Source organism: Tenrec ecaudatus, chromosome 4 (assembly GCF_050624435.1).
Source record: "Tenrec ecaudatus isolate mTenEca1 chromosome 4, mTenEca1.hap1, whole genome shotgun sequence".
Classification (NCBI taxonomy): domain Eukaryota; kingdom Metazoa; phylum Chordata; class Mammalia; order Afrosoricida; family Tenrecidae; genus Tenrec; species Tenrec ecaudatus.
Window position 1 is genome coordinate 7,786,354 of NC_134533.1, and position 114,023 is coordinate 7,900,376.

Sequence of the window (114,023 nt, forward strand, 5' to 3'; positions counted from 1 at the left end):
CTGGGTTGGGATGTTTTCTTGATGTGCACTTACCCTTTATATAAAACTCTTATACATGAGTTTCTGTGGATTTGTTTCTCTAAAGTACCCAGACTAACCCATCCTTGTCCGGTGGATTTGGCCCGTTTACATTGTGTCACTCTTGGGTGACACAGAGGGAGCTGCCCTGGGGCAGGAAGGGCTCCGCAGCCTCTGGTGTGTGGTGGCAGGGTGGGGGCCTGGCCCAGCCAGAGCCAGGAGAGAGATGGTATTCCTGAGCAGAGGGGACGGCAGTCAGGGTGCTCCTGCCCCCCACGCTGTGGCTCCAGGGGTCCCCCTCGGGGTCCCGGGCCACTGTTTATTGGTGGCTACCAGGGGTGAGAGGGGGAGGATTCCAGCAGGAGGTAGAATTGGGTCTGCAGGAAGATGTCCCCAAACCTGTCGCAGCTTTGAGCTGCGCCCTCACCAGCCCACATGTAACCCTGGCTCAGTCGGCCACGTCAGGCGCCAGAGCTTGCCGAGGGCTGAGGGACCAGGGTGATGGGAGGCGGGTCCTTGAAGGGGTAGGGGCCCAGCTCTCCCATTGCAGCTGAGGAGCCTGGTGATTGACTGAGCCTCCGGGACTGGAAGATCTTCCAGGGGGTGGCGTCCTAACGGGGCCCTCTGAGGGAGGGTGTCCACAGCCCACTAGGAGGTAAAGGCCGCCACAAGGCCAGGTGTGTTCCTTAGTGGCAAGGATGGCAAGGCTCAGTCTCACGTCCTTTGGAGAGAGGTTGTCAGAGACCAGACTCTCGACCCGATGGTTGGACACGGTGGCTGCAGCGAGGATGGTGAGGGTGGTGGAGGAGCAGCCGGCGTTTGGCTCCGTGGTGCATGGATGGCTGTGGGTAGGAGCCCACTCGATGGCAGCAGCCACGGGGCTGGCTGTGGACCCCCCCTCCTGCTTCTAGCTAGTCCCGTGGGATATTGTCAGGGGAAGCCAGCCCCTAACACATCATTACGGGTCCGGTAGGTGCACTTGTACAGCGATAATAGGTAAAGATCATAGTAAAGTTACGGAGAGCGTGAGAGATAGAAGTCTTGAAATAAATGGAGTCAGACATGATTCATGGTGCATGCTCACCTCAGCCCTGCTTGATGGTCCACGTGGAGGGAGAGAGAGCGCCCTTAAATGCTAATCCAGGCTTTTTATATTCTCCGGGGACACGCAAGCCCCCTAATCACAGGTGAGGACATACGTCACAGAAAGGGGTTGTGCAATAGGTAACACAGTAATGAGAGGGGGTGGTCTAGGGACATACATGCAATCGTAAGAGGGATTGAGGATATACATGTGATAAGATGGGCGGATGTCACAGAGTCAGTTTGGCCTGTTCCCTGACTCAACTGATAGAGATCATTATTGATAGGGTGAGAATGCTGCTTGGTTTGGTCGCAGGCCTCAGGGAGGAATAGCTTATTGTCCCCAGTAGCAGGGAGTGAGGCCTACCCTGTAGTCTGGTGACTAACTGCCCTCAGGGAGAATGTCTGTAAACGGCTGACCTCTCCCCACAGGATATGGGTTCTCCAGGGAAGAGACTGTCCCAGCGTGGGCACAGTGTGGTCAGCCTGGACTGATGGGGGTGGGGGGAGGTGCTGTTCCCAGGTGCAGATGATCCAGCATTGTGGTCAGTAAACAGGTTTGGACTCTGGGGAGCTGGCTGATGTGGGGGACGAGGAAATCCCTGTGAGTTGCTGAAGCCACAGGATTCTGTCCTCCAGGTCCAGCCCCTGCCTCCCCCGCGCCCCAGGGAGAGAAGGCTAGCCTGACTTCTCAGTGCCATCTGCCCCCCTCGGGGCCTGCTTATGCTTGTTCCCCCAGAGAGCCATTGGGGCCCCGTGCTGACCTCGCTTCCCACAGGGTTCATGGGGGCAGCTAGGCCTTTGTGGGGGTTGTGGGCGGAGCTAGAGCCCTGAAGGCCTAGCCCCCATCCGGTGCTGATAAGGACCTGCGACCTGAGGATGGGGCAAGAGGGGGGCAGGAGGGTGCCCAGGAGAGGAGCGGGAAGGAAGCAGAGGCGCCACGGGGACTCGAACCCCGGCCCAGCACCGCCGGGCATGCCACCACCAGCGCCTTTTGCTTTTTCCTGCCTGTTTTCTCACATCTGAAAGGTGGAAAGCAAAACCTGGACGCAGCCGGGAGCTGCGTCCAGTAAAAGAAACACCTCGGCGGCGGCTCCATCCTCTCACCTGGCCCTCTGCAGGGACACTGTCCCCAGCTTCATCACGGGGGCACCTGCAGTCAGCACCCAGGAACCCGCCTGCGGATTTCCAGGAAGATTCTCAGACTCTGAGAGGCCCCATGGGGCTGGGGTGGGGGAGGGGAGCAGCTTTCACAGATACCTTCTCCGTGACTTGAATTGTATATCTGATGCAGATTTATAAGGAAAAATCTCCCATGATGCTAGTGGGTCAGGGATTCCAACTAAGGAAGTTTAGGGTGCTCTGGCCTAGCTCCAGGCTCACTGGGGCCTCGGCCAGGGGGCCACCCAATCACACCTGCCCACCTCGCCTTCCGTCCTGGCTCTCACGGTCCCCATCAGCTGTGCACTCCTTCCTGGTAGTAGTGAGGTCCCACACCAGCTTCTGTCCTGGCCGGAGGCTGAAGGAAGATGGAACCAAGCCCCCAGGGCCTCAGAGGCAGGAACTGTCCCAAGCCCACCCTGGACCCATGGCCTGCACATGCCCCCAAGCCACTCCTGTCCTCACCTGCTGCCCACGGCAGGCACCCCCTGCTCACAGTCCATGCCTGGCTTCCCCTTGGCCTCACAGTCAGGTAGTCCTGTCTCCACGGAGCGACACAGAGTCCTGTCCAGGCCTGGCCTGCGGGGAGGGCGAGGCTGCACTGTCCTCAATCACAGCCCTGGCCAAGGTGGAGGTCAAGGCTCAGAGAGGGGCACGAGCACCCCGGTGACACAGCAGGTAGTCGCAGAGCGGGTCCTCTCTACACATCCTGCGGAGTCCAAGCAGAGCCAGCCTCCCTTCACACACACACACACACACACACACACACACACACACACTCACACTCGCACACTGATGCATGACATGCGGCACATACACCACACACACATGCACGCACACAATGACGAACAAAGACACACGACACACACACTTAATGATGCATGACACACACATACACACCATGACACAAAAAATATACACACACAGACATTACAGGTATGCACAGAACACACAGATAATAAGACTGCCACATACACACACAGGCATAGACATGCATAGATACATAGACACACAATGCATAAACAGGCATGTACACACACAGGTATGCGCATGCACCCAGACACAACGCACACATAAAGACACACGAGTACACACACAAGGTTGTCTGACTGGGTGGCTCAGAGCCAGGATGAGGCTCAGTCTCAGTCCCCCTTCCAGAAGCAGCGGGCTGCTAGGCCACTGCCCTGGCCAACATAGCCCAATCACCTCTCCCATGCCTGTCCCCACAAGTCATGGAAGGCGGCCACTTACTCATCCAGCAGCAGAGGGGAAACAGGGTCGTCCAAGTCCCAACCTGGCGATGAAGCTATCAAACGTGGCCCAGGAGGGCTGGGCAACGGGGTGCCAGGCTCTCTCCAAGGAGCAGAGGGGCATCAGTCAGCCCCCACCCACCAGACTTGCGGTGCATGCTTGGGGGGGGGGCAGGAACATGCCATCAGCTACACACGTGACCATTGAGACCACCAAGACAGCTTCAAGGGGCCATGACACGCGCCCAGTCAAGGGTGCTGACCGGGACATGGGAGAGGGCCCGAGTCTTTCCGGGTGCTGGGAACACTGCACCTCGCAGGGCCTGCCTTGGTGCGGGAGAATGCAGGAGGCCAGGGCCTCGAGGAAGATGTGTGTTTTCGCAAGAACCCGGAGAAGCATCTGGAAGGCGGGGACACCGGCAAGGACTCCATGCAGCTCAGCTCCTTTGGTGAGGAAATGCACCCCCAGCAGCCGCGAGGGACACACGGGAACGTGCCCCCTGGCACGTCCTCCAGGGCGGGTTTCTCATTACCAGCCCTTGGCGGGACCGCAGGGACAGCCCCCCGGAGAGGCAGGCGGTTTCATCGTGGGGACTGTGGCCGCAGCATTACCTGAAGCAGAGGAAAGAAAAAGACCGGCCTGGTACAACCGTGCCAGAAGACCAAAGCCTATGAGAGATGGGCGCGGCTTTACCGTCAAACGGGGGGGGGGCGGGGGGCTAAGGTGCGGGGTCCGGGCTGACAGTCAGGGCGGACGGTGGCCGCCCGGTGCCTCTCATCATGATCCTGCCCGGGGTCCCTGTGGGCTTCTCAGTGGTCCTCACGACTGCTGCTCTTCCTGCCCAACTCAGCCCGTCTGCCCCACCGGCTCTGAGAACCCCACTGTCGCTGGTCCTGAGGAAGCCCTGCCTGCCACCACCGGGAGAAAGCTTCTCAGAGCAGAAATCCCCTGCAGCCCCGACCACCTTGCGGGCAGGCTCCCTCCGTGGGCACCCCCTGCCCGGCCACAGTCACATCACACTTGAGCCTGGCCGTCTCCAAGGCAGTGTTCTGCCCGCCACCTTTCCCTCAGCTGGACGAAGGGTGTGGTCTAGGGGACCCAGCCAGAGCTGGCCCCATCAGGCGTCTGAACACTAGCCGGAGCTCAGAGGTGCTGCTCTTCAGAGGCGGGCGGGGCTGGCTCCCTGCCCTTGGGGGCTGTGGGTAGAAGCTGGAGGACTGAGTCAGGGAAGCATGTGAGACCTGGCCTGAGGGGACTTCCACACAGGACGACTGCAGGGGTGACGGGAGAGGATAGCGGCGGACAGACCCCAAAAAACGATTTCTAGAATTAATTTCCTATTCCTGGTATGCTTTAGATTAGTGGGGGTCGAAGGACCTTTTCACAGGGGTTGCCTAAGACCAGTGGTTCTCAACCTTCCTCATGCTGTGACCCTTTCATACAGTTCCTCATGTGGTGGTAACCCCAACCATAAAATTATTTTTGTTGCTACTTCATCACTATAAATTTGCTACTGTTATGAATCGGGTGATCCCTGTGAAAGGGTCATTTGACCCCCAAAGAGGTTGTGATCCACAGGTTGAGAACCGCTGCCTAAGACCATTGGAAAGCACATGTTTCTGATGGTCTTAGGAACTGAGACACAGCTCCTCTGTCGTCTCCGGGCAGGTCCGCCCACATGCAGATCTGCTGATCTGGTCAGAGAGAAGCTGTCTCAGCCTTCCAACTGATGTTGGCTTTTTACGAAGACTGTCGCAAAATGTAGCAATGCCGTTTACTGTTGCTAGATTAAGACTGTTACCCAGGTTACACCATGCTTCAAGACAAAATTTCATATATTTGTCATTAGAAATAAATATTTCACAATATATAATGATATATTATTTTTGTTATTTACTAATCACTATGCTTTAATTATGTTAAATTTGTAACAATGGAAATACATCCTGCATATCAGATATTTACATGATGATTCATAATAGTAGCAAAATTACAGGTACAAAGTAGCAACGAAATCATTTTATGGTTGGGGGGGGGGGGTCACCAAAGCATGAGGAACTGCATGACAAAGGTTGAGAACCACTGCTTAGAACAAAGGATTTTCTGTCTTCTCTGTGGGAACAAGTCAACATTCATGTAGCCCCCTGGGAGGGATTTCCATTCAAAGACAAAGGAAGAAAGAGCGAGGGGAGGAGGCTGTGGGTGCAGGTGGGGTCTGCACTGTGGCCCCAGAGGGGGTCCCTGGGGAGTGCTTTCTGCTTATTGAGACTCTTCCTAATGAACCAGTGGTCCTGGTGGAGCCTACAGGCGACCAGCAAGCCCTCTGTGGACGCACCCTCCCTCCTCCTCATACCAGGTGAATCAGACTTGACCCCCCAAAAAATGTCATCAGGTGGGACAGACCCGGAAGGTGAAGGTGACAGAACAGACCTCCCCTACTCCTATGCAACAGTTATGACCGTGGAGAGCCCTTAACCGAGAAGAAAGGGAATCTGATGTTAAAAACAAAAAAGCTGGCCAGGCCACCTCTCCCCGGGAGTTTGGGTCATGTCAGTAATTTCCTTAGAGACATGCCCATCTCTGTAGCCCAGGGACCTCCCGTGGCCACAGGGGAGCTGGGACAGGACCACCCGTGTTCTGCCTCCCCTTCCCCACCGCTGTTAACGGCAGGAAGTTTGAATGTGAATTAATGACTTACAAGCAACACAAGTCAAAGAAAGCAGGTGGGAAGAATGAATGAATGAATGGAAAGCAGCTGTCACTAAGTCACAAAATGAAGACACTGCCACTTGATGGAAGCAACTTCTTTGAAAAGGCCAATAAGATTGAGTTCTTGAAAGGTCTAATCAAGAAAGAATATTACAATGAATAAAGTGAGGGGAGAAAAACATACACTACACACACACACACACCCCAGATATATCTGACCTTAAAAAGATATCCTACACTAGCCACCTAGATAAACCTTAATTGGAAAAGATCATTTCTTGGAACACATAGTTTTGAAATGGTAACTTAAGATGAAATAGAAATATTAACAGATAACCATGAAAGAAATTGAAGACATTTTGAAAGAGCTACTGAAAATCCAAAAGAAGGGCCAGCCCCTGCTGGGGTTCCGGAACCCTCCATGGGGAGTGGTCTGTTGAGTGCAGAGGGTGGTCAGAAGTTGCCCAGTACACTTCCTGTTACCACAAGGACGGCAGGAAATAGCAGTATCTCCCCCTTCACCCCACTCCCTCATACCTGCAAAGACTACCTGATTTCAGGGTCACACACACATCCCCACCCCCACAGGGGGCTAGGCTCTGCCGTTCTGATTGTTTCCATTGTATCCCTGAAGAATTGGACTTCAAGAATTTAAGAGCCGCGGTCAGTGGTCAAGGGGATGTGGCTAGCACTCTTCTCTGAGGGGTAGGCCCGGGCAGGGTTAGTTTAGGAAGCAAAGTGGGGCTTCACTTGTGGGGCTCCATTAGCTCGATGATTCATGACTAATGAACACACGGAAGGAGACAGGTCTGAAAGCCATCTGGAAAGATGGAGGAAGGGCATGTGAGTAAGCCCACATCTAGTATGACTTTTATAAATACTGAACAGCCTGTCCCAGCGCCATCAGCTGACATCACGTGCTTGGGAAACCCAGGACAGCGCCGGTCCCATTCACGGCGCTTCTGGGACTCTAAACGGTCCTCGATCCCAATGCCTCCAGCCCCACGATGCCCAGAGCTGCTTGTCAGCAGCACCAGCCCGGCTGGTTCTTGCCCTAAAGCAACTCGATTTTAAAAAATACATTATATGCCAATAGACACTCTCAAGAAGGTGAAAACCCCCACAGAATGAGGGAAATTATTAATATACATAAGAATATATAAGCAGCTCTTACAACCAATAATCAAAGGACAAATAAGCCACTTTAAGAATGGGCAAACTGGCTATTACAAGATGTAGCATCTGGGGTCTTAAAGGCTTGAAGGTAAACAAGCAGCCATCTAGCAGGGAAGCAACAAAGCCCACATGGAAGAAGCACACCAACCCGTGTGATCATGAGGTATGGATGGGATCAGGTATCAGCACCAGAAGACCCCAAACAAACAACCATTTCGATGCAAACTAGGGGCGTTGGAATGGAGACTCAAAGCCCATCTGTAGACAAGCGGACGTCCCCTCACAGAAGGGTCACAAGGAAGGGACAAGCCAGCCAGGGTGCAGTGTAGCGCCGGCGAGAAACACAGTGTTCCTCTAGTTCTGTAATGCTTCCTTCCCCCACTATTATGATCCCCGGTTCTACCTTACAAATCTGGCTAGATCAGAGCATGTACACTGGTACAGATACGAGCTTTGGACACACAGAATCCAGGACAGACAAACTCCTCAGGAACAGCAATGGGAGTAGCGATACCAGGAGGGTAGGGGGAGCTAAGAGGGAGAAAAGGGGAACCAATCACAATGATCAATGTACAACCCCTCCCCCCCAGGGTGACGGGTGGGTGAAGGGAGACAGCGAATGGTGTAAAATATGAAAATTAAAATAATTTATAAATTATCAAGGGCTCACGAGGGTAGGAGGGTTGGGAAAGGTGGGGGGAAAAGAGGAGCCGATACCAAGGGCTCAAGTAGAAAGAAAATGTTTTGGAAGTGATGATGGCAACAAATGTACAAATGTGTTTGATCCCATTGATGTGTGGATTGTTATATGAGCTGTAAGAGCCCCCAATAAAATGATTTGTTTAAAAAAAGAAATATTATAACTAAAAAAAAACAGGCAAAGGCTCTAACTAGCCCTTCTTTAAAAAAGAAGTATGAACAGACACTCAGCACATTCAGAGGTGCGCAACATCACTAGTCATGAGGGAAACTGCAAAAAATGTCCACAGTAAGATACCATTTCTGACCCCCTGGGAGGGCAGCTGCCAGCAGACTTAGGCAGGAGCTCCACTCCGGGGCATACGCCCAAGGGAATGGAAAGCGTGTTCACGTCAAGTCCTGGATATAAATGCTCAGAGCAGCCCAACGGCGGAAGCCTCCCGAATGCCCATCAGTGAGTGAATGAATGAATGAATGGACACCATGCGGATGCCCATCAGTGAGTGAATGAATGGACACCATGCGGATGCCCATCAGTGAGTGAATGAATGAATGAATGGACACCATGCGGATGCCCATCAGTGAGTGAATGAATGAATGAATGAATGGACACCATGCGGTACAGCCACAGCACAGAGCATTCTTCAGCCATGAACATGGACGGGCACCGTCTCGTCACTATTCACGCGACAGACGGATGAAGTGCTGGCGCCGGATACTCCAACGATTATTTCATTCTGAAGCGTGATGACGGAGGCAGACACAAAAGTCCACCTATTCTACAACAACCCCCCAGTTTAATCGAGCTCACGGAGACAGAAAGATTCCTAGTTGTCGGGGACCCAGGACGGGGGCAGGGGGAGCAGGGGGAAATTGGGACTAACTGCTAAAAGTATGTGATCCGTCTGCTGGGTGATGGAAACATTTCAGAATGAGGTCCAGTGAAGGTTGTACGAGACAGTGACAACGTGAACAACCGCGGAAAGGGGCACCTGAGTGGCAGAGTTGTCACTGTGGGGTCAGGTGCCACCGAGCCGGGGCACACCGAGGTCAACCTTGCACACCGGAAGGAAGCAGTCGGGACAGGAGCCTTATCTTCCTATGACCATGGAGACCCAGGGTGATTTTCAAGTTCAGATGACAATAACACATACATGACTGTCGGCCACCTACCCCCCCCCCCCCCGTCACGGGGACCACCGGCATTCCAGATCAGTGGCAAAAGGGGAATGATCCAGTATTGGAAAAACGGGCTAGCCATTTGGAAACCACCATATTTCACTTCACGGACACAGTGAGACCGCTCCTAGATGGATCTGAGCGGTAACCCGCCGCTGGAAAGGCACCGTCCAGGCACCAGAATGAACACAGGCCCACGCCACGCAAGCCTGAAACCGGAACAGCAAAGACGGGGCCAAGGTTTGCACACCCCTCATGATGTGATTGGACGATCGAAGCGAGTGCTGTATGAAGCACATGTCGGTGAAACTGTTAAAAATGACAGCCAAGCTGATCGCAGCATTGAAAGGCTCCAGCGAGATCCACTCAGAAAACTCAAAAGGACGCCCTGCCCCACGGAAAGCTGAACTTCAGCACCGAGGGTTCGCAGTGCAAAGATAAGCAAAGTACATCTCTTGTTAATATGACCGAACTGTTGCGCTCTACGGTATATAACCTATATGGCAAAAAAGTCGTTTAAACAGCAGCAAAAAGGTAAGAGAACAAGTCCCCCGATGGCCCGTGTAGTACCACTTTCCTCAAAAGCCAAAGCGTGGAGCCCACCTGAATAGCCACCGACAGAGGACTGGAGGAAACCAACCACCGTAGGGTAGGTGCCACGGAATATTACTCAGCCAGGAAGGAATGCAATGGGACATCAGTCACAAGAGGACAAACGCCATCCGAGTTCACTTCTGTGAACTGTAAGCAATAGCGAGAGACCCGAAATTACTAGTGATCACCCATGGAGGGAGGGGGGCACGAATGGGTCAGTTTTCACTCAGGGCTGAAGGCTTTGGAAAAGAACAGCAAGACTGGCTGGGCCACTTGGATAATATAATCAATTGAGTTGTACAAACTGTTGCTTTGACATATGTCTTGTCTATTTCATCACGGTTTAATTTTAAAAGCAGTAAAACACAAAGCCGGCACACAAAAAGGCTAATCATTACGACAAGCATCCAATCCACGTTTACAGAATGGAACAGTTCAGATTAAAACACTGAGTTATGATTTTTGGTGTCAACTCAGCAAAGACTAGAAACAAGAGACGGCGACAGTGTCAGTGTCAGGCGAGGCGGGGCCGGGGGTGGGGGGACGGTTCCCTGGGCTGGGAGAGGAGGGGCAGCGGCCTGGCTGTAGGAGGGCAGCCCCTCAACACTCCAGAGGCTGGCATGTCACCAAGACGTTACCTTCAGGCAAGAGATCTGGCACAAGCGTGTCTTCAGACACCGAGAATAACACCCACTTTCAACAGGACGTCGTAATCCCACACTAGAGCGTCTGACTGAACATAAATAAATAAAGCCACAGACCACAACACCGTGAAGTCAAGAGGAGGACACGGGGGACTGGGAAACTAGAGGCCGGAAAACAGAACAACCAGAACACAATGAGAGAGGCGCTTGGCCCATGGTGAAAGGTGTAACTAAGACTATGCATAAGGACTTGTCAGACAGGAACTCAACTGACTGTGTAAACTTGCCCTGAAACCCCATCAGACACTTTTTTTTAGTATGCACATCTTTTAAGTGACACAAGGATGTCTGTGAAGCAGACATAGACAACCTCTGACCTTTACGTGAAGTATTAAAATAATTGAAGTGAAAGGCCCGTACTTCCAGCACCTTCCATCTCTCCTCAATTACAGTGCTCAGTGACCATGGCGGAGAGGGCGGGCTGAGGCAGGAGTGACAGACTCCTCACCAGAACGGGGACTGATGAGGGGACATGAGGGCCCCTGAGGGTTCACTGTGCACCAGACAGGGCAGCATATTCCCAGGGAGGCCTCCAGGCATGAGGAGGCGGAACATGGAAGGGAAGCTTCCTACGGTGGAGACAACGGCGACCAGGGGTTACAAACAGGGGAGGTGGAGGCCCCAGAGCAGGATTCCATGGACGGACTTTGGGGGGACCCAGGACACCCCATGAGAGGGGCCAGCCACCTGGCAGCACAGTATCAGAGAACAGGCTTCCCAGGTCACTGCCTCCGATTGTTAAAATTTTTGCTGATTTCCCTTAGAATAGCAGTTCTCAACTTGTGGGTCGCGACCCCTTTGGGAGGTGGAACGACCCTTTCACAGGGGTCGTCCAATTCGTAACAGTAGCAAAATGACAGTGATGAAGTAGCAATGAAAATAATTGTATGGTTGTGGGGGGGTCACCACCACACGTGGGACTGTATGAAAGGGTCGCAGCCTGAGGAAGGTGGAGAGCCACTGCCTTAGATGGACCTTGGGCTCCGTTCGTTCTCCGAGCTGCATTTGCATAAACATGCTGGCATCGTGAGGGCAGTTGATCTATCAAGTCCCATTGCCTGGCCGTTGTCGAGACACTGGTGACAAGTGATCGTGAAACCAGAGAGACCGAGCTCCTGCCGTCAAGTCAATTCTGACTCTCAGAGACCTCATGTAGGGTTTCTGAGGCTGGGTCACTTTACGGGATCCGAGAGCCTCATCTTTCTCCATTGGAGTAGCTGGTGGGTTTGAACCTCGGACCTTAGCAGTCCAACGCTTACCTGACAGAGCCACTGGGGCTCCAAGTAACCATTAGTCACAGCAGAAAAACAACACCAACCCCCTGCACTTGGTGGTGGGGTCACCATTTGAATGGCAGCCATCAGCTGAAGAGAGTGAGCTGGGACTCTCAGACACCAGGACCGACAGACTGAGTCCAGCACCACTGACCTCAGCTTCCCATCCGGTGATACAAAGCCACCTTAACAGACCAGAGTAAACAGAAAGACAGACTTGCCCTCGGCCAGGAAGACAGCAGCCGGGGACAAACCCTCAGAAGGCTGAGCTGCAGGAACCCGAGGAGCATTCTGGGAAAGCAGAGCGATGGGGTGGGGCTCTCCTTACCCTTCAGTGAAGCGCAGAGCTGCAGCATGGACAGCGATTTGGAATTCAGACTCGAAGAGCCCGGTCAGTGGGCCACTGTTGAACTAACCAGTAGACGGCAGCGTGGCAACCGGCCGACCGGTGGCTGCTGACTGTAAAGTGAGGGTCAGAGGTTATAAACACCTGGGAGAGCGGGATGAGGCATGGAGTTTCACAAAAGGCAGAGTGATGGATTCGCCTTTCTGATGGAAACGCTCAGAGCCATAAAAGAAACCATTGACAGAAGAGTCTATGCACGTTTGCAATTCGGAACTAAGGGTTCCCATAAAGCTGAGAGGGGGTGGGGGGACAATCGTTATCTGCAGCCTACAGGACAAACGGCTCGTGTCCTTATGCACAAGGAAAGCTCAAAAACCAACCAGTAGAGTCACCTGGAGCGCAGGTTTGTCACAGATATGTACGCTCAATTCCGCTGAAAACACAAGGCGTGGAAGTCCTTGACAATGAAGTGTCAGCTTTCCAGTCACAGACCGACCAACTGATGAAGGAGCAAGCTCGGGAACAGAGTGACGGGAAAGAGGTGGGAGCGGCACCAGCACCACAAACTGGCCGTGGTGTCCACCGAGAGAGAGGAGAGACAGATACATCCGGTGTGACCCAGGACTCCTATCTGGAAATCCCCCCACAGATCTACTTGCCCATAAAGGTACAGGAGGACGCTGTTGGTAGTTTACCTGCAACAACAATGGTTGGGTACAAGCTCACAGCTCTCCACAAGCAGGAAGCACATGATCACACCTTCAAGACAGACTACGGCATGGGGCGACAAAGAGCGAGGCAGAGGTGGCTGGCTCAAAAGGCACCATCATCTCCTACGGGACCTGTTAACGGAAAACCCAAAGTGCAGGGCGCGCTCAGACCTCCACAGCTTGATACCAAAAGAGAAATTTCCAGAAGGAAATGCCAGCAGGGACACGCCGTGACAGTTGCCTCATGGGGGGGGGGGGGGAGTGGGTAGGAGAAAGACTGCTCTGTGTGGGCGGGACTTGCGTGCTCAGCACTGGTACCCAGCACATTTGAAACACGCTCCACACGTGATGTTACGTGAACACGGGGAAGGGAGGCAGCAGGGTGGTCAGAGGGCCTTGTTGTGACACCCAGTGGATGGGTCACATTGTCACGCACACAGAAGAGTAAGGGAAGGACCCTGAGGGTGGGGAGGGGCCAAGAGACAGACATTCCTCGGAGCAGTGACACCCTGAAGGCCACCGCTGCGGTGCCAGGGAGCAGAAGGGCAGCAGACGGAGCAGGGTTCCGTTCAGGCCCAGAAGTGCTTGCAGTACCGAGCAGGATATGTCAACAATAAACAATGGGCCATGTAAACAAAACAGACAATTGGTACCATGAAGCACGCCCACTCCCCATTTCTCAGCGGGGTTGGGTCCCACGGGCAGGAAATCGAGGGGGACCGCACTAGATCTCGAACCGGGGCCAGGCACAGCATTGTAAAACCGCCCCGTGATGTCACTCCCTCACGGCCCAGCCGCGTTGACACAGGACCGTAACCATCACTGTCAGTGTCACCAGTCTCGCCTTAAACCTCGGCGTGCTACAACCAGATGGACGGCCGTACATACAAGACAGTCGGATCCGTATCTTGCCGTGGCCTCATCCCGAGAAGCACCAGGAGGGAGGGGCACAGGCTGAGGGCGCTCACGCAGCGCTGTCTGCAGTCTTCCGGGGCTGTGACTGGCATGCCACATCTGTCGCAGCACCACGGCCTAAACCGTTCACGGCACCGCCCAAAGTGAGGAAAACCACGTAGTTGTGGAGCAGAACCCAGGAAGCTGCATTTGTGCTCACGAGAATCGTCCTCGGCGTGACATAAGCAAAGCGAAAACGCTGGCATGGAAGCATTGCAGGACAGACGGTCGCAGGTACCCGTTATAGGCATACGGACGGCAGTTCAACACGCTTTCAGTCCACGGACAAATGTCTCAGGAGGCACAGCCAGCACGCAACTCGGGTCACCTCTGCAAGGAAGGTGGGCTTCGGGACAATTTCGTCTGCCACGTATTCGTTTCGCGTAAGAACAGAGCAGCCACGCATAATTTATGCCGCACTTAAACTCGGTGGACTAAGAGAAGCCACTAGTTGCCATCAATGGGAGAATGGAGGCATCAACTCACTGCAGGACAGCACCCCGTCCCGCAAGCACACCAAACGAGCGAGCCTCACGGTGAGGGCCGAGTCTTTAAACAGCCTCTCATCGGAGACATGGTCCGGAATAGGACGTACCCCACAATCCAATGTCTGCAAAGCAGCGGGAGGCAGCCGGAAGGAAAGGGTGACATTTCACAAATGAGAGCTTTCTGAAACAAATTTAAAAAATGCATAGACCAAGCCAGCAAATGGAGAACACACCGGCTTCAGGCTGAGGGTGGCAGAGAAACCACAGGTACGGCGGGTACATAGGTAAAGCGTAGTCACTGCGTCAACGTAACTTTTGTTCCGGGTGAAAGATTCCGAAATCTTATCACATCATCAGAGGCCACGCCACCGAGGACTCCCCCACTGGAGGGGCAGGTTGTGTCATCAGCCCCAGGTTCCGAATAATCCTGTCTGGGACCCGGTTCCAGTGAGAACCTGGCACTTTGCCAGGCCCCAGGTGCCCCCCATTTACGAGATCTTCAAACAGAGTGAAGAGTGAGCCTCTTCGAAGGTCAGGAGTTGGTGAAACATTCCAGAAAGGGAGCCCGGCTGATCATCCTAAAAAACAACGTGGAGCAGGTGGGGGCAAAAGAGCCCCAGGCACAGGGTCACAAGGCCTCCGATGGAGACCACCTGTGTGGCTGGGCCTCGGGGCCCACACGTGTTTGGCCACGCCAGCAAAAGTAACCGGAAGCAAAACCAGTCGACTCACAGGTTTTTTAAGTCGTTGTGAAATAGGTACTTTTGGTGCCATAACGACGGAGGGAGAAGCCAAGCGGAGGACAAGTTGGGCCGTCATACCTGGCCAAGGCCAAGACTTCAAGGAGGCTCACGTGCGTGGTGAGCCCACGGATGAGACGGACCACTAGTCATTACGCACACACAGAGTAAGGTGACGAGAAGGCTTTTGTAAAAGGTCGATAAGACTGCCAAAGGCTGCTCTCCTTGATTACGTGGGGGCGGATCTACTCACCACTGGTGTCATTGGAGAGTGAGTGACCAGACCATTCCTGCTCTCCGACCGGACAGACGGCGGCCACTGCGCCGCAGACAAGACGCCGGGCTCAGAGATGCTCACAGCAGCGCCATCTTTAAATGTCAAGACACCACTGACCACCCGACCAGAGGCTGGCTAACCGCGGAGGCACGTAAGCACCTGCTGGTGAAATCAGGCCCAGCCAGCCCTCCACTCTGATGAAAGATGCACCATTTACAGCGAGGGCACACCCCCCCACACACACACACACCAGCCGGCGCGTCTGCGGACCTCTGGGAGCCCGTCCACCCGAGAAAGCAAACGTCATTGCAGATGTGTGTGTGGGCTCTGCTGACACCGGGCTACATTCGTGGAAACCGAAGATCCAAGCAGCCACGACGATGACGGGATGAATGCTAACCACAGATGAGAGCTGAGTGCTACAGACAAGGCCCAGGGCAGGGCCGGCAGGCCCAAACAGGAGTGGGACCCAGCAGGCAGCGGGCGAGCTGGCGCTGGCCAGAGACCGAGGGGAGGAAGGCGCGAGGAGCGGCAGGAGAAATCTCGGGAAGCAGCCAGTAAAGAGTGACCAAATGCCAAATACGGGAATCATTTCGTTCTCGCCTCTTCTCGGATGAGGAAAACAGAGCGGGGACTCAAGTGCCTGGCCCACAGGCACAGCGAGTCGCAGAGTGCCAGCAGGAGGACCCCGGCTTTCCCTCCAAACCAACCACCCAAGCCAACTGAGAGGGGAGTCAGCCAGCAGCCATCACCCAGGGCCCCTCTAGAAACCACACCCTGATGAACTTCCCACGGGACCACCACCACCCTTACAAGGTTGGCTCCGAGCGGGTAGCACGGGCGCCCCTCCGCAAAGACCAAATTCACAGTGAACCCCAGTTGGCATATGTGTTTAAACACCCAACACAGTCTCTGGCCAACACCACAAGGCAGAATCCGCGACGATGTAAATATTCTGGGGGTGGGGCAGACGGAAGCATCACACCAAAGGCAGGAACCAGGAGAGAGAAATTAACCTGGAACCTGACACCTTCCTGAAGTTTGCAAACACAACCCACTGAACCGGCGATCTGCCAATCTGAAGGCATAGTCATGGTATGAGGAGCCCTGCTGGGGTAGTGGTTGTGCGTTGGGCTGCGATCCGCACGGTCGGCAGTTCGAAACCACCAGCAGCTCCTCTGGAGAAAGGCTGGGCTTTCCACTCCTGTAAAGGGTTAGAGTCTCGGAAATCCTCAGGGGTCGCATGGAGTCAGCACTGACTCGGTGGCGGTGTGTTTGAGCTTGTAGAGTGGACCAGTTTGGACGGTCAAGATCCTTAATATTTCGGCAGTTTTACAAAATAACCCATAGAAAAACGAAGAGAGAGGAAGTGGAAAAGTCCCTCTCACACACACAGTTGCACATGGTCACGGTCACACGGGAGGGGCTGAGGGTCGCCAGCAGCCCTGGCAGTGATGCCCACCTTCACAGGTCAGTCATGTAGTCGTGGCCGGGGCCCATCAGAGGAGGCCAGGTCCCACCACATTACCATGGTTCTGAGGCTCAGAGGAAACAACAGCCTGGCGTACTTCACCAGTGAGGAGGAGGATTTGGAAAGCCCTTCAGGTCTTAAGGTCGGTGAACTGCTAGGACTATGGCCTTCGGACGCCCTTCAAGCCTGGAACTGCACCGACTGCCCAGGACTCACTTTTCAGCCAAACCACAGACAGGCCTCCAGGGAGGTCCCACAGCCTCACAGCAATGGCCACTTGTTGAAAGGGTAGCATCTGCCCAAGGGCCAAGTCTAGAAGCTGCAGGGGTAAGTAGAGGTGGGGTGTTCCAGAAACGGGGACAGGTCACGGATGTTGACACTGCAGGGCTTACAATGCATGAGATGAACCAGGACAAATGCATCGCTAGATGGAAAACGGTTTTACATTCTGTAACCCTTCACCCAATTCACCAAAAAATATCCATGACTAAAGCCTGGCCGAGCCAGTTTATGCCTACACGTGTATTCACATGTCCCAAAAGAAATGACTAAGGATGTGATCTATTTGAAATCACAAGCATCATTCCCCAAGAAACCTAAAGCAACCACACCCGGGTGTCCACCTGCACGGGGGCTTATTGACACTGCGACCCTCCTACGATGGAACATACGCCACCACTCGGAATGCTTCTTCCAATGACAGAAAACACGGCCACGCTGAGGTTAGTAAGTGGTTTTACAAAACAGAATTCACTGCATAAGCACAGAGAAAAAAAATTTAACCCTCTAGAAGCAAACATGTCAGTGCCAGACCGTTTGAAGTTTTCGCTTTTTCTCATTTTGCTTATCTGCAGTTTTTATCCGGACCCTTTTTGCACGGGAGACTGTCAGAGTGGCGCCTTGCGTGTATCTGTGCATTTTTCCATGTGACATGTAAAAACGTAAAACACACCAGTTACACGACGGCAGCACAACACAACACGTGGCCGCAGCATGGCGGGAGGACTCACGCTTCCTCCAGAGACTGGAGGACCCACAGAAAGGTCAGATCAGCACTGACAGCCTTCAGGGTCCTGGGATGTCCATAGTCAACGACAAAGCCAAGGGGCCGGGGGCTTCTGTCCACCCCTGCCTCTACCTCAGCCCCTACTCTGTGACATGGTGCCAGTTGGGCAGTCCTCAGCGTCTCGGACCGGGCACAGCCAGTCGAGCCCGGTTAAGCAGTATTTACTTTCACACGATTTTCTCTTTTAAAAGGAAAAATCAACTTCTGCTGTTTTCGTGTCCCGTGTCCTTCAACGTGTGCAAGGTCACCCCTTTCCACCCACTGACCACAAGCCCACTTTCAGAGTTTCATTGTATCATCCACTACCTCTAGGGGTTTGTGGGGGAAGACCCAATTTCAGATCCGTGTGCAGATGCAAGCAGTCCAGCATCATCGTCACCACCCACTCCACACTGACGGACGGACGGGAGGCTAAAGAGCAGTTAAGAGGACTGGCCGAGTCCTCAGGCTCCTTCGGAGCTCCTGGGTTGGGGTGGGAGGCAGACCAATAGGCAGATTTCTGCACCCACCCACCTAAAGCCTAGAGCAGTGGTCCTCCACCTTCCTCAGGCCGAGATCCTTCAATAGTTCCTCATGTTGTGGTGACGCGCCCCCCCCCAATAAAATTATTTTTGTTGCTACTTCAAAACTGTAATATTGCTACAAATTGGGCAATCCCAGGTTGAGAACCGCTGGCCTCAGGGCTCCCCCACTGTGGTAAAGAGGCCCAGTGCTAAGCATCTCCCTGCTTGTTCACAGCATGGTTAGCACCCGCATAGGCATTGATGGGTCACGGTCACCCTCAGGACTGAAAGCAAGACTTTGTAATTGGCAATAAAGACCCTCAACACCGGGCGGTGCTGGGCCTCTGCAGAGGGCAAGAGCCAGGTGGAGGCACTAGGGACAGAAGCCAAGGGGGAAGGAGCCAACAGTGGGTCCTCTAGCACACGGGCCAAGGCCGCCAGGAACCTACAGACTGGGGGGCAATGCCCTCTTCCCAGGCACTGAGCACGCCCTAACTTGTGTCAACTCAACATGCAGTTCGGCTCGCCAGGAAGGGGCGAGGAGAGACGCTCAGGAGCTAGGAATGCAGCTGACCTCAGGCGGATGTCCTGAAGGGGAGAAATCCTTCTGCAGGGGCCTCCCCTGTGCTTTGTTGGGTCATATTCGGCCCTGGTCCATTTCAGTGTTACGGCCCCTCCCAGGTAAACCTCCCTTGTAGGACCCTAACCAGATGCCCTCTTGGTGCGAACTGGGTTAGCTACTACAGCGCCCCCAGAATGAACACCGAGCACGACCACAAGGGACCAGCTTAGGATGAACTGCTGCCCCGGTGCCGGCCCCACCCCCACCCCAGGGTGCAGAAATGAGCTCAGAAGCACACTGACCGTCTGTGTTCTTCCTTGCCCAGAATAACTCTTAGTCATTTACATCCCCCAAAAAGGTGGGGCTGAGCTCTCCCACAAGATGACTACGATGTGCTTACACATCCAAGTCTCGGATGTACCCTTCCCACAGACTGCAAATATGAACCAGTTCATGTCCTGGGAACACTGAAACCTAGATAGTCCCACTCCCGACCCCCAATTATCGTTTGGAAACCCAACCAAGCAACATTCCAGAATGTTCAGGTCAAGCCCGCCCCGTGAATGCCATCACTGACTGGACAGAAGGTTGCACAAGACACTTTGTCCCAGTGTTGAGTCACACCCCACAGTGCTCCCCTCCCTCCTCCACAGGTCTGCCCAGAACATGCCAGAGAGATGGGGGCACCACCCTCCACAGAGGGGCCTCAGTGACTTGTAGCCGACGTAGGAAGACAGACCAGCTCCTTTGTTAGGAATCAGCTTAATTTACAGACAAGACGGGTGGAGAAATGTAGCACAGGCATACAACAATTCTACTAAGTTCAGGTCTCAAAGACTTTTATTTATGCTGCCAGGGGGAAGAAAACGATTAGCATATCAGATACAAGGTGCCGCGGTTCTGACCATACAGAGCCAAGTACAGCCTTTAACCAGACACTTTTACAGCCTCCCCCTCCCCCACCCACACCGACTCAGCCGTCTGTCCAAGCTACTGGGTAGAAAACAATGATCACGCCAATGCATTTTAAAACATTTAACACAATAACCAGACAACAAAGAACTCCCCACCAGGCATGAAGTATCAGAGATTTAAGATTTTTCCAAGGGTCATTTAAAGGCAAGAGGAACATAATAAAAATATTACTTGACCAATTTTAACAGATTAGATTACCAAGTATTATCAAAACAAAGGTTTCCAGAACTTTCCCTTGATCTTTAAATAAAAAAAAAACATTTAGAAAAAGGCCTCAAGTCCCCACCCAGCGGCTTTTTAGCTCCCTAGCATTTAAAAAGCACAAGATTATTTAAACTGCAATGGATGTCACTGCCAGAATATGGATATATGAATTCTATCGCTAACAAACATTACAGGGAACGCTAGTGGCCAGAAAAGGTTGATTCTCCTTGCGAAGAATTGATTTGACTACAGACTAAAAAGATGTGCTTTATTCCAAGACACCACTGCCGCATACAGAGAGCGCTTTCCGCCATCGGGGCATTTTTACTTTATCACTGGCGACACACCCAGCAAAGCCCATCAAATCTCATGGTTGTGCACATCAAAATTTGCGAGTACATTTTAAAGAGCCCACAATTTGGGCATTTAGAAGTGCCCAGGCCCACCACCTTCCCTTCCGGCTTCAGACAGACCAGAAGCAGGCAAAGCCACGGAGCGGTTCGCCTCCCGCTGGTCCAAGCTGAGAGCATTCAGGGGTTTAATGCCATCTTTTCAATCTTCCCACAGCACAGCAAACCAATTTTGCTTTGTACTTGCCACTGAGTGAGGTTTTAAGTCAGCGATTCTCAACCTGTGGGTCGAGACCCCTTTGGGGATTGAATGATTCTTTCACAAGAGTCGCCCGATTCATAACGGTAGCAGCATTACAGTTGTGAAGTAGCACCGAAAATAACTTCATGGTCGGGGGGTCACCACAACATGAGGAATTGTATGAAAGGGTCGCGGCATGAGGAAGGCTGACAAGCACTGCTCTAAGCGTTTCGGAACATTTCTAAAGCAACTTCTGTCACTTCCAAGTAACATGACTTGTTCTCAATAAATTCTATTAGTTATTTCACACACCCCCACCCTACTCAGTCTCCAGCCCCCCCAAGTATTCCCTTCAACCCACATTCCCTCCCACTCCCCATTCCCTTTAAAGCCCAACTCCTCCCTCCCCAAGTCATACCCTGCCACTCCCACAACCCCCACCACCCTCCCCCCTCAGGATCTGCACGCCAATGCCAAAGGGTACTTTGAATGGAATCCAATAAAGGCCAAGACGAATCACCACACACCCTACCCACCATGCTCCGACCCTGTGTACCATTCCCCTTGGTGACATCGAAGACCAGCACAAAATTCCACACTATTGACGTCCCCGTGCTGGCACCCTCCCCAGACCTTAGGACAACATACCCAGCCCCACCCTGTAATTGCAATTGGCCTAAGAGTTTTAAATAACTCTTAACAGCTTCTGTCGAAAGGCAACCCCTCCCCCAGGTTAAATCATCCTCCAATACACAGGCAGGCAGCGCACAGGCGGGCAGACAGGTATGCGCGGGGCAGGTACACCATGAGCTCCAGCAACAAGGCATCCCTCTGCGTGGTGACATCATTAAAGTTCTATAGCTCAGAATCTTCTCGAAGCAAAGTTCATAGCCCAGAACTAGCACCCAGGAAGAGAGGGCTCCATCGAAACATCACCTGAAAAAAACCTCTGCACCCCCAAACCCTCCCCCCAAAGGAGGGCCGCCTGCTGGCATTCTCTGGTGCCGGAGGGGATGGTCAGCCCGGATCCTGCGATCCAACCTTCAGACACCACATCTGGGGGTGGCATGAGCAGCTGGATGCATTTGCTCTGGATTTTCCTTTTTAAATCTCGCCCTCTCACGAGGCTTAAGTGGGTGGCCTCCTGAACACAGGACTTCCCGGGGTGAACTCCTCCTGCGGCTAAGCCTGGACCTCCACTCGGCAGCCAGTAGTAATTTAGATGGGCTCTCTCCTGCGGGGTCTCCCCTGCTGCATGGCTACGCCTCCCACTGGCCAGGGGGCTCCATGTCTCCTGGTGCCATCGAGTCGGCCGGACGATCACTATAGTGACAAACCATGGTCTATGAGGCGTTTTCAAAACCCACCCACCCCCAGGAGCAGGCCTACCCCACCCTCTCCAGCGGATTCAGTCACCATCGTGGCCCTGGGGCCTCACCAACCAGACGGTTACCGGCAATACCAACTCCATGGGGGGGGCTGTGGCTCCTTCTCCCCGCTGACCAGAAGGCCCGTTTAAGGTTAACAGATAAACTGGAGAGAATTGGGAGGAAGAGGGGCCAAAGGAGCGCACAGAAGGACTAGAGAAGCAAGCCCCAAGGCGGGCACTGTCGCCTGGAAAACAAAGCCGTGGTCAGTTTTGTCCCCAGACACACACATCCCTGCCTCAGTGGCCTTGCCTGGCAGACCCCGCTGGCACCATACCATTCACCGCCAGGAAGGCCCCCTACCTCCTGATTCAGTCCTTCAGCCCCCCTCTCACCTCCTACCAGGTGCCTCGGGCCGCCCCACGTTACATACCACCCTGGGCTGGAGCTGTGAGCCCTCTCGAGGGCAGGTTCAGTTTCCACGAGGCCAGGCCTCATCTCCAAGCTGGCTCACAACCCTTGCTCTGGAAAAAAAGGGAGCTGCAGGGATCACCAAGCCCCAGGCCTGCCCTCCCGGCAGCCCAGCACCCCATTAACTCCATGCTTCCTCCCTGGTCAAGTCCATCCACCAAGGGCCCTCTTCCGCCTTCCCCACTCAGCCCTGAGCAAGGAAACCCAGGAGGGTGGGTTCCCTCCAGTCTCTCCCTGCGCCCCCATCGCCCACCCACACCGGGGCACCCTGGGCGCCCTCTCCAGTGGCCGCAGGGGCAGCCAGGCCTGGGGTGCCGCGCTCCCCAGGGACCCTGCAGGCACTGTCAACGCAGCGTCGCCCTGATCTGGCCTCCCAGCAGGCTCCGCTTGCCCGCTCCTGGCACCCCAAGCCCCCCCAGTCTCCTCTAAGCCTCTCCTCGCGGCAGGCAGCTAAGGCCCTCGACTGGCAGCTCCTCCCACGCCACTGCAGGACCAGGCCCTCCCTGGTGCTAACTCCTGCCCCCTGGCCCCAACTTTTGCTTTTATAGCCCTGGCCGCATCACCGGGGCAGGGCTCAACGGGACGATTCCTCCACTGACCCAGGGGAAAAAGTCCCCCACGCCCTGCCTGATGCAATGCCCCCGCCCCCCCACGGGCTCAGGTCGCCCTCGGGGACCCCGCCTCAGATCGCTGTTTGCCGCCGCTGCGCCCGCCTCGGCGGAGCCTCAGAGGGGCGAGGACAAGTCTCAAGGTCACATTCGATCAGGGGGAAATGTCCTGATCGCAAACGAGCCAAGTCCCTTCTTTGCTTATATTTCCCCGGCGAAGGCCGGGGTGCGATGAACACTGCCCCTGAAAGAAGGGGTGCTGGGGTCGCCTTCCCGAGCGAGCCAAGTGGGCCAGGGGTCGCCTCAGGTCACCCCGCCCGCAGAGGCCCGAAAGAAGGGCCGGCACCTAGCTGGAAAATTCCAGGCGGCGGCGGAGGGATCTCTGCGGAGGGCGCGTCGCCGCCCGCGGGCGGGGCTGGGGCGAGGGCGCGTGACTCGCCGGGCGCGGGCGGCGGGCGCGTGACCGCCGTGACGTCAGCCGTGACGTCAGCGCGGGCGGGGCGGCCCTCGCGGCTCCGGGAGGGAGGTCACCTGTGCGCCGCGGAGACGTCCCGCCCCCTGCACCCAGCTAGGCGCTCGGGGCCCCGGAGCCTACAGTTGGAGCAGTTTAGGCGGCTCGGCCCTGTGGGCATTGTTTCGCATGCAGACGCGAGAGAAGCCGGGTCAGAACGTTAAGCGAGAGCGGGTTTGTGCTGCGGTGGAATGCTTCCAGGAACGTGTGCGTCCCCACGTCGCCCAGGGAGGTGGCAGTTGCAGAATCTAGCTGGCTTGTTCCGCCCTTCATCCTCGGTCACAAGATCCAGAGGGTGTGGCCCCGGGGGGCAGGGGGGGTGGTGTTGCCGCGGTGGTTTCTGGGATCCATTCTGGGCTTTAGATGATAAACAGATTTGACATTTAAGTGGGGGTGGGGTGGGCGAGAACAGATGACTTCATTTTCTTTTTTAGTCAAGTGACTGGTCGGGTTTCACCTTACAGTGGTGCCAAGGTGGCTGCCTACAGGGGCGCCACCACCCCCCCCCAACAAAAATAAATCAAAATGTTAAAAAGCAGTCTTCCAAAAGCAACTAGAAAGGCAAGCCAAGAGACCTCTTCTCTCCACCAGGATCAGGCAGGCCCAGAGAGCTTGGTGGAGCAAGGGCTGGGGATTTTGAAAGTGTCCTTGGTCTCTCCCCTGCCCGAGAGGTACCCAATGGGAAGCCCACCAGAGATGCCCACTGTGGTCTGCTGAGCGCTAACCTCCTAACGCAGAGGGCCAAGGGGCAGCCCTCTGAGAATCCAGATGGGACTGGCAGCTTGGACCAACTCCCTGCCAGGAAGCCTCTCCCACCCACACCCCAAACAAAGACACCCGACAACAGCAGGCTCCCTTGACAACGTGGAGGGCACTGTGGAAGGTAATTTTCCTCTGCCTCTGTGGTGAAACCGGTGACTCCTTGGGCAGGAAGGTTGAGTGCGTGTTAAGCCCGGGCTTGTTCAGGGAGACAGCTTAGCAGAGCTGTCTGCCAGGGGACGTAGCCAACAGCTGCCCCCTGGCAACATTGTCAGGGGTGGGCCAGAGTGCAGAGGCTCGGCCTGAAAGAACAGTGGAAAGAATTGCCTGGCTGAATGGTCTAGAAAATGGAGAGGTGTACCTGGAATCAGCAGGGCTGACACCCAATCAGGCTGTGGTGTCAGCCCGTCCTTTATGGAAGGGGGTGTCGGGGAGGTGCTTTTCTGCACCTGTTAAAAAAATGTATTCATCTATTTATTTTTACCACCTTTTGTTTACCAGCCACCCTCACTCTCACTCGCACATACTGTTCCCAGACCCCAGGGGAAAAAGAGAACCTCTTATACCCCATTTCTCAGAAGAGGAGGAGTAGGGATGAACTTGGGACACGTGAACGCCGGCTTCTATACCACACAAGGCCTGCCTGTGTGACCTGATGCCCCTGGCTTCCCAAGGACAAATGGAGCAATGCGGGCCCTCTCGGGTGTCCTGGCTCCACACAGCAAGTTTTCCTCCAGAAAGGAATGTGTGTGGAGAGAGAGAGATGAAAGGAGGGCAGAAAACCACAAAGGGGTCTCTGTCCCTCCTGAGGGCTGTGCGGGAGGTGCCTGGGCTCTGACTAAACAACCAAGATAAACATGCCTCCGCCCTGGTGAGAGATGAGGGCCGGGCCGGCTGGCGCTGCCGGGACAGATGACTCTGCATGGAAACAAGCCGTCCCAGCAGTCAGCAGGACTGGGGCACTGGGTGGGGCTGCATGGTGTGATGGGCCGGCCCTGCTGGGCAGGCGGCCACAGCTGACTCCTTTCTAGCCAGGCCTCTGAGGGGGGTTGGGGGTAAATAGAGCAGGAAAGGGGCCTTTCTGGGCAAATATTCAGACCCCAGGGCCAGGGGACCCTTTCTCAGGCCCATGCCAGTGGATACCACTGTCTCCCTGGCGACCCGTCTTTTGCAGAAGCCCACTCAGGTTCAGTTGTTGATTCTGCGTCTACCCACACCAAGGGGGCTTCAAAAAGGTCACAGACATTTGAATGGAAAGATGGGGGAATTTTTCTCCTCCCCAGGTACCCACCAGGAGCCAGGGATCTCCCACAGCAGACCCGAGGGAGGAGGGTACGGAGAGTATTTGCATGTGACACTGGAGAATGGAGGCCGGGGTCTGCAGCTGGGGCCTCCTAAGTCATTGTGGTTCTCCTGCTGACCAGACCTTCCGCCTGGGCCATTTCCCTCTGGGCCTCAGGCCCCCCTGGCTCAGGGCCTGGGGAGGAACTGCCGAGTCACGGAGCGCTGGCCCCAAGCCCAGTAGCAGGAGGAGAAAAACAACTTCACCTTCCTCCCTCCCCAGCCCCAACTGGCCTCCATGGCCTGATCTGCCACCACGCCTCCCTGTGAGCCTGGGCAAGTGCTTAACCTCATCTACCCTGCTGTCCTCCTGCAGAGGCCCCTCTGGGCCCCAGGCATCACCATTATGGTGACTGTTGTCCTGCCTGACAATTCCTCAGCCCGCCTGACCCTCAGTTCCTCCAGGCGGTCACCTTCCCACCAAGGGTGGCTTTAAAGTGTGTGTGTGTGTGTGTGTGTGCATGTTTCTCCACCCTGCATCCGCTGGGCTCCACAAAGACCAGGATTCTGGCTGCTGCTTTGTGGATCTCCTACCCCAGCAGAGGCCCAGCACGGAGCACCGGACATGTCCGAAGCGTGCTTTTTGTTCTGTAAAGGACGGGCCAATCTCTGAGAGCCAGGGAAGGGCCTCGCCCCAGCTCAGCTGCAGCTCTGTCCTGGTGAGGAGTCCACAAGAAGGAAGAGGGGCGGCGGTGTGGGGGCTGGCTGAGGACTCAGACTCGTGATCCTGGCAGTGAGGGGCTGGGCCAAGGGAACCCAGAAAAGCTTTGTCAGTTCCGTGTGGAAAGAAAACATTCAAGGACAAGAGCATGGGGTGGAGGCGACCTGGTCCCAAGCCGACCTGCAGAGGAGGGGCTGAGCAGTGACATGGAGAACAGGATTTTCCCGTGAACTTTCTGAAGTACCCTCTCCAGCTCCCCTCTTGGGCTTCAGCAGCTGGCCAGGGAGAAGGTGGGGGACGGGCATCTGTGTTCCTCACCACTCGTGGGGGTGGGGGCAGTCCTGGAGCCCTGGTGGCATCGTGGTGACTAGTTCGGCCAAGAACCTCAGGGTCAGCAGTTCAAAACCACCAGCTGCTCAGCAGAGGAAAGACGGGGCTTTCTACTCCCATGGAGTTACAGTCTGGGAAACTAGAATGGGCAGTTGCCCTGTCCTGTGGGGTCACTGTGAGTCGGCTCCGACTCACTGGCACTGAGTTTGACGGTAGTGAGTCTGGTGTGGAGCTGGGGGGGTGGGCGCAGCTCGGGGGGCTCCGGGGGATGTGGTGGTCACATGTTGGGCTGCCCCCTGCAAGGTCACCATCTTGCAAGCAGGAACCTCGCCCCCACCCCCCCCCCCAGGAGAAAGAAACGGTTTTCTGTGCTCGTAAATGCAGAGAAACCCACCCCAAGGGACATTCTTCACTGTCCAGTAGGGTCGCTGTGAGTTGGCATCGACCTGACAGCAGTGAGTTTGGGGGCAGATCCCAATGGGGTCCCCTACTCTGAGGGCCAGAAGTAATGCTCTTGGTGTCCTGAGTCTAGATTTCCTGGGCCCCCTGCTTCCTGGCACCCCATCCAGATCATCTGGCCTTATGGCCCTCCCCCTGGGCCTGTGGTGCCCAGGGCACTAGTCAGCACCCCCTCTACCCTTAACCTTGCTGGGTGGGCTTCCTGCCAAATCTTACAGGCACAAGGTCACCTCCCTGCACCTGTCACAGTGCCCACAGAGCCCTCCCATCACCCAGCTGCCATGGCTGGCTGAGGGAGAGCTGAGGAGGGGCACACAGGCCTTGAGCCTCCTTGGGCTCTGCTGTCCTTCCCCAGGTGTTCCAGGGTCGTCCAGACCTCCAGTCCCCCATTTCTGATCTTTGTCTTGGGAATGAACCCCCCCTTTCTAGCCTCCTCCCCATGCCCCACCCACCAGCAATCCTGGCACCTCTTCCTCCTACCTGCCAGGAAGCCAACTCATAGCCCCAAGTTTACACAACTCCTTCTTCCAGGCCCATTGACCCTTAGGTCCCCACAGATGAGAATGTCCTCAGACCTGGGATGTGCCTCCACCCCCCACCCCCACAGACACGTTTGTTGGCCTGACTTCCTCAGGGTGTTCATCATGCCCACTGCCTTTGAACCCGTGAAGGAGCCTTCTCTGCTCCTGGCCCTGTGGCCCAACTGAGGGCCCCTGGGGGCTGCTGGTGGGGCCAGAGCAGAGTCAGCTTCCTAGTGGATGCCCGGAGGCTGTGGACCTCAATGCTGTTGGATGCGCACCCTCGCAGGTCCAGTCTGTGCCAGTTCCACCTCCACCACCAAATGGCAGAGTGCACAGAAGTCTTTGGGAGAGCTGGGACCATTCGCCTCCTCTCTGGGGTCAATGACCATTTAGAAGAGCTGAGCGCTGTGGAGGGCTGGCATGGGTGGGGGGAGAGGGGCCCAGGGCAGCTGGAAAGTAAAAGTGGTCCCTCCAGTGGTTTTAAAGAATTTGAAGGAAGATAAAGCGGGTGAACAAGCAAATGTGGCAAAGAAAGCTGATGGTGCCCGGCTATCAAAAGATACAGCCTCTGGGGTCTTAAAGGCTTGAAGGTAAACAAGCAACCATCTAACTCGGAAGCAACAAAGCCCACATGGAAGAACACACCAGCCTGTGTGATCACGAGGTGTCGAAGGGATCAGGTATCAAAGAACAAAAAAATCATATCATTGTGAATGAGGGAGGGGAGTGTGGGGTGGGGACCCAAAGCCCATCTGTAGGCAACTGGACATCCCCTTACAGAAGGGTCTCGGGGAAGAGGCCAGCCAGACAGGGTGCGATGTAACAACAATGAAAAATACTTTCCTCTAGTTCCTAAATGCTTCCTCCCCACCCCATCATGATCCCAATTCTACCTTACAAATCAGGCTAGACCAGAACATGTACACTGGTACAGATAGGAACTGGAAATACAGGGAACCCAGGACAGATGATCCTGGGAGTGGAGATACCAGGAGGGTGGGGTGGAAAGGGGGAACCGATTACAGGGCTCTACATATAACCCCCTCCCTCCCTGGGGGACGGACAACAGAAAAGTGGGTGAAGGGAGACGTTGGACAGTGTAAGATATGACAAAATATAAATTATCAAGGGTTCATGAAGAAGAGGAGTAAGGAGGGAGGGGAAAAATGAGCTGATACCAGGGGCTTAGGTGGAGAGCAAATGTTTTGAGAATGAGGGCAATGAATGTACAGATGTGCTTTACACATTGATGTATGTATGGTGATAAGTTGTATGAGCCCCAATAAAATGATTTAAAGAAAAATTGAAGTATCTCCGTGTCTTTGGAAAAGTCACCCAGACCCGCTTCTCCCCACAGACTTCTGGGCCCTGCCCACCCACTGGACCTCGCCCTGGGAGGGTGGGCTTCTGTGGGTGGTCGGATGTGGGGCAGAGCAGGAGGCGGTGTGGTTTCACATCAGCTGTGATTCGCAGCCAGCAGTTCAAAACCACTCCTGGGGAGACGGTCCGGGCTTCCCATACATGGTTAGAGTCTCAGGCGCTCAGAGGCCGTTCTACCCTGTCCTAGAGGGTGGCTCTGAGTTGGCCTTGCAGAGAGGAGGGGGTGGTGAAGCTCCCACCCCATGTGCCCACCCTCCCTCTCGAGTTGACCCAGACAGCCTTTCAAAAACCCACTGCCAGGGAGTCAAATGGACTCCACAGGGCGGAGAGCTGGGCTTCTTCCTTCCGCCAAGCAGACAGTTTAAGGCAGTTACCATTTTACAGTTACAAAAGAAATCTGTATTTGGGAAACTGGGATCCATTGAGACTCCCCACTCAGGATGACGTAATCAGGAGCTTGCCCTAGTTGGAGGAGAGTTTTGGGCGGGACCACAGCCCCAGGCCATGGTCAAGTGAGGGACCGGAAGGAAGGGTGGGTTCTGCTTCCCCCTGCTGGCCACAGCCGGACCAGCACCCTGCGGAGCCTTGCCCCTGGCTGCTCTGCCCCGCCCCCCACAGCATGGTCAGTCTGACCGGAAGAGCAGGGCTGTCCCGAGGCCCGTCCCCATTTCCAGTGGTTTCTCCAAAACAGGGACCAGTTCATAGTAAGTGTCCAGGCAGTGCCAAGCAGTTTTAGAGACCTGGGAGGAGAGGCTGGCCGGTGAGGGCGTCCTGAGGCCCAAGGTGACACAGCCAGCCTTGGCCTGAGCTCTCAGACGGACCCCAAGCCCTCCCATGTGGCTCCACGTGGTATCCTCCGAGCCTGTCAGGTCACCTCCCTGGATCGCTGACCTCTCTGCTACTTGTTCAGGGTGGCCAGCTTGGGCAGGGGTGTGTCAGGTAATCTGTGCCCCCTGGGGAGACCCGCCTGCCCACCTGCCTAGGTGGTCTTTTCAGAAGGCAGCCTCCTCCCTAGGGATCCTGTTTCTTTTCCGAATCCAGCGGATTTGGGTGACCCGGATGCCAGCCCTGTGCTGGGCCCTGAAGCAGGAAGTCTCTCCTGCTGGCCGGTGCGCCTCCTAGAGCAGAGCTTCTCAACCTGGGGGTCGAACCACCCTTTCCCAGGGGTCGCCCGATCATAGCGGTAGCAAAATGACAGGGATGAAGTAGCAACGAAAGTAATGTTGTGGCTGGGGGGCCACCACCACATGAGGAAGGAGCAAGGTTGAGAACCACTGCTCTAGTGGGCGGCGGAGGGGCGAGGCTGGGGTGGGAAGCAACGTGACTGCTGCTCCCTGCACGTGATAGAGGACAGTGGCTGGCCTGTGTCACCTACCTGAGTAATGAGGAACAAAGGGGGTCCGAGACGGCGAGGGACAGGCCTGGAGGAACCCCTGGAGCCAGGCACCGGGCTGTGAAAGCCGGGCGGCAGGGCCAAGGGGCTCGGCCCTCTCCGGAAGCCCATGGTGCCTGAACAGCCTGTGAGGCAATGAAAAGCGCCAACAAGGATCAAGTCAGGACACCGTCAATGTGGGCACGGGGACACGGACCCTTTCAGTTGTCACCTAATGTCACCCACAAGCTCAGGAAGCAACAGCACTGACCGCCCTGCTTCACATGGAGAAAGGGGGACTCCCAAGAGCTGAGTGGCAGACGAGGGATCTTGGGGGCCGAGCAGAGGCCTGCACTGGGGAATCCCTGCTCAGGGCAGTGGGGTGCAGGGGAGGGAGGGTCCCAGGGAGCCCCGGCCGATGGAGTGGCTACACACTGGGGTGTGAAACCCCCAACAGCGCCCAGGGAGACACTGAGCTGTCTACTGTAGAGTTGGCCTTGGAAACCCACAGGGGCTCGCTGTGAGTCAGCCAGAGGGAGCTGGCGGGCGAGGATGGGTGGGATGTACGTCACTCTCCTCAGGTTGCCACAGGCTCTGCCAGCTGGAGCCGGGCTGGAGGAGTGCACCTGGCTTGGAACCACCCTGCGGCAGAGGGCAGAGCTGCCCCTGCGGGTGTCTGGGACTGGAACTCTTGAAAGGCTTTCTCTCTCTTCCCAGCTTGGAGGGATGTGGACTAAGGCACAGACCTTGGGTGTCTAACTGTCCCTGTGAGGAAGACAGTGGGGAGCCAGCGCTTCCTGGACCAGGCATGGTTCCCAGACCAGCTCCTCCTGAGGACCCTCCTTGGCCATCTCAAGGGGTCCTGGAATGGAGTCTCACACTCCAGGGTCCCCCAAACCCTGAGAGCCCAGCAATGTGAGGGTTGGTCCCAGGTTCCCTCCGCTCCTCACCTGGGATGCCTCGGTGGGGGGTGGGGGGGAAGCGGTACCCAGCCCAGGACAGACAGCGGGACAGTTAAGTGGTCTGCGGGTGGGGACTCAGCTTTGACCCAGATGGAGCTCCCCATGACCCTGGCATGGGACCACGCCAGCACCTTGTCCCTGGTGCTCAGCTGGAGAAAAGAAAGGACAGGGGGGAATCCCCTGGGAAGTCCGGCCAGGAAGGCAGCCCTGCTGACTCCTCTGACTAGGAGCGGGGCCATACCCGTTCCAATCCACTGTTACTGTGGCAGGACTGAGTGGCATGGCCAAGGTCACAGAAAGGGGCTCTGTGCCGTATGACCCAATTGTTGGGGCTCCTTCCCCGCATCAGGATGGGGTGGCTGGGCCATCACAGCAGCCTCTTGTGGCCCACTGTCCCTCCCACCTTCCCAGGGAGCTTAGAGATGAAGATTACGTGTTTCTTTCGGGCCAGACTGGAAACTGCCCAGCCACCCTCTCACAGAGGCAGGAAACAGAGGCGCTGCCCAGGCCCTCGGGACCAGAGGCTGAGCACTGCTTCTTACCTTGGTGGTCCAGCAGGACTGCTCTCTGGGCCACCCACAGCAGGAAGGATGAGGATTTTACTCATCCATCTCTGGAAACTTCCACCATGTGACCTGAGCCCCAAATGGTGTCCAGGCAGTCAGCCAGGGGCTGCAGCTCCCTGCTCCCAAGCCCTCTGTGGGCTCTCCGTGTTGGGACCAGGAACCATGGCAGCAAGCCCTAGACCTGGACCACAAGGGACTGGGTGCTGGCACCCAGCAGGGTCTGGGCAGCATGTCCAGGCAGACCCCAGGTATAAAGAGGGGCTGGTGTCGCCCCCAGAAGTGGCGGCGTTGAGAGCAGCACAGGGTCCCGAGTGGGAGTGGTCACAGACCAGCTGGGTCTGCCATCGGCTCTCGCCTTCGCTGCAAGGACCCCAAACCCTTATGCCCCATCATCGACGGGAGCTCCTGGAGGAGGAGGTATGACCCGGGGCCCACTGGCACCAGCTCAGAGCAGGAGTTAACAGAAACCAATCGCCAGGCTGTAACAAGCCTCATCACCTCCCCTCGGAAACCTCCCCCGTGCACAGACAGGAGAGTCTCTGAAGGATGAGTCAAGGGCATTTAGTAAAAACCTGCTTTGTCCCGAAGGGTGAGGGCCAGCACAGCAGACGTCAGGTGACAGAGAAGCCGCAGGCAACACCGTGTGTGTAAACAGTCCCGAGTGTGAACACGCGCACCTGAACCAGGCCTGCCTGGCAGGTGAGAGGCGCCCAGAGCCCACACAGTCGGGGACAAGGATGGCAGGGCCAGGAGACCCGGGAGAACTGGCTGGGCCAGGCAGGGCAGCTGTCACAAGATGTGGCAACTGGGTAGAGTGTACACACACACACACACACACACACACACACACACACACACCACACCCCCGCCCTCCCATTGGTTTGGTTTGGCAAAGTTGCTGTGGAGGAGACAAGCTCCCCTGGAATGTTCATGTCACAAAGGTGTCGGCTGGGTCCCCTGTCCACTGGGACATCAGCCCTGGGAAGCCGGGCCCTGTCTGCTTCCAACGGGAAGGCCCAGGAAGCATGCAGGAACCCCACTCCCCCACCTACCTAGGAGAGCCGCCCCCTGGGGCAGGCTCCTCGGGAAAGGGGTGGTGGGGTGGGTGGGTGTGTGTCCAGGAGGGCAGAGTCCAATGGAAGAGCTGGTCACCTGCATCTCACCGTCTCTCCTAAGCAGCAGAGGCCTGGCAGGGTCCTGTGCCTCCAATTCCGGGCGCTGCGGTGTAGGCGACGTGGCATCTCCTCCCTCTCGCTGCTCCGGGGACAGGCTCCGCTGAGTGGAAGTCGATGCACACAAGAAGGCCGTGGTGGAGAGGGGCTTTCCTTGGAGCAGCGAGTGTGTGTGCGGGGGGTGACGTTTCTTCACAGGACAGCTCCGCTCCAGCACAGCGACGTCATAAAAGGCACTTTCCTCTCCGGCCAGCGCAGTTCATGCCGGGGAGACCTGGGGGTCTCCCGCTAGTCCCAGCAGAACGCCCAGCAGGAGACACAGTGACCCCATTGTGCCAGAGGACACGGTGGCGAGACCAGTCTCCTGAGGAGGCTGTGGGGTCCTCATCACCTCACGTTCTGCTATGGTTCAGGTGTGGGGGGAGAGGCCCAGCCTGGCAGGGTGATGGTGGTGGTGCGGAAGGCCAGAAGGAACGTGGGAAAGGGTCACCAGAGTCCAGGGCAAAGACAGAGGCACCGACAGACCTGCAGGGCCTCGGCTCCCCGTCACCAGAGGCCACTGGGTGAGACAGCAGCAGGCACTTCAGAGCAGGGGCACTGTCCGTCTTGAGGGGCGCAGAGAAGTCTGGGGGGGGGCATGGGGGAAGGGAGGAGGCTGGCCAAGGGTCCTGATGAGCCCACCACTCACGGGTCCATGGTCGGGACAGCTTGGGGCCCAGAGCCATAGGGTGTCCCCAGCTCACTCACACCTTCCACCCTCAGGGACTTCCTGGGTCTGCCGGTGCCCCAGGGAAGGAGGGCAGGGTCTGGGCCCCCAGAGGCCTCTGCAGGCGGCTGCCCTCAGCCCTGCTCCAGGCTGTCGGCGGTCTGCACCACGCTGTAGCTCCCCGGGCCCGAGGAGAGCTGCCGGCTGAAGAAGGACGTGGTGCGCTTGGGCTTCACGCGCTTGATCTCCTTGCCTGCGGGGTGGAGAAGCGCGCTGAGGAGGAGCCCCCGGGAGTCCCCCCACGTCACCCCTGCCATCTTTCTGAGCCTTAGCTCGCTGCACCGCCTGCCCCAGTGACAGGGTGGCGACCTCTCACGTGAGGGGAAGCAGGTTCGCACGCAAGGCTGGGCTGGCTGTGGGGTCGGGGAAGCTTTGGCTGGCTTATTGAGGAGCAGAGCAGGCAAACAAAAGGCCCCCAACATCTCGGGGGGCTAACGGGGGCCTCCTAGGTTACTATAGTGGGGCTGGACAAGGAAGGGCGGAGGAAGCGATAGATGGGGGAACTGACAGGTGTTGACGTGAGTGAAGTGGAAGACAAGAACCGAAGGGCTCATGAGGCCAGCCACTGGAGGACTTTGAGAAGCAGTTGACACTGCCGACTGGAACGCTGACGCCCCATAGCCAGAAAGCGACTTAACAGAGAAGGAACCCCGACTCGGCCCTGGGCTCCCGGGGGCGGAGGGGGAGGAGCTGTGGATGTTCATGGCGGCGGAGCCACCTGGAGGACGGGCTCGGGAACGGGTGCCGCGCGAGCAGGCTCATCCACGTCGAAGCTGTGGGCGTGGAGACGGGTTTGTGGCGCACTTGGCCACGGCAAGAAACAAGAATGGCGTGAGCCGCCCTGAGCAGGCGGAGAGGAACACGCTCTGGAACTGCATGCGGTGACCACGGACAGGCGGGGGGACGGGCTGCGTGACCGGGGATGAAGCGCTTGGAAAGCCGTTAAAGTGAACGCACAACAAAGAGAACCTCGTTCACAATAAAGAAGCAGCTGAAATGCACAAGGCGCACAATGACAACGGTCATGCGCTGAGGGGCATGCCCCTGGGCACAAGAGGGCCGGACTGGCCCCACAGCACAGCGCGCAAGGACAGGGTGGGGAAGAAGGACAAACAGAAATACAGAAACCAGGGAGGACCTGGGAAGCCGTCTCACTGAGGGCAATGCGGGTCACAGAAACGGACATGGGCACACGGAGGAGCAACGGGAACCGAATCTGCCCTGGGAACGGTCCCTCGGGCACAGTCAGAGGCTGAAAAAACAAAGATCCTCCCAGGCAGAGGCGTGAGGGCAGGCTGAGCCCCGTGGCTGCGAGCTAGGAGCTCCGCTGTTTGAGCCCGCCAGCCGCCTCCAGGGGGAAGCTGTGGCCCTGGCTGCGGTCGCCATGTGCCGCGGCCTCGGCCCCACGGAGCAGGGGTGCAGCTGGGTGGAGGGACGTCAACATCAGCAGGGACCGGGCGGCAGCCGTGCGGTTGGCCTGCGTCCAGACGGCAGTGTTCTGGATTTGGCTGAGGGCCAGGAAAGGCTCAAAGCCTGTTCCCCAAACAAGTGACATGTGTTGAGAGGGACAGGGACGGTGACGGTGACGAAGTTGTTGCAGATACGTGTCGGTTCCCAGTGAGGGCAGATTCCCTGAACAGTAAAGGCAAGTAATTGTTGTCAGTGAGAAGGCTGTCCACAGCCCGGGGCTGCCGACTGGCACACGCTGACCCATGCTCCTCTCGCCAGTGGGCAAGGAGGGCAGCAACTCCGATGGCGAAGAGGCAGTAGAATGGCTGGTGGGGTTTGATCAAGTGCAAAGTAGCGGAGAAAAAGTACTGAGAGTCAAATGAAGGGCAAACATGACAGTGGGACAGGAAAAAGAGGAAAGTAAAAAGAAATAGAGGAAAGAACTAGGAGGCAAAAGACATTTGTAGAGGTGTAAATATAGGCATGCACAAATGTAAATATATTAATATACAATGATAGGGATCTAGGGCCATGTACATATGTTTATAGGTTAAGTTAAGCATTAATGTAGCAGATGGGCATTGGGTTTCCACTCAAGTCCTCCCTCTATGCACGAGCACTTTGTTCTACTAACCTGGCATCCTGTGATGCTCACCTTTCCAACACAATCGCTGAAGTCAAAGTGGGTGCACAGGAAAATGTGGTGAAGAAAGCTAATGGTGTCCGGCTATTAACAGACATGGCCTAGGGGGTCTTAAAGGCTTGAAAATATACAAGCAGCCATCTAGCAGGGAAGCAACAAAGCCCACATGGAAGAAGCACACCAGCCTGTATCGACAGGATCAGGTCTCAGAAGACCCAAAACAAACAAATATATTGATGCAAATGATGGGGGTCAGAGTGGAGACCCAAAGCCCATCTGCAGACAATTGGACATCCCCTAGCAGAAGGGTCACAAGGAAGGGACGAGGCAGCCAGGGTGCAGCACAGCACCGATGGAACACACAACCTTCCTCTACTTCAGGGATGTCAAACTGGCAGCCTGCAGGTCGCATGCAGCCCCCAAGGAAATTGTTTGTGGCCCATGAAGCTCTGAAATAAAATGTAAGGAGGGAATTGTGTGTACGGTATTGCCTCGATCTCCCCTAAGCATCACAGTTTTTCTATTTTCATTTTATTTTAGAGCATCGTAGGTCACAAAAAATTACCTCGGGGGCTGCATGCAGCCATAGGCTGCCAGTCTGACACCCCTGCTCTAGTCCTTTAATGCTCCTCCCCCCACTGTCATGACCCCAGCTCTACTGTACAAATCTGGCTAGACTGAAGCATGTACACTGGTACAGCTAAGAGCTCTTGGCACACGGAATCAGGAACAGTATTGGGAGTAGCGATACCATGTGGGTAGAGGGAAGGTGGGGGAAGAGGAGGAGAAACAGGGAACCGACTATGACTGAATTCTAACGCCCCCCCCACCCCCACCTCCACTCCAGGGACGAACAACAGAAATATGAGTGAAGGGAGCCAGCAGCCGGTGTGAGATATGAAAACAATGATTTATAATTTATCAGGGATCCACGGGGGGGGGGGGAGGGAAAGAAGAGCCGATGCCAGGGGCTCAAGCAGAAAGAAAACGTTTTGAAACTGATGGTGGCCACCTGTGTACAAATGTGCTGACACAATGGATGGACGGGCTGTTTTCAGCTAAAGGAGCCCCCAGTAAAATGAGTTTTTAGCAATAAAAATGAAAAACGAGAGAGGGGCTCTACTCCCCAGGGTCTGAGGGCTGACCCCTCTGGACAGCTCCCTCGGGCCTCCGGGTGGACCCCCAATCCTGTGGTCAATAGGGCGACCACGGGCAGAAAGCCTTGAGCTCTGCACCATTGCTGGGATTCTAAAAGGATGACGTCACAGGGCATCCTTTCAAGGGCCCCGGTGGCTGGCACAGGGGGTTGAGCATCCAGCCCCTCGGGGGGAGAAAGTTGAAGCCGTTTGCTCTTGAGAGGAATTACCGTCTAAGGCCTATGGGGCAATCCAAGACTTAGCCCAAGGACCAGTGAGCTCTACTTTGTTCTACTGGGTTTCTGAGTTGGAATCAACCTGATGACAGTGGGTAGGTGGCTCATAATAGCTGAAAACTAGCCATGAGCTACCAGGCCAGGCACTAAGGGTCCGGGGAAACCTTTCTGTGCCACACCCATACCACAGAAACAGTGTGGGAGACCCCTCCCTCCCGCTGCCAGAGAGTTGGCACACACGCCCTGTGACCCCGAGGCATCTAAGGGGGTCAGTGTCTACAGACGCTGACAGGCACGTCTTCTTCCTACAGAGCCGATGGGTTTGAACTGCCACCGTTTGGGTTCGTGGCTGAGTGCTTTAACCACTGTGCCACTTACAACCATGGTCAAACAGGGCGCTATGATTATACAAATGACCTGTCCACTGTAACAACTGAAATGCTACAGAGAGATACAAAGGAGGACGAGTAAGAGCTACAGTAACTGATCATAGCTGTGGTGTATCTCTCTTACACACACACACACACACACACACACACACACACACACACACACACAGAGTTTTGCATCTACCTATTGCTCTGTTACCAGATTATTTCAAATGCATCATAATTTTGTGGCCATGATGTTCTATAAATGCAGATCACTGTCACATACAAGCCTCCCATCCTAAGCGAGGCGCCAGCTAGGTCCACCCAGAAGCAGCACACCAGCATGTGTGGTGTAAAGATGACAAGTGCATCAGAGCTAGAATATGAACCCGGGTTGCAGAGGGCTGTGAAGGGCAGCAGGAGCCCCAAACCCATCGGACGAGTATCTGCTCAGACCAGCTGCTGGCAGCTCCGCTCTGGCAAGGTCAAGAGCCTCAACCAGCTTCCTGCCAGGCACAGACCACTGCCATCTTGATTATGCCGGGCCGAACTCAGGGCTGGCCAGTGGGCCTCCCTACAGACATGACCTGACATGGTTGCGGGGGCAAGTAGCTCTTAGTTGTTCTATGACAGAGACGTCCCCCCTGGCTTTTCCAAGGTTGAGGGGTGTCTTCTCCCTCTGACGCGCTATTTCTACTTGTCTTTATACTAATAGGATCTTATCCTCACCACCTTCAAAAAAAACAACAAAAACCTATTTGGCAATCACTTTGGGCTTGCGGGAAAGCCCCCACGTGCCCCTTGGCTAGCTAGACTCCCCACATTAACACCCTGCTTCTCACGGGAGTCCGTGTACTGCCTGGGACCTACTCAAAGTGGGGGGGAGGGGAAGCAAGGCTGCCACTGGGAGGACGGAGGGGGCGCGGCTGAGGCTGTGGCGTTTTCAGCCACCTCCCTCCTGTGCGTGGGCATTGTTCTTTTGGACACTGAATGAGGGAGACCGAAGAAGACCCGGTGCGTTCCATCAATCGAGAGTCAGCACACAATCCTGAAGAGTCCCACGGCCTGCCAAAAAGCCACGGCTGTCTTGGAAGACGCACAGCCAGAGGCCAGGACAGAGAGATGTTGTCTCACAGACTTTGCACCTGTTGCCAGCAGAGACCAGTCCCTGGAGAAGGACACTAGTACTGGTTAAGTGGAGGGACGGCGAAGGAGAGGAAGGCCCTCAGCCAGCTGACCTGTGGCTGCAACCACAGGCTCAGACAGACCTGGGGGAGGATGGCGCTGGCCGGGCTCGCCCCGCCGAAAGCAGGGTCTCCGGGTTGGAGCTGACCTGACGGCCCCCGACAACTCTGCCACCTTGTTTGTCAAAACCAAACAGGCGACACGGACTTGATGTGGTTGGCTACAGGACGGACCGAATGTCACCGGTGTGCTGACTTCTTGAGTTTACTCGCATTTCCCCAGATGCTGGGGAGCCAGCCCCCCTCAGCGGACTACCCCCTCCAACACTGCGGTCAGTCACTGCGTACGGGAGTCAAAGGCCCCACCAGGGCCCCAGCCACACTGAGCCCCAGGATGTGGCTCTGTGGTCAGCCCATGGCCTTACTCCGAGGTTCCCCGTGGCTGGCGTTCCTCCGCTCTGGATGGTGCTGTCATGGGCACTGTCTAACCTTGGCTCCCTGAGCTCCGCCAGTGCTACCCTCGCGGTGCAAGAGGGAGCCAGCGTGGACTCACGTGGGGCTGCTTACCGTCGTCCACATAGTCGATGGTGGCCAGGTGCTGGATCCGGCTGCAGACCACGCTGCCTTGCCGCCGCAGCTTGGGGCGCTGTTGTGGGGGAGGTGGCGAGGAGCCTGGGGCTGTGGTGGGGCCAGACCCTAAGTCCTGGGGGGCGGGGGGCTCCACGGCTTGGTTCAGCTCGATGCAGTACTCAATGAGGCTGCTCATCAGCTCGGCCTGCAGAGGACAGGGCCAGCATGAGGCATGGCAGGCCCAGGCCCAGTCCTTCCGTGATGGCAGGGAAGCCGCCACAGACAGACATGCCTGTGTTTCTCCGACATGGGAAAACACACCACGGACCCAGAAAGGAAAGCGGGGAAAGCTGGGGGGCAGGGCGGAGGGGATGATGCTCTAGAAGGGTCTGAGGAATGATGGCAGGAGGGGCAGGCGTTTTGGGGAGATGGGGGTTCAGAGGCGGGGCAGGAACACCCCTGAGCAGGACTGAGGGCCCCTGATGAAAGGAGAGTGGAGGGGAGATGGGAGGGAAATCCCGAGCTTCTCCACCTACTGTCCAGCTGGTGGGTAGAGAAGGGCAGTAGGGCCTCATGGTGGACAGATGGCCCCTGGCCTGACCCCAGTGGACAGCCAAGCCACCCACGGCTGCCCTGACCCCATGCCCAGGAGTAGCATCTTGGCCCAGGCTGTCCAGTGCAGGGTCAGCAGGGGCTCAGCCTGCCCTCCCAGCGCCCCTACCTGCTTGGAGTAGACCTTGAGGAGCTTGTTGACAGGTGTGCCCTCGCTCTCCCCGTCGAACTCCAGCCACAGCACGGCCTCCTCCTCCTCGGGGGACGTGTGGTCCCACGAGAGCTCCTGGAAGGACAGGCCCAGCAGAACGTGCTGGGGGTGAGGGGGGGGGGGAGACAGGGGGCAGGATGAGGTTGGAACTCAGTAGGCCTGTCCCCTGTCCCACTGGGCTCTGCCACCAAGAGGATCTTTAACTTTGTGAGACAGAATCTAGATCCACCCATCCCTTACTCGGGGGAGGAGGGGGTAAGGTATCCCAGCTTCATTCCCTCAGAGCCTCAAAAAGGGGATGTGGCCCAGGGGGCTGGAAACTTGGCCCCTACTACGAATGGTTCCCCCCCCCCCTATCATCTGGGGACATCTTTACAACTGGAAAAGCCCCACCAGGGAGGGGCCTTTTCCCCAAGGGACACATCTGACCAGCAGTGGCTGCTCCTCCACCCCACCCCAGCAACAGAGGCTCGGGGGGCTGCGTCGGGGAGAAGCTGGACAGCTGAGGGGCCCCAGTAATGGGGCCTTTCTCCCCGAGGGGGTCTGAGCAGCAACCCCAGCTGCAGCACCCCAAGCACACTGAGCAGAAGAGCTGATACCAGAGACCCCCCAGGGTACCTTCTCCCTGCTGTCGATGACATGCACACCCTCCAGACTGATGGCCACCGTCACTGGCTTACGGCCACCCCGGTGCAGGAAGCCCTGGGGCAGCTTGTCCACCTCACCGTGGAAGAAGGCACACCTGGGGGGGGGGTGAAGGGGGTATGCAACCTGAGGGGCTGCCCACCAGCACTAAGAACAGGCCCTAAGGGTCTCGGCTCTGCTGCAGCCAGATCTGGGAGGCCTGATTGGGGGTCCGAGAGGCTGGGTGCTGAGACCTGGGACCTCAACTGCCAACCAGGCTGTGCCTCCTACCCCAAACCCCATGTCCCGTCCGTCCTTCTGTGGACTCATCATCAATCACTGTGCTGTCCGCTCCTCATGGCCTAAGAGCCAGGTCACACCAGCACCTCACCACCTCACTCAGTCAAAGCCTGAGTCTCCTGGGTGGCCCTCAGTCCTGCAGGACTGGCCCCATCAGCCCCCAGCTCCACCCTAGGGCTTTTCCCTGGGCCCTCTCCCTCATCTCCTCTGCTCACCCGCCACCTTCCAGTACCACCTGCCTCCTCTCCGCCCCACATCACCTGGAACCTTACAAGACACTGGGGCTCCCCCTTCACTAACGTGTGTGTGCGTCACAGGCGTGGAGGCGGGCTGCTCAGCGGCCTGAGGGGTCCCAAGGACCTCCCTGGACAAGCTCTAGGCAGCAGACGCCCGCACACAGTGCTAGATGGAAGGCCCAGGTCAGTAGCCCAGGAACCTCCAGACTGCTCAGAGGTGTTCTCACCTGAGATGGGAGAGGTGAGGCTTGGAGCCTGAGGTGAAAAGTCAAGCCCTGCCTCAGGTAAGGTCGAGGCTCCGCCAGAGTCCGGGACAGAGGAGACCCCTGCGGTTATGGCCACCCACGAAGGTGGGCAGTGGCTCAGTCAAGGTGGATGGGAGCCAGGCACTCACCCATAGAAGGGCAGCTCGTGGCACTTGAGGAGGTAGGCGCGGTAGTGGGTGCTCAGGGGGGTCTCATGCTCGCCGCAGACCATGTCTTTGACCTCCTGATAGGCCTTCAGCAGGCCCTGCTCGCCAGCCCCTGCCTTGGTGCCTCGGCCCCGGAGGGCGGCGAAGAGCCTGGGGCTCCGCCGGCACAGGTGGGCTGGCAGGAAGGAGTCCAGCTTCTCCCTGGAGATGGAGGAGACCAATGTTCAGCTCCAGGAGGTGAGGGGGCCTCGCTGGGCTGGGGGACCTGGCTTGGGGCCCGAGGGCGACAGGGGTGAGGGCAAGGGTGGGCAAGCAACCTCCAGAGCAGGAGGGACTGGAGGAACACCAAGGCCCCAACCCAGACACTGACCACAGACCCCACTGCTGCCCTGCCTGCTTGGTCCTGCTCCCGGGGCCACCAGTCTGGTGCTCTGGGAGTGACGTGACTGGGGCGGGGGTGTGGAGCAGGCAGGGAAAGGGATGCAGCTCTCCCACGCCAGAGCACAGGAGGGGAGGCCTAGGTCATGGAAAGACACACAGACAGAGAGCATGGCTCACACCCAGCCTTTTGCCAGAGAGCAGTCTCTGGAGTTGAAAGGCTGCCCACCAGCCCGTGGCCCAGCCGTTCTCTGACCTGCTCCGCCAGTTTCCACATCGGTATGTGGGTACATGGGACTGAGTGATGTCCCGGATTGCCCGCCCTGCTGACAGCACCTGGCCCCTCCCTGCCTGCTCAGGCTCCTCCCCCACCTTCTGGGGTCACCATCAACGGGCACCCTCCCTGCCCCCTGGCTCCCCACTCACTGGTCCTGCCTCCACCTACTGCACCCTCTGTACCTGTGGCACCCCATAACAGCTGCCCTGCCTCCCTCAAGGGAGCCCCTCCTCCACGGAGCCCAAGGGAACTCAGGGCTTCTTGGGGATGGGAGTGTCAGGTCTAGGAAAGCCACCCCCAGAGCTGGGCCCTGAGCCTGTCACTAGGACTGGGGGTCACAACAGTGGGTCCCCTGCCTGTGGCCCCCAGCTCTACCGTCCACCCTATCTGGGACTGTCCCTGGAGTCTGGGGTCACAGTGTACCCTCTCTATCCTATCCAGGGCTCCTCAGGCCACAGACCCTGCTCCCTGGCGAGTCTCCCCAGGACGGTCCGAGCAGAGTGGGCAGCGAGGGCCCAGGGCTGAGCCCCACCCGAGTGCCCAGCCTGGGCTCTCACCGCAGGCTGCCGGAGGTGGGCTGGCCGGGCTGGTAGGGCCCGAGCTGCAGGCGGCACACGAGGGCGCCCAGGGCCTCACAGTCCTCCAGGTCGCATGGGTAGCGCACCGTCAGCACGTTGGCTTTGGCCTCCTCGTAGAGCAGCCGCAAGACCTCCTCGTCTCGGATCTGCGGGCCGCGGGGGGGACGGGGCTGCTAAGCTGGGCGGCAGGGACCAGGGCGCTGAGCACAGGCCCCGGAACCAGGGTTCTACGTGGCCTCACCTGGAGTTCCCGCCGCTTTGGGAAAAACACGTTCCTTCGGAACTGCAGGGAAGGCTCATCTGGGGGGAGAGACTGCGTCACCACCCAGCACGTGCTTAGGGGCCCCCTCCCTGCCCGAGCCCTAGGGAGACGCCCTCTCCAGCAGAGGCCTCAGTGGGCACCCAAACCAGGGCGGAACCAAGCAGGGGTGGGGTGCCCCTGGTGGCGGTGGTGACACTGACCCATGGCCACGTCTTCATGTGGTGCATCGGTGAAGCGTAGGAGCAGCTCAGTCCACTGGCGGCCCAGCTTGTAGGGCTGGTGCCTGGGCTTCAGCTGCACCTCTGCAGGATGAGAGGGGCAGCGGCCTTGGCTCAGTCCTCCCTCCACCCCCATCGCCAACACACGTGACAGCTGGCATGGGCACTGTGGACGGGCAGCCATCGGGCGGGCTCGGGGGGGCTTCTTATGCATTCACCCCACGTGCCCCGCTCTCCCCATGTCACCTCTGGGGCAGTTGAGGCTCAGAGGGGTTATGCTGCCTGCCCAGTCACAGCACGGGGTGAGAAGACAGGCTCCTGGTTGGATGGAGCTGAGGCCCCACTGTGTAGTATGTGTTTAGTGACAATGTCCTGCCAGCCTGGCCCCCACAGTTCTGTTTGGATCCTGATCTTGAGCTAATATGGCAGCTACAGCCCCCAGGACAGGGCCCCCGCCTCAGCCCGAGCCCCAATAATGCCTCCCCCCACTCCAGGAAGTAACTGCCCACTAACTGCACCCATGCCCCGGCCTGCCGGGGTCCTCAGAGATGCAGAGGGCAGTGAGTGCCCCAGGTCAGGGGATGGGTCCCCAGGGCAAGAGCCACCCTCCTCTGGAATCCTCCAGCCCGCTCAGCAGCACTGAGAACCCCAGGATTAGAGCCCCAGGGACACTCCACCCTGCACCCCAGCTGTCCCCTAGTCAGGAAGAGACCAGAAGGGAAGTCCCTGGAACCCTGCCCTGCACTGAGATGTCAGCACAGAGAAAGCCACACCTCCAAAATCCAGGGTCAAAAGGGTGACTCTGGGCCCTGTCCCCTCCTGTCCCAGAGGGTCTCAATGGGAACATCAGTCACCATGTCACCCAAGGGCAGGATGGGTTGGAGGAGGGGGGTTTGTTCTGGGAACAAAGTGGGTGTCCGCTTCTGGACAGGGCGGCGCCCCAGAGTGACCGTGGGGACACAAGCAGCCCATTCAGCCTCTCTCAGGCAGGAGGGGAGCAGGAATGTGAAGAGGAGGGGGTGGGGGAAGGGCAGAGGAAGTGGGAGGAGAGATGGGCCCTGGGCCTCTTGCTGCTGGACAGGGGCGAATGAGCAGGCAACCAGGCACGGCCACCCTCTGGCTTCCCTGAGACTGAGTCAGTGGCCCACACTAAGGGAGGGCCTCCAGGGGGAAGAAGGACCCACAGGAAGGGGCAGGAGAGGGCCACAGCATCGCAGCTGACCCGGAAGCCCTGGGGGGCGGCCGGCGGTGATCCTCCCTCCCTCCCTCACCCACACCCTCCCCCGGGGAGGAGGCTGTCACTGGAAACCTGGACCCACCCCTGGCTGCCCTCTCAGCCGCTTTCAGGGTGGTCAGGGCACTGACCCTCAGGACCCTGGGAGCTCCGCCCCCCTGACTGAACAGCTGGCTCACAGGCCTATTCACCAGGGGCCACCTTAGGAATAGGGACCACTGTCCCCACAGACCCTCCACCTCCACCTTCCCCAGAACTTCCCAGAGGGTACAATGTGGCCGATCCAAAGGTCAGAAACCAGGCCCTCTGCCTCCTGGCCTCCTTCCCTGAAGAAAAGGCTGAGCCCAGCCCTGGGCCATGCCCGTCTTTCCCGAGTCCCATAGTGGCCACCCAGGCGCCCCACAGTTCTGCTCTGAGCCCCAGGGCGTGAGGCAGTGGTGTTCCCATGGCTCAGAGGTGGCAGAGGTCAAGGTAAAGAACTCAGCTGCTTCTGCCCGCTCGCTCCCCGTCAGCCCTGCTCCCTGTGCCTCAGGGACCCCCACTCAAGGCCCACGCAGACTCTTCAGGCACCAGCGGGCTGGCCAAGGGCAGGCAGCGAAGCCAGGAACACAAACCCCAAGCCCAGCCTTCCCTGGGGATCCAGTGGTCAGATGTGCCGGAAGAGCCCCTCTTCCCAAACTGGCCAGCGCCCTCCCCGTGGGGGCTTCTCACCGCCACGTCTTACCCAGCAGAGGGGAGACAAGCCAGAGAGCAAAGACCTCCAGAGCCGTGTCTGGGAGTTGCAGGACGTCTCGGACCACCCGGTGCAGCTCGTGAGCACTGAGCGTCGGCAGGTTCTCCACGGCCAGGGGCACCACTGTGTCGTCCGCCAGGTATACCAGCACATCAGCTGCTGTAACGGACACCAAGCCGGGTGAGCTGGGGCTCACAGTTCAGGCGCAGCCAGCCCGGCCCAGGCACCCCGACCCCCACCCTAGTAACCATGAGCCACTGAAGCTCCATGCCTGAGGCAGAGTCTCAGTTTCCCTGAGCAACCTCGATGAGATTATGTCTGATAGGACTCACCCTCAAACCACCCACAAGCCCAGGTACCAGCCAGCCCCTCCCGCCAAGCTCCAGGGGTTCAGAGTGGGCTGACCACTGTTCCCTACTCCAACAGTCCTGCTCGCCTTCTGCCCTGAAGAACATCCCACAGGCGGGAGACTAACGGGGACAATGGCTAGCGTGTCAGGCTAAGGAAGGTGAGAGGGCCCGCCAGTTGCTGGAAAGCCACTCTCTGGGCCAGGCTAAGAGGTGAGTAAGGTAAAGCAAGGCCCTGGCTTTTCCCCCAAGACCCTCCAGTCTCGGGACTCACTCCTGGGACCCATGGGGAGGGCCTGACGCAGGCCAGGGGCTGCCCAACCCAAGAGGTCGAGCATCCTGCGGGGACAGCTGAGGTCAGGAAGGCCTTGTGAAGCACACCAAGGAAACCCATGGCCATCAAAGTCAATTCCGCCGGGAAGCAATTCCTCGGGGCAGAGTAAACTGCTCCCTGGGGACCCCAAGGCTGTGACTCAGTGGTTCTCAACCTTCCTAAGGCCTCAACCATAAAATGACTTTCGTTGTTACTTCATAACTATCATTTTGCTACTGTTAGGAATTGAGTGACCCCTGTGAAAGAGTCATTCGAACCCCAAAGGGGTCATGACCCACAGGTTGAGAACCTCTGCTGTAACCCTGTACGGGAGCAGAAAGCCTGTCTCCTCTTTTTCCAGAGCTGCAGCCGTTGGGTTGAACTGCTAACTTTGTGGGTTTCAAGCCCAACCTGGTAACAGCCAGCTGACTGACTTCTGCCCGTCAGCTTGCGTGTCAGGTATCACATCTGTAAACAAGGCTCGCAATCAAACGCAGGCACCTGTGGCAGGAGGGCACCGGTGATCACCCATACAGGTGAGGGGCCTCCGGCCAGACTCCCTCTGCCTCCAACAGCCACTTGCTTCCCAGCTCATAAAAGAATTTCCGGGCGGCTGGAATTCAGCCACACAAAAGCCCACGGGTCCCAGGGCTCCTGTGACTTAACCCCTCTGGGGCCCAATTTCCTTTCCATGAAACAGAAAATGACCTGCGGTCTAAGGGCTGTGAGAAGGCAATAGCAAAAAGTCAGTGAAAGCGTCACTTGGCTTTCACTGCGGAGGCACCGTGATTATGCTGCGATCCACAAGGTCAGCTGTTCAAAACCACCACCCCACTCCGCGGGAGACCGGCAAGTGGGGCTCTGTACTCCCGTTCATTGTTACAGTGGTGGAAACCCACCCATGGGGTTCTATCCTGTCTTCTAGGGTCACTATGAATCCGAATTGACTCGGTGACAGTACGTTTGAGGTAGATGAGGCTCTAAGGAGGACAGGGCACCAGGCGACACCAGGTCCAGGGCTGGGCCACCCGGGCTCTGTCACATCTCCCGACACTTCACTCCGTGTGAAAGCTCATTTTTAGGGAAAGTGATGACCGGCCACCGGCCCTCCTCCAGCGCTGGCTCGGTCGCAGGGCGGTGAGCAGGGTGGGCGCCGCAGGACCCACCTCGCGCTCCCACGGAGGACACGCTGCTTCGCTGGGACCGCTCCGCAGGGCCAGGCTGCCCGGCACTGCCTTCGGTCTCGTCCATCTGCAGAGGGAAAGGGGTGCCGGCGTTACCGGGGGGGGGGGCGGTCCAGGGAAGAAGGGGGGCTACTCAAACTCCCCCTTGGACTCTTCCTTGGGGAAGGGCTTTCCGGGCTGGGTCTGCGAGGTTGGAGGAAGGGGCAGACGGGGGTCCTCCGACGACTCCGGGTCAGGGCTGGGCGGGTCGGGGACCCGGGCCGTGACCCTCAGAAGCGGGGACTGAAGCTCGGATGCCCTGGATACCCAGGCGGGGCTCGGCCAGCTCCGATCCGCCACGGGGCCCTAGACAGGGTGTCTCACCTCGCAGGGACGCAGGCGCCCGCCGCTTCCGCCAGGCCCCGGTCCGACTCGAGCCCCGACTCGGAGCCCAGCCGCGGATCGCAACAGCCCGGCGGCCGCCTAGCTGCGGTCTCGGGCGGCGACGAGGAAGCGGCGGCGGGAGGAAGCGCCGAACTCACGGCCCCGCCCCCAGCTTTCGGCAGCCAATCGGAGCCCCGGGCCGTCGCGCACGCGTCGTGCTCGGCTCCCGCGCGCTCCGCCCCCCGCGGGCCCGCGCATGCCCAGAACCTGCCGGCTCCCGCCCCGCGCGGCTGGTTACGCCCCGTAAGATTTCCGCGTGACGAGCCAGCCGCGCCACCCGCGCGAGTGACCCAGGGCGAGCCGCCACGATCGGACCGTTGGCCTGTGGCAGGGGGTGGCGAAGGTCCAAGGGTAGCGGGGTGCGGGCGCGAGCGCGACCTCTCTCTCGCCCACCGTGTGACCCGGGGCCGGTGCGCTCATCTGGAAAATGGAGATCCTGGGGGGCCGCGTCCGGGACGCACTGCGGGGCGCAGGGCAAAGAGGTGCTGCAGGCCCCTGAGGACGGAAGGTTGGGCACAAGTCTCGTCCGCCCCACTACCCCCGGGCCTTGGTTTCCTCACCATCCAAACGGGGTTACCCGAGGTGCCTTGCGGACCCCTTCCCACTCGCAAATTACGCGGTTAGGCACCCAGGCGGGCCGCGCGCCTGTTCCCCAGGGAGCCGTCAGCAGCGGAGCTGGCTGCGGTCCCACAAACAGCCGCAGAGACCTTGAGGCAGTCTCGGGCTGCAAAGTGGGGGTGGGGTAGTGTCCCCGCCCCAAAGTGCCAGGTGTGAAACCGCCTGCCCCCAGGGTCACCTCACCAACATGTCCTGGCAGCCCCAGCAGGTGTGTGCCTGAGGGCTTGATCTTGGCGACAAGTCCATGGGAGCCTTCCTGATCCACAGAAACAGATGTTCCCGTGGGCTCGGTCAGGAATGGGGAGTGGGTTCCATCTGCCCTGAAGCCGTTCCTCCTCCTGTCCCCTGTCCGAGCCCAGGTTTCCTCCACTTTGGAAAGGGCTCTTTCTTTGCCTTCCCAGGACTGGAAGCAGGTGGCACCCTCTTAGTGTGTCGTGCTTCCAGCATGACCTAGAAAGCTCTTTTGGCCTGAGAGGACCACGTGCAGTGGCAACAGGTGCTTCCCACCTGGTCCTCAGCAATGGGAGCCTCACCTGGACAAATGACCCCAGTGCCTCCCTAGAGGCCTAGAGCAAAGTGTTGTTTGATGCTTACTGGGGTGTGGGGTTTGGCCTGTGCTATGATGGGGCTCAGAGACCCAGGCAGAGGAGTCCCTGCCCTCAGAAAGCTGATCTGTGATGGTTTCCTCAGTGAGTGTAAGGGAAGTGGAGAGGGCAGTCTGGCTGGAAAACATGTTTAAAATTCCTTATGACAAAAGAAGGACCCTCAGAGCAGGAGAGGGAGAGGCCTCAGTTCCTGAGCACCTACTGTGTGCTGGATGTCGGACTGGAAAAGCCTCTCTGCCCTACGCTGACTCCTAGTGACCTTGTAGGGCAGGGTGCACCTGCCCAGGTGAGTTTCTGAGACTGTAACTTTATGGGAGTGAGAAAGCCTGGTCTTTCTCTGAGGAGCAAGGAGCGACTCCTGGTTTTGCACGGTTGACCTTGTGGCTCACAGGCCACGATGTCATATGTATCACCTCACATCCTCCCCCACCCTGGGAGTCAAAATAAGGGTCAGAGCCTCCCGTGGGACAGATGCTTCTCTGAGTGTGTTCATCCTTAGGGTGAGGTTTTGAAGCAGTTTCTCCCGGTTCATTCAGGGCTGACAACGGGAAACCAGAGTGGATCCCACTTGGTGGAACACAGAACCCTAACTGGAAAGGGGAAAGTTAGAGGTCACGCCCTGTTGGAGACTGAATCTCCTTAGAAAACAAGTGGGGGGGTGCAGCGGGAGAAAACAAGTCCAGGATGTGTTACCTAGCAACCAAATCTCTGGTTTGGCGGAGTCAGAAACTATGGTGCCCGGCTTCAGGATGGCAGCCAACCTTGCTGCTGTGAATGTGTCGCTCTCTACAGGCTGGGCAATCATCCAGCCAGCCCAGCAGGCTCCCGAGAGGGCTCACCACGGTGCCTCTTCCCAGTGTCCAGTGCCAGGGCTTTGACCTGGACTTTTCCCATTCCAGTTAGTATTCTCTGATACATTCCTGTTGTACCCATCCATTTCGCTACACGCGCCATGACCGAACTGCTTTGAACCCCAGTTTTAACCTTGCTGTGTTTTACTGCTAAGAAAACAGTCTGGAAGGCTGAATCACAGGGAAACGGCTGACAGGTGGGGTGGGTGTCCTTGAGAGCATGGGGGACGGGGTGGGGGGGGTGTCTAAAACTCAGGGTAGTGATCAGTGCTGAGGATGGGTGCTGGCTGGTGGGGTGGGGGGAGCAAAGAGATGCATCCCTGATAGCAGGATGGAAAACACCTGAGTACACCCATTGAGGTTGGGAAGGTGGATGGGGCACCTAACAGCAGGAAGCCCGGGCTGCCAGAGGGATTTGGGGTTCCTTTGGAGGGCAGTGAGCCAGAGAAGCAAGCTTCAAGCTCTCCCCTGCCAGGCTGAGCCAGGGTGGGGGGTGGGGCTGGAGAAGAGCCTCTGGGGTGGGCTCCTCCTCTGCTGGGCCTAGGTGAGTGACCAGGAGGCAGGCTGGGTGGGTTGCTGAAGCAAATAGGCCATTCTGAAATGAAGGGTGGGGAGACCACAGGCCTTTCGAAACCTTGGAATGGCAGTCGGCTAGAATCCACCCCCACCCCACCTCCGATTTCTACACAATAAGGAAGCCACAGTCAGCAGAGGGTGTTGCCAAGGCCATTGGGGTGCGGGGACCCAACCTTCCATCAGAGGCCCAAGAGAAGGGCGGAGATGAAGCCTGTGGCCTGCCACCGGCCCAGCCCCGAGAACGTTGCAGGGGGAAGGTTTCTGCTTTGGCTGTGGAAACCGGAAGAGAGGAGAGCAGGCACGATTGGTCCTGGGCACCAATGAGCTCCAGTGAGCTCTGGGATGGGGCCTGGTAGAGGATGGAACTTCCCTTTCTTTTGGGTCCTTTGGAGATGGGGGCTCGGCCTTCACCCATCCAACTATCCATCCCCTATCCACCCACCATTCCTCTATCCATCCACCCACCATTCCTCTATCCATCCATCCCCCATCCATCCATCCATCCATCCCCCATTCATCCATCCCCCATTTATCACCCATCCACCCACCATCCCTCTATCCATCCATCTATCCATCATCCGTCTATCATCCATTCATCTATCCACCATCCCTCCACCCATCCATCCATCACCCATCTATCTACCATCCCTCCACCCATCCATCCATCACTCATCCATCTGTCACCCATCCATCACCCATCTGTCCACCATCCTTCCATCCCACTGAAAGGTTTGTAACCTCCACTCAGACATAGATTCACCAACAGTGAAGCATTCAACAACTAATGGATGCATTGGCCAGTTCAAATCCACCTCAGAAGAGCAGGTCTGGGCATTTGCTTGGGAGAGCTGCCAGCCAGGAATTCCCCATGAAGCTGTTCCACTCCACACCCCGGGCCGCGGAACCAGCATCCACCCTATGGCAAGCGCCAAACGTTGCTACTCTGTGCCGGGCGCCAAGCAGCGGGGGCCCTGCCAAGACACCCAACAAGGCACAGTCCCGGTGTGTCCGAGGGGGACAGACACGGCACTCGGAAGCCTGTGGGTCAGCTCGATACTGCCCATTCTGCCCTTGAGGGAGGAGGAGAGGCACCTGGCAGTGGGACGGTGGGGGGAGAGGGGCAGGCCCGGTCAGAGTCACTGCATGAGCTTGCTCCTCTCAGATGCCCCCTCTTCACCTCCCCTGGGCTCTGGCGACTGCAGGCTGGAGCCCCTGGTGGCCACAGCTCCCCTCCACTGGCCTCTGTTCCCGTGTATTTCTGCGGGAGGTTAGGCTGGGCTCACCTTGCACCAACGGGCTGTTCATTAGTGCGCTGCCGTTGAGGCTGTGCGTGTCTGAGCAGGGTTCTCAGTGGTTTGCCAGGCCTTTTTTCTGAGGTACCTCAGAGTGGACTCTCCCTTCCAATCTTTTGAGCAGTAGCCAGCCATACAAATAGTTTATAGCTCTTATTAAACCCTGACTGATTGGAGGTAGTCTTGAGGGGGTCCCCCACCCTATCAGGAGGCCCCAGCTTGGCTGTCCTCCTGAACCCAGCACTGCTAGCTAAGGACACCTAGTCAAGCGCCCCCCTTTCCCCGCCCTCTCCCCCCACCCCCCGCACCTCCCATCTATCAGGGCCACTGAGGTTGGCGCTCTCCCATCTCCTGCTGGCCGAGGTCTGGGCTCAGGGCCACTTCTCACCCAGCTCCCAGGGTTAAACATTAGTGGGAGGTTATCAGGCAGGGGTCCGGGGGAGGGACCAGCTTCCTGCAGCTTCTCAGCCCCGGCCTCCTCCACCCCAGCCTCCAAGTCCCAGGCTCTGCAACCCGGCCCGGCGGACAATGCCTGCAGAGGAGTTTGTGGCTGGCTGGGTCTCCGGTGAGATACTTTTCTTCCTTCTGCCACTTCATCCTCAGGGGTGACACTGGAGCAGCCGAGGTCAAAGTCCTGGTCCCCCCAGGAACCCAGAGCCATCTGTCTGAGGACCCACGGGGGCAGGGGGGATGGGAGAAGGAGAAGAAATTGTGGGGAGAGGGGAGTGCTATTTCTGCAGCTTACCACCCACCATCTGGCATTTCCACCCCCAAAAAAATAACCCCAGGAGCCGCCGTGGCCCCTTGGCCTGAAGCCCTGGGCTCTAGGCCCTGCTCTCCCCACTTGGGGCTCCGGGTGGAACTCCCCTGTGACCTCACCTGCTGCCTCTAGTTCCCCTTTGGGCCTCTGCCCTACCTGGCAGAGGGCCCGCTGGGCCTCCTGTCCTAGCCCAGGAGGGTGACACCTCTCCAGGAAGAAGAGGGGACACTGAACCGCTGCTCCATGGTGCTGCCCCTCCCGTCCTGGACCAGCCTCTGCCGTGAAGGCCAGGCCACTCCTCCGGTACCCTGCAGCTTGCTTGTGGGCACTCCCTGTTCTCTGGCCGGCACCTCACTCAGTAATGTAGCAGCTGAAGGCCCAGGGGGCTGAACATGAGCAGGGCCCCTAAACTGATGGGGGCCTGAGTGTCTGCCCAGCCCAGGATCGTGGGTCTGTGTGCAGCCCACTAGCACAGGGCCTGGTGTGAGAAGGACCAGATGGGGGGGGCTGTGGAGGGGCTTGGGGGTCTCAGCCTCAACCCAGCCCTCACTCATAGCACCTTCTTGTCCCTGCAGGGGCTCTGGGCCTGGTTCTGGGACACCCCTTTGACACCATCAAGGTGAGTCTCAGGAGGCTCCAGAGCACCTGGCCTACACAGTGTCGGTGCGCAGGTAAGAACCCCCCGCTCATGTGTCTGTCACCGTCCAGGTGCGGCTCCAGTCTCAGAACAAGTACCGGGGCATCTTGGACTGCGCCAGCCAGATCTACCGCCACGAGTCGGTGCGCCCTGGGCTTTGGGGGGGGGGAGGGGGGTCCTCCTGGGTAGGGAAGCCCCTGTCCTGGCTCCCCTACAACCCCAGCAGCCGTGTCTGTCCCCACAGGTCCTGGGCTTCTTCAAGGGAATGAGCTTCCCCATTGCAAGCATTGCCCTGGTCAACTCCGTCCTGTTCGGGGTCTACAGCAATGTCCTGCTGGTGCTGACCACCACCCCCTACCAGGAGCGGTGGGCCCACCCTGCCACGTACACTGACGTCTTCCTAGCGGGCTGCATGGGGGGCTTTGTGCAGGTGAGGGGCCTCCGACTGAGAGCTCTGAGCCCAGCCGGCTGCCCTGGATCCTGGGGATACCTCAGTCTTAGTGGGTCTTCCCTGTTCTCAGCCAGGCCCACAGGATGGTGACAGGGCAGGGTGGCTCAGAATGCAGTCAGGCCTGGTTCCTTAGTGACCGGACCCTGACACATGTAACGGGGTCAAGTGCAGGAACAAAGAACAGAGGCTGCTTTTCCAAAGACATTAATGATTGATAAGCCCCTTCAGGCCTGACTGCCTTCTGTTCCTTCTTAGTTGGGAGGGGGAGTACAAAACAACCAAGATACTGCCCACAGCTCCACCCCCAGCACACACACACAGCAACCCCTATGATGCTGCACCTCAGGGTACACCTCCACCCTAAGAACTGCGCCATCTTCTGACCTCATTTCACCCCCAGCCCCCCAAACCCTGACCTCCCCTCCCCCAGGCCCAGGCCCAGACCCAACAGTGCCACAGATCTCTGTCTGGCACCTCTGTCCAGGTCCCACAAAATCCCATCTGTCCCCCAGCTGGGCCACACACAAACGTCCCCTGCCACTGTCCTTCCGTGTGGTCTCCTTCCTACGCCCAAAGCAGAGGCAGCCTGGCTGCATCCCCGGTCCTGACGCACTTGCAGGAAAGCATGCTTGCCCTGGCCCTGGGAGACAGACACCTGTCTGGGGACTCCCGGTTCTCCTGTACCTGCTGGGTGCCAGACAAGCTGGCTGTGGGGACCAGAGGGGGCTCCCCCCGGTTTCACGTCAGCCGACGATGACCTTCGCCTCCTTGCCCGTAGTCCTACTGCCTGGGCCCCTTTGACCTCATCAAAGTGCGGCTGCAGAACCAGACAGAGCCCAGGCTGAAGCCGGGGAGTCCGCGGCCACAGTACCGGGGCCCCCTGCACTGCATGGCCTCCATCCTGCAGAAGGAAGGGGTCCTGGGGCTGCTTCGCGGCTCTGGCACCCTGATGCTGAGGGATACCCCGACACTGGGCATCTACTTCGTCACCTACGAATGGTTCTGCCGATATTCCACCCCCAAGGGCCAGGAGCCCAGTAAGTGCAGTGGCCCGAAAGGGGGGGCGGGTTTGAGGAGCAGACTAGAGCCCTGGGAAGACTAGCTGACTCTCGTTTCTCGCCCCCACCTCCCCAGGCTCAGCCACCGTACTGGTGGCCGGGGGTTTGGCCGGCATCACCTCCTGGGTCACAGCCACGCCGTTGGATGTCATCAAGTGCCGCATGCAGATGGATGGGCTGAAGGAGCGGCTGTACCGGGGTGTGGTGCACTGCATGGCCAGCAGCCTGCGGCAGGAGGGGCCCGGCGTCTTCTTCCGCGGGCTCACCATCAACAGCGCCCGCGCCTTCCCCGTGAACGCTGTCACCTTCCTCAGCTACGAGTACCTTCTCCGCTGGTGGGGCTGAGGTGGCCAGGGTGGGCCCCAGCTGGCAGTGCACATGCCAGAGGTTCAGCCCCAGGGGCCAGCCACACTCACACCCTCGTCCATCAAGGGCCTCCCGACGGAGCTGGGGCCTGGGCGATGCCCGGCAGAGGCCAGGATGCAGAGCAGGTCTCAGATGCCAACAGCATGGGCTACTAGCACACCTTTGCGTCCCACGTCTGTCCTGGAAGCAGGTGTGACAAGGTGTGAATCAACAGCCAAAGGTGCCCACAACTCCCCTGGGGCCAAGCGTTGTTATCGTTGTGCCCTGTCTCCCCCGGAGGTCTCCCTTGGGCTGCCTCCTAACCATGCCTTCTGGACCCTTCTGGCCACACCCACACTTCCCAGCCTCCTGCCTCCCCGGGGCCACAGCTGCAGACTTGGCTTCAGTCTCCAGGGAGCCGGAGCACCTGGCAGCCGGGATTGCCAATCTTACCTCTCATTCCCAGTCCCAGGCCAGCGCCTGGAGCTGGGGACGCGTTCAGTAAACATTGCTACACAACCTTCTACTGTCCGTCTGTCTCCCCTCGGCCTCCCCTCCAGCCACTACTTGCTTCGGCCCTGCCTCTGTGGCCTCTCTTGGGGGCCCCCCACGGGGCTGTCCCAGCGGGATGGTGCCAGCACTGCCCTCCCAGGGTGGCCACTGTGTGAGAAGTGGGAGGGTGTCCTCTCAGGTGGCGTTTGTTGTCCTTGGCACACCAGCAGAAGGGGACCCTGCCCGGTGCTGCGCCCTCCTCACGCCGACCTTAGGTTGCAGCCGCTGTGTCCATCCATCTCCTCTTTTTCAGTGCCCTCTCTCTCTACTGAGCGCGATGCCCTTCTCCAGGGCCTGGTCCCTCCTGGCACCCTCTCAGGGAGGCTGCTGTGTCCATTCTCGGGGCAGTCTGACTTCAGCCTTCTTCTCCAGTGCCAGATGTGTGAGTCTGGGCACATTAGAGAAACAAATCCACAGAAACTCATATGTATAAGAGAGTTTTATATAAAGGGTAAGTGTACATCAAGAAAACATCCCAATCCAGTAGTGCCCAAGCCCACACATCCAACATTAATCCATATGTTCGACACCAATGCACAAAGTCCTCCTCCATCTCACAAAACACACCCTATGACATGGACTGCAGGAGGAAAGCTGAGTTAGTGAATGTGTAAGCATCTCAGCGCTGGCAGGGGTCTCTACACGGCTGCTCCAGCACCTAGGGTTGCATTGGGGTAGGTCCATGTGACTTCTCCTCAGGGATGTCTTGCAGGAAGTGAGCCTTGCCAGCTGAAGCAGGGAACTGGCTAAGGCAGCTGCACCCTGGTCCGGAAGCAAGAGACCCAAGAGCTAGAAAGGCGAGGCTTACTGAGCCATTTAGCTCTCTGCCCTTCAACTAACCCCACGTGTGTTTATTGGCCAGGTTGGCACAGTCAACTTTAACTATCTTACCAGCATTCAAAAGCATCGATTCTTGGGTCTTCTGTGGGGAACCAGCCTCCACAATCAAACGGGTCCAAGGGATGTTTGTGTCACTGAGGGTTGAGATTAAAGAGACTTCAGACAGACAAGCGAACAACATGGGACCCCAAATGGTAAAGAGGGAGGAATGGCAGGCCTGGTGGGGAATGATCAAGGGTATGGTTGCGTAGAGAAGAGGTATACTCTAGCCCAGGTGGCGACGAAGCATGGTAATAGGGCAGGAGGAAAGTCACGGGAGATGGAGGAAAGAGCTAGGAGTCAAAGGGCATTTATGAAGGTCTAGACAAAGACATGTACATGCAAATATATATAGGAGGATGGGGAAATAGATCGATGTGTCTATATTTATAGGTTAAGCATTAAGGTGGCGGAAGGACCTTGGGCCTCTACTCAAGCACTCCCTCAATGCATGAATACTTTCTTTTATTAAATTGGTACTCTATGATGCTCACTCTCCCGACACAACTGCTGAAGCCAAAGCGGGTGAACAAGTAAATGTGGTGAAGAAAGCTGATGGTGCCCGGCTATCAAAAGAGATAGTGTCTGGGGTCTTAAAGGCTTGAAGATAAACAAGCGGCCATCTAGCTCAGAAGCAACAAAGTCCACATGGAAGAACACACCAGCCTGTGTGATTGAGTGGTCCCAAAGGGATCAGTTATCAGGCATCAAAGAACAAAAAAAATCATATAATTGACTGCACAGCTCCATGATAGGATCGCTGAAGACAAATGGGTGCATAAGCAAATGTGATGAAGAAAGCTGATGGTGCCCGGCTATCAAAAGAGATAGTGTCTGGGGTCTTAAAGGCTTGAAGGTGAACAAGCGGCCATCTAGCTCAGAAGCAAAAAAGCCCACATGGAAGAAGCACATCAGCCAGTGCGATCACGAGGTGCCAAAGGGACCAGGTATAAGGCATCACGCAAAAAAAAAAAAAGATATATGTGTGTATATGTATATATATGTGTATGTATGTGTATATATATATACCATATTGAATGAAGGGGGAAGTGCAGAGTGGAGACCCAAGGCCCAAGTGTCGGCCAATGGAGATCCCCTCACAGAGGGGTTCAGGAGAGGAGATGGGTTAATTAGGGTGTGAGGTAGTACCGATGAAGAACACAGCTTTCCCCCAGATCCTGGATGTTTCCTCCCCCCAACTACCATCATCCGAATTCTACCTTGCAGGGCTGGATAGGGCAGAGGCTGTACACTGGTACATATGAGGGCTGGAGGTACAGGGAATCCAGGGTGGATGATACCTTCAGGACCAAGGGTGTGAGGGGCGATGCTGGGAGAGTGGAGGGCGAGTGGGTTGGAAAGGGGGAACTGATTACAAGGATCCACATGTGACCTCCTCCCTGGGAGAGGGACGGCAGGGAAGGGGGGGAAGGGAGACTCCGGATAGGGCAAGATATGACAAAATAACGAGGTATAAATTACCAAGGGCACATGAGGGAGGGGGGAGTGGGAAGGGAGGGAAAAAAAAAAAGAGGACCTGATACAAAGGGCTTAAGTGGAGAGCAAATGCCTTGAGAATGATTGGGGCAGGGAATGTATGGATGTGCTTTATACAATTGATGTATATATATGTATGGATTGTGATAAGAGTTGTATGAGCCCCTAATAAAATGTTAAAAAAAAAAGAGAGACTTCAGACAAGATAAAGCAGGCATGTGCTCACCTTTTAGACCATCATGACTTCAGGAACCAGACCCACACAGAGAAAGAGAATGCATTTCCAACCAAGGCTTATACACACTCAGGAGGTGTGAAAGTTCCCCTAGTTACAGGTAACCACATACATAACAAAGGGGGCTGTACCCTAACCCTAAATGTGCCATCTTTGCCGTTTGTGCTCCATGCTTTCGTCATTTCTTTACCCTAGAGCAGTGGTTCTCAACCGTCCTCATGCCACGACCCTTTCATACAGTTCCTCCTGTGGCGGTAGCCCCCCACCATAAAATTATTTTCACTGCTACTTCATCACTGTCATTTTGCTACTGTGATGAATCAGGTGACCCCTGTGAAATGGTCGTTCGACCCCCCCCCCAAAAGGGGGCTCGACCCACAGGTTGAGAACCGCTACTATAGAGGCAGGGAGCTGGGTGTAGTTTGCACCCACTGATGTCCCAATGGGTCTGCCATCAACTGACCCACCTTATGTGACTTGAACCCCTGGAATTCCCCCCGTTACTACGGAAACCGTGACAGGTATCAGCGCGGAGACCTTAGTGCCTTGTCCAAGTCCCACGGCTAGTAAGGATGTCACCCGGTTACTTCACTACCCTGCTGTAGCCGGGCACTAACCACGGGCACTAGCTAGGACCCTCCTCGGCTGTGGCAGTCTCCCATGAGGGGCCCAACTTCAAATCCACCCAGCTCGGGCCTGGCAGAGCCCCCAGCCCGTTCCTGAAATCTCACTCACTGAATGGTGTACCAGAGGTGGCAGGGAGCCCCCCCTACGCCCTCTCCCCTTCTCCCAGTGTCTCCACGTGGCAGCCAGGTGTGTGGCTAGGTGGGACTGTGTGCTTAGGTTCTGGGTCCGAAGGCGAGCAGAGCGGGGGGGGGGGGCCAACCCTCGCTTACAAGGAGAGCCCGCACTGTTGGCTGGGTGCAGGGGAGGATGGTGAGGAGGCAGGAGGGACCCTGCTGGCCTGGACCTGGGAGCATAACTCACCTACCCAGCTGGCACTGGCGAGCCCTCAGGTCCCCGTAACAGCAGCCTAACCTCCACCTCAGCTCACACAGCAGGTGAGGGCTGGCGAGCCTGGGAGCCTCCATGCATGTGCCCTGGTGGAGCGGATTGATTAGGAAGGCAGACTGGGCCCAGCCCACCGCGAGCTGGAGTTTCTGTTGTGCTCTGGGAGGCCTCCGTGCAGTCAGGCCGCAGGAAGGGTGCCCTGCCTCGCAGGGTCACAGTGAGCGAGCATTACCCACCTGACACTGGGCTCCAGCCAAGGTCCTTTGGTGAGCCTTAGAGACTTTGGCTAGAAGCCACCTACTGCCCTACTGCCTCGGAGAGGAGGAGGCACGGCTTGATTGGTGTATTGGCAACAGCAGAGCAGAGGTAATCCTTAGTAAGACCCCCAACAGCCAACATCTGAAAGGGACAAGGGGTCTTTAACCCAGAGTAGGGGGTAGCCCCCGAGTCCTGAGTGAGCTTCAGTCCGTCTCTTTTCCATCAGACTTTCTGCCCGAGTCAACGGCAGACACCCGCACTACTGTCATTCCCTTCTCGGACAGCCTAATCACTTCCCGTACGCGGGAACATCCGGGAACATCGGCAGACATCAGCCACGGCCGCCGCCGTCTTCCTGCAAAGCCGGCTATCCCGCGGCCTTGAGTAAGCACGCTGTGTTCAAGAGAGTGCAGATTCTGAAAGCAGACAAAAGGGAGGGAGAGAAAAGAAAGAGAGAGAGAGAGACCCAAGGAGGTTTGGGAGCTAAACCTGTGTCCATTCACACAGGCCAGCTGCCTCTGTTTCTGGTGGTTAATAGCATCTGCCCCATCTCTGGTGTCGGCAACCCCCCAGACTAGCTAGCTTCTTCCACTGGGAGGAGCAGGGGGACATTCCTGAAGGATATGCATTTCTCCAGAGATTATGCCAGGGTTGCCAGAAGACCCAGTGATCCCACTCTTGAGTGGGTCCCCAAAGCTTTGGAAACGGCTATCCTGAAGAAAACATGGCCACCAACGTCCACTGCAGGCGCACTCTTCACAGTCACCCAGGATGGAAACAACCCGGATTCTACACAGGGGTGTGTATGTGGGGGCGAGGCGTAAACCTGCCCCCACAATGGACCGGGGCGGGGCCACTCCTATTGTCTGTCTTTCTAATCAGTCCGTGGCAACGGCTGCACAGAACTCCCAGACAACACTCCGAGAAAGTCCCCGGGTGATAACGCCAGGGAGAGCATCAGGACGTGTTACAAAGTTCTTCCTGCCTACAGGGACACCCCGCCCGAAGGCATTCAGTTCAAGCTCCTGGAATCAAGTGCCCAGAGGCAGCCACTCTGGTAAGCTTCAGCCCTAGGACCCTCAGCTCCACTTCTGTGGGTCAGCAAGCCCAGTGTCCCCCATTCCACAAGCCAGCCTCTTGCACCGAAGCACTCGGCTGTCCTTGCTCCGTAGGAAACCCATCCCTCTGTGCCAAGTGCTGGCTCCTGGCTCTGTCGCCGCTCTTCCTCTGAGGGCCCGGCCGTCCTCTGGATCCAGGAGCGTCACTGTGCAGGGTCGAGAGGACGCCGGCCACTCCTGGCTCTTGCTGGTCCTGAGAGCCCTCCTCCTGCCTCCCAGAGGGTTCACTGTGGGCACAGCAGGTGGGCACTCCAGGGAAGCCTGTTTGTAAGGACACACAGGTGAATCCTATCAGTCGCTCCCCAGCCCCCACCCCACCCACCACCTTCTGACGGGACCCCTGCAAGTCACTTGGTGGGGGTGGAGACTTTCACCAGAACAAGGGTGGGCAAACTTTTGAGAAGGGAGAGCCAGCCCTGACCCTCCCAACAATCTAAAAATTATTCCAGAGCCATAAGTGTATTTTTATAAACAAATGAAATCGCCATCCTCTGAATAATATCCTTTCAGACATTTCAGTTGTACTTCAGAGCCACATGTCTGTACCACAAGAACTGCACATGGCTCTCGAGCCCCAGTTTGCCGACCCACAGCCTAGAGGAGCTGCCTCCAAGAATTCACTGCCCCTGAAAATATTATTCAACTGTAAGAGGGAATGACATTCTGATTTTAAAAAGAGAAATGAACTTTGAAAACATTCTGCTCAGTGGAAGAGGCCCAGCGCAAAGGCCGCATGTTATGGGCCGGGTGTCGACGTAGACAGCAGGGAGGGTGCACCCAGGGGGACGAGCCAGTGGTTTTGCCGTGAGGACCTGTCACGGGAGAAAACAGATGTGCCTGGAAGCATATTTTAAAAGCCGTTTCTCTTCATCGTGTCATTGCCAGGCTGTCTGACGCAGGCATCCTGGCTCGCCAGGGGCTCTGTCAAGCAGTGGTCCTGAAACATTCTCATTCCAGTGGGAAATGGGGCTTCACACAGCGCTTGCCATCCCTTGGCAATTCTCTCCCGGTGACTATCAGTGCTGCTTCGTGGTAGGCGGGGTTCTCTAGAGCAACCAAAGCAGGGCACTTATATGAGGGTAGATAGATACAGCACGAAGGACTAACAGCCAAGTAGTCCACACAGCAGTACAGAGGGCCCAGTTCAACTCCCTTCACTGGAACAGTTAATGTACTGGAAGTCCTTCGACCCCCGAGGGCTGCTGGGTCCAAGGTCAAGGAAGCAGACAGCTGACTCTCCCGAGGACAGTGCAGGACATAATGTGTGAGTCTGGGTGGACTAGAGAAACAAATCCATAGACACCCATATGGGTATAAGAAAGAGCTTTATCTACCAGAGCAGTTGAATATTGAGAAAACATCCCAGCCCAGGCCAGATCAAGTCCATAAGTCCGATATTAGCCCATATCTCTGATACCAACCTATAAAGTCCTCAGGTAACACATGCAATGATGGCAAATGCAGGGAGATCCCAGGCCAGTGGGTGGGAAGTCTTGTGGACCCAGTGGCTGACAGAGGTCTCCACGTGGCTCCTCCAGCTCCAGAGGTCTGGCTCCATCGGCCTCTCTCCATGTGTCTTCTCCACAGGGATGTCTCAAAGGGAGTGAGCAGAGAGAGAGAGAGTCTCGCCTCCAAGGAGGAATATGGGAATTCCCAGAATCCTCATGAAAAGACCACACCCACACAGAGGCCTCATTGGCTGTGACCTGATTGACAGCCCAGACTCCACCCCTTCACTCTAATCCTCAACTGGACACCAGATTCTGGAACTGCCACAAGCTTGCTCTGACAGCTGATGGCAGGACAGCAGTATGCCCCTCCGTCTGCTGACATTCCTGCAAGCATTTGAAACCTATCCCTCAGCCAGGTCCTGTTCCTACCGGTGAAGACACCCATGACCATGTGCTGAAAACCAGCTCAGACAGAACAACTTCGCAAAACGTGCTTTACGCGAAGCCCCGTTGGGATCCTCAGGGTTAGTATCACAGACGTCCTATGTATCGAATCCTGCCAAAGACCGATGGCTCATTAGGAATCAGAAATCAGAGACAAACGCTCTCCCTTGTCTCATGCGACGTGTGAGAGGAAAATCTGCTGCAGTCACTACTATGTTATATAATAAAGTAATTTTAAAAGTAAATAAAAAGTAAAAGAAATAGGTAAGAAAATGGATCAGTGGTTGCCAGGACTGACGCCGGAAGGGGGCGGGGGGCAGGGTTCCTGAGTCTTGGGTTCAGGGTCTCCTTTGGGGTCGCTGGGAACGTTTTGGAAGCACATCGAGGTGGCGTCTGCCGAACATTGAGAACCTATTGAGTGGCCCAGAACTGCTCGTTTTAAGATGGTCCGTTTTATGTGCGTTTCAGAGCAGTAGTGGGGTTACACATTGAACTGCCCACAGAGCCCGCAGTTCAAAGCCACGTGCTCCGAGAGAGAAAGAGGAGGCTTTCCACTCCTGAGATTTACGGTCCGTATGCAAGCCCACAGGGGTCAGCCTACTCCGTCCCACAGGGTATCCATGGGGCCTACAGTGAGAGCTTGGCTTGACCGCACTGGTGAGGCTCTGCAGGGAGTGCTGAGGCCAGGATGTCTGAACCGAGAGTTCTAGCACCCTCTACTGCCCAGATCCAGGAAGTCTGCGCGAGACACGAAGAGACCTGTTCCCAGGCCACTCAGGTCCCTGACAGACCTTCTCATTGTGCTGTCGCTGAGTCCCCTCCCTGGGGTCACGGCGCTGGGAAGGTCACGGCTTGTTGGGGATCCAGTGAAGTAACTTCCTGAAATGTATTTCTGAGAGAGCCACCCCATCCTCTCATTTACTCCACTCCCCACCCCACCCCATGTGACCTCCCATTACTCTGAGGGATCAATTCTGACGCACGTTTCCCTACAGCATGGCGTAGAACCGCCCTTGTGGGTTTCTGAGACTGTAACTCTTTATGGGAGGAGAACGCCTCGTCTTCCTCCCACGGAGCTGCCTGGTGGTTTCAAACTGCTGAAGTTAGCAGCCCGATGCCACCAGGGCTCCCCAGAAGGCAACTAGACCCCAGATAATTGCAATAAACAGCAGCTTAGAACCACTGTGAACTTTGCCAGAAGTGAGGGGACTGACCAAAGCAGGTCTCAAACTCACCGCCGTCAGTCCCCTCTGACTCCTGTCGGGCAGCTGCTCTGCCCCCTAGGGCCAGCCGAGGGTAGCGGCTCCCTCCGCTCTTGGGGACCGCAGCTCTGGAGGGGGGCAGATGGCAGAGCATCGGGTAGGTTTGTCGCTCCACCGGGCAGTCAGCAGCCCAGTGCTTCACGGTCTCACTTCCACACCCACCGCCATCACTTATGATCTGACCCACAAGGATCTTGTGTAGGGTTTCTGAGACCAACTTAAAAATATATCATTTTATTGGGAGTTCTTACCGATATTATAACAGTCCATAATTCAATTAGATCAAGCATAATTGTACCATCGCTACCACCATCAGTTCCACAGCATTTTCCTTCTTCCTGAACTCCAATATCAGCTTCCTTTCTCCCCTTCCCTCCCCCAACGGCAACTCCTGGGAGCAGACGGCCTCCTCTCGGCCCCTGAGCCGCTGGGGAGTTCCGTTTGAACCACGGAGCTTTGAGTTAGTTGGAAGCCTAACGCCACGCCGAAGCCACTGCACCCCGGGGCTCCTTGCCCACGAAGCCACCGTTGGTATGAACCAGGCCGGCCCTGCACATGCCTGCTGCTTTCACTGGGAGATTCAAGAGCAAAGGGGACAGGAGACCAAATCTGAGGTCACATACCCTGGGCACCTGAACTTGAGACATGTAAATGAAGCCAAGATCCTGGATGGGGGTGGGGGCTATGTGGTCGGAAAACTGTCACCTACTAATTGAGCGCCTGGAGAAATGGCTGCCTCTCTCCTTTGACGTTCTGGTGGAAAAACAAACAGAAAAAAGAGTCAACAGGAGTGGACCGTGTTCTCAGTGACCCCTAGTGTTCTCCTGCCGCAACTACATGTTTTTCAAATGACTCCCTTCCCAAGCCAAGACCAAAATCTTCAAGGTTTTCCACAGATTAAATCCACTTCCCCAATGTGATACTTATATAATCGTGTCAATTTCAGAGGATAATGCGTTAAGGGGTGGAGTCTAGCCTGCCAATCCGGTGATAGCCAAGGAAGCCCCTGTGTGGACATGGCCTTCTCCTAAGGATTCTGGGAATTCCTGGATTTCCTTCCTTGGAGGCGGGAGACACTTGAGAGATGAGACGCTCTACTGACAAGACACATGGCACTTCACTGATAGAGCCGGTGCCCTGGAAACTGGAGAAGCCACGTGGAGACCCCTGCCAGTGCTGAGATGCTTACAACGCCACTGGATCCACAAGACTTCCCACCCACCGGCCTGTGATCCTCCTGCACTCAGTGCCATTGCACGTGTTGCGTGAGTCTGAAGAGGACTTTATAGATTGGTACTGGACATATGGGCTAATATCGGACTTATGGCTGTGATGTTTTCTCAATATTCGACTGCTCTTGTATATAAAGCTCTTTCTTATACCCATATTATGTCTATGGACTTTTTCTCTAGTCTACCCAGACTCACACACCCAATTAATAATAAAGATTCCACCAATTAAAGAATTCCTAAACACACAATGAAAGAAACCCCTCTGAGATACAGTATCAGCAGAGACAAAAATGATGGAGCCTGGCAACAATGTCAGGTCGTCGATTTCTGAGTTCCTGCAAAAGAACCATGCAAGAGAGAGAGAGACAGGTTTACGCATGAAAAGAGGACAGCGGTCGGTGTAAGACATGAAAAAATAGTCATCTATAAGTGATCAGGGTTCGTGGGGGCTGGGCACGAGAAGAGAGGCAGCAGGGCAGCTGTTCACGTGACTAAGGGGAGCTCAGAAAGAACCCACTGGAAGATGATGAGAAGAAATGGTCTTCTGATTCGGGACCCTCTGCTTCAGGCTCACCAACTCCTCCAGGCCAATTAACGATAACAATAGCAGACACTCGCATTCCACCTCTAACCGCTCTGAACAGGCTCACAATCCGAGGTCTTGGGCACTGTGAGAGAAAACTGGGGGACAAAACTCAAAATCAAGAAAAAGACCAGGCTTACTGGTTGCATAGGGACTGGTGGGACCCCCAAGAATGCCCCCTGTGACCCTTCAGATCTGGAAGTCACACACACACACACACACGTGTTAGAACCGCAGCCATGTGATCAAAGGGCCGAAGTTAGAAAGGGGGATGGAGACCTGCAGCCCAGAGAGGGTCCATTAGGAGGTGAAATAAAGTAAGTATGGATCAATGAGGACAAAGCTCACGTTCTGCTCTGTAGACCTTCACCTAAATCATAGTTAAACATTTAAAAACAAAAAGCACCGAAACTGGCATAGCATTTAAAATGGTGGAATCCCCAAAAATCCGAACTCAGGGCCATCGAGTCAGTTCCGATTCGCAGCGTCCCCGTAAGGCCGAGGAGAACGGCCCGTGTGCGTTTCCAAGCTGTAGATCTTTATGGGAGTAAAAAGCCCCTTCGTTCCCCGGCAGAGTGGAGGGTACGTTTGAACTGCTGACCTTGTAATTAGCAGTCCAACGCCCACCCCGCTCTACCGTCTAAAACCAAACTCCCTGCCCTCGAGCCCACGCTGGCTCAGAGCGACCCTACAGGACAAGGTAGAACTGCCCCCGTGGGTTTCTGAGTCTGTAACTCTCTCTCTCTCTTTTTTTAACAGCTTAATTGATTTAATGTGCTAAATAAATTTAGCTGAGCCCACCACGCTCACACTTGCTACTAAACCTGGCTACTTCTGGGTGTCGGGGCTCAATCCAGGGCAGGCTCTCAAACGCCACACATCAGTATAGACCAGCGGTTCTCAACCTGTGGGTCGCGACCCCTTTGGAGGTTGAACGTCCCTTTCACAGGGGCCGCCCGATTCATTACAGTAGCAAAATGACAGTGATGAAGTAGCAACGACAATAATGTTATGGTTGGGGTGGGGGTCACACCACATGAGGAGCTGTGTGAAAGGGTCGTGGCCTGAGGAAGGTGAAGAGCCGCTGCCCTAGGGAACCCTTCCTAACGGAGTCCAGAAGCATGGCAGTCTCCTTTCTTAGCATTCATGATTCACCCCCAAACTCCGTCTCCCTGCCATCTTGGCGAGGTCCCTATTTTCGGGTGGGCCCTGGTAGAATGCTCACCTTCCATGAGGAAGACCCTGCTTTGACCTCCAGCCTCACACACCGCGTGGCTGGGTGCTGACGAGCTTTCAGCGGGGCTCCTGAATGTAGGACACCAGGGAGAAACACTTCCAAACGTCACCCGGTGAAACCGCGGTCCAACCTGAGATTCCGTATGGGGATGGCTGGCACAGGCGTGTTATTTCATTCCGTGTACACGGACAGGGTTGCTGGAGTCAGGGGCCAGCCTGATGCAGCTCACGACAGCGACCGTTGATCGCTCCCTTGAATCTCTGCCGTCCCTGCGTCCCTGTATTTCTGAGACAGGAAGGGCCTTAAGAGCAGGGCTCTGCTCCGTCATGTGCAACGCTAGCCCAGACACCTAGAACTCACGAAGGATGCCGCCCAGGGTCGTGGTGCTGGTCTGTGAGGGGATACAGGGAAGGGAGAGACGGATTGTGCTCATAAAGAAACAAATAGAAAACAAAAACAGCTCTGAGTATTCCGATGAATGAAAGAAGTCAATCACAGAAGAACAAACAGTGGACAACCTCATAAAGCAAGGACAGACAGATCTACAGAGACCAAAAGTTCCTCGTGGTCATCAGAGACAGAAGGGAGGAGCCTGGTAGCTAATGGTTGATGGCTGCTAGCCGCAAGGTCAGCAGTTCCAACCCACCTACCAATCGGCTAGAGAGGAGACTTCCTGCTCCCCAAAGAATCACAGCCTCAGAAACTCCAAGGGGTAGCGTAGAACTGACTTAGGGCTGCTATGAGTCAGAATTGACTTAATGGTGATGAGAGGCAGGTGACGGGGTGAGGGAGGAGGAAATTCTATTGCTTATGAAGTACTAAGTTTCCGCTTATGAAAAAACCCACATTAATGAAGGGCAGATGAATTCAATTGCTGTCAGGTTGTGCATCTGTAAAAAGTTGAATTGGCAAAAGATGTAACATACAAAGGGGTACCCCCCAAAATAAACCCAGAATCTTGCTGGGTGGAGATTTCATAATACACATTTTTTCCATGTTAGGTGAGCATCAACAACTCACTCTGAATTACTAAACCCAGTGGCATCACCTGGGAAGGTTCTCTCTGGTCAGTGAATTTTCTTTTTCTTGTGAATTTTCTTATAAAAGCAGTTTCCCTCTAATCCAGTGGTTCTCAACCTTCCTAATGCCATGATCCTTTACTACAGTTCCTCAACCATACAATTACTTTTGTTGCTATTCATCACTGTCATTTTGCTACTGTTATGAATTGGGCAACCCCTGTGAAAGGGTGCAGTCAGCCGTCCAAACAGATGAGTTTGAAATATGTGTCCAAGAATGGAATCACAGATTTGACAAATGTATTAAGTGTAATGGAGAATACTTTGAAGGTGACAAGGTTGTTTACTAAAAAAAATTAAATACATAGCTTTCACTCCTGCCCCCCCAAAAATAGAATCCATTTTGGGGGTACCCTCTTGTATATTTATAACAATGAAGGGAAGGGAAATGAGTATGTCCATAAGTCAATATAGATTTGACAGAAGATATTTGTCTGTGTGTATTTACCTTTGCTGCAAATATACCCATGACTGTGGGAAAGCACACAATGGGCAAAGTTAAGAAAACATCTTAAAATAAAAATAAATAAACAAAAATGAAACACCTTAGACATCACCAACCACCTTGAAGGAATGAGTTGCTGGGCCTGGGAGATCAGGAACATAGTCTTAGGGGACATGAAGGTCAACTAGGATACATAGTTCACTCAGACAATGTTTCACATCCTGCGTTGATAGGTACCAACTGGGGGCTTTAAAGTCTGTGAGCAGCTAGCCCTTGCCCTCTGGTGAAAACCAGATGGTGAAAACCAGAGGGCAAGTGGAACCAGTCTGATGGACTAATGGAACACAGGAACATCAGTCTTCACTGACCCAGAGACCAGAAAAACTAGGTGGTGGCCAGTGACCATTACAAACTGCTCTAAATAGTATCACATTAAAAGGTCGGGGGAGAAGATTCAGAACAGAACACAAAATCACAAAAGAGACCAAGCATACTGGTTGGCGAGAGATTGGTGGGACCCCCGAGCTATGGCCTTTATTCGTACCCCAGGTCTGGAGCTAACTTGGCCCTGTGCTTGCATTACCAACTATGCAGGACCCAAGAGCACTGACCCAGGACAGAGTTCTGAGGGTGAGGTGAGGGAAGAAGGCAGAATGGACGTGGGAAGGGCAGGGAGGAAGGGGATGGATGGCCCATTGAGGGGATTGCCATGGAAAAATCTAAACAAAATGTGGACGGATTGTTGCATGTAAAATTCATGATTGCTGGGTAAGCCTTTACCTAATAAAAAGGTTTCTGCTTTGTTTTAAGTCACTGTGGAGGTGGGTTATTTCTGTACAACCAAACACCTCAGGAGGGTTTGTTCCATGGATTATTCCAGTTAATTGACCTAATGTGTTTAGTGCCCCTGTTCTACCCTGTTTCCCTGAAAATAAGACAGTGTCTTATATTATTTTTTGCTTCCAAAGATGCGTTAGGGTTTATTTTCAAGGGATGCCTTATTTTTCCATGAAGAAGAATACAGTAACATTTATTTTTTATTGTTTTATTAAAAGAGACCTCGCACTTCCTGTCTGCTCCAGCTGCGCTGCAGCCAACAGTGAGCTCTGAGGTGGAGCCCGCCGCTACAGTCAGAGTCCAGAGTTACAGTAGCTTGGGGGGGGGGCTTATTTTCAGGGAGGTCTTATTTGGGGGGGGATGCCGTGTATTTCAGCAAGAGGCAAAACTGTCTGTAGGTCTTATTTTCGGGGATGTCTTACTTTTGGGAAAACAGGGTACCTTGTTCCTTGCACAGTGCCTGGGATCTCAAAGTTTGGAATGGCCACCCAAGGCACACTAATTGCTCTCCATCCACTGGGAGAAACGAAGGAGAATCAGGAATAAGAGGAGGATTTGGATGTGTGGTTAATCTCCTCCATGACCAGCTGCCCCTCCTCCATCAGGAGACCAGGAGAGCTGGATGGTGCCCGGCTGTTGTTATTCAACATCTCCATCATGGGCTCCTGATGGAAAGGGTGGGACTACAGAACAGAATTTCAAATTCTCATGGATCAAAGGCATTCCGGAGCCACAGCAGCTGATCCTTGTTAAGCCTTTCCCCCAAATATCGCTGGAAGTCTTCTTAAAGCCAACATTTTCATTTAGCTTCCTCATTAAAGAATGTCTGCCTTGTGCGTTCGCTCTTTTAAGAACGATCTATGTGGGGTCAGAGAGAGAGCAGCAGTGAGTTTATGTTCTGGGGAGGGATAACTCAGAGACGGAAGAGGAGCACAGCAGGACAGCTTGAAGCAGTTGTGCGTGTAGAAGTGGAAGAATGGGTCTGCGCTGCCATGTTTGCCCAACAAGAAGAAAGCATCTATTTTTTTAAGTTCCAACAATGAACTGTTGGGTTATCTTTTGCTCCCTTAACAGAACCCTAAGAAGCCCTGGTGGTGCAGAGGCTAAAGCCATTCACGGCTAAGCTAACTAGAGGGTCTGTGGTTTAATCCACGAGCTGCCTCGCAGGCTAACACCGTGGCCCGTCTGCCTCTGTAAAGCTTCACAGCCTTGAACTGAATGAGAGGGCGTACAGACAACTCTTTGAAAAAGAAAATGCTTTGAGAATGATGATGGCAACAAATGTGCTTGACACAATGTATGTATGTATGGATTGTGATGAGTTGTACGAGCCCCTAATAAAATGATTTGTGTTGGTACTTCATAACTGTAATTTTGTTAGTGTTATGAATCATAATGTAAATATCTGATATATAGGATGTATTTTTATTGTTACAAATTGAACATAATTAAACAGTGATTAATCACAAAATATGCAACTATATATTGTGAAGTATTTATTTCTAATTGCAAATAAATGAAATTTTGTCTGGAAAAAAAAAGAAAAAGTGATTTAACGATGGAAGTGTCTGAGGTCTGAGTGTCGTATTGAGTAAACTAAGAGCAATGTACAGCCTTGGCGACCGGCGGGGCTGTTCTCTGACCCAGCGGGTGGCCCCAGTCGGAAATGCCTCAGCACAGGGCAGCTGGAACCAGAACCAGAAATCTAAGCCTTTGGGCAGATCTTCAAGGATGGGGCGGTTTGAGATTCAACGCTTTCAAGGAGACATGTCAGCACTGCGATGGTTTCAGGAAAGAAGCCCATAGGTGAATGGGTAGGAAGAGGAGAAATCTGTGAGGAAAAGCTAGAGTGTGAGAGGTCTTCGGCTCCAAGATGGACGGCCAGCAGGCGGCTTCAGATGGGTTTCTAGCGAGTTGAGACGGCCTGGTGCCTGGTGCTGAGGTGGTCAACAGGACCAGGAGGCAGAGTTCAGAATAACAGTGGGTTCTTTATTCCAGGGAGAAGCAGAGAGAGGTGCCAGCTCCCCAGGCTCCATCCTCCCCCACAGAAGGGCATGGGACAGCGAGGGTCAGAGGGCACGCAGTCCTGTTTGGGTCCCTGAACCGAAGCACCAACCTCTTTAGAGACGCCCCGGAGCAGGAGAGGGCTGGAAAGAAGGCAAGGAGTATGGTGCCCAAGTGTGTCTGCCCAGGCCCCAGGCGCAGGGAGGGCTGTGTGGGGAGGGGTGGGCAGGAGTGGTCTGGAGTTCTTAGTCACAGGTCCCTCCTGGAAATGGCGGTCTGGGCACCCAGCTGAGCTGAGGTGTGAGGTTGGCCAGGCAAAACCCTTGCTGGATGAGGCTGATCACACAGGTTGGGGCCTTTGTCAGAGAGCCTGCATCAGAGGCTCAAGTCCCCCGCTCCCCCCACCCCACCCCCCGGCTCAGGCTTCACCTTGTCGCCTGGACCAGTGTCTGTCCCTGACCCAGTTGCTGAACCACCCAACGAACACCCTGTGCCTCTCTCAGCTTGGTGGGCTAGAGGTTCTTCCCCTCCCCTGTCCCCATCACACCACCTCCCCGAGCTGCTGGCTGGACTGCCCAATTGCCCTCCTCCTCCCCCAGTGTCTCTCTGCTCCCAGGCCTGGAGCATCCTCTGGGCCCTGTCCAGCTGCCTTCAAAGTCACCTGCTCCATGAGGCTCCCCAGGCTTGGTGGGGCCACTGCCCTGGACACACTGAGCCATCGTTGCCTGCCAGTCCTGCAGGGACGCTATCCTGACAACCCCACCCCACGGGAGGTTTCGGCAGGGGAGAAGCTGCAGATGAACACCGAATGAAGCGGAATGAATGACTTCTCCAAGTTCTGGCTCCTTGGCTTGCCCTGGCACGTGCATCCTTCCTCTCCAGCCACCCGCCCCGCCCTCCACTGCCCCCTGACAGCAAAATCCTGACGAATGTCCTGGGGGGAGGGTGTCCCCAGGATTGGTGCTCAAGCTTCAACTCTCCCTGGGGGTCCAGGAGGCCCACTGTCCCCTGTTGCTTTTTTGGCCTTGACCCATGTCACCCTTGGCCGTGAAGGCAAGCCGGCCTCTCTCAAAGTACGAAACCAACCAGCCAGCTTTATTTCCTGAAGCAGAACTGTGACGTCGAGTACCAGGTCTACGGGTCCCAGCCTTCCCAGGTCCCAGCCTCCCTCCACCAACTCCCTGAGGCTCTGTAGAACATTCCAGCGGGGTTTAGAAAGGACGAAACCCAGACTAGCTCCCCCAACCTTCCCGCCTTTCCGCGTCCCCCAGTCGACCCTTTTCCTAAGGGCCCCATTTCCACGGGAAAGAGCTGGGGCGGGAGCGGCGTTTCCATAGGAAACAAGAGGGATGGCCTGTGGGCCCGGGGCGCTCACAGGCAGCAGAGCCGCTCCACCTCCTCCTCGCAGGCGTAGAACTTTTCGAAGATTCCCGCAGGCGCGCCCTGGCCCTCCAGCCAACGCCGGAGCGTGCCCAGGGCGCGGAGGGCGTCAGCTTTGGTGGGCAGGGCCCCGATCCCGTCCTCCGGGCACCCCTCCGCGCCCTCGGGGCCCGTCTCCTGTTTGCATGGGCCCTGGCCGGGCTCCTCCTCGCCCTCCAGGTCCACGAAGCGGGAAAACTCCTCCAGGCTCAGCCCGCGGGGCGCCGGCGGCAGCGCAGCAGTTCGGTCCCGGGACGCAGGCGTTTTGCCGGGCGCCAGCCCTTCCTGGATGAAGCTGCTGAGAATGAGCTGAGGCTGTACCTTGGCCCAGGCCGCCGCCGCCAGGTGCAGCGCGTCCAGCACGGTGATGCCCAGCCCGGCCTCTGCCAGGGATCTCGTGCTGCCCCTCTGGCTCTGCACTGCGGCCAGCTTGCCCAACAGGCGACGCCGGTAATGGGCTTTAAATGCCCGCACCACGGAGCTGGGCAGGGAAGGCGGCGTGCTGGTGGCGGTCAAGGGCAAGAGGCGCACGTGGCACAGCCCGGGCAAGCCGGCCCACTCCTCCACCGCCCCCGCGGCTAGCAGCAGGGCCACCCTGCGGCCCTGCCGCCCCATGTCCCGGTCAAACTGTGCCAACCACTCAACCCAGGGGATGCCCAGCTCGGGGTGGTAGGAGGCTGGCAGGGCCTCGCTGCTGACCCCGAAGAAGCACCTCGGGGTCGCCTGGCGCCCTCCCACCAGCAGCCGCCGCTTCTCCGAGCCCCGACTGTTAGCACACAGCAGCACGCGAACCTGGTCGCAGGCACCCCCTCGGCCGGGCACCGCCCGGTAGAGCAAGGGCACCTCCGCACAGCCAAAAACGTCCTCTGGGGCGAAGTCTTTCAGGGAAAGGGGCGGCGGGGGCGGGGGCGGGGGCGGGGGCAGGGGCGGACGCGGTTCCGGAGCGACCGGAGGGGAGGGGGCGTGGCGCGCCCCGAGGCCCACGTTGTTGCGGCGTTTCCAGCGGACCAGCCAGCCGATGCTGGGCACGAAGTCCTGGCCCATGAGGTCGGCCAGCTCCTTGGCTTTGTGGAGCAGCATGGGCCCCGTCACGTCCCAGGCCTTGGCGCGGGCGATGTGGTACCAGCAGAGCAAGGCCTCGTCGATGTCGCTGTACTTGGACTCCCTCTTGCGCTTGCGCTCGCGGTTGGCGGTGCCGCTGCACCAGTCGGCCAGCAGCTTCTCCTTATTCTTGCAGATGCGCGAGATCTGCGGCTGGGACACCTGGAAGCGCCGCGCCACTTCCGACTGGGACATCTTGGACTCGTCCAGGAGTTCCAGCACCTGGATCTTCTCGGCCAGCGACAGGGCGTGCAGCTTCTTCTTGCTCAGCTCCATGGCTTCTCCGCGGCCCCTGGGGGGCAGGGAGGGGATGTCAGGGGGGTCCAGAGGCCAGGATCAGGTGGGGAGGATGGATACTGGGGAGGGCTGGCCGAGCTAGTGCGGAGTGGGCTGATGGGCTGGGCATGACCCCCGCCCCGTCCTCCCACCCCCCAGCGATGCCTGGCCAGAGGGTGGGGGCCGGCCCGCTGGAATTGGGCCGAAGTGGGGAAGAGAGCTGAATAGAGCTGAGGGACAGCTGCACATACAACAAAGGAGGTGGAGGCGGTGGGGGACCTGGGCTGGCTGAGTGGGCAGGTGTAGGGGGACAAGCAAGGCCGGGGAGGAGCGGTGATCGCCCAGCCTGGATTTGGATGAGGATGGGTGAGCGCGCGCACGTGGGAGCAGAGTTGAGGTGGCAGGTGCACAAAGGGTGTCGGACGGTCGGGAGGACAGGAGTGAGTGCAATGTGGTGCTGGGTCTGGAGGTCCGGCTGGGTGAGGTCCAGTCTTGAGGGGGCGTGGAGCCCACGCGGAGAGGGCAGGTGCACAGGCGACAAAGAGCGGGAGCGGGGCGCTGGGGCGAGCAGGCCTCGGGCAGCGGGGGACGGGGGTCCCTGCGGGGAGGGGCGGGGGAGGGGTCCAGGAGCCGGACCTAGACAGGCCGGGAGCCGGGGTCGGCCTCTCGCAGCACAGCACCGAGGCCGTCGGACCCGAGCGCCCCCCGCCCCCCGCCCCCCGCCCGGCCTCCCGCCCGGCACCCACCTCAGGCGCTCGTCCCGCCGGCTGCCGCCCAGCGCTCTAGCCTCTGCCCCGGCGGGCGCGCAGCGGCGGGCGGCGGGCGGAGCGGGCGGGCGGGCGGCGGGCTGGAGCTCTCGGGCCCCGGAGCGCGCCGCCCGCGCCGGGCTCTCTCGGGGGAGCGGAGCCCGCAGAGCTGCCCCTCCGCGCCCGCCACCGCAGCCCCGCCCCATCCCGACCCGATAGGCTTCCAGTGTGTCCGGTCCCGCCCTTGCCCAGCTCTCATTGGACGTTGCGGAATGGCGGTTCGCCGGGCTCTCTGGGGGCGGAGCTATGGCGCGGGGAGGGCGGGAGGCGGAGCCTGCTGGCCGCCGACCTGACCCTGGGCCTGCGGAGCCCTCGGACGGCCGCGTCGGGACCGGAGGACAGACCGGGTGTCCCAGACCTTCCTAACCGTGACTCTCGAAGTCCCCGCTCCTTTAAACAGCCCTGAGACCTTCCTCGGTGGTTTTGAGAAACTGGAGAAAGGAGAAAATGGACGCAAGCTTGCAACCACACAAAAGCTAGTTACCATGGACAGCGCTGACCTCGCCTCTGCCAGCCCGGCCAGCGGGAGGACCAATTTCCATTCGTTTTGGTGCCTGTTTGCAAGTCTAGCTCCTGAACTCAGCAGACGCTATCCTTCCTGCCTTGCTAACATTCAGCCCTTGCCCACGCCGGCCTGTTCTTTGAAATTAATGAGCCCCCTAACAGTCAATCCAGCGGCTCCTCTTCCACGAGAGCTTCAGCAGCTTGTCTAGCTGGGCTTCCGCCTCCCCTTCCAGGTGCCTGAAGGGCTGGGGCTCCTGGTCTGAGCTGGCATCTCTTTGCCTTCTTCACAGGTTTCCTCCCATCACCACCCCAGACCCACCAGCTGACACTTCTCTGCCCTCCAAAGCCCATCCCAAATTCAACCTCCTGCAAACTCCCAGCAGCCCTTGTGATGCAGTGGCTAAAGCACTTGGCTAACCGAAAGGAAAGATGAGGTGGTCTGCTTCCATGAAGATTCTAGCTGGACAAACCCTACGGGGGCTAGTTTTACTCTGTCCTGTGGGTTGCGACGCCTTTGGGGGTCGAACAACCCTTTCGTAGGGGCCGCCTGATTCCTAACAGTAGCAAAATGATGGTGATGGAGTAGCAACAACAACCATGTTATGGTTGGGTCACCGTGGCATGAAGGCTGAGAACCGCTGTCCTAGAGGGTTATCCTGGAAACCAACTCAACCATGGGTTCGGGACAAACTACAATTTTCCTCTGACCTGGCACCGTGCTTCTGCATTGGGCTGCCAGCCACAAGGTCAGTTCAGAACTGGCAGCTCCTCAGGAAAAGGCAGAGGCTATCTACTTCCATGGAGCTGTCTTGGAAGCCCCCAGGGACAGTTCCACCCTGCTGCCGGGCCGAGACCAACGAGTCCATGGCCGTGTTGGTGTCTTCTGCGCCGGCTTTAGGAGCTTGGGGTTGCAATGGTTAAGCACTCAGTTGTTAACTGAAAGGTCAGTAGTCTGAACCCACTAGTGGTTGTGCGCGAGAAGACCCAGCGACCTGCGTGTCAAGACTACAGCACAGGAAACCCTGCAGGGGTGTTGTGTCCGTCACTGGGGACTCTGTCCTCCAGGGTCATGGGTGGGATGGCACACAACGTATTTTTGCTTTTTGTCTTCAGGCCCTTGGACATCCCATCAACCATCATGTGCCTAATTCGTCCACTCATCCTGTTGCTTGTGCCATGACTGTTCTCATAGTAACCGCCGTTATAGAGTGCACCACTGCCCAGGCTTCCAAAAAGCCCTAGAGAACCTTCACCTCTGCGTCAAAACTCTAGTTAAAGAAATCCAAAACACTAAGCAGAGAGATAAGGAACACAAATCCCCTGAGGAAACCAGAGTTCCCATCAGATGCAGGGAAACTCACTTTTGAAGGACCGGCCACTGGAGGATATTTATTTCAAAGACCCTCAAGATGGACTGACACAGCAATGCCCCAATGGGCTCAAACGTGCAGTGGTAAGGACGCCTGGCATCTCCTCCTGCAGTACAGGGGTGGCCCTGAACAATGTCCTGCAGGTTGCAGGGCTGCACTGGTGTTGGTGAGAGCAGCCTGGGGATGGCCCGGCTCCCACAGAGGAATGTGGCGGCACTTCTCACTCACTGCCAAGCCAGTTCTCACTCACTCGGCAGCACCTGGTGGACAAAACGCTCAAGCGCTGTCTTGTCATTTCCCTGTCCTTCATCTTAGGTGTTTCGTCATCTTTATGCAATCACCATACTTCTGAAATTGGTTATTCTATAGCTTGCAGCTATTTAACCTACGTCAAGCAGTATTTTCTCCAATCAAATCAACTTATACCCAGCAATAGGCAGTGGTTGGACTTCACTAGCTGTTTTGAGTGGGGGGTTCATCCATCTGCTCCCCTATCGACAGCCTTGGAGACTTCACACATCACGGATGAGCTGGAGTTGGTTCAGTGACAGTGGGGAAGGTTGATTTCAGTCCAATCAAATGTTATTTATCAAAACAGCATCATTGCTCCTATGGTAATTGTTATAAACTTGAATTTGCCTAACAAATGACAATCAAGTCAGTTTCTGCCTGCTGTGCATATGGAGTCCAGCAGAAGTAGAAAGTGTCTGTCTGTTCTCAACAGCAGAAAGCACTGCCCCGAGGCTCACGTGCACTTGTGATGGGGATGGGGGGGAGTGTGTGTGTGTAACGTGGCCGAGAAAGCACCCAACAGAGGCCATCGTGTAAAAATGTTTATTTGCACTAATGTTTGGAATACAGGAAGGAACTAAGGGGGAAAAGATCTCAACTCCAAAGCGACAGTAAAGCAGGGTCTGTCTGTGGCCTAGGAGGAAGGCCACTTCAAGGTACCCTGGAATGGACTGTCCCCCAACTACTCAATGTCAGCGCCACCAAGCAGAGAACTGAGGAACCAGGGCGTGAAGACCTTACCGGCTGCTGGCGAGCGGACCAGGGGAGAAGGGTGTCTGTCTGTCTGTGGTGGCCCTGGCCCGGCTGCATGAGGCAAGGAGCTGAGGCACCCTTTTAAGGGGGAGGGAGGCTGAAGGCCCAGGTCCAAGAACAAAAAGGGGATTCTGGAGGTAGACTTTGACATCGAGTTAAAAAACAGGCACATTATCTGTCTGTCTCCCTGTGGCCCTCAAGCCACTGGCCTGGCCCCTGATACTTCCTCTGTCCCCACAAAACCAAAGGGAATAAGGAGGGAGGCAGGGAATTCTGAGGGTGGGGAATGCTTCGGTCATGAGACACCAGAAAAGCATGGGGTGACACTGCTGCTCCCTGCAGGGAGGGGCAGGGCAGAGCACCCTGGAGGTGAGGGCAGGCAGCACAGGGGCGCAGCAGCAAACGGTGCTGCCACAGCCACAGCCCCTTCGTCACGAACTGCCAGCAACACGGGCAGGGCTGGGCCTGGCAGCCAGAATGAGGCAGAGCCAGAGAAGCAAGCAGTCCTCCCGTTCGGAGGCCACAAACCCTGTGACAGCCAGGCCTGGGTCCAAGGCAGGCCTTGTGAATGCATGACCTGGAGGGCAGCAGGAGCCGGGCGGCAGCCGTGCCCGGCCAGGGTTACGCCTCTCCCTGAGGACCTGTGGCCAGAGGTGTTCAGAGCTGCCGCTCCACCTGCTGCTGCCAAAGGCAGGTTGGCACGAGGTTCTCTGGACTTGTGAAAGATCAGGGGGTGTGGGGTGTGGGCATGGAAAACGGGAAACAGCCCTAGAGTGTGGGAGAGCAGGGCAGTCACATCAAGAGGAGTTCTGGTTCTGGTAGATGGAAGCTTTCTCCTTCAACAAGTCCAGACACAAGTGGCAGCTCCAACTTCCTGCAGGGAAGCACAACAAGGTAAGGATGGGTCCCACACACTCCCCCCCGCCCCCCTCCAGTGCCAGAGTCGGTACAGGTGGGCTGGAAGGTGATCTACAGTCGTGAGGGATCACACCTTCCTGACTGGAGGGGTCTCTGGCCTCCAGCTATCCTCACAGGTACTCTCCAGGGGGAGGGGAGCAGCCAGCAGAATTTCGGAACACGCACACCCAGGTGTGTCCGCTCAGTTAAGCCACCCACTCTGGGAGCGGGAAGTGGCTGAAGGCTGAAGCCAGCCCCAGGCTCAGCGTAACGCAAGATCCAGACGGCACTCTCATGGCCCCCAAGAAATCCCATTTTCATTTCTTATCAGCTGGGTTTCCGCGAGCACTGCCCTGTGGCAGGGAGCGGGGTCCTCACCATTACCGGGGCCTGAGTATCCATCCGGCAGCCAGGAGAAGGCTATGCTGATCCCACGTTAGGACCTTGCCTCAACTCCTCCTTTCTGGCACCTGACCTTTACCACCAGGTCAGCACTGCCGAGGCTCCCGGGGCTCATTATTCTGAGGGGCAGCTCTTTGGCGGAAAGCTGAGCCAGCGGCCCTTTCACAGGTACAAAACCAGCCCTTCCTGCCTTGAAATGAACTACACAGAATTGCACATGTGTCTCTCTGGACACGGTTCGATGGTAAAGGAGCCAGTTTTCAGCACGTTGTCTGTGTTTAAGGGAAGTGTCTCATCCAAACGCCAGGTTCCTGGCCCTCCCAGAAGGGAGAGGAAATGCACCCTGACATCTGTTTGGAGCTGAGCCCTCTGGGTAAGGCCAGGGCACTCTTGGACGGCCTGGAGATGATGTGTCAACACTGAACCCGCAGAGCTGTGGCAAAGGCCAGCATCATCAGGGGCCCTGCACGGGTACTCTTCCAAGGAAGTCACTGAGCCGAGACCCAGGGGCCGCTTACCCTCAGGAGGCTCCGACATGGCCGGGGTGAGACAGTACATGTGGTAGCCACGGTCACAGTCGTCGCAGAAGAGCAGCTGGTCCTGGGAAAGGCAAGGGGAGAAGGGGCGCTGAGTGGCCACCGTCCCTCAGTCAGGGCACTGGGGTCATGGGCGGTGGCGAGGGGACCCAGGAGCTTTTGGAGACACGACAGCTACTTGAGGTATACAGAAAGGACAAGTGGGTGAGGGCGACAAGCTGGGCAGGTGCCCACTTCTGTCCAAACGCAGCCCAGCCCAAAGCACCATCAGCTCTCACGTGGACCCTGACACAGCTTCCTGACTGACCTCAGGTCTTCCGATCTTGTCCCCAATAATCAACTCTCCCGAGGGGCCACAGTGACCTAGCTCAAATGCCTCAGAGAGCCACTGCCCAAACTGAAACCCATCAGCAGCTTTCCACTGTACTTGGAAGACCACGGCACATCCGGTCTGGGGGCGCGGCCTCTCTCTCCTCCCACGGTCCCCACCGCATGGCTCTAGCAGTACACGGGCTCCGTCCCTGCGCCCCTTGTGGGAGTGCCCGCCTTCATCTCCTCTTAGACAGACTCCTGGGCATCACCAACTCCACCTCCTCAGAAGTCACCCAGCCAGTTCCTGTTGCACGTCTCCCAATGCTCCTGACGTATTGCCCCCCTGAGCAACTTCAGCACCCTCAGTGCCTGACAGTGACACACCCCACCCTGCCCGTTGGGCTCCCGCGGCGGCTACGCACGCACGTCGTTCTCGGAGGTGCCGCACAGGTTGCAGCACTTGCACTCGATGCACTGCCAGCGGTAGGTCTTCACAGCCGCCATCATCACGGGGGTGAACTGCAGGCAGGACGGGTGCCCTGTGGAGGGAAGGCGGGAGATAGGTGGCTGGCTGTGGCAGCCACGGCCAGGACGGTGTCTGGCGACCTCTCCCCGAGGGTGAGGTACCTGAGCGGCCGCAGTCAGAACAGGACACCAGCTCCTCCGGTTGGCCTGTCTTCTTGTTGATCTTGGAGTCCCCCAAGCAGAAGTCGCAGTAGTTGTTGGGCAGGGCCAGCCCATCAGGACCTTTCTTAGCTACAGGGTGAGAGAATGAAGGTTGGGTGCTGCCCTCTAGAGCCGCTGGGCCTACAACACTGCCAGCATGGCAGGGTTCCCTAATCAGGCCCCCCTCCAGCTCCAGCTTACACTTCTGTTCCTCGGACCGCTGGGAAACAGGGGTGGGCGGCTGGGAGTCTTCCTTGTCTTCGCCCTCCTCCTCAGCCAAGTGGGAGTGGGCATAGTGGTAGCTGAGGCCTGGCCGATTCTTGTAGCGCTTTCCACAGACTAAGGGAGCGGAAGAGGGGGGAGGGAAAGGTGTTAGGGGCCCGAGCCTGCTGCTGCCTCCTCCCTGGCAAGGCCCCCTGAGCAGAGGGAAACCTCCCATTAACTGTCCTAGGAAAGCCCCTCTCCTGAGCCAGGAGCACCTGGCCCCATAGCACTGCAGCTTCGAGCCCTCCTCCCGCTGGGCATCACCACCCCCTGTATATGGGATCCTGGCAGTCTGGGCTTTTGTCCCAGGTCAGGAGAGAGGGTGGGGTTGCTGTTGTCTTACAATGTGGCAGCAAAGAGGAAGGGGAGGGAGTGACTCCAAGCTCACTGCCCCAACCTCAGTCAAGCTGGAGGGCACAGGCTACCCTGGTGCTCCCAGCCCAGCTGAGTGAGCTGAAGCAGAGGGGGGTGGGGTGAGCCCTGCGGAGAAGCTGGTAACTGAATCTGCTAGGGAACTTGGCTCCCAGAGCCACTGACATGCACTTCCATGCCAGTGCCCTGCCCAGTCTCTGCCACCAGCAAGGAAAGCAGACCTTCATGAGACAGGAGACACCTTGTCATCTGGAGCAGTGATAGCAGTGAGGGCAAGGGGCCAACTAGGAAGGAACCGGGGAGGATGGGAAGAAGCCAGGGTTGGTGGGACGGTGGGGACCACGGGCTGACCACCCACGGTCTGCCTGGAAGAGGGAGGAGCAGAGGATCCTCTCAGCAGTGGGCTCCCAGAAACTCAGTGGGCCCAAGCTGCCCTGGGAGTCATCTGTGGAACACAGGCGGGTGGAGGCAGCTTTCAGAACTATGAGGCAGGGGAGAGGGCCGCTGTCCCACCACTGTCATTCCCAAGCCATCCCCGAGAATGAAGTGAAGGAGCATCATAGGAAATGAGAAAGGCAGGAGGAACCCGGGAGGAGGGAAAAGGGACAGGAAAACCAAAAGTCTGAAAAGTTGAGAGAGCTACCTCTCTGGGGCGCTTTCGAGGTATGCTTTTGTTTGAAACTATCTGAAAGACAGAAAGACAAGTCGTGAGAGGAAGGCCGTGACGCGCTGGAGACAGGAGCGGCAGCAACAGGAAAGTGGAGCCCACGAGAGAGAAAGCGGCGAGCCAGAGAGGAAGGGGAGAGCAGACACGACAGCTCGGTGCTGGGCCCCTGGGCCCCGGTTTGCTGAGGGCCAGCAGAACCTTTGAAGAGGCCAGCCTGCTGGTCGCGGGGGGTCCCAACCTGCTCATCTGCCAGAGGGAAGCAGAGAGCGCACCCCAGCATGCAGCACCCCTCCCTCCCCAGGTGTGTCAGAGGCAGGTAGGATATCCCAGGGGTGCTAGGGGGAGCCACTCAGCAGTAGCAGGGCAAATAACCGGGCATATTTACCACACCTCCGTCCCCATGTTCTGAGCAGGAGCTGGGTCCAAGGCAAGGCCCCCCACCCCCTTGAGGAGGCACTTACTGTCACAGGCATAGGGCTTGTCCCGGTCCTCCAGGATGGCGGCATCCAGCTTCTTCCGGGCACTGCTCACACCTTTACCCTGCCACGCACGGAGACCAAGAAGAGACCCTGTCTGCAGTGCCTGAGGCGGCTAGTCTCACCCAAGAGGAAAAGGCAGCTACAGGAAATCCAATCCAGGAGCCCCGCCCAGCCCCTCACCTTGGCCTTCCCCTTGCCCCTGCGCTTGGGCGTGTCTTCCTCATAGTCTTCATCATCTAGGTCGTCTAGGAAGTCTTCTGGTTCTAGGATCCGCTGAGTGGACAGGAGGATCAGGATGGGCAGGACCCACGTGCACCCAGAGGCTCCCCTGTGGTACTGTTGGCCAAGAAGCCTGGGCTTCCTGCAGGTCGCCGCCCGGAGCATTCCACCTCCAGCCTCCAGTGCTCTGCGCCTCTCCCCTAAGAGCCCCCTAGTCTGGACTGCCTCTCCCACCATCTCCAAGGGACCAAAACAAAGGCCACATGTGCATCAAGCTTTCCCTCAGACCCCAGTAGATCCCCTTGCCCCCTGGCACTGCCAGACCTCATGCTCAGCTCCCTTCTGAGAGCCCCCGAGCCTGGGCCCAGTTCTGAGCTGTTCTGCTGTAACTCCCCGTACAACAGGAGAGGGAGCACTCGTGAAGCAGCAGTGCCTGGTTCTGATGGATGGACTTAAATGGTCCCTGCAGGCAGACCAGGTAACTTAGGTAACTGCAGGCACTAGAAAGATTTCTTGATAGAAAAAGGGTGACTGGGTGAGTGCCTTTGCTTAGAAGGCGTGGAGCAGCCAAGCAGCCAGCCGGCCAGGGTCCACTGCAGATGCAGCAGGACCAGCACTGCAGGACCATTCACCTGCTTGCCCACCTGAGGCCCACAGGGTCTGCTCCTGACCTCATTACTAGCCTGCCCTGGTGAGGAGGCGCAATCTCCCACGCTTTGAGGGTGAGGCTCCTACCTTCCGGGCCCGACTGTTGGTCACAGGAAACTCGCCCAGGCTGTCATCGTCAACTCGGGGGTCGGGGGCACCTCGCTTCTCCAGGGGGTCAGTCCGCAACAGAGCCTCTAAGCTGCTGCCATCCTGTGAGATCAGGCCTTCCTTCTTCAAGGTCTGGTCAGTGTCTGCAAGCCAGGACGGGTGGTATGAGAGCAACACAGGCTGGACTCCCGTGACACAGGCCAGTTCCCGTCTGCTGTTCTTGGGCGGCCCAGGAACCAAGAGACCCCCGGTCTCCACGCACTGCCATTTGTCTGCTTGCCTGCCTGTCTCCCCTGAGACCAAGCTACTTAAAGGGAGGACGCCCTCTTATTCAGGTGAGGATCTTTTGGGCACAGAGCAGGTGACCTGCAGGCCTTTTTACGCGCAGCAGAGGGGTGTGCCTCACCTGGCTTAATTGAAGGGAAAGAAAGCCGGGGATCTTCTGGGGGGTGGGCTCGTCGTTTTTTCCGCCAGCGCCGGGCAGGGTAAGAGTACAGCTGCCCAGAGGCCAGCCCTGTGGGAGGAAAGCAGTCAGTCCAGGAGACCTCGCTGAAGGACCACCCAGATGAGTAGCCCCTGGAGTTCCCGAGGGAGGAAAGCAGGAACTAAAGTGCGGGGGAAGGGTCGTCTGTGGCCAGCAAAATAGGATAAATGTGGGTCTAGGGGCCTCCGGGAGGCCAAGAATGAAGCCAGCAGGCAGAAAGCAGAGCTGCTGCCAGGGACCAATCTACCTTGGTCCCCTGGGGCCTCCAAGCGTAAGGCCACCACGTGTCTATTCCCAGGCCTTCTCCCAGGGGGGACCCTCACCTGGGCCCCGGTGCCGCTTCTCCATCCAGATGTAGCAGTTGCTCTGGGCCACTCCGGTCTGAGAGTCCAGGAACGGCAGGCGCACGCTGCGTTCGGCGCACAGGCGGGCGTTGTACCTGTGGCACTGCTCCATGGCGTCCTTGTAGTACTGCTCCCCGAGGCTGCGGGAGACGCGGATTGCGGGAGGGCATGCTGTGTGCACGCTCCCTTCCCTCGCCATCTGCTTCTGGAGATGGCACGGGGGACCGGGCGACTGTGCCAGTGTTACTGCAGCCTCACGGGACACCAAGGCGCTCACAAAGCCATGCACAGGAAAGACACTTTACAGATAATCACCGCCTGCAACACCTGATCTCATCGGGTGTCTAACCAGATGGAAGGCTCAACCCACAGAGAGGGAAAGAAACAAATGTTCTTCCCCATCACGCTCACGGGCTGATGTTCTCTCTCTGCGCTCACCAAGGAGGAGCAGATGTGACGCGTGTTGTTTGATGCAGTCAGTTCCAACGGACAGTGGCCCCGTGCACAGCACGATGGAACGTGGCCCAGCCTGCAGCATCCTCCACGTCACTGCCACGTGGGAGCCCACTGCTGCAGCCACCAAGTCAATCCAGCTCAGGGAGGCTCTTCCTCGTTTTGGGGGGCCGACCCCCATGACCTTTACCAAACATGATTTCCCCATCCAAAGCTCACAAGGCGAAGTCTGGCCAACCTTGCTTTTAAGAAGCATCCTGGCTATCCTTCCAAGAGAGTTAACCCCTTCCTACAAATAGAGAAAGGAGTGCAGCGAGGGGCGGGGGACACATTAAAACCTATTAAGCAAAGTGTAGTATATTGGTACAACAAGATCCTATTCTGCCATAAATCAAGAGCACGCAACTGCCAGGATAACCAGGTAGAGGAAGGGCACAGTTCCGGGCTGGGAAACGCAGCAGGGCGGCTCTTTCCCTCTGCTTTTTGTGTCTCTCGCATTTTCAGTGCAGTACCTGGCCAACTCATAATTAACTCTACGTATGGCCATTACCATCAGTGGGTGGGAGCTTCATCTCCCTGAACTCATCTATTTTTATGGAGTCTCACTACAGATAGGAGAGGAACCAGGCCTTTCCCCATCCCCACCAGATTTTACAGGAAAGAGCCTTTTGGATTCAAACGCTTCAACTGGAAATCGAATCCAGGACAAATCTGTAAGAGCTTTACAGGCTGGAAAACGACAGTGCCAGGCACCGTCTGATTATAACCCACTGCCACTGAGTGGGTGCTGAGACACAGCAACCAGCAAAGTCATCAATACTAGCTAACCTCACATGCCTCACCAGAGACGCAGCTCCAGGCACCACATTCCCACTGCCGTCAGCTGACTCTGACTCACAGCACCCCCGAGAGGACAGGGCAGAACTTCCGCTTGTGGGCTTCCGACACTGTTAACGCTACGAGAGTAGAGCATTTCAGAGCGGCTGGTGGTTTTGAACTGTGAGTCTTGCAGTTAGTAGCCTAACTTGTAGCCACCACGCCACCCAGGCTCCAGAACCACCACATTAGGACTGAACTAATTAAGTGTTGGACCAGTATGGCCCGGGAATGATGTCATGAATATCTAAATGGTCCTTGGCAGAAAGTGTCCCCACCTCTGCCACATAAGGTCAGTCTCTATGGGAGCACACAGCCTCATCTTTCTCCCTTGGAGTGGCTAGTGGGTCTGAGCTGCCAGCCTTGTGATTAAGAGTTCAGCATCTGATTATAAGGACATATACAGATGTGATCTTGTTCTCAGCTTTCAGGATTCAAAAAGGTTCTTTTCTGGTACTGGAGCTTAAACACGGGGTCTCGCCTAAAATAAGCTGAAGGCAGAAGTGGGTTCCTTCCAGTCTTCGCAGAATGCTCAAAGGTGTCTGGTACATCGTCACGCAGGTCCTCCCATGTGGAGAGAACGAACTGGAGAAGCGCTATCAGAATTCTATGCCAGGGAGGCCTCTGGTGTGAGCCGCTTACGTCTGTGACCTGAACGAACTCCAGCGCAGCACCACAGGAGACTGCAGAGCTTGGAACTGGGACTGGCCAACTGTGGCTTTCGGCGCATACATGTATATGGCTCGTAAGTGAAATGGAAAATAAAACTATCATAGTTCCATTTAGAAAAACTTGAAAGGATGTTAATCAGATAATGGTTGTTTCATTTGTTTATAAAAACATTTATGAAAAAATTTTAAAATGTACTTATGGCTCTTGAACAATTGTGAAAATTGTTGTGAGGGATTGGGCTCTTCCCATCTCAAAAGTTGGCCAACCCCTGGCTTAAAATGTTCCTGCAACCAAAGAAGACAGCCTGCACTCAGCTGGAGGAGGGAGAGCAGCCCATCGATGCAGAGAGCAGTACTGACTGTCATTGGAGGGGGCACGCTGGAGAGTGGGCGGGAAAGAGGCTTCTTGCCTTAGGAGGCAAAACCTGCTCCACCAGGCTGGGCGGCAGGTGAGAGGGCTCCTTGGTTTCTGCTGAAGGGAAATGATCCTGACAGTTGGAGGCCACATGGAGGCAGGGCTTCACACCAGTTCTGTCCTGGGAAAAACCACAGACCTGAGCCCTGAGGCGGGCGATGAAGAGCCTGATGTGGGAGATGAGACCGCTGCCAGGACCGTGAGAGCCACACACACTCAAAGGAAAAGTCCCTGGAGCAGGGCCCGTGGTTTCTTACTCTGGTTGCTATGAAATGCCCACGCTGCTCCTGTTTTCTAAGAGGGAGACTAACTTTCCCCCTTCCCGGTGACCACCCACGTCAGAAATTCAGGTCTGTTCCAGTTTCCCTTTGTTGAACAAGGCAGAACCAGAACGGTCCAAAGCTCTGCTGCAAAGTGCAGAACACGGACCTGGCCGTGGTCTGGGGGGAAGTTCTCGGAGTTAAGTGGCATTTCAGAAGGTGGGTAAATGGTTACAGCACCAGTCCAAGGAGAGGGAATGAAGCGTGTAAGTGGGAAAGGCTGATGGAGACAGAGCAGCAACTCAAGGCTCCGGAAGCAAGAAACTCCAAGCATATCATGTGATCTAACTCAGAAGGCTTCAAAGCCAGTGAGCTATTACTCGACTCTTTTACCCTGGAAGGATGGAGCCAAGGCAGCACTGTGGTTAAAGTGGCCAGCTGTCACTTGAAACGTCAGCAGTTCAAGCCCACCAGGCACTCTGCAGGAAAAGATGTGGAAAAATGTGGCAGCCTGCCTCTGGAAGATGAGGTCCTTGGAAACCAAGGGGCAGGGCTACTCTGTTCTACACGGTCACTAGGGGCTGCAAGTGGCTCGGACAGCAATGAGTGAGACTTCACAGAGAGTTTATAAACAGGAGGATTCATTAAGAGGAGAATCAGAAAAGATGTCCCGACATCCGTGTGGACCCTGAGCTGCCTGAAGGCAGCTGCACCAGGATCCAGAGAAACGGGGAAAAACCGGTTCTTTCCAAGGAGAGACTGGAGCAGGCAAAACGGAAGCCCCTAAAGGGTAGTTCTGCCTGGAACTGGGCCAAGTGTGAGCCAGAGCCCGCCCTCGAACTACAGAGGTTTCTCGGGACTGGTACTCAGGGGCCAGGGGTTGGCGACCCTCCCAATGTCCACAGCTATTTGCTGAGCAGGGGCAGTGGCACTCTACTGGAAAGGGGAAGGCCGCCCTCCTTTCTCCCTGAAGACAGTCCTCCAGCACAAGGGCCGCACACACAGCTCTCCAAACAAGCCTGGTGTCTCTGCCCAGCATAGCAACTCCTGCCCCACCCACCCCCAAGGAATTTTCTGATTCTCTCAGGAAGCATGAAGCCAGGGTAAACCCTACTCTTCCAATAGGATTTGGGGGGGGGTCCCCACCTGGGGCAGAGCAGCAAAACAAAGAACATCGGAGCCAGGAAGAATAGCTACATAAATGGTAGATCAACAATGTCATTTCTAAATTGAGGAAAATGTCAGCCTGCGGAGAGCCTGGGGGGAAAGTGGAGTGGGCAGATCAGAGAATGATAATGGCGCTGGGGCGGGGAGGCCGCTGGAGAGTGCTTGCCAGCGGAAAGCAAGCCGAAGGAAAAAAGAACCACAAGAGGCGAAGGCACTTAGCTTAATGGAAGTGGGAAAGCGTTCTCGTTCTCGGAGAGAAGGCTGCAGGCAGGGGCGGGGGGAGCAAAGTGCCCGCATCCAGGGCTCCTGGGTAAAGGAGGGCTGACAGACAGCTGAAAAGCTGTGAGGTCTTTCCAACGGTTTCCAAGCCTTCCCCTTTCCATTGAGTCCACTGAATTGCCAGGACCGGGCATCTTCTCTGTGTCCCTCTGCCTCCACCCAGTGCAGTGTATCCATTTAAAACAAACAAAGCCCCCCAAACTTGCCCGATTGGCCCTCAAGCGAACCCTGCAAAAGGTTCAACGCTGGGTCACTAAGGAATGGCTGACCGCTGACGCGGGGGACCGGCCTGCGGCTCCGCGGGAGAAAGGCCGGCTAGACTCCAGATAACCGCCCAGAAAACCCTTCGGGGCCAGTCCTACTGTCTTGGAGCCGGGGCGTCGACTGGAGGGGCCCCGGGCCCCCGAGCCCTTCCCAAAGTTACTCCAACGCTTCTTCGGAAGAGGCTGGGGTCAAGTCGAGTAGCGACGCACCTCCGCACGCCCGGGAGCCCGCCAGCAGGCCGTGCTCCGGGTAACACCCGAACTTTTTACTTTGCTCGGGCCCGGGAATGCAGACGGACGACTCGTCCCTTCCGGCTACGGGAAGCCGCCGGGCCTGGTCCTTTGGACGGCCGGGGCAGGGGCGGCACGAAGGGCCCCCTCGCCTCCCCTCCGCACCCCACCCCAACCCCGGCTCTCCGGAGCCGTCTTTTCCGGATCGGCTTCTCCACAATCCCTCCCCCAGAGCATCTAAGTCTGGGGGGTCCCTGGCTGGCCCCGCTCCCCATGACGTCACGGGACGGTGTGGACCCCCTCCCGGGCCCGCAGCCCTCCCCCGCCGAGGCTCGGAGCCTGTTGCTCCCGGGAAGCGGTCGGCCCGGGCCCTCCGGCGGGGGCGTCTCGGGCGGCGGCCCAGGGCGGCGCGTCTTCCGGGGCAGCCAGGGCGCCATGCTCGGCGCTGTCGTCGCCCCAGGCGGGCCGCTCGGGCCGCCAGCCTCGCGGGGGGCCTCCGGTCAGCGGCCCCGCCTGCCCTCTCGGGGCCTCCCAAGTTTCCCAAGAAGCGCCCGTCTCCTCCGGAGCCTGCGGTGACCCCCCCCCACTAAGAGTCGCACCGCGGTCTGCCTGGGCACGGCTGCCCCCTCGTCTGGCTCCCCTTCCCGCACCGCGACCACCCCCGGGTCCCTTACAAGACCCCCCGGCCGGAGAGGAAAGGAAACGGCCACTCACAGCTTCACGACATTCTCCACCACCGCCGCCATCTTCCCTGCTCCTCTCCCTCAGGCCGGGCGGCCCCGGAGTGCGCAGCACGCATGCGCGGGAACCGCGTCGGGGCGCGAGTTTCCGCCTGTTTTGCGCAGGCGCGCCCGGGACGCGCGCGCGCTCGCTCCCGAGAACGGACGCCGGGAGCAGCCTGGGCGTCTGCGTCCGCCCGCGGGAAAGGCGTTTGACGCGCAGGCGCGCTGGGGAGGGGGCGGGGCGTGCTCCGCAGCTCCCGTCTAGCCCAGCCTCTGCCTTGGGATCCGCGGAGCGAAAGGCGGGAGCCTCCTCCTAGGCGTTGGGGGTAGGGCGCTGGATGCGTCCTACTACCTAATCTACCTGTAACCACGCAGCTAACCCATAGGCCTTGACCCCTAGGTGAGGATGGGTGGGCGTCGAAAATAAGAGGGGTGAACGCATGACTTAAGCCTCTGATCACAGTAAGTGATGTGAATAGGCTTGTTAGCAGACAGGGAGCATCGATTAAGTTGATTGTGGCAGACATAGGTCAAAATGGACTGTTGGCTCCGGGGAAGGTTCTTGACTCCTTTCAACATCTGGGATCCCTTAGAGATCTTCATGTGTAGGAGGTTCCCAGCACTAGGGCCCCGGGTTCAAAGGACCCACTGCCAGCTCCTCTCCCTTAGTGGCAGTGAATCTCTCTCTTGCGCCCCAGCCTTGCTCCTTTTATCTTGTAAAGTAATAGATTGATGCGGGCCATTGCTAGGGAGGCTCCGTTCCATCAGAGCAGGACTGTGACTTCAATAAGGGGGCTGCATCCCACTCTAGAAGCCCCGGGGCATAGAGGGTGCCCATTGGGCTGCGCATAGTTGGCTTAGATTGTGAATGTCGGAGAACGAGAGCACCCGGAAGCGCACCTGGCTGCTTGTGGGAGAAAGACTTCAGAGGTTTCTTACTCCCATAAAGAATTACATGGGGAAGGAGGGGGGAAAGGAGCTGATACCAAGAGCTCAAGTAGAAAAGTATTGAAAACGATGATGGCAACCTATGTACAAATGTGCTTGACACAATGGATAGATGGATGGATGGATAAGAGCTGTTTGAGCCCCCCAATAAAATTATTTTTATTTTAATTTACAATCTCAGAAACCCTCAGGGATAGTTGGGCTCTCCCTTACAGAGTTACTATGGGTCTTTATTGACTTGATAGACGTGAGTTTGGTTTCTGTTGTTTCCCACTCTATTCCCTTACAACTGATTGGCTGGTCCCCTCACATCATGGGGGATGATTATAACATTGTGTAATGCTGCCACATCACTGTTACGTTACCTAACTGCCAGTCCACCGAGAACCCTGGCTCAGCCCACTTGTCATATATTTTAGGTGGGGACACAATTCAGCCCATGCCAGACTCTTTTGCAAAATGTTGGTTTCCTATACCTGCAAGTTGGGGCTGGGTTTGGCCTGGTTTAGAGCTTTGAGGACCCAAGGAGTGTCTGCAGGTGGAGTAAAGAGTCAAGCTCCAATACTGAAAGGCTGGAAATGGAAACTCACCTAGGAACATCTCAGAAGTCAGGCCAGGGGATCTGCTTTCAGAAAAATCACAGCCTTAAGAACCCAAGTGGAGCTGTTCTACTCTGCACAGAGGGGACCCCCCGTGAAGGAGAATCAACTCCAAAGCCACCCACAGACGTCAGGACCCCAAGGGGGAAGGCTCCCACCATGGGGCACAATACGGATTTCTCTGAGTTAGTAGCTAAGACTCATTGGGCCGTTTTGTGCACCCCAGGCCACTGGGTGAGAAAGTGAAAAAAGGATGCTGACCTTGGGGAGGAGGCTTACTGCCAAAGGACTGAGAACCCTGGACCAGCCAAGTACACACAAAACCTAACTTTCACACCATCGTTCACTGTTTCAGCTTTTTGAAAGTTGCTGTTGATGAGGGAAGGAGTCTTTGTGGTGCTGTTTTTAACGTCTCACAGCTTCCAAGTATGGTTACCAATTGTAGCCGAGTGATCAGTTCATGTTTTTCAGCCACCGGAGCCCCTGACCTCATAAAGAGAACTGAATCCACCAGGCTGTGTGGTGCAGTCAGTCATAACATGTAACATCCATGAGTGACGCCTGAGAGTGACAACAGCAGCAACTTTGGTGGTGCAGCAGCGTGTGGACTGCATGTTACCATGGTAACACGTACCCCCTTGAAACCAAAAAGGGACAGTTGTTCCCGTGTTTGGTCTTTAACCCAAATAGAAGTTGGAAACCACTATTGTTTGCTTTGTAAAGCCCTTCCTCTCTCTCATGCTTTAGCCGAATGTGCATTTAATAATTGACCCTGCATAGTTTATTTTTACCGATTGATTCACTTTCTAATTAAAACTCCTGTTTTTAAAAAAAAAGAGGCTCCACTGTTGGTTGGGGATAATTGATTCTAATCATCAAAGGGATTTCTACTGTGAGGGCAGAGAGGGACTCAAATGAAGGCCAGCAATGCCCCAGGGGACCTTTTCATTTAAGCTCAACCCACTGAAGACAATGGAAGACAACAAACAAAACTCCTAGTGGAAGTCCAGAAACACCTGTGAGATAGTAAAGGATAATGAGGCCAACATTTCGGAAGCTAAAACCCAAAGAGGTGAGGGTGGCATTCAAAGCAATCTTTGCCCCTGAAGACATTTGCTGAGAGAAAATGACCCTGAAATTCAGCGACTTGACTCCGTGGCAATCTTTGGCGAGAGGGGCAAGGGTCAAACACCCAGAGTGTGTGTAGGGCAGGCAATCAAATCCTGAACCCCCTTCCAGGCATATGTACACTTGACATTGGGACCCTCAAGGACCTGGGACTTGGATGGAGTTAGTTGGAGGGCCCTGTACAGAACCTGGACTGGTCAAGTTGCTGCCAGAAGGTAAAACAGTGAAGCGTGAATTTAGAGATCACTAAGCTGTTTTTATAAATGTAAATTGATCTTGTTTTATGACTTGGGGCGATGATTTATCTTTCCTTAGGATTTGCTTTCGCTTCCTTAGCAGTAAAAATGGAATCAACGATTCCCTTGTGATTTCCAGCCAGAGACCAGGAAGGAATGTTGAAGAGTAACTGGTAAAACTTCCTCTTTTGAGTCTCAGGGGAAAGCAAGAGAAATTGCTCCAGCATGCTGCACCAGCATGAGAGGACAAGCACCATAGCCCTCCAACCTAGTTACAATATTGACCTTTAGTAACCAATTACCAGCCCCCTACCTTCGGCCTAGTTACAATACTTGCAAAGTTCCTTCCCCACACCACGCCCATTTTCAAATACATACAAATCCTCTCCCTTCTCTGTTGGAGGTGGAGACAGAGGAAGCATTTCCGCTGTCTCCTTGTGCTATGGATCTCGCAATAAAACTGTCTTGTCTCCTGGCCAAAAGACACTGCCGGGTATTACGTTGCCGGCAGGCAGAGGCCCCGCTTCATCAGTAGCAAAGGCAGAAGGAACAGGGTCTGGGTTGTAAAGGAGGGGCCACAAGTCATCGGAGCCCCAGAGTCCTTGTAGAAAAAGAAAATCTGTAGCTGCTACATGTGGCTCCTTTCTTGCTCTGTCAAATAGATACACTTTCAATGTTTTGTATCCTCCACTCTTGGCCCTTCCCCTCACTCTTCACACAGAGAGGGCATGTGGTTGGTAGCAACTAACTATACAATCGCTTAGCATTAATCTCACGAGCGCCTTAGGATAAAGCACAAGGAGCCCAGCTCGCAGGAGTGTGTGTTCAGCTGGTTTCAGCCCCCGTTCCGCAGCTCTGCAGGGTGACAGAGGACAGCCTGGGAAACTCCAGCGCTACTCTGCCACACGGGAGAGACTCTGGGTTGACAACGGACTGGGTGGCATCTAACAGCATGTGTGTGCACCTAGCTACTTTCTAAAAGAGGCAATGCGAGAAAGAGGACACACGGACATCGGATAGCCAAAGCAGTCGACCTGAGGGCCATTGGTCATGTGGCTGGCTGTCCAACAGTTTTTCTTCCTCTTTTGGGGACAAGGAGCCTGAATCTCACTAGACAAGGTGAAGGATAATCCCTTCTCCCTGCCTGGGAGGAACCTGGTAGCCTAATCCCATTACTGTCATGTTACTTCTGACCATTGGGACCCTGTGGGCTAGGGTAGACCTGCCCAACACAATTCCCAAGCCCAGAAAGATACTGTCATATCCTTCTCCCACAGAGGGTTTGGGGCTCAGTTCTTTGGTTAGCAGCCAAGCACTTTAAGCACTATGCCATCAGGGGGGCTTTGCATGGAATTACACCCCCTCCCCTCTCCTCAAGTACATGTTGTAAATCCTGACCTCGATGCCTGTGGAAAACTAAAAGAATCTCACCAATTCGACATTTTTGGCATTAGAGAGCTGAATGGACTGGTGTTGGCCATTTTGAATGGGAGAATCATACGGGTACTCTGCCTGGATTGACAGATTCAAGAGGAACGGTGTTGCGTTCACCGTCAAAAGGGACATTTCAAGATCGATTTTGAAACACAACGCTGTGGTAGGATTATATCTGTCTGCCTGCAAGGAAATCCAGTCAGTACAACTATTATTCAGATTTATGCACCAACTGCAAAAGCTAGTAATGAAAAATTTGAAGACTTCCACCAACGTCTTCAGTAACAAATAGATCAAACATGCGATGAAGACGCTTTGATAATTATTAGCGATTGGAATGCAAAAGTAGGAAACAGAGCAAGGAACAGTAATTGGAGAAGACGTTCTTGGTGATAGAAATGAAGCTGGAGGTCACATGATAGGTTTTGCAAGAGCAACAACTTGTTCATAGCAACTACCTTTTTCCAATAAGACAACAGGAGACTACACACGTGGGTCTCAAAGGACGGAACACACCAACATCAAATTGACTACATTTGTAGAAAGAGACGATGGAGAAGCTCAATCTCAGCAGCTAAAACCAGGCCAGAGGCTGACTGTGGAACAGACCATCAATTGCTCCTATGTAAGTAAGTTCACGTTGAAACTGACAAAAATTTAAAACAAGTCCACACGAGCCAATATATGACCTTGCGTGTACCCCATCTAGATTGCCAGGACGTCTCAAGAAGAGATGACACATTGAACATTAATGACAGAAGACCCATGGGCAGTGGGATGACGTCAGGAACATACTAGGAAAAAGGTGAAGGGTCATTCAAAACCAAACAAGAACGAAAGGAAATTCAGAAGAGACCCTGAAGCTTCCTCTTCTTGGTAGAGTAGCTATGACCAATGGGAGAGAGGATGAGGTTAAAGAGCGGGACAGAACATTTCAAAGGGCAACTCAAGAAAACGAAGTAAAACATCTAGAATGAAATGTGCAAAGACCTAGCCTTAGAGCACCAAACAGGAAGAACACCTGCAGGGCTGTCTTAAACCGGAGGAACTAAAGAAAATGTCAAGCCTTGACTTTTGAGGACTGCCTCCACCTGGGCTGATGGAAGAGGGGGAAGTAATCTGCCTCCAATGGACTCTGCCGGAGGGCAAGATTGCTCACAGTCTTCCTTAATGACCAGAAGCAATTCAGTGAAGGCTTAATCCAATTAATCCATGTGGGGGAAATGCTGCAAATGGACTTTGGACCTGTTATCATCCACAGGCTTCTGCAAACCATTCAGAATGTAGGCTCTCACGTCTGTCTCAATTGCAGTCTGGACTGGCTGGGCAACTGGGAGGCCCAGTCAGGCTCCGTGGACCCCACTGGAACAATCAGAAAGAATTCTTAGGAGCTAATTCCAGTACTTTAGCTTAGAATTGGGAAATAAAATGTGAACCAGAAAATTAATGACTCTCTAGGCCAGCGGTTCTCAACCTGCAGGACGAGAACCCTTTGTGGGTCAAACAACCCTTTCACAGGGGTTGCCTAAGACCATTGGAAAACCCTTATATTTGATGGTCTTAGGAACTGAGACACCGCTCCTCAATCCGTCTCTAGGCGGGTCCGCCCACATGCAGATACGCCCACTTATGAGTACCCAGCATAAAGACTGTTATCCATATGACACCATGCTTCAAGACAAAATTTCATTTATTTGTCATTAAAAATAACTATTTCACAATATAGAATGACATTGTTTTTGTGATGAATCCCTATGCTTTCATTATGCTCAATTTGTAACCATGAAAATACATCCTGCCTATCAGATATTTACATGGTGATCCATAACAGTAGCAAAATGACAGTGATGAAGTAGCCACGGAAATAATTGTATGGTTGGGGGGGGGTCACAACAAGAGGAACTGTATGAAAGGGTCCTGGCATGAGGAAGATTGAGAACCACTGCTCGAGGCAAATTACTGGGCGGTGTAGGAAGCAACCAAAGCAAAAGAGTCACCATGCCATAAAGAACTAGCCAACATCCCACCATGTCAGGAGGTAGCATATGAGCAGGCACCAGTGGGGGTAAAGGAAAAAGTGGAAGCTGCACTGAAAGCATTAGCCGGAAAAAAATGAGGCTCCAGGAATTGCTGAATTACCAATTCAAAGGTTTCAACAAGCTGATGAAGCACCGGAACCACTCAGTCATTTATGGCAGGAAAATTGGAAGACAGCTACTTGGCCAACTGACTGGAAGAAATCGTATTTGTGCTCATCCCAAAGAAAGGTGACCCAACTGAACGCTCAAATTATAGACCAATATCTTTAATATCACACAAAAATAAAAATGATGCTGAAAACCACCCAACAGCAGTTGCAGCAGTTTATGAACAGGGAACTGCCAGAGGCGCAGGCCGGACTCAGAAGAGGCCATGGAAGAAGGGAGATCATTGCTGGTGTCAGGTAGACCGTGGCTCAAATCCGAGAATACCAGAAAGGTGTTTGCTTGTGTGTGATCGACTGTGTGGGTCAAAGAAACAAAGTGTTCTGGAACATCCCGAACGCTTCATTGGGCTCTTGTGGAACTTGCACGTGGGTCGAGGCAGTTGTGTGACCAGAACAAAGGCAGACTGTATAGTCTGAATCGGGAAAGGTGTGCATCAGGGTTGTATCCTCTCACCAGACTGAAATCAACCTGCACGGTGAGCAGGTCATCAGAGAAGCTGGAATCTACGAGAAGAACGTGGCATCCGGATCGGAGGAAGGCTTCCTAACAAGCTGCACTATGCAGATGGTACCCCCCTTGCTTGCTGAAAGTGAGGAAGACATGAAGCACTTCCTGATGGAGATCAAGGATTGCAGCCTTCTGTGGGGATGACAACTCCATCTAAGGAAGACCCAAATCCTCACAACTGGACACGTAGGTAGCATGATCAGTGGAGAAAAGATTGAAGTTTCCAGAGTTTCATCTTGCTTGGCTCGACAGCAGTGTCCATGGGAGAAGTAGTCACGCAATCAAAAGGCAGGTGGCACTGGGTGAAGCTGCTGCACGGCACCTCTCAAAAGCATTGAGGAGTAAGGTTGTTACTTTGAGGACTACGGTGCATCGGATTCAATCTATGGTACTTTCAATTGCCCCACAGGCACGTGAAAGTTGGACATTGAATAAAGAAGACCAAGAATTATTGACAAAGTTCAACTATGGTGCAAGTGAAGAGTTCTGAAATTACTATGGACCGCCAGAAGAACAAACACATCTATCTTGGCAGAAGTACAGCCAGAATGGTCCTTAGAGGCGAGGATGGTGATACTTTGTCTCTCGTGCTTCCGCCACGTTGTCAGGAGAGACCAGTTCCTGAGGACATCCTGCTCAGTGAAGCAGAAGGGCAGAGGAGGAAAGCCCTCGATGAGATGGATTGACACGGTGGCTGCAACAAATGGGCTCAGAGGTAAGACCCCTTGTGAACCCTTGTGTGAGGATGTCACAGGTGGGGCAGTGCTTCGTTCGGTTGTACAAAACACTGCTGTGAGTCAGAGCAACAGACTCGCCAATACACTGAACAGCATGCCTGTGATCCTAAGTCCATCTGGGGAATGGGAATGGGCTGTCTTTGTTAATTAGGAAGGATTGGTATAGGGTATAAACAGGATTAAATACCAGCCAGCCAGCAGAGAGCAGAGAGGAGAATTGAAGAACAGCATGAGCATCGCCCAGGAGAAACAGGTCAGAAGAGACATCTCCCTCCCTCCCTGCAGAGCTCATAGGGGAAGCCTGCCTGAGAGCTGACATGCTCGGTCTGGGCTTGCAGCCTCCTAAACTCTGGGGAAGTAGATTTGTTTTGCAAAGCCGTCCTCTTGGGGTATTTCTGTTGGAGCAGCCCTCGATGCCCTGGTGGCGCAGTTGGTTAAGCGCCAGGCTGCCCACGGTGAGAGCGTGCTTTGACCACCAGCTCTCTCGCAGGGGAACGATGAAGCTGTCTGCTCTGGTAAAGACTGACAGCCAGCCGCAGAAGCCCGTGGAGGGTTGCCAGTGAGTCAGGATGGGCTCTAGGGCTGTGGCTTTGGTTTGAGGCTCAGATAATAATGAAGAGGGCTCCCACGGAGCTCCGAGTGGTTTCCTAGGACCCATTGGATGGTTCCTGATGTCTGACCCCAGGGGCTCTGGAGAGGTCCCAGGGGAGGAGGGTCCCCAGAAGGTCCTGCTTCCCTGGGTCTTTGGGCACTGCTTTCAGGCCGGGGACCACTGTAAGGAACTGGCCTTCTCCTTGGCTTTCCCTCCCAAGGCAGAAGGCAGCAGCACCCAGGCTCAGAGGAGATGCCGTAGGCAACGTGTTGGCCCTGCAGCTCCTGCCCCTCCCCCTCCCCCTTCACTACTTTACCGGACTCTGAAGCTGAGTCCTTTCGGGGTGGGGGTGGCAGTCTAGACGGTGAGACCCCCACGGACCTGGGCTGAACTCCCACTTCAAATGCTCCCGTGATGTTCCGAGTCTCTAAGCGATGGCAGACGGCTGACTTGGTAACAGACACATGCACGGGCCAGGCCGGACATTGCATGGGGGACGTTTGCTTACGTGGGAAACCCCTCTGCAGGGCTAGAGGCAAGAAAGGCTTGTCATGGGTGGGTCGAGGGCTGGGCTTTGAAGGATGGAAAGGAGCAGGCTGAGTGGGGAACAAGGGGGCCAGGGAGGTCTCAGGGGTTCCAGACACCAAGTCCAGTGGGCTTTCCTTTCTCTTCCATTCCTGAGGTCAGCACGCTCGGGCCATCTCATGTCCATTGTGGCTTCTTCCCCGAAGCTTGGTCCCTTCTCCGCTTCCCAGTCTGAAACCTGAATCTGACCAGATGTCTCACCTGCTTCGAATTCTCCCACAGCTCCCCATCGCCTCCACCTTCCGAGTTTTGGGCCAAACCACCCTAAACCCACTCGAACTTCAGAGCCCTGCCTTTCTTGAGTCCCAAGCCACACAACCTCAGCCAGTTTTGAAAAGTGATCCCTAGTTTTCTTAGCCACCGGTCCGATGAAGAACATGAGCTCCATTTCACAGGTGGGTAAACTAACTCTTGCTCAGAGGCTGAGGGCCCCCATCCACCCCCAGGGCGGCTTGCATACGATAGCTCTCTGACATTGGTTCCCATGCTCTTGGCCACTGCGTCTGTCTGTCTGTCTGCGCCAGCATGAAGCTGGCACCCCGAAGGCTTGGCTCAGTCACACCCGCTCTCCCTCACCGCCCGGGCACGACCTCATCGATCCGCAGGCAGGCCTGGCCACATCTTTCTCACCGAGGCTGGAACTCCTAATGGCAGATGGGCCGTCCTCCTCCCACACTGGAAGAGCAGAGATCAAGACTTGTGTCTCAGCACCTGGGGCCCCACCTGATACCTTTTGGACGCTTAGTAAACAGCTGTGGCTCCAGCCGATGGGCATCTCCGCCAGGCCTGCCCCATGGGGGATTCCGCTGGGGCATCTCCCTGGCAGCCCCGGGAGAGGGCCGGTGCTTACTTTTACAAGTGGGTCTTCTCTCACAGAAAGCACCCCCCATCACCACCCAAGCAGCACCAGCCCCTGGCCTTCCCACCACTTTCAATCACCCAACCAGTGTGGGAGCAGCCAGTCTCACTGTGGGTGGGAAGCAGGTCAAGCTAGTAAGGGCAGGGCTGCGCCCCCTCCCTGGCCTGCCTCCTCTTCTGCAGAGGCTTCTGGGACTGGGTCTCACCAGGGTGAGCTTCCAGAGTCCCGCCTTGGCCCTGTGTCCGATGGAAACCCAAGACACATGGGACAAGGGACCAAGGTGCCTAGCCACCAACAGCTGCCTGTTTTATTGCAACCAGATCCCCTCCAGTCTGTCACATGGGGGCAGGGCCAGGGAGGGGACAAAGCAGGGCACCTTGTTTCTGTGTGACACTCCCAGCCTCAGGAGTCCATGTCATCTGAGCCAGGTGGGCTGAGGGAGGGAGGAGCCGATGGGTTTGCGGGGGCTCAGGGCTCTGGGCTGTTGCCCCGATCCGTCCTTAGTGGGCTGTTAGGGGGAGCCCTGCAGCAGTCTGCCCACGGGGTGAGGCCCTGGGAGGGAAACAGAGGCTCAAGGTGAGAAGCCACGCAGGTAACCAAGTATACAGTGGGCCCTGGGGCCTGCCTCTGAGGCCAGGCTTCGCCCACACACATGGCCCAGCCTTCGGCCAGCCTGGCCGCTACGAGGGAACTTGGTCCATGACCTGGAGCACGTCGTCCAGGATGGAGGGCCCCAGGTCCACGTGCAGCGAGAGCAAGGAGCTGGCCTGGGACAGGAAGGGCTCCGAGGCCTCAGATGTTGGGGTCAGCCCATTGTGGGCGTGGCTAGCTTCAGGAGTCCTCCAGAGGTCCACGCCCTCAGCCTCAGGTGGGGAGGGCTGGGGCGTCTCCAGGTGCAGCCGAGGGGGTTTGGGTGGGGCCTGGGCCAGCGGCAGGGTGAGGGCCTGGGGCCCAGCGATGACCGGGAGAGAGATGGCGTTCTTGAGCAGTGGGGACGACCCGTCTGGGAGTCCCTGCCCGCACACCGTGGCTGTGCGCATGAAGGGGAAGGGCAGCTCCAGGGGGCTATCTTCGGGACCCTCGCCCTCTGTGCCGGGAAGGAGGTGGAACTTGCCCTGCAGGAAGGAGATGTCCCCAAACATGTCGCCACCACCGCCGCTGCCGATGTGGATGGTGTGGCGGAAGTCCCCCAGTGGCGGGCTGATCATGTCCGAGGACAGGAGGTCCCGCAGCTTCTCCTTCTTGCCCTTGCGGCCGCTGCGCTTCAGGTAGATGGGTACCTTGGTGGACATGGCCCCCTCGGCCCGGCTCTGAGCTATCACCGGCACGGTGGCTCCAGTGGCGATTTCAGGCACCACAACTTGGTGGGAGGCGGCTGGCAAGAGTTAATCCAAGGAATGAGACAAGGGCAGAGGGTTGAGAGGACCAAAGCCACTTTCCCCCACTGTCCCCCAGAAGCTGGGAATCTTGTGCTCTTTGATATGTCCACTCAGCTGTCCCCTTGGTCCCGGACGGAGGCCCTGCTGGTGCTCTGAAACACAAAAGTCAAAGTCAGGACAGCTGGGCAAAGGTCAGAAGCCAGGCGTCCTGTCCTGGGAGTCCGTGTGAGACCACCCTCCCGCAGGAAGCCCTGCTGGAGAAGGCACCCCCCTCCCTTGGCAAGTGGGGAAACTGAGGCTCGGGCACCTGAGTTGCTGCAAGCTGGAGTCCTACACAAAGTCCTGGCTCAGGTTTCCTGCCTGGCCTCAGGCCCTAGCCTGACCTCCACTGCACCCCAACTGTGTTTCAGACTTGAAGGGGCCTCATCTTCTTGTCTCCAGCCCCTCCTGGCCCGGGGGGTGGCCGGGGTGGGTGGGAGGGGGACGACTCTCCATTTTCCCCACCCAGGGCTACGACATGCACAGCAGGGGGTCCACTTTTCTATTCTCTTCCCCTGGAATATAAGTTCTTGAGCGAGGGGCTGAGTCTAATGTTCCTCTCCCTCCCCCTACCTCCGAGGGCCCATAGGTGCCCACACTGATTTGGCCTCCCGCCCCTTTTTCAGAGAAAAAAGCCCCCAAAACTCAGAGTCCTCTCCCCCCACCCCTGCGATGACAAATGTTGTCATGTAGCCCATAATCCAGGAGCTGGAGTCAAGTCGGTCCTGGTTCTGCAGACCTGGAGCTGGAATGAGCCATAGATGCTCCACCGCCACTGGACCTACAAGACTTTCCACCCACTGCCTGTGATCTTCCTGCATTCGGCGTCATTGCATGTTTAGTGAGTCTGAAGAGGTCTTTATAGATTGGTATTGGACATATGGGGTAGAATCAGACTTATGGACTTGATCTGGACTGGGCTGGGATGTTTTCTCAATATTCAACTGCTCTTGAACAGAAAGCTCTGTCTCATACACAGATGAGTCTCCCTGGACTTGTTTCTCTAGTCAACCCAGACTAACACGGTTGTCCTCAATCAAAATGATCTTTGATTCCATTATGGTAAAATGATACGCACATGCAGGACCTGTGTATAATACTGTGTGTGTTTGTGCATGTGTGTGAGCGTACCCGCATGTATATAAAATGAAAGGCCAGTCACCCAAATGTTGGATGATTTGCTTAGGTCGTTCATTGGGACGGACATCAATGCAATACAACCTTTGCTGTTTCAGCAGTCTCCACGCGCACCCCCAGGTGAGCAGCAGAGGACACATGGATTCCACAGTTCCTATGGCACCGCTCAGTGGCACCGCTCAGTGGCACCTTTCAGTGGCACCGACGAGGCCTTTGAGCTGTACAGCAATTCTCACCCTGCTTCTAGGAGTTGTTCCTTCCCCGTGAACATGAACTCCCCTCGAAGGAGAGCCCCATCTAACCTTCCAGTTGTTGATGTCAATTTAACTCCACATAAACCACAAGTTCACAGTCATCCGGTTGATTCTGACTTATAGTGACCCTATAGGGTGGGGTTGAACTGCCCCAGTGGGCTTCCGAGCCTATAACTCTTTATGGGAGTAAAAAGCAGTGTCTGTCTCCCGAGGAGCAGTTGGTGATTTTGAACTGCTGACCTAGTGGTTAGCAGCCCGATGCGTAACCACTGGACCACTACATCTTAAAGGAGCACAACGCTCAAGGCAGACCTTCTCTACTTGCAAAGCTAAACTCTTGTTTACTTTAAGAAGACTTGTGGGTTGTTTCTGAATTACAGTTTAATACACAAAGGTGACTTCAGGACCAGAGTGTCAGGGGTTCTTCCAGCCTCTGTGGTTCCAGGAAGTCGAGATCCCTTGAGAATTTGAACTTTGGTTCAGCATTTGCCCCGTTGTGGTCAGGATTCTTCTCCAGAATCTTGGCTCAAAATGCAGACCAGTCACTTTGAGATCTAAAAGAGCACACTGGGTGCAGACACAAGCTAGCACAAATGGGGGAGGACAGAGGCCACGGGAAGACTGCCAAGAAACGGAGGACTGGAAGCTGAAAGGAAAAAAAAAAATCTTCCTTCAAAGCCAACAAACACTCCCAGTGGAGCTGGCACCCTGAAGTCAGACTTTGGGCTCTTAAGTTGTAAAAGGAGCCCTGGTGGTTTAGGGGGTTGTTCACTGTGCATGGCTAGAGGTTCGAGAGAAAGATGAGACTCTACTTACATAAAGCTTTAAAGTCTCGGGGGTTGGCTCTGTCCTATCGGGTCGCTCGGAGTCGGAACAGACTCAATGGCAGTGAGTTTGGGTTTTAAATTTCGAAACAACAACGAAAGACCAGTCCCTGGAACAGGTATGGTGCTTGGTAACGCAGAGGGGCAGTGAAAAAGGAGCAGTGATTAGATAGATTAGTTAGACTCCGTAGGCACTGGGTCAAGGGGCTCAAACATAACCCTCTTGTTGATGTTGCCGACCGGCAGGTGTTTTCTCCTCTGTTGCACATGGGGTCGCTAGGAGTCAGAGCTCTGTCTTTGAGTCCCCTGCTCTGGCATCCATTCCAGCAGAGCTAGGACACTAAGACAAAGCAAATCACATGAGCCCTTCTCCTAGTTCCGGGGTGGGGGGTGCACAGCCAATCTGAGGGGCTCCCACCTGTGAGCCCAGGTGGTAAAACGACAGTCTACTGCCATCGAGTCGACTCTGAGGCCTAGTGGCCACAGTGACTTTATAAGACAGAGTGGACCTGCTCCGCGGGGAATCTGAGACTGTGACTCTTTACAGGACTAGATCGCCTCATCTTTCTCCCAAGGAGTAGCTGCTGGGTTTGACCTTGCAGTTAGCAGCCCAACGCTGTAGAATCACCAAGGAAAAAAGAAAATCGCCGTGTGCAAGGTCGTCAAATAGGAGTCCTGGTGATGCAGTGGTCAGGCATCAGGCTGTGAACGCCCAAGTCAGCAGTTCAAACCCACGAGGACCTTGAGAGTCTCGGAAGCCAGCAGGGGGAGTTCCACTCTCTTCTATAGGGTCACTGAGAGTCGAAATCGACTCCGCGGCCAGATGCAATCCAGGTAAGTCCCCTCTCTCCCACTACCGGCCCTTCCCGGCCAGCCAGGAGCACTAGAGCAGGTGGGCAACCAGCCCGGGAAAGACTGTGCAGTGGCCTGGCAGGGGGGTTCTGCCAGCTCCCTCGGCCCGGTTCTTCACCCTGGGGAGGGTGGGAATTCATCCACAAGGGAAGCAGGAAGAAGGACACAGGAGGAGTCTCTGGCCTCCCAGGCCCTGTCTCAGGAAACCCCACCCAGGACCGGACACCCTGGGGTCAATCATACTGAGCCGCAGAGGCTGGACATCTTGTCCCTCTCGGAGCACCTGCCATTGAGCAGGAAACAAAGGAATGGCTCTTTAGTGGCCAACATCCGGCTAGGCCAGGAGGCGCTGGGACATGCAGGAGGGGGTGGACTCCCACCACCCGTTCATCTAGGGGCTCTAGAGTCTGCCCCCTCTCCAGGCTAGAGGTCCTGGGGTGGCTTCTCGAGCCTTTTCACCCCCATTTTGTGGGGGTGGAGGGGCTGATGGGTTATGTTTGCCTGGAGCCAGGTTCACGCCCACCCATTGCACAGGGGCGCCAAGATGGACTGTTTCCACAACAAACCGGGTGTCTCTGACAGCTGCCTCATCCCAAGCCAGAAGTACCCGCCCAATTCCAGATGTGGGGAGCACAGAGGTTGGGGGGAGGGTGGGGCCCGCAGTGGCCACCCAGGGGAGAACTGGGGAGCATGGCCATCAAGGGCATCAAGGCCCAAGTATGCACACTTGGCAGCCAGCAGACCAGGTCCAGCGAAGCCTTTGCACCGGCTGATTCCCTCTCTCCCGCTGGGCAACAGCTCAATGGGTGTAAGGCCTGCCTTCAGAGGCGCGCATGGACAGAGAGCTTAAGTAACTGTCAAGGTCACCCAACTGGAAGGGACCCAGGCCCATTAATCTAACCCGGGTCACCGGCTAGTCCCCCAGGCTGCCTCCTGCTCCGTCTTAGCCTTTGCCCTCCTCTTCAATCCTGTGAGTGCCTGGTATAAGCAAACACTGCCACCTGGACAAGGGAGGTGGGGGTGGCTGTGTGCAGGTGGGAGGAGTGGTTAGGAAACATCCCAGCCCTGGGGGCTTGGCCTGGGCCTCCTTCATAGCCGCTGCTGCCACGGGGAAGACACGGTCACCCCTTTGCTATTGGGGTGTTCAAGGACCTGCCCCTGGGTTTCAATCAGACAGATACTGAATGCGCATCAGTCCCAGGTCTTGATCTCTGACCTTGTCCTCTGTGGGCCTCACCTTCCCCATCTATAACATGGGACTGACAGTAGAACACCCTGAGTACAGCCCTGGTCATGGGACCATACAGCAAATTTCCTCAAGCAGGTTGGCGCCCCGGGGATAGTCCCGGGAACCAGAATGAAAGTGAACGGCCGGCCCTCCTCCCTCGGAGTCCCCCTCGCCACCGCGGGCTCCCCAGGGGACAGTGGGCCGAGCGGCGCTCCGATCCGTGGCCGCTAGGTGGGGCGCGCGCTCGCGCCGGAGTCCGAGAGCGCACCCGGGTCCCCGCCAGCCTCCGCTCTAGCCCGGCGCCCCAGGGGCTGCGCGTTCGAGTCCCGCATGCCAATGGTCTGCCGGCTCCTTTATTTTTGGGGGGGATTCTTGTTTCCCACGCAGCCAATCGGAGAGAAAGGGGCGGCCGAGACCCTGCTTGGTCTCTAGCTGGGGAGGAGCCTCCCGTGCTTTCCGGCCTGGGCGATGTCCGAGTGTCCGCTCGGCGCAGGGCCAGCGCTCGGGCGTCCGGCCCCCGCCCCTCCCTCGGGCCTGGCTGTGCAGCCTGGGCTTGGGTTCCGGCGCCGATTCCCCCTCTCCTTTCCCGGGCGCGTCCAGCCCTGCGCGTTTCAGGGCGCTCGGTGGCCGCGGCCAAAGACATCTCCGCCGTTGGCTAGAATTACAGCCCCATCCCGGGCGGGCGGCGGGGCGGCGACGGGCGCTGCGCGCGCGGAGTGGGGGCGGGATTCGGGGCGCGGGGCGGAGGGCTCAGGGTGGGGCAGGGGACAGGCCGGGGCACGCGGGCTGGGGGCGCGGGCGGAAACCCCCGAGGAGCCCGCGGGGGACCTGCGAGAAGGTGAGATCGGAGGGGCGGCGAACTGGGGCGCGGGCGGCGGGGTGGGGTTCCCAGCGGATCCGCCAAGGGGGGTGCACTACCCAAGCCGGACTCACCGTGCGGCGTGCAGGCGACGGGCGGCAGGCGTCCCGAGCTCGGGGATCCGTCCGCGGCGCAGCAGGACAGCCCCGGGCTGGGAACTCACGGAGTGGACCGCGGCCCTGGAGGCCCCGCCCTCGGAACGCCGAGCCAATGGCGAGCCGCCCGTCCAGGCCCCGCCCCGGGCCCCGCCCCGGGCTCGGCTCTGCAGAGGCTCGGGCTCCGCAGCCGCGGGGCTCCAAGGACCCGGCCTGGCAGGGGGCCTGGCGGCGTCCGGCCGCGGGCTGGGCTCGGGCCGTGTCACCGGGAGCCCACATCCAGGTCCTAGGAGGACTCGGGGAGCGGCGGCCGGAGTTCGCTGAGTGACCTTGGACACGTGCCGCTCCTTGACGGGCTCCATGAGTGGCGGCCGCGGAGGCCACGTCTGGGAATGGCCGACTTTAACGAGCTTCCCACCCCATAAGAAACGGGTGATTCGGACGAGCCTGGCACCCTGTGCGTCAGCATGGAAGGTGTGCTGGCAGCGAGCCTGGAGCAGGGCACCGTGGGGCCCAGACTTGTAATGGTCCTTCCATCCACCAACTCATCCATCCATCCATCCATCCATCCATCCACCCATCCAGCCAGCACCAAAACTCAGTGCCATCGGGCAGATGCGAACTCCCAGTGACCCTAGAGGACAGAGTAAAACTGCCCCTGTGAGTTTCCAAGACTGTAAGTCTTCATGGAAGTAGAAAGCCCCTTCTTTCTTCTGCGGAGTGGAGTGGCTAGTGGTTTCACACTGCCGACCAGCGTCACCAGCAGCATTTATTGACAGCAGCTCTGGCAAGCCAGCCCTAGGCCCTGCTGCTGGAGAGACAGGGAATTAAATGCGGCCTGTGGGGCCTGGTCTTGATTTAACAGAGCTTTATTGAGCATCTTCCAGAAGCCAGCAGTGATCCTGGTCCCTGAAGATTACGCCCTTCTGGAAGGGAGAGAGGACCCCCAAGTCTACCTGGGATACACGGTGGGGAGGAGGGAGCCAAAGGAAGGGCTTGGTGGGAATTTTCTTTCCAGAGGGTGAGCGCTGGAACATGACAGTGTGACCAGGGGCTAAAAGCTCCCGGACCATCCATGTGGGAAGGCCTTTGGGGAGGAAAGCCGGATGACAGCTGAACAGGAAGGATCCTGGGGGTGGGGCCAATCAAGCCCCAAGCCACACGGGAAGCTAGAGTGTGGTAGGCAGAACAATAGCCCCAAGGAAGTGCTCATCCTCATCCTCATCCTCACCCTGGCAGCACATGTGGAGACATGGCCGGCTCCTGAGCCGACTGCACACTTGCTGGCATGTTGGAGCCGTGGCTGCTGCCTCTGGGTGTCTGTCCATCTTGACGAGGGCCTTCTTCTCTGTTGATGGTCCCCTTCTGGGCCAAGCACACGACGTCCTTCAACAGGGTCCGGTCTCTCCTGAGAGCATATACAAGTCTCGCCATCCAGGGAACTTGTTGGCTGTGCGTCTCCCAGACAGATTGGCTTGTCCTTCTGCCAATCTTGAACCCCAATAGTCTTTGCCGCCAGGGCTGTCTGTCGTTCAAAGCACCCAAAGTCACAAAGCTGGACACCAGGGCTCTTCGGAAAGGCTCTGTGACGGCTTTGGAGACTACACGGGGAGGGCGGGCTAGAGAGCAGCCCGGGCCCACCAGCCCGGTGCCCTGTCTCTGGAGATCGGTTCAAGCTAGCCACCAGCCACCGGGTTAGGAGAGCAAGCCAGGGTCCTGACCCCACCCAGTATGTGACAAGATTCTGTCCCTGAACAGGCCCACAGCTTAGGAGGAATTGTGGGGTGGAGGGAGAGGGGAAATCTGTGTTTCCCAAGAGGCCACTATAGTATTCAACCCTCAGGCAGTGTGACTTCTCTGTCACAGGTTCTGTGGCTTGGCTGGGGACACTTGGAAGGTCAGGGCCAGAATCCTGGCAGGATGGGGGTCTTTCCTTATACCCCTAGCATTACTGTGGGGTCCTGCAATTCACAAAACTCACCACCCTGGAGTGGGTTCCAACTTGGGGTGCCCCACCTTGGGGGAGAAGGTCCCCCCTGTGGGTGTCCGATATTGTAACTCTTTATTGGCAGGCAAGACTCATCCTTCCTTGCAGCGGTGGTTGATGGTTCCATAAACACTACCCCCCTCCCGCCCCCCAGGACGCCCGCCCTGCAACTCATGAGCATGTCTAAAATGGGATTTCATTTGCTGAAAGGGGCCCTTGGGAACCCCCTCTGGCCCTTTGTGAAGCCAGGGCCAGGGGGGCGGCTGGAAGCCTGAGCCACCAGGACCACCAGGTCCCTCGGCATTTGGGGTGATGCCCACTTCCTCCACCCAGTCTGACCAAGAGCCCTTCAGGTCAAATGTGTCCCCTGGCTCCTGCCCAGCCTCCACCTCCACCTCCCCTGTGCAGAGCCTGAGGCCTCAGCCAGGGCCTGGGCAGCCTGGTGCTGCAGGGCTCGGCCCTGTGGAGGAGCGGGCTAAATCTTGGTCAGCTAATCAGAAAGTCCACAGTTAGACCCACCCACCCTCCAAGAGATAGCTTCCGTATGAAGATTGACAACCTTGGAAACTCTGGGGGTTCTACTCTGTCCCAGGGGGTCATGAGGTTGCTCCTGTGAGTTAGAATCTCCTGGAGGCCAGGGGGGAGGGAAAGGAAGGGGCCGCAACTCTGGAGAAATGCCTGGGGAATATGGGGTATGTGGCTTCCTCCTCTTTAGTCTGGGCCTTCTCCCAGTCCTGAGGTGGCTCAGTCACGTCACCCCTCCCCCCCACATGGCTGTCCCCACCCTTACCCCCCCTGCCTATAATCGCCTCCTCAGGACCGACTCAGCCCTTCCTTCCCCTCCCAGCCCCTTCTTCCTGGAAATTGCCTAGTCAGCGGCCCAGGGGGATAGTTGGAAGTCCCTTCCCCCAAGGCTGATGGGGGAGGATGTAGGGGCCAGTCATCAGTCCGGAAAGACTTCTCCAAAAGGTCCCCACTTACAGCCAGCTCTCCAGGGTTCCCGTTACCCTGGGGACCCAGAGCAGAGGGGGAAGATGGGCTGGGAGTCTGGGAGCAGGAACAAGAGCAGGGCGGTGAGAAACGTCAGGGGCGTCTAGGGATGCAGAGGGGCACCCGAGCTCCCTCTCTAGGCCACAGGGTGGGGGGAAGCTAGAAAAGACGCGCACCTTCTGCAACAGGAACCTCCAGGAACCCAGCCTGGGCCCTGCCTGCAGCGTGGCCTGAGCCCCCCCAGGCATGGAGTTGTCCTTAACTGTTTCTTGTTTCCTTCATCCCCTGGGTTCCTGCCAAATTTGGACCTGCTCTTATCACCCACGGGGCTGGGATTCCAGAGAGGTTACTCTCGGAGTTGCCCCAGTCCCTGCCGGGGACTCCTTGGGAGTCGGAGCAGCAGGGCCCTGCTGAGGGGACTTTCCTTTGGGTCTGGCTTTTGGCTCTGGGCCCAGAGCTGTGGGAGTTTCCAGAGCGGTGACAGGGCTGTCCTAGCAAGGAGTGGCCTGGGCACTTCCTCCCAGAGGCTCCTGGGTGTGTCCAAGCCCCTCAGCGGTCATGTTGGCCATGGGAACAAGTTGTGGCCGGGGGAGGAGCTGCCTTACACATGTCCCACCCCCCTCGACACCTCGTTGTCTGTCAGCGTGTCCTGGAAACCCATCTTTGTGCCTGTGACGCTATAACCCTGGGCCTAGGGCTGTGCTGGTGACTCAAATGACAAGTGACTCAGGCTGGCCGTCACCCTTGGGGTACAGAGACCCCTGAGGGAGACAGATGACGCATATCTGAGTCTAACAGAACACAGGGCTGTGATGGAGAGCCTCCTGGGGGCGGTGGGGTGATGTAGAGGTCTCTGTAGACACCGGGTCAGCCCAGGGAAGCTCTGCCCATGGCTGCAAATTGAGTGAAGAACCAACTAGAGCAGCAGAGAAGCCAGCACCTCTCCCCCACCCCCGAGAAACACAGGATCTATCCAGCGGTGATCCACCCTTTGACCCTGTTAGTCTGACTAGAGAAACAAATCCATGGACACACATGTGTACAAGAGATTTATATACAAGAGCAATTGAACATTGAGAAAACATCCCAGCCCAGATTAAATCCATATGTCTGATATTAGCCCGTATGTCTGATACCAATCTAAAGTCCTCTTCAGACTCACGAAACACATGCAATGACACCTAATGCAGAAGATTACAAGCTGGTGGGTAGAAAGTGTTTGGGTCCAGTGGAGTTGGAAACATCTCAGTGCTGGCAGAGGTCTCTGTGGCTTCTCCAGCTTCCGAGGTCTGGTTGCATCCATGTGGCTTGTCTTCTGCAATGTCTCCCAGAAAGTGGCAGAGAGAGAGAGGTGTCTTCTGCCTCCAAGGAGGAAATACCAGATTTCCCAGAATTCTCAAGAGATGGCTATGCCCACACAGAAGTCTCATTGGCTGTCTCCAGATTGACAGCCTAGACTCTACCCCTACATTCAATTCTTAGACTGACACCTGATGAGGTGACTGCCACAGTGTCCTTGTCATTTCTTCATTTTCATCGCTGTTGTTTCAGTCCTGACTAAATAGTTAAGGTTTCCCTCCTTTGAAGGCGTTTGAGCCAGTCAGTCCTTCATGCCTCTATCTCCCCCAGCCCCCTTCGAATGCCCAGGGCAATGTTCTATCAGACCGTTGCTCTGAGGATGCTGGCCAGCTAATATGATGGTTCTTGGTCCACTGCTGTAGCCGAGGGGCTGTAAACAGTGTTCCTTAGTTGGAGGAAATAGAAGCTAGTGGCCCAAATTGGTACTGGGGTCTTTTGTTGTCATCGCTTCATGGGGTTTTGGGCATGTCGGCACCCATTGCTGCAGGTGCCAAGCCTAGTCCAGCGTGTCTCTTCCTGTGAGGACTTGTCCCACCTGGTGCCACTGGTCCGAGAGAATCTATTTGCCAGATAGGTGCAGGGCTTTCTTCCCGGACTGTCCCATAGACATGTAACCGTCTCTCTCACCGGCAGGCGAGCAGTCCTTCTTGGCATTGTGCCACAGTGGGCGTGAGAAGGCTGACTAGATTCAGCCCATCTCTGCAGCGCTGCAGCACCTCCCTGCCCGCTGATCTCATGGACCCAACTGCCCACCACAAGGAAGCGTTATCAACATATCTCCTTGCTGATTCCCACCCCCTCCGGATCCAGGAGGGGGTTCTTCTGATGGGCATCGTGTCCTGCTCTGAGGCACCCTTTACATTCCCATAGTGCTCTCCGTAAGCCCTTGGCCCACACAGGCGTCTCATTAATAGCCAAGTTTGCCTGGCCATTGGCCACTGCCCAGGACTCAGTTGAAATTCAAACGATTAGACTCTCGCGATTGTCCCAATTCTCGCACGACAGCTAGGGAAGCAGCATGCAGGAGGGCTTCAGGGAGGTGATATCGGAGTGTGACTGGATGAGCAGGAGTCTGCCGGAGTCCCCGAGTGGCACAAAACGTGGTTAAGCTCTGGGCTACTCACTGAGAGGTTGTTGGTTCAGAAGACACTAACCATAAAAAGCTCACATGGCTGTCATCCACAGCAACCCCATGCGCAGCCGGTCAGAAGTGCTCCATGGGGTCTTCTTAGTTGCACAAATCACCTCGCTAGCACATCACCAGGCCTTTCTTTCGGGGCTCCCTGGATGGATTCGAGCCACCAACTTTGAACGGAGGAGTTGGGGGCACACCATCTGTGCCACCCAGATCCCGGCCATCCAAACCCTCTGTGGAGCCAAGCGACACGCGGAAACAGTCACCATGCGCTGAATTGGACAGTGACAGCTGGTTTGTCCTTTTTTCTGGTTAGGAGTCTGTCAGTCTGAGGGAAGGGCATTTTGGGAGCCTCAGGCAAAGATAGGTGTGACAGTAGATGCCCCGCATGATTAAAAGGAGATATTCAGTACAGTCAGGCCAAGGGGGCGGGGATCATCCCAGAGGGGAGCGGACAATCACTGTTTGCCCCCCACCCAGCACTCATTTCTCTTATTCTGAGATCAACTCTGGATTTTCCAGTCTGCACTGTGACTGGCCACATCCTCCAGGTCTAGAAATGGGTCTGACATCCAGGCCCTGTCAATCTGGGTCACAGGGATGGTTCAGATAGGAGGTGATACCCCATGGACTTAGTAGCTTACAAATGTCAAGATTCCAGCCCAGGAACTGCTGGTGGGCAGCTCTGCCACCCCGAGGGAGGAGCTTGCCTGAGAGTAAAGCCAACAGAGCCAAGAGAACAAATAGCACTGGCATCCTTTTGCGCCTTGATCCAGCCATGCCTGAAGACACCTTTAGAGGAGCCAACAAATTCCCATCTTGCTTCATCCAGTTGGGGGGTTGGCTTTCCGTCGCCTACCACTGAGAACCTTGCCCATTACAGAGTTGGAGGCAGAAGAGGGCTCACTGTAGTCGAGTGAATTATTTAATATGATTTTTCCAGTCTTTGTAACTGCCCTCGAATGACTGGGTGGGGCTATGCAAATGAAGCACTGTGGCTCTTCAAGGCAGTCAGGTCGCTTGCAAACAATGAAAACACGGTGCATGCGTCCCTTGTTACTGAGCCAGTTCCTACTCATGGTGACCCAAGTCACACTAGAATGAAACATGGCCCCGTCCCGCATGAGCTCAGACCCATTGCTGCCGTCTTCCACTTGTTCATAAACACATCGGGTTTTCAGCGGCTAATCTTGCCAAGTGGGAAGTCTAGCGCCTCTTTTGGGACAATAGCTGACAGTGTTCCTTTGCTATCCAGAAGGTCTTCAATGGCTACACCCTCCGAAGCCTGCTCCTTCTTTGAAGTCTGTTCTTAGTGTGGAAGCTCTACAGAAACCTCTTCACACCGAGGGACCCGCTGGCGTCAACATTCCGGGGACCTAGCTTCTAGCATCACACCAACAGCGACCCCCGGCAGTCCAACAAACTGACAGACAAGGGGCGGAGTGAGATATGCAAATACGATGTATGGGCTCCTAACAAGGAGACATGGAGAGGGGGAGGAGCTGACACTGAAGACAGCGCTGTGTCTGTCTGAGGTCCCAGGCTGTGCTGAGACAGCGGGTACCCGGAGACCCACGCTGGAGATTCGCTGACGCGCAGAGCTAAGAGCGCTAACATTTGCCCAAGAAAGGCTCAGCAGGGCCCAGACGCGGAAGGCACAAAGAAACGGTCCTGACGGAAGAACTGGGACTGAGTCCCTGATGGTTCTGGATCCCGAGTTCCACCCAGTTATTTCTCCAATCAACCATGTTAGTATGGTTGGGAGTTGAGATGATGCAGTGAATTAGCAAACCCCAAGACAGAGGGTAAACGCCGAGGGGAGAGGCAGTAGTAGATGTGAAAGACGGGGTAGTCCAGCTGTTCAGGAAAGTCGGACATTAGGGACATCTGCAACTTCTGCCTTGTAGGAACCAGCTTTGTGCTCCTTCTAGAAGGCCCTCGCTGACACGTGACCGGCCTCTGGGTGCCATGCAAAGGCATCAGCACTGGTCTCAGGGGTGCCGGAGGCGCAGTCTTATGTTACTCTAGTAGACCTTGAATGTCCATTAGCGCAGTCCCCAAGTAGTACATGAAGCCACCGCTGAATTCCTTCTGACCACTCAGGAAGAATGTAGGCCATCTCGCCCTCATGCAGGGAGGGGCGTGGAAAGTGGACCACCTCCCCCCCCTCTCCAGGGCAGGACAGTCTCTCAGGAGCTTGCTGAGTGTCCCTGATGGAGATCCCCATCCTGGGGGCCTTGCAGGGGGTCACGGAATCAGGAGTGGTGCCCTATCAGTCATTCCCTGTCGGCCTTGGTTCAAAGGCGCTGGACCAATCTGGTGAACTCTTCGATCTTACAGAATGTTCGTCTCCCGATCATGGTCCTGCTTCTGCCTCTGTAGTCCCCCATCACTGTGCTGTACTGACCTGCCACCAATCATGAGTAGATATTTCCTTTTGTCCCATGCCTGTGTAAGGAGCATCCCAGCTGTGAACCTTGGAAGCCAAAATGACCCCAGGCTAGTGGCCTCCCTCATGCGGCGGATGTGCCGTGTCTTAGTCGCTTTTAAAACTTAATATTCTCGTTATATTCGAGGGTGGGGCCTCTTTTGTGCCCTAAAACAGAATTTAAGTGTGTGTGTTTTAAAT

General features: G+C 56.3%; 5 protein-coding genes across 9 annotated transcripts; 1 reads left to right on the plus strand and 4 right to left on the minus strand.

Annotated features, from left to right (window-relative positions):
• Nucleotides 1-32,603: 32,603 nt before the first annotated feature.
• FRMD8 (FERM domain containing 8) lies at nt 32,604-47,941 on the minus strand. Of its 3 annotated transcripts, none has more exons than XM_075545427.1 (11): nt 47,793-47,941; nt 47,412-47,496; nt 45,577-45,741; nt 43,601-43,702; nt 43,380-43,438; nt 43,118-43,284; nt 41,888-42,106; nt 40,952-41,075; nt 40,292-40,435; nt 39,568-39,775; nt 32,604-34,174 (listed from the first exon to the last, which is right to left on the minus strand). In XM_075545427.1, the coding sequence occupies exons 2-11, from the start codon at nt 47,494-47,496 to the stop codon at nt 34,056-34,058; spliced, it is 1,392 nt and encodes a 463-aa protein (XP_075401542.1). In that variant the 5' UTR covers nt 47,793-47,941; the 3' UTR covers nt 32,604-34,055. The 3 variants fall into 3 exon arrangements, with proteins under 3 accessions (XP_075401542.1, XP_075401541.1, XP_075401543.1); XM_075545426.1 differs by having other exon boundaries at nt 45,577-45,744; nt 47,793-47,940; XM_075545428.1 differs by lacking the exon at nt 43,601-43,702 and having other exon boundaries at nt 45,577-45,744.
• Nucleotides 47,942-52,282: 4,341 nt separating this feature from the next.
• Nucleotides 52,283-55,551, plus strand: SLC25A45 (solute carrier family 25 member 45). Its single transcript, XM_075548008.1, has 6 exons — nt 52,283-52,359; nt 53,130-53,173; nt 53,263-53,334; nt 53,436-53,621; nt 54,421-54,679; nt 54,777-55,551. Exons 1-6 carry the CDS (start codon nt 52,323-52,325, stop codon nt 55,043-55,045), a joined length of 867 nt encoding a protein of 288 aa, XP_075404123.1. The 5' UTR covers nt 52,283-52,322; the 3' UTR covers nt 55,046-55,551.
• Nucleotides 55,552-72,540: 16,989 nt separating this feature from the next.
• On the minus strand, nt 72,541-73,965 carry TIGD3 (tigger transposable element derived 3). Its single transcript, XM_075548010.1, has one exon. It carries the CDS (start codon nt 73,963-73,965, stop codon nt 72,541-72,543), a length of 1,425 nt encoding a protein of 474 aa, XP_075404125.1.
• Nucleotides 73,966-77,463: 3,498 nt separating this feature from the next.
• DPF2 (double PHD fingers 2) lies at nt 77,464-89,563 on the minus strand. Of its 3 annotated transcripts, XM_075545430.1 has the most exons (12): nt 89,417-89,563; nt 84,067-84,227; nt 83,666-83,773; nt 83,239-83,402; nt 82,465-82,557; nt 82,267-82,345; nt 81,782-81,823; nt 80,704-80,841; nt 80,464-80,592; nt 80,263-80,375; nt 79,507-79,588; nt 77,464-78,563 (listed from the first exon to the last, which is right to left on the minus strand). In XM_075545430.1, the coding sequence occupies exons 1-12, from the start codon at nt 89,446-89,448 to the stop codon at nt 78,487-78,489; spliced, it is 1,218 nt and encodes a 405-aa protein (XP_075401545.1). In that variant the 5' UTR covers nt 89,449-89,563; the 3' UTR covers nt 77,464-78,486. The 3 variants fall into 3 exon arrangements, with proteins under 3 accessions (XP_075401545.1, XP_075401546.1, XP_075401544.1); XM_075545431.1 differs by lacking the exon at nt 81,782-81,823; XM_075545429.1 differs by lacking the exon at nt 81,782-81,823 and having other exon boundaries at nt 80,464-80,841.
• A 6,495-nt stretch (nt 89,564-96,058) lies between these two features.
• CDC42EP2 (CDC42 effector protein 2) lies at nt 96,059-106,022 on the minus strand. The gene is made up of 2 exons (XM_075545432.1): nt 105,903-106,022; nt 96,059-100,787 (listed from the first exon to the last, which is right to left on the minus strand). The coding sequence occupies exon 2, from the start codon at nt 100,546-100,548 to the stop codon at nt 99,937-99,939; it is 612 nt and encodes a 203-aa protein (XP_075401547.1). The 5' UTR covers nt 100,549-100,787; nt 105,903-106,022; the 3' UTR covers nt 96,059-99,936.
• Between the last annotated feature and the right edge of the window lie 8,001 nt (nt 106,023-114,023).

What these genes read in the sequence shown, in the direction of transcription:
- DPF2 (XM_075545429.1), bottom strand. Translation starts at nt 89,448, where the DNA reads ATGGCGGCGGTGGTGGAGAATGTCGTGAAGCT. An exon ending in GTGGAGAATGTCGTGAAGCT is followed by an intron (nt 84,228 to 89,416) that starts GTGAGTGGCCGT and finishes CGTCTCCCGCAG; the next exon opens with CCTCGGGGAGCAGTACTACA. An exon ending in CAAGCCCTATGCCTGTGACA is followed by an intron (nt 80,842 to 82,266) that starts GTAAGTGCCTCC and finishes CCGCTCCCTTAG; the next exon opens with TCTGTGGAAAGCGCTACAAG.
- CDC42EP2 (XM_075545432.1), bottom strand. Translation starts at nt 100,548, where the DNA reads ATGTCCACCAAGGTACCCATCTACCTGAAGCGCAGCGGCCGCAAGGGC.
- SLC25A45 (XM_075548008.1), top strand. Translation starts at nt 52,323, where the DNA reads ATGCCTGCAGAGGAGTTTGTGGCTGGCTGGGTCTCCG. An exon ending in TGTGGCTGGCTGGGTCTCCG is followed by an intron (nt 52,360 to 53,129) that starts GTGAGATACTTT and finishes TTGTCCCTGCAG; the next exon opens with GGGCTCTGGGCCTGGTTCTG. An exon ending in CCCCAAGGGCCAGGAGCCCA is followed by an intron (nt 54,680 to 54,776) that starts GTAAGTGCAGTG and finishes CCACCTCCCCAG; the next exon opens with GCTCAGCCACCGTACTGGTG.
- TIGD3 (XM_075548010.1), bottom strand. Translation starts at nt 73,965, where the DNA reads ATGGAGCTGAGCAAGAAGAAGCTGCACGCCCTGTCGCTGGCCGAGAAG.
- FRMD8 (XM_075545426.1), bottom strand. Translation starts at nt 47,496, where the DNA reads ATGGACGAGACCGAAGGCAGTGCCGGGCAGCCTGGCCCTGCGGAGCGG. An exon ending in CAAAGCGGCGGGAACTCCAG is followed by an intron (nt 43,285 to 43,379) that starts GTGAGGCCACGT and finishes CGCGGCCCGCAG; the next exon opens with ATCCGAGACGAGGAGGTCTT. An exon ending in CATCGACTATGTGGACGACG is followed by an intron (nt 34,175 to 39,567) that starts GTAAGCAGCCCC and finishes TCCACCCCGCAG; the next exon opens with GCAAGGAGATCAAGCGCGTG.